This window comes from Lynx canadensis, chromosome B2, assembly GCF_007474595.2.
Source record: "Lynx canadensis isolate LIC74 chromosome B2, mLynCan4.pri.v2, whole genome shotgun sequence".
Classification (NCBI taxonomy): Eukaryota; Metazoa; Chordata; class Mammalia; order Carnivora; family Felidae; genus Lynx; species Lynx canadensis.
Window position 1 is genome coordinate 135,301,057 of NC_044307.1, and position 135,780 is coordinate 135,436,836.

A 135,780-nucleotide genomic window follows, 5' to 3' on the forward strand; every position below is an offset into this window, starting at 1 on the left:
ACGCTTAACCGACTGCGCCACCCAGGCGCCCCAAAACAATTCTTTTTAAAAGATGGATCACGTAGGGGCGCCCGGGTGGCTCAGACGGTTAAGCGCCCAACTCTTGATTTCTGCTCAGGTCATGATCTCACAATTGTGAGATCGAGCCCCTCATCAGGCTCCATGCTCAGCGTGGAGATTCTCTTCCTCTCTCCCTCTCTCTCTGCCTCTCCCCCACTCGTGCTCCTCTCTCTCTCTCTCTCTCTCTCCCTCAAAATAAATACATAAACATTTAAAAGATAGATTAAGAAAAGCCAAAGATGGAAACAAGTTTCCCTCTCAGGATGAATGGCTAAGGAAAATCTGGTGTGTGTGACATATAGAAATATTATTCAGCCACAGGAAAGAAGGAAACCCTGTCATCTGTGACAACATGGACCTTGAGAGCAATATGCTAAGTGAAATAAGTCAGAGAAAGACAAATACCGTATGATCTTACTTATATGTGAAACTTTTAAATACCAAACTCACAGGAACAGAACAGATTGGTATTGCCCAGAGGCAGACGTTGGGGGGTAAGGGAAATGGGTGAAGCTGGTCCCAAGGCACAAATTTCCAGTTGTAACATAGGATCTGGGGTGTAATGCACAGCACAGTGACTACAGTTAACAATGCCGTAATGGATAGTTGAAAGTTGCCAGGACAGTCGATCTTCAAAGTGGTCGTCACAAGAAAAAAAGTAGGACTATATGAGGTAATGGATTTTAGGTAAACCTTCCGTGATCACGTCACAAAATATACATGTATCCCATCATTTTGTTGTACATCTTAAACCAATGCGGCATTGCGTGTCAATAGTATCGCAATAAAACTGGGAAAATTCTAAAAATGAAAGTCAAAGCCAAAGTCCTCACCATGGTCTTCAGTGGATCACCGGGGGAGCCTGTGAAAACCAGAGTCTCTGGGTTGGGGCTCTAGCCTGAGTCCTTCAAGTCCTGATTCATATCTGTGCCGCAACTCTGTGATTCGTTTGTGTAGCCAGCGTGGAGAACCACAGTCCTGCAGAATCTGACTTCGTTTTGCACGGCTCACCTCCTCACCCAACCCACTTCAGGCCGCTGGGCTGCTTGCCGCTTCCTGTCCCTGGCGGGTGCACCCTTCGCAAAGGATCACCCATGGCTCCACCGTCACTCCTGCGGGTCTTTGTTCAACATGCCCTTTGCAGGGTGCACTTACCTAACCACCCTCTGTCTCCTTCCCACTCATCTTTTCTATCCTCCCTTCTGGCTTTATTTTCTTGTATAGCAATTGGCATTATCCAATATGTTTACTAATTTTTTTATTGTGTTTCTGCTATACTCCTCTCCCCTAGAATGTAAATTCCATAGGGGCAGGAATATTTGTCTATTTTGCTTTCTTATATATCCCAAGAACCTAGAAGAGTATATGGTACAGGGTGGGTGCTAAAAAATCTCCTTTATGCAAATAACTTACTAGATAAACCCCATATTCCATAGCAAAAATGAAGATATGCTTCAGCCTGGGCCTTGTTTGACAGTTTGTCACAAAATCTAAAACAATGAGAACGAAATTTAAAAGATTTTCTTCTTTGGGAGGTTTCATTCCATCCTGTTAAAGTCAAACAGAGTCCCTAAGTTCCTGCTCTATGCAGAACCCCACAGAGTAAACTCCCATTTATTCAGAATGATTGGGGGCAGCGTGTTCTGTGGGCTAAACGTGGCTGCATACATTAACATGCGGGGACCATCAAGTTTCCAAAACTCAGAGCACAGTGTGGAGACCAGTTTAAACTTTCTTCGATTATCCAGAGACCACTGCAGAACTTTAGTGTGACTGGATGTCGTCATTAGGAATATTATTTGAGGCTTCTAGGTGAATGAGTGCTAATCTCAGCGATGTTGCTGGTCCCATGAGCAATAGAAGACTGTGTGCCATCAAGGGTTTCCAGTCTATGAAGACGGATCACAAGAGCTAAATCATTAGAAAACATGTGATGAGGCAACAGACCGATGAATGTTCATTAAAATTACATACAAGAAGATAATCTCAGCAGCCTTCCAAGAGGAAGTGGTTGCAGAACTTCAACTGTATTTTGCAGAATTTCAGAATAGAGATGGCAAACAGATTGATTCACTAGACAGAAGCATGGTGCTTCCGATTAGAACAGAGCTCTATAAAGAGGGAGAGTTTTAGTAAGATTTGGCAGCATGGACTAATGAAGCTCATTTCCTAGTGCCCCGGACCACAGATTAAACTCGATCAGCGTTAGCGTCAGAAAACTCGTTCTTAATCGGGAGTCGGTGAGAACCGGACAAGTCGAGATAAAGGGCAAACTTTTAGAATGAGTGACTGATGCAATCAAACTTATTAAGGATTTGCCTATAAAGTAGAAGTTTAAACAATGAGACTATGCCCAGTGGCATTTCTAGAATTTTTGCTTACTTTAAGAAAAAGTATAAAATAAACCAAACAGATTCTTTTAGAGGAAGAAGCAATTATTAGATTTATTTTTGAAAGAACACTAAACTATGTTATTGACAGTGTTCCAACAGGTAAATTAAGAAGCAAAAAAGTTACACAGTAAGAAATCCAGCATATTTCTGATTTGGAACGAGAACACCTCCGACGTTTCTACAAATCAATATACCATAATTAAGCAACAATGAGCTTATTCAAAAGTTAAAGTTATTTCAGAGCTAATCATATGACCTATTTCCTTAACATTCTTAACCTTAATTAAATTCCTTTGTTTTTCTTTAATAAAAATATCATATAATTCAAGCTAATTACAAAAGTTTTCGTTGTTACTCAATATATGAGAATTAAATTATAATTTTTTGAGCAGATGAATAAATTAATTTTTCCAGGCACATATCTTTATTAGTTTCCCTGATTGAAAGGTTGGCAAGTTGGGAGTTTCCAACCGAGTTGTACTTCCCAATGAAAACAACCATGTAAAGTCCAGAAACTTCTCAGGCTAGGCTTCCTGATGGCAGACCTCCGGTTAGGGAGCTTACTAGACAATAGAGCATTAAAAAAAACTTTTGAATTGTCCTTCTTTCTCTTAATGTAGCGTTGGGGACAGAGAGGATGTGGGTGGGGGAAGGAGAAATTTGTGGTGAAAAGTAAATGGAACTGTTTGATTTGGAAAAATCATTGAATATAAAACAAAATGTTTCGAAATATTTTCTTATGTGTAATGTAGTGTAAATTTGTCTTATATAAATTCCACCATCTCATTCAAGATGCTTAGTAACCCACCTCTTGTAATCCTAGAAGAAGTCTGGAAAATGCAATTGATTTTTTTTCTTTTGGAGTCATCTCCAGTAAGTTGTCATTAATTCACTTCTTATGTGCGTTGCTGTTGTTTATTTGCATGGGTTTTCTGGTTTCAAAATAAAACTCGTCTCAGATGCAGCTGTCCTGGCTTGTTGTTTGACTCTTTGCACATTCCAATAGCATTTTGCACTGGAATGTTGAATTCAATGAATGAAAGACCAGATGTTCCAGGTACATTCAGCCCGAGTCAAGAAGGGCATGTACAGCAGGGCCCCAATGCCTTTTCAGATAGTTAATAAATTAGTATTTATGTCTGCTCTTCAAAATTATCATCCTCTAAATGTAAGCGTAACATATTCTGTTAAGGAGAAATTTGTGATACCTTTGAAAATGCTATCAAACCGCTTCACAGATAATATGACTTCATGTATACCATGTGATGATATAGAGTCATCATAGGGGCTCCTGGGTGGCTCAGTTGAGTGCCTGACTCTTGGTTTTGGCTTTGGTCATGATCCCAGGGTCATAGGATCAAGCTCTCTGTCAGGCTCTGCACTGGGCATGGCGCCTCCTTAAGAATCTCTCTCCCTCTGCCCCTTCCCCCACTTGCATTGCTCTCTTTCTCTCTCAAATGAAATTTTTTTAAAAATTAAAAAAAATAAAAATATTCATAAAAGTGTTTGTTCTACTGTAATATGATAATTTAATTGCTACAAAACTTCAAGTAATCCAATACAGTGTTATAAAAACAATTGTTTCAATGGTAAAAAGGCAGATAGAGGCTAGAGAGTATCAAATATTCAGTAACAAAGTTACTTTCCCTGAAAAAAAAATCTTAATTACTAGAAAGTTTTTAAAACTGTAAGAGAATGACTGTACAACCGAGACATCACTGTTCCAATCCAGCATCTGATTATATCTGGTTTTTGCTCAAGAGTTTTGCTTCCTTCCTTCCTTCCTTCCCTCTCTCTCCCCCTCTCTCCTCTTTCTTTCTTTCTTTCTTTCTTTCTTTCTTTCTTTCTTTCTTTCTTTCTTCCTTTGTCACTAGCTATATTAGTTTGCTAGGGCCATAGTAATAAAGTACCACAAACTGGAGTAGCTTAAACAATAGAATGTTATTTTCAAATCATTCTAGAGTCTGTTGGTAGGGTTGGTTCCTTCTAAGGGCCATGAGAGAAGGATCTTGCCTTTCTTCTCAGCTTGTAGATGGTCATCTTCTCCTTATAGCTCCACATGGTCTTTCCTCTCTACCCATCTGCATCCAAATTTTCTTATGAAGACATCAGTCACACCAGATTAGAGCCCACCCTAATGACCTCATTTTAACTTTGCCTCTTAAAAGATCTTATCTCCAAATACAATCACATTCTAGAGTACTAGGAGTTTGCACTTCAACATATAAATCGGGGGCAGGGGTCACAATTCAACCTGTGACTTTAGTATTATCCATGTGTTCCAACATATTTTTACCACCTGCTATCTTGACAAGTAAAGACGCTCAAGTAATGCAGCTGCATTTGCTAAATTATAACCTTGGGGCACCTGGGTGGCTCAGTTGGTTAGGCTTCTGACTTTGGCTCAAGTCATGATCTCACAGTTTGTGGGTTCAAGTCCTGCATCGGGCTCTGTGCTGACAGCTCAGAGCCTGGAGCCTGTTTTGGATTCTGTGTCTCCCTCTCTCTGCCCGTCCCCCATTCATGCTCTGTCTCTCTCTGTCTCAAAAATAAACATTAAAAAAATTTTTTTAATGATAAATAAATAAACATTTAAAAAATTTTTCTAAATTATGGCCTCTTCCTCCCATCTAATTCCAAGGTCATGTATAGTTTGGTATTAGTTTATAACCAGTAACACCCCACATAATATAAATTATGTTCTTGAATACATGGATTGCTTTATAGACAATTGTTAATAAAATGTATGCCATAGTCTAAATGCCTACAAACTGGAAAGGCTCTTGAAGAGTTGCCAGACTTGAGTTTTAGTGCAGGTTCTATTACTGACTAGCTTTGTAACCCGACCTCTCTAAGCCTTAGTTTCCTGACAGAATTGTAACCACCAATACGATCATTCAGGTAAGACAGCACTGAAAGTCATAAAGTACTATTCAAATACTGTATCAGATACTTTTAACCTTTTTCGAGTGAACCATAACATAGATACAGAAGAGTACATAATCATACCATCTAAACTTCAGTTTAGTTTCTTCCTTTCTAGTCATTATACTTTTATTTTTCCTTCTTGCCTTATCATGCTGGTGAAACCTCCAGTACAATGTTGAATAGGATTTTCATCGTGAGTGGGTGTCATGGCGGGCTCTAAAAATAGAAGCAAGATTCTCTAGAGGATTTGTGAAAGATCTGATTTATTTCTTCCACAAATGTTTAGTAAAGCTGCCAGTCAAGCCACATAAGATTTTAGTTAGCCCAACTATCTCTCCTTTGAAGATAATGTCTTTTTTTTTTTCTGTGCTTGCCTTTAAGACTTTGTTTATTGTCACTGGTTTCTGCTATTTCACTATAATGAGTTTAAGTGGGGGGTTTGTTTTGTTTTGTTTTGTTTTGTTTTGTTTATCTGGCTAGGGAATCTATAACCTGTGGATTGTATCTTTCATCAGCTCTGGGAAATTCTCGACCATTATTTCTTTAAATATTATTCTTTTCCTGTTGTTTTTCTCCTCTTCTTCTGGAACTCCAATTAAATATAAATTAAATCGAGGGCACCTGGGTGGCTCAGTCGGTTGAGCATCCGACTTCGGCTCAGTTCATGATCTCGCAGTCAGTGAGTTCGAGCCACACATCGGGCTCTGTGCTGACAGCTCAGAGCCTGGAGCCTGCTTCAGATTCTGTGTCTCCCTCTCTCTCTGGTCCTCCCCCACTGGCGCTCTGTCTTTCTCTGTCTCTCAAAGATGAATAAATGTTAAAAAAAAAATTAAAAAACATATATATATATATATATACATATAAATTAGATCGAGGCTTCTTGCTGGCTCAGAGGAGTATGCGACTCTTGATCTCAGGGTTGTAGGTGTGAGCCCCATGTTGGGTTTAGAGATTACTCAAAAACATAAAATCTTAATATATATTTTAGATCTTCCCTTGGTATCCTCTGTGTTCCTAGTTCTCTTTCTTCTTTTTTCTCCATGTTGTTCTTGAGATCATTTCTTTTGAACTATTACATAGTTTACCAATTCTATTGTTTAGCTGCTTTTGATCTAGTGGTAAAACCATCCATTAAATTAAAATTTTTCCCTTATATAATTCTTCTACTTCTGGTAGTTATATTTGATACTTTCAAATCTGCCATGATTTCTCTTCTGTTATCTTTGTGCCTGGTGGTCTTTGACCACACACTGTATTTGTAGAAGTATTTATAGGAATAATTTGAGGCTCACAGTGAAGGCCATTTTCTTCAGGGAGGATTGTGCTTGCTTCTACCAAGAGTGACATGCTACCAACCCAAGACCAGCTCACACCAAATTCAAGGTTTGACATTCCTAAAGAGCAAAAGGAATTCAAGGCAACCAGAAGATTTCAACAGAGTTGGTTGTCTCACTTGGGGTTTGCTCTGAGTTTGAGGTCCCAGCTTATTGTGGTGACCATCACTGGCCTGTCTCCCCACCCTGAGCAAGCTCTGGACTTTGATATTTGTCCTTTGGGTGCTCAAGTCTGTTAAAATGAGTCTGTACTAATATTCCAGGATCACAAAATGACCTCAAGCAAAACTATCTTTTTTCCTGCTTTCTTTGCATTGCCTTCCACGTTTGAGTTGACCATTTCTCACTGTCTTGTCATCTCATCAATGTTTCAAGTAGATTTTTTAATTGTTGGATCCAGTCCTTCAGTTGTTTGAAGCTAGGGGGTTGGGTGTAGACATCTTGACAGTTCTCCTCTATCACCTCTAATGCTTCAAAAAACAAGGACTTTCTTCTACATCCAATACAACTATCATCCTGAAGAAAGTTAATATTGATATAATGCCATTATCAAATATAGAATCAATTTTAAATTCCCAGGCATCCTAATAATATCCTTTATAGCTTTTTAAATAATTTTATATCCTTTTCTCTTATATAGAATCCAATCGAGCACCATGCATTATATTTGGTTGTCATGTCTATTCCTTTTTATTTTTTTTTTTAATTTTTTTTTCAACGTTTTTATTTATTTTTGGGACAGAGAGAGACAGAGCATGAACGGGGGAGGGGCAGAGAGAGAGGGAGACACAGAATCGGAAACAGGCTCCAGGCTCCGAGCCGTCAGCCCAGAGCCTGACGCGGGGCTCGAACTCACGGACCGCGAGATCGTGACCTGGCTGAAGTCGGACGCCTAACCGACTGCGCCACCCAGGCGCCCCTATTCCTTTTTATTTTAAGAATGAGTGATTAGCAAAAGATCTGACCAGATACAGACACTCAAATAATGATTTGAAGTATGAATAAGAAAGTAAACTTTTCAGTTCATATTCTGCCACACTGTTTTAATTTATTCAATGAGCATGTACAACTTACATAATATTTAAACCAAGATATTTTTTAATGAAGGAATACACTTTTAAATAATTTATGATGGTCATGAAATTCATGATATTGCTGTTTAATAGTTTTTCTTACTATACTACATATTTCCTGTTTAGTTAAAAATATGTGGCTTCATGTAACAACATATTGGGTTATGGAAATTCTGAAAACAAGTATTTTATCTTTCACAATAAGATTATCAATTTACTTTATTTTTTCCTAAAAATTAGGCTACCAATTTAAAACACCCAAAGAAGCCGTTGGTACTAAATCACAATTTATTTGAAAGACAAAATTAAATAATTTCAGGGGGGTTAGGGGATTATGTCCATAGCTACTCTAATATTTTGTACCTTACAATAGCTACTGTTCTAGATATCTCTGAGAACATGCATGTTATTTCTTGGAAATGCATTTTGTTTAGGGGTAAGACATGTAGCCTTAAAATCAGAAGACTTTGTTTTAAATCGAGACTCTGCTACTTACTACACGTGCAACCTTGAAACGGTCACTGACACTCTTTGAACTTCATTTTTGTTATTTATCAGTTGGAGATTATAGTATCTACTCTTCAAGGTTATTCTAGGGAAGAATTCAAATGTGGAAGACATTTTACAAAGTCTAAGACACACACGAACACACAGGAAAACATTAATTTTTCTCATTTTAGGAGCAAATCCCATATAATGATACTATATTCTCCCACCAGACAGAACCTGTTTGAGAATTTTTAAGATAATCTCGACTAGAGGGATTAATTCCATAACCGGCTAAGTACATTCCTTCTACTTACGTTGTTTTTGAATTAAAAAATAGGCTTAGCTCCATTATTACTATCAATCATAACTTTCCCTTGGGGATTTGCTTAAAGAATCTTTTTCATGCTAAATGAGTACGGAAACTTATTTCTTTTTCCTTGACTTGACAGCAAACCATGAACATCTTTATGTATTTCACGCAAAACAAAATTTAAAGTCTTACAGTGGAAGGGAAAAACTATGTTAAGACGATCTGATTTTAGTAGAAATTTTCATCTATGAGTATAGCATTAGTTTGAAATATTTAATTCTGGCCACGAAACTATAGTAATTACACTAGTGTCTATTGTCAGCTGCTATTATAATTCACATCAGAAAATTAATAAGCGTGCTAGTACAGTGCAAATTAGGCAAAACTTATTTCACCCAGGTTTTTGCAAGATGAAAAAGAAGGCTGGGCCAACTAGCTAATGTCTTTGCTAGGTAAAGATGAAGCTTCTGGATAGACAGGCTTTTTTTCTTACTGTTGAAAAACTTCAGTCTCTAGGTATTAACCTTATAGGAACAGTATCTTGTACAGGAAAGGACTAAACTGAGGATAGTTTACTGTAATCCTGACAATTTGTGAGTGAACTGAGGAAGAGGAATCCATTCTAAAATGTTTATGTGTTAATAGTTACTCTGATTAAATTTTAAGCCCTTAATTGTATATTCGACTCAAGAAAACTAAAATGTCCTGTTTCCCCACATATTAGGAAAAGTCAGACAGCATGGCTTTGATCAGCGTGCCATGCTGGTTGAATCATGGGCACAAGATTGAATACAGTCAGATAATCTTGACTTAATTTAATAATTTGCAAATTTAATAATTTGCTCTGACCTTGAGCAAATCGCTTAGTTTCTGCACAGGTAAAATGAGGAAGTTGCATGAAATGGTCTTTAAAATCCCTTCCAGTTATAAAATTCTGAAGTTCTGTACATCAGCTATCTCTCCCCCGACTACCACATTCACCCCACCCTACCCCATGCACACATGATCTGCTGTGGTTAAAAGACAGACCCGATGTGAGACCAGGGGCTCCAGCAGGGAATTAAGGAGACAATCATAGGCACAAATAGGTGGAAGGTTGAAAGAGGGTAGGAAGAGTCAAGACTCAGGATCCTTAGCTTTGCAGCCTAAGTCATTGGTGTGGAATGTTCAGACTTTGCATTTTGCCGTGTGGAAAGGTAAGATCCTGACTTAGTTACCCAAGTGCATTGGATGCACCTTGGCAAAAATGAACCCATGCTTGGGGAGTTTTGCTATGAGATAACCAGGGTACAGACTGAGTGAGGACAAGAGACCACCCACCCCCTCACCCCCAAATTCATCATGAACGTGTCTAATTGGCAAAGGTCCACAGTGGGGTTGGCCAGAGCCACATCTCTGCAAGAGAGGAGCAACCGTAGAAAATCACCAGTGACACCAGTGGAAAATCTCTGGCACCTGAGAGAACAAAACCAGAGGGCATGTCAAGAAGCCAACAGTTAAAGTTTAGTCCCAAGGGACATTTTAGTTTTCTTTCTCTCTCTCTCTCTCTCTCTCTCTCTCTCTCTCTCTCTCTCTCTCCTCTAGTGGACAGTAACAGGGGAACTACAATAATCCTGGGGAATGGAGGAAGCCTGCTAATCAAGTTATGGATTCTTGGGACCATTATAATTTAGAATATTAAGGTCATTGTAATCTTATTTATACACTGAGCTTGCTGAAGGCTGCTGTATATACATTATGTTTTCAACCTTTGAAATTTCTCAAAATGATGGGCAGCAGGGATTAATAAGAGGATGAAATGTTCATTTCTGCAAGTTACCCTTAAACATTCCTCAAGGAAACATGGTCAGGAGAAATAAAAACCCATGTTTATAAATCCTAACTCAGGGGCGCCTGGGTGGCTCAGTTGGTTGAGCGTCAGACTTCGGCTCAGGTCATGATCTCACAGTCTGTGAGTTCGAGCCCCGTGTCAGGCTCTGTGCTGACAGCTCAGAGCCTGGAGCCCCTTCAGATTCTGTGTCTTTCTCTCTCTCTGCCCCTCACCTGCTCATACTCTGTCTCTCTCTGTCTCTCAAAAATAAATATACATTAAAAAAAACATTTAAATCCTAACTCAATGAATGCCAGTCCACATTTTCAAATCTCCTTTTATTTGTTTTATCACATGAATGTTGTTTTGTGTCCTAAGAACTGTATCTTTATTTGAATGTTTCCATATAATATTCCATCTTCAGTCATGTACATTGTCACTAAAAAGAGTATTATGTATTCAAGGAATACTTGTCAGCAAATGCTATACTGAACATATTAACATCCCTTAAAACCTTATTTTTATGATTTCAAAATAAACAACTTTTAGGAAGCTATTATGTAACATAGTCACTGAGCCACGATTTTGGACGACAGAAGGAAACTTATAAGGATTAAGGTTTATTTTCCCATTATGTTTGTATATTATTTAATACAAAATTCTAAGTGCCATTTGTAAAACAGTTTTGACTAAGACGTATAAAAGTAAACTTATTTTCAAATCCAAGAAGGAAATCATTCTGGTACACATAATGTCAAAGTCACGTATGTGAAAACCTCTCAATCAGTGTCTCTATTCTGTTTCATACAATCACTCAAAGATCTGCCCAAAACCAGCTCAGGATCAGGTACCATCATTTTCACAAATACTGGAAAATCATGAGCATACATATATGTGCATATTTTATGTGTGTGTACATACATATGTACATATTATACACACAAACGTATAAACATATGTATTTTATATATAAACATGTATACACATTCTTTAATCTGGAAAGGCATATATCAAAAGGTTAACAGGGGGTAATTCTAGGTTTAGAATTATTTAGTCAATTTTTGTGTTTCTTCAGTTTATTTTTCAGTCCTAGTTTTCCAAAATGGCCATGTATTACTTGTGAAATAGAAATGTTTATTAAAACACTATAGGTGAGCATCTTATGGTTTGGAAACATGTTCATAATAAAGGGTGGCTATTTTGACGGCAGACTTTCAAGTTCCGGAGATAAAGTTGAGGAAGGGCCTTGGTCGCTCCGAAGTACCCTAACATTTGCGCCAAGGCCACTCTCCCCACGCCTGCTCCCAACCAATGACAACCTGATAGGGTGACAAAGACAGGCCTCCTCCGGGGTGACATGGGACTCCCCTGATGGCCAGCTTTTTCTCAGGACTCCCCCAGACACTTGCTGAACTTTCCCCAGACCACATGACAGTGCAGGATGCCACCACCCCACCTCCCGTCCCTCTCTCCTTCACTGGGATCAGACGAAGATCATGGTCTGAGGCCTTGCCCAGCCTCTCCCAGCTCCCTTCACTTTTCCCCTCACAGGTGTTTTCCAATGAAATTCATGTACATTTAATCCTCTCTTGGTGTAGCCTGAAATAACACAGGCTACAAAGCAGTATATCACATTATTATATTTTGGTTGGAGGAAAAAATATACGTTTGTGTATGCATGCTTGTGTGTGCACGTGTACATACATTATATATATACACATATATCTGTGTATTTACAAATAGAAAAAAAGCAGGGAAAGTGGCTCTCTCAGGATAGAAAAAGTAGAGGTGATTTTCTACATTAAGTACGTATGGTGTGATACGAAAAAGTAAACCTTGAGGAACCCTTTTGCACTGCTGGTGGGAATGCAAACTGGTGCAGTCACTCTGGAAAACAGTATGGAGATTACTCAAAAAATTACCACCCAGCAATTGCACTACTAGGTATTTATCCAAAGGATACAGGTGCACTGTTTTGAAGGGACATGTGCACCCCCATGTTTATAGCAGCACTATCAACAAGAGCCAAAATATGGAAAGAGCCCAAAAGTCCATCGAAGGATGGATGGATAAAGAGTACGTGCTACTTGTACCCCAATGTTCATAGCAGCACTCTCAACAATAGCTAAATTATGGAAAGAGCCTAAATGTCCATCAACTGATGAATGGATAAAGAAATTGTGGTATATATACACAATGGAATACTATGTGGCAATGAGAAAAAATGAAATATGGCCTTTTGTAGCAACGTGGATGGAACTGGAGAGTGTAATGCTAAGTGAAATAAGCCATACAGAGAAAGACAGATACCATATGGTTTCACTCTTATGTGGATCCTGAGAAACTTAACAGGAACCCATGGGGGAGGGGAAGGAAAAAAAAAGAGGTTAGAGTGGGAGAGAGCCAAAGCATAAGAGACTCTTAAAAACTGAGAACAAACTGAGGGTTGATGGGGGGTGGGAGGGAGGGGAGGGTGGGTGATGGGTATTGAGGAGGGCACCTTTTGGGATGAGCACTGGGTGTTGTATGGAAACCAATTTGTCAATAAATTTCATATATATAAAAAAAAAGAGTACGTGCTATATATATATATATATATATATATATATATACGCACACACACAATGGAGTATTTCTCGGCAATCAAAAAGAATGAAATCTTGCCACTTGCAACAACACGGATGGAACTAGAGGGTATTATGCTAAGTGAAATTAGTCAGAGAATCACAAATATCATGTGACTTCACTCATATGTGGAATTGAAGATACAAAACAGATGAACATAAGGGAAGGGAAGGGAAGGGAAGGGAAGGAAGGGGATGGGCTAAACGGGCAAGGGGCATTGGGAAGACATTTGTTGGGATGAGCACTGGATCCTACTCCTGAAATCACCATTGCAGTATAATGTTAACTAACTTGGATATAATTTTTTTTTTAATTTACAGAAAAAGGGGGGGCGGAAGTAAACTTGTACATGTTACTAATTTAGTTGAATCTGTGACAGAGTCATTTATATCCAATTTTACAATTTACCAGATTGGTTAAAGAATATATTCATTCATTCATTTCTTCCCAGACACGTTTGCTAGGCCTGTTATGTGTGAGCCCTGTGCTAGAGTCCATGGAAGGTACAAAGGTCCAGATGAATCCATGAAGTCAAGGAAGCAGGCATCTTAAAGGAGATGAGTGGACCATGGGAAGTGCCCTGAGAGAGGCACAAAGCAAATGCTATGAAGGTCCAAAAGATGGAAAAGGATACCTGTCTGGAGGCCCAGGAAAAGTTTATGTAGAGGTAGAATTTCAACTAGACCCTGAAGGAACAAGTAACATTTTTTCTTCTTCTACTTTGGAGTTTCATTAAACAGCCTTGACAGTTTGGAGCATGGTTTAGGAGTGCTTCAAAGTTTGAGACTAGGTTTTTTATACTCTCTCCTTTGTCCTGGTGCATTGTTCATGGCACTTTCCACCCTCATCTTCCCATCCACCGATTTTGTCCCAAGGAGGGGTCTCCTTGCCAGCCCAGTCCCATGCCTGAATCAAGGAGTCATAATAAGGTTACTGTACTCTAGGTGTTTCTGGCCAGCTAGTGTGGTTTCTTCGAATCCTTTTCTTGGCTTAAAGAAGATCTCATTAATTTTAAAGGTGCTTTTACTTTTGATAGTGATCACATCGCTATTTGTACCAATGGGCACAGTGGTCTTTACCAACAGTCTAGTTTCCTGCTGGTTTCTCCTATTCCTTCAGTAACAGAAGTCTGGGCATCTGATCTTCAAATGTCTACTTCATTTGGACCAACTCTCTTTTTGGAGTTTCAACAGTTGGGCATGTCCTGGCACATCAGGGGCAGGTGTTATAAAACATGTCACATTTTGTTAAGTAAAGATGGGGGGGTGGCAGGGAATGGCAGGTACAACAGCAAAGACTTGGTCCCAACGCTCTACCATCAGTTCATGAAACAGTCAACTTTACAAATTAATAACATGAGCTCTGTATGGAAAACAGCAGAGCTTTACCATGATCAGGAGTTCACAAGATTTTTCATCATTTCACCTAAAAGACTAGACTCGTTTGTTTAAGAGTAGCTTAGTACCGTAGTCTTTCCGGATTTGGAAACATCCCATGAAAAGTGTTGAAACTTATTTTGTCATGAACAGAACATCTTTCTGTTCAACTACAGTTCTGAAACATTGATGATTAGTGTAAGTGGGGTGGAGTTGGGGCAGAAATGTGCATTATTAACACCATCTAAGGTCAAGTTCTGCTACATGGGCCTATAATGTTCCTTGGTTCACCACAAGCTTAAAATTCACATACTGCAATCGCTTGTCGCCTTGAAAGTATTTCCTTTCTCTAAGAGTTCCATCCAAATCTCACAAGACTGTTCAGACTCGGAACCATTAAACGTGTAAAAGCAGCCCCCCCCCCATCACTTCCTTATCTCAAAAGTCCTGCCCATTCTTTGTTGTTAACAGATGTGCTGTCAGAAACTAAGAATCTTGACGTTATCACGTGGAAAGGAAAGTAGTTCGAAGAAAAAACAATAGAACACAAAGTTCTTCAGTGAAATGCTGACTTTGAGTATAACATAGACAAAGCAGTTATTCATAGATCTGAGGTAACATTCTTTTAGGTTTTATTTAAAGAACTGCTATAGTAGCTGAAGCTGGAGGTCTACAAGTATTTCCTTAACATGTCATTTTTTCCTGCAATTCAGATACATAGACTTATTATTATAAAGTTCTTCAGAATTCATAAGGTTTTCCATTTTATAATAGCAAGCATTTCAGCATTTATTTTGGAAAAAATGCTTAGAAAATGTCGTGAATTTTTCTAGTAAGTAAACCAATCATTAGGTCTAGGAACATGTAGATTACCCAGTGCCTCCAGCCGTCCCCTTGGTTTTCTTTCTTTCTTTCTTTCTTTCTTTCTTTCTTTCTTTCTTTCTTTCTTTCTTTCTTTAAATTTATATAGGAATCTGGCTCTATGAGAAGAGGAAGGGAAAGATGAGGGGGTAGTATTCTATAGGTCTGTAAAATCTGTACCAAATAGTCTTACTGAAAACCGTGTGCCGGCATCATGTTTCTGCTGGGCTCACCAGGGCAAGGAAACAGAGTGGGAGTGTGGGCACGGCAGATACAGAGATAGGAAGCTTTGAAACACCATACAAAGTTCATTATCTTCATTTGGTAATTTGTAAACTTTCTGAGAATAAGAACTCCTTTTCCATCTGAGTGTCTGAAAACGTGGCTCTCTACATGACAGCAATTGTTCTTTTGTCTATTTAGTTTTCAGACCATGCTTGAGACCTAGATGAAATCACTGACTCTTAACAACAACCCCCTGTCCCCGGAGGCCCCTCCTCCTCCCCCAAGAGCTGAGGCTGAGACACAGTTCTTTTCTGTTCATTGATGAAAATCATTGTGAGTCACAGAGCGATTCTGTTGCAAATACGATAAGCATTAGGCCCCTGAGTCTCACAGAAGAGTGGGTTGAATTGAGGATTGTTAGCAACCTTAGCGCAATAATGGCTGCCGAGCCAAGAGGACTTAGTGTCCAGATACCAGTGCAAGGGAGATCGGGTTCAACAAGGATGGGACAAGAGTGACAGGGGCAAGGGGAGGCGTTCTGTTGCACCCTGAAGCCTTATTTATGTGGAAATTTACGCACTTTGGGCAAGATTAAGGCAGGATACAAAACCAAGGAAGAGGCAAACTCCCCACCTCTCTTCCATGCCACTGTACCCCCAGCCCTGTCCAAAAACCTGCTGCAAGCGTAAGGCCACTGCTGCTCAGATTTTTTGTCTGAGGCCCTGTCAAGGTTCCTTTTTCTTCAATTCTTTTAACCATCGTGGAATGAGGTCAGTACTCTGTGATTGTCATTTCGTTCCAAATTCTTGAAATATTTTATTATTTACAAAAGATTTCCCTACTGACTTAGGACAGGAAAAAATATGCATGTGCAAACCCTGACAAAGTCTCAATGATAAAAATTTCAATTGTCATGGCCTTAGTTAAACAAAGATTATTCCTGAAGGGCTTTTGAAGGAAAATGTTTAAGAAACATAGTTTAATTAGTTTGTTTTTATTGAAGAGTTTTATTTTGTTTGTATATGTATAAGTAACATATTCATTGTTAAAATTTCAGAAAAAATGCCACCAAAAAAGTGTAAGGAAGAAAAGAAAGATTATCTCTAATGTCATTGTCCAATGTTATATTTTAGAATCTGTCTTTCCAGACTTTTTTCTACACATACCCACATTCAGGCATACACCCCCGGTTTTAAATGTGATCAGAGTATTTTTCATAATCTGTCATGCAATCCATCTCCCATTTTCACTATATATAATATTGTGGCATTTTTCATGTCAGTGTACATAGACCTACACTTTTTAATTATTGTATTGTATCCTATTGTATCGAGGCACCGTAATTTAGCTCATTACTTATTAACATATACTCGGGTTATTTTCTACTCTTTTTTTACTATTATACGGAAGATTGAAGTAAATATCCTTGAACATACACCTCCAGATATATGTCCAATTATTTCTTCCTAGGAGTGCAATTGCTAGATCACACAGTTTTCATATTTAAAACTCCAATACATGTTGCTAAACAGCCTTGCGGGATGCTTATACTTAATTCTATGCCCACTTGTAGGATATAAGGATGCCTCCGTCTCCACTGTGCCCACGTTGGGGTCTCTCTTTTTTAAAACCTTGGCATTAATAAACAAAAATAAATAAATAAATCGCATTGTTTTTGAGTGAGATTGACTATTGAGCATGAATTTATTTTCTTATATTTATTGACCATTAGCAATGCTTCTAAAAATAATTGGTTTACGACCTTTGTTCATTTCCTGTTGGCCTGTGGATTTTTAACCTTATGATTTTTCATAACCTTTTGTATATCAGGGAGAGTAACGTTAGTCTATAGAGACTATAAGCTCTCTGAGAGCTAAGATAATCTTCAGTACCACAGAGCCGGCCCTTAGTATGATGCGTGACCCAGGGCAGACCCAACTAACTGTAGATGTTATAAGTAAGTTCTCCTAGTATATGTTTCTCTTAGTATTTTCTTAAAATTTTTTTCCTATCCAGAAGTCTGTAAGCTTCAAGTAGTAAAAAAAATCTATCAATATATTCCCTTATGATAGATGAACATTTGAGTCATATACTTCCCATATCAAGATTATGAAAATAACAACAAACATTTATGTACACACGTTGCAAACACTTTGCATATGCTCATTCACTTAATCCTTGTAACAAGCCTTTTGCCTAGTAGAGTATGTCCCAACCCCGTGCCTACCTAATTACTCCTTTTAAAAACTATTCTAGCTCTTCTTCTCAATTGATCTCACTAATTTTAATAGGTAAGCCTTTCACGTTTTCTTTTTCTTTTTTCTTTTTATAACCTATTGACAGACTGGCTTCCATACAACACCCAGTGCTCATGCCAACAAGTGCCCTCCTCAATGCCAATCACCCATTTTCCCTCTCCCCCACCCCAATCCCCATCCACCTTCAGTTTGTTCTCTGTATTTAAGAGTCTCTTATGGTTTGCCTCCCTCCCTCTCTGTTCGTAACTATTTTTCCCCCTTCCCTTCCCCCAAGGTCTTCTGTTAAGTTTCTCAAGATCCATATTAAAGTGAAAACATATGATATCTGTCCTTCCCTGACTGACTTATTTCACTCAGCATAATACCTTTCAGTTCCATCCACGTTACTTGCAAATGGCATGATTTCATTCCTTCTCATTGTCAAGTAGTATTCTATTGTATATATAAACCACAAATTCTTTATCCATTCATCAGTTGATGGACATTTGGGCTCTTTCCATAATTTAGCTATTGTTGAAAGTGCTGCTATAAACATTAAGGTACATGTGCCCCTATGCATCAGCACTCCTGTATCCCTTGGGTAAATTCCTAGGAGTGCTACTGCTGGGTCATGTTTTCTAAATCAGAAGAAGCAGAGGGGTAAAAGAGATCCCTTTCTCTCTCCCCTTCATCACAGCTACCCTCATTTTCTTCCCCGGTGCGTGTGTGTGATTTCCCCTTTTCTTTACACAAATTGTAGCATGATGTACACAGTATTCTGCATCCTGGTTATTTGATTCACTTAATAAAATATCCAAATGCTCTTTAAAATCACTTTGTCAACTTTTGATTGTAGTTGAGTTAAATTTATAAACTTGGGGACAACTTTCATCTTTAAAATACTGTCTTCCCAGGGTGTCTGGGTGGTTCAGTTGATTAAGGAAGCGGCTCTTAATTTCAGCTCAGGTCATAACCTCATGGTTGGTGAGATCAAGCCCTACATGGGTTCTGTGCTGACAGTTTGGAGGCTGCTTGGGATTCTGTCTCCCTCTCTCTCTGCCCCTTCCCTGCTCATGCTTTCTCTCTCTCTCTCTCTCTCTCTCTCTCTCTCTCAACATTTAAAAAATAAATAAAATATTGTCTTCCACTCAAGAATATATTATTTCTGTGGTGCCTAGGCGGCTCAGTTGGTTAAGTGTCCAACTTCAGTTCAGGTCATGATCTCATGCTTTGTGGGTTCAAACCCCATGTCGGGCTCTCTGCTGTCAGCTCAGAGCCCAGAGCCTGCTTCGGATTCTGTGTCTCCCTCTCTCTGTCCTTCCCCGGCTCACAGTCTGTCTGTCTCTCTCTCCCTCCCCAAAATAAATACACATTAAAAAAAGTTTTTAAAGAATGTATTATTTCTGTTTTTTTCTGACTTACTTTTGTGTCCTTCAGTAGTTTCCAGTTTTCTTCTTACTAGAAGAAGTTTATATATTTCTTAAGTTTATTTCTGAACAGTCGGTCTTTTCAATCTTTCTCTACCTGATAGGCTGGAAAAAAAATGTCTCCTTTGTTTTTTTTTAACTTGCATTTATGTTATTACCAATGAAGTAAAACACTTTCATACATTTATTGTTCACTTATAGTCTCTGCAAGTTGAGCTTCTCATCCTTACGCATCTGAATGGCAGTGAAGGCTTGAGAGGATCCCCAGGACAACTAAAATAATTGTTCAACACATTAAAAATCTAATTCCTCATTCTCACAAAAGCAATATGTCCACCTTACTTCTCTGTTTCTGTTAACAAGATAACAGTCCTCCATGATTCAGGCTCAGAATCACATAGCCTTCTTTGATAACTCTTTCCCCCTTCACGTCCTACTTTATCTCATTTGCCTGAAGTGATTTTTTAAAATCTACTACTAAAATTTCTCTTGCTTCTGACTCTTCCTTTTCATGGCCATAGGTTTGAAAAAGTCCTCTATCCCTTTGCCCAGAGATAATTGGCTTTCTGGTCTCCCCACCTCCCCTCTCTTCCTTCTGCACCTGAACAGAGGATACATGAAATACATATCCAAGCATATCCCATTGTTCATAAAACTTGAATGGTATACCACTGCTTCCTAAATCTGTCTTCCAACACGATCCTACTTTTTTCCTATAGTTCAGCAAAACCAAACTACTTAAGGTTCCCAAAATATTCTCTATGATTTCCTGATATACTTTCTCTTCTGCTATCAAATGCACCTGGAATGTCCTCCTTTTTTTTTTTTTTTTTTGCAACCCCATCACTTCCTCAAGGCTCATCTGAAATATCATCTCCAAGAAGCCTGTCCTGTGATCTCCAACTCTTCTGAAGTCCCAGTGTAACTTTGTTTCTCTTAAACTACTCACCCTATTATTATCGCCACTATAAATTGTTTAAGCAAAGAGAATGTGTCTTACATGATGGTATAATGAAAAAAATCCTGGGATATGTGGTCAGAGGATCTGTTGAAAGCCCCATTGTTCACTTACTAATTGGTTTAGATTGGGTAAGTCATTTAACCTCTTGCCCTAAGATCTTTAGTTTGTGAATTGGTGGTGGGAGCAATAATGTGTATAACAAAAGAAGCTGTGAAGAACAAAGAAGATAATGTATGTGAAAAAAAAAACCCTGTAAATTGTAAAGCACTGTATAATAAATATTGGCTTAGAATTGATAAATTTAGTGTGCCTTGATTTTCTTCCCATTTGTTCACCACGCCAACGTCAATCAAGGTACCGTATTCCACATAAGACAGTTGCAATAATTTCTAATGAGATTTAGCATCACGATCTAGTCTCAAAAATGGAAATTGTTGGGGCACCTGGGTGGCTCAGTCGCTTAAGTGTCCGACTTTGGCTCAGGTTATGAGCTCACGGTTCATGGGTTTGAACCCCACGTTGGGCTCTCTGCTGTCAGCACCGAGCCCACTTGGGATCCTCTGTCCTCCCATCTCCCTCTGCCCTTCTCCTGCTCATTCTTTCTCTCAAATAAATAAATAAATCCTAAAAAAAAAAAAATGGAAATTGTCGTTATTAGTTGGTTGAGAAAAAGACATTTTAAACAGTGGTTACAATGGTTTTGTAGCTGTTTAAACGTGAAGAGGAACCTTAAAAGTAGCGAACACCACTGGCCCCTTTAAAGATAAGTGACATTGTTACAGATTGTAAACAATTGCTAATCATGCTGACAGAAACCTTTCTGAATGAAACATATTTCTATTAAAGAATCTATGATATACGGTGACAGGGAGAGATAAAGATCAGAAGGTTAGCCATTCTAATTCCTGTTTTCAGGTCTAGTCCTGAGGCAAAGGATGTCTGAGTAAATGAAGAAGATTGTTGATTTCCCATGAACTTCACTGAGATTATTCTCCGGAAATAAGTTTTTTAAATCATTCATAATAACAACATCTGGTGCTTCTCCCCACAGTGGCATCACACAACGCATGCATACCATATTTCATACACATAGGAACATGTGCACATAAACCACCTTACCTATCCTAAAAGAAATAAGACAAAAAAGAATGGCTCTCTTCCTTCATGTAACTATCTCCTTTCCACGAATTTAGAATCCCTCACCCAACACTCTTACTCTGAGAAATAGGCCCTGCTTTCGGCATATCCGAAAGGTCGGAGGCCCCCATGACCTTTCTACTGTCTCTTTCCAAGCTTAAGTTTCTCTCTATATTATCACCCATCTTTCTCCATTTTTGTCAATGTTATTATTGAAATACAAAATACATCCAGTAAAGTGCCAAACTCACACTGAATTTCAGTATACAGCTCGATAGATTTTTGCATACGTTTGAATCCAAACAACCACCACCTAGATCAAGATGTGGAACATTTCTAGTACCTCAGTGGGCTTCCTTGTGACTCCTCATAATCAAATGCCTCACCCAGAACCCCCTAGAGGTAAGTGCCATTCTGACTTGTATCACCATCAATTAGTTTGGCCCGTTCTTGAACTTCACATGTATGGAATCATACAATGTGTACATACTTATGTGTCCAGCTGTTTTCTCTTCCCAGAGTATCTATGATATTCATCTATTTTGTTAATCAGTAATGCATTCCCGTTACATACATAACAACTTTATTAAATATAATTCGTATACCATAAAATTCACCCTTTCAAAGTAGAAAATTCAGTGGGTTTTGGTATATTCAGAGTTGTGAAACCATCACAATATACAACGTTAGAACATTTTTAACATCCCCAAAGAAACTTTATACCGATTAAGTCACTCCAAATTCCTCCCCTTCCTCCAGCCATTGGAAACCATTAATCTACTTTCCATCTATAGATTTGCCTATAAATGGAATCATACAATATGCAGTTTTTATTGAGTGAGTTCTTTCAGGTAGCATAATGTATTCAAGGTTCTCCTATGTAGTAGCATGTATCAGTACTCCATTCCTTTTTATTGCCAAATACTATTCCATTGATGGAAATACTACATTTTGTTCATCCATTTATGGGCATTTGGGTTGTTTCTATTTTTTTGCTATTATGTACAATGCTGCTATAAATATTTATGTACATGTTTTTTTCTGTGGACGTATGTTCTCATTTCTCTTGGATATATACTTAAGTTTTGAATTTTGATGAAGTTGAATTTATCTATTTTTCATAAGTGACAAAAGAAATAACAGTGGTGACGGAGGCTGTCAAGTTCGAAATCTACGGGATGAGCTGGCAGGCAGGAGACCCAGGAAAAGCCAATGCTGCAGTTTCTGTTCAAAAGCCATTAGTCTGGAGAACCAGGAAGAACTGATGTTCCAGTTCAAGTCAGAAAGCCATCTGCTGAAGGAATTCTTCTATTTGAGGGACAGTTGGTCTTTTATTCTACTTAAGTGCTCGATGATTAGATGAGACACATGCACATTATGGAGGGCAATCTGCTTTACTCAGAGTCCATCAATCTGAAAGGAAATCTCATACAAAAACACCCTCACCGAAACACGCAGAATGATACTTGGCCCAGCCAAGTTGAAGCATAAAATGAACCAACACACTTGAGTCATAGAGTAGGCATATGTTTAACTTTAGTAGATACTGCCAAAGCGTTTTCCAACATGGATAAACCAATTTACACTCCCATCTGTAGCGCATGAGAGTTCAGGTGGCTGTTTACCTTTCTTTGTCAACACTAGGTACTGTCAGTCTTTTAAATTTTAGCCATTCTGATAGGTAGGTAGTGATATATCATTGTGCTTGCAATTTACATTTTCCTAGTAAGAAATTATGTGAAACACTTTTCCATGAGCATATTGGCAATTTGGAAGTCATTTTTGTAGAATATTGCTTCAGGAGTTTTCCCCCATTTAAAAAATTGCATTGTTCAGTTTTTCATAGTGATTTATAAAAGTAATTTTTTACATATTCTGAATATGAGTCTATTGTCAATATATATATTCAAGTATATTCTCTCTTAAGGGTGTCATTATCAAGACACTCTCTTGATAGTGTCTTTTGATTAGTAGAAGCTTTTTTGTTTTTTAATTTCCCATTTAATTTAGGTCCATGATCCATCTTTTTTTTTTTTAGATCTATGATCCATCTTGAATTCATTTTTATATATGGTGTGAGGTAGGAATCAAGTATCTTTTCTTTCCATACAAGTAGCCAATTGCTTCAGCACCATTTGTTGAAAATATTATCCTTTCCTCACTGAATTGCAGCAGTGCCTTTGTCATAAATCAAGTTCTATTTTTGGATTCTCTATTATGTTCCTTTGGTGTATTCATGCATCCTTGTGCCAATACCACAGTGTCTTAATTACTGAGTCTTATGATGTCTTTACATTTGGTAGTGTAAGTCTTTTAACTTTGTTCTCCTTTAAAATTTATCTTGGTTATTCTAGGTCCTTAAATTTAAATAAATATTAGAATCAACTTTCAATTTGCATACATGCACACATCCAAACACACTTTGGGGAATTTTCTTCCTTTCTTATTTCTTTTTGTCTCCGAAAATGCCTCTTCTCCTAAAAAATTAAAACTCTCCTTTTGTGTCTGTAGTGTTAATCCCATAGGCTTCTCTTACATGCTCAAGAGTCATCACCTCATACTTGCACCTTCAATTTTTTACTCTCCTTTGAGTTTTTCCCCTCAGCAGATAAACACAGCTAAATGTTTCTTATTCCCTACTAAAGCAAAACAAACAAAAACAAATGTTTTTCAACCTTTTCAACCCTCACATCACGATCCTCTGTCTTTGCCATTTAATATTTTTAAATATGTGCATATACATTTTAATTATAAAATTGCTATCTCACGACACGAAATCTGAAAAACCTTTGTTCAACCACTGCAAGACCATTAGGATTATTTCATAGCATCTTTATGTGCACATGCATGTATACTTTTTGGTGTTGTGATCCATATGTGTTTTTTTTAAATTTTCTATCTTCTTCCTTCACTTAATATTATAAATATTTCTCCATACTGTTCCATAATCTTAATAATTACTTTAAATGACTGCATCACACACAACTGATTACCAAAATCCTAATTTTAAAACAATAGTATATTATTTTAAATAATAGTATATTCAGAAAGTTCTGTTGCTTCAATATTTAGTCTTCTAAGTAAATATTGGTGTAAACATCCTCATTCATGTAGCTCTCCCTTTCATGGCTATCAAACCTTTTGAAAGAATAGTCTGCATTTCATACTTTGACCTGTCTGCTCATCCCTTAACTCCTGAAATCTACCTGCTCCTACATTACTATCAAACAACTCTCTTAAAGGTCACAATCACCTTCTATTCAGCAACCCAATGTTTCCAAGCCTGCATCATCTTGAATCTCTTCATAGCACTTAATACTGCTGGCCTTCTTGAAATTCCATCCTTTCTCCTTGATTTCTGTACGATATATAGCCTAATTTTGCCTACTTCTCTTGCTTTCCCTGCTTTTACCTCATCCTCCAGGGTTGGGTTATGTATCCTCCCCACTCTTCTTCTCCTTTGGCAAACTCATGGCTTAATTTATTTTCTCTCCACAAATGACATCCAGTGTATATCCCCAGCTGTGATCTTCTTTCTGAACTCCAGTCCCATGTTTTCACGTGCTGATCATTTCCATCTAGATACCTCTTTAGCATCTCAAATTAGGAGGACTATCACAAAGATCATCATCTTTCCTCCCACAACTTCTCCTCTTCCTAGGTACCCTAGTCTTTTAGCCTTAAACGCTTGAGTCACCTTTGACTCTCACTTCTCTGTCTTTGACTCTTCGACAATTGTTCCCTCATATAAACCAGGAACTGTTTCATGAGTGGGCATTGTGATTCAGTTAAGGCCTACGAGGGAGGGATGGCAAGTCATTCTGGGTAATATTTTCTCTCTCTTAAGAAGATCTTTCTTCCTCCTCTGGACATTATGACTTCAAGATGTGATCATTGGAACTGCCATTGCCATCTTGCCATTAGCCAGACAATGATGCTAACACTCATGACATTGGGGCAGGGATGGAAAGAACTTGGTTCTTGATGATATTATTAAGCTTCTGGATCTTTCAAACCTGAAATCTACTCTAGTTTATAATACCCAAATTTATGAGATCTAAATTTCCTTATTACGTAATCCATTTAAAATTGAGATTTGTTACATGCCAGTGAGAACATCCTTACTATCAATTCTTCATTATCTCTCATTTGGGCTATTGCAATGCTATGTGGTCTTTATGCCTTCAAACCTAATCTATTTCATACACCTGCTGCTAGATTCTCCTTCATAATGAACTATTTGACCTTGTCTTTTTTCTTATCCAAAGACCTTTAGTAACTTCCTATTGCCTAGAGAGTAGTTCAGACTTAGCCGCTCAGCATTTGTGGTTTTATACAGTTCTACCCTGCTTTACATATCTCATGTTACAGATACACAGAATTAAATGCTATCCCTCGAATATGCCTCTTTCTTTCCTGCTCGTTTCATGTTTTCTCTCCCTGAAATACTCTTGTTCTACCTCCTCCTGTCTATATGCAACTTTCTTCTTGAAGCTGTCCCTTCCCTTCTTCCACCCCCTGCAAAGTAATCTCTCCTTCCCCTAAACTTCTGTGGTCTTTTTTACTGTCTACCTTGAATTGGTATTATTTCTATAGCATAATCTCTTCTACCGTCAGTGCTGTTCCATAGAATTTTCTGTGAAGAAAGTTAATGAGCACTTGAAATATGGTCAGTGCAATCGAGGGCCTGAATTTCTCATTTTGTTTCAGTTAGTTAATTTGAATGCAAATAGCTACAGGCAGGTAGTGGCCATTCTATCAGACAGCACAGTCCTAGACTAAAAGGCTCTTGAATACAGCACAGGGATTTTATCTTATTTTATCTCTGTAATCAATACAGAGCCCTGGAAAGGCACAGTGTGTTTTATTCTCTCTTATTTTCTTCAGAGACTTGTGGCTAATAGACACTGAATATTTATTAGATCATTAAATATGGAAATCACATTTACCAAAACAAGTGTTTCTAGCTATTTTTGTTCCAAATTCAAGTAGATTAAATAGAAGAATGGACAAAACTTGCACCTGTTGCTGAGAAACAATGGCTAGCCCACCGTAAAAGAATCTATTTCTATCGCTCTGTCCACCTTACAACTTTATTCCTCTTAGTCAAGTAGAGGAACTCTGCTGTTTAAGGCTCTTTGGTTTTTAAAACTTTTCACTTTGCAATGATTTCAAACTTAGTGAGACATTGTAGGAATAGTACAGAAAGTCCCATATTCACCAAGGCTTTAAAATATTTAAACATTTCTTAGAATTTAAAAATCATCCTGTAGTTGCCAGGGCTGGGGGAGGGGACGATTAGTTTTTAGTTGGGTTTAGAGTTTCTAATGTTGCAAGATGAAAAAGTTTTAGAGCTCTGTTGTACAATAATGTGAATATACTTAATGTTACTGAACTGCACACTTAAAAATGGTTAAGATGGTGAGTTGTGTGTGTGTGTGTGTGTGTGTGTGTGTGTGGTTTAACATGAGAACAGTTAAACCATCTTGGAAAAATAAGTTATAATTTTGTTATAGGCTCCAAAAAGGAAAATATCTTTTCTTTTATCCTGTGAATTATTCTTCCAGAAATCAATCTGTTCCTGCATTTTCAAAACCTCACTTTTTAGAAGTCCTTCCTTATGGCTCATTTAAAATTCCATATTTTATAAGGGAAGCCCTTTTTCATCATATTCCAACCTCAACAGAAATAAAATTGATTCTTTAATAAAACTAATAATAACCTAGATTCACCAATTTTTAATTTTATCCATCACTGTCTGTATATGTGTATGGGAGACATTAGAGATGTGCGTGCATGCATGTGCATGTGTGTGTGTGTATGTGTGTGTGTGTAATTTATTTTTTCTGAACCATTTGGGAAAAAAATCCCATAAGGTCCACTTATCCTTTAATATTTCCATATGTTTTCTTATGAATAAGGATATTCTCGGACATATCATATTCGGGGAAATTTAACATGGATACAGTAGTTTTATCTACTCTGCAGTCTATATTCCAATTGCATCAATTATCCCAATAATGTCCTTTCTAGCAATTTTCTCCTCCAGTAAAAGATCCAGTTCCAAATGTACATTTTGCATTTAGTTGTCATGTCTCTTCAGTTTCATTTAATCTGCAGCTTTGTTTTGCTTTGCTTTGTCTTATGACATTGATAGTATTTTAAGAATACAGGCCAGTCGTTTTACAAAATTTTCTCCTTTTTGCATTTGTCTGATGCTTCCTCACAATCAGGTCCAGGTTAAAGCTCTTCAGTGTATGTTCACACCTATCATACTCATAAGTTTATAAAGCACTCTGTTTCTCTTAAAATATACATTTATTTCATTAAATAAGTTTTCCTAAAAATATAACATACACAGTTCTACCATTTCAAAAACAGTTGTTGGCTCTGTGCTTTTTAGTGGTTTCAAAGACAAGTGAAATTTACTTAATAATAGATCCAATTTCTCTAAACTCATTTATTCAATTATTTGAACATTGAGTATGGAAACAATTCTTCAGACAGGACTACTGAATGTATCAAAGTTTGGTGATTTCTTGTTACCCACCAGTGAATAAAACTACAGCATTTCCATTTTTTGAATCTTTGTTTTTACATCTCTTATGATATCAACAGGAGAGAAAATACTTAAATTCTGATATTGTAAATAACAAGTACTTTGGCTTTTGAAGTGGTAAAGGTTTTGAGTTGGTTCTTTATTCCAAGATTACAGGTAATTTTAAATGATGACTGAGGAAAAAGGAACTGAGAAAAGCCCTTCAACTGTGTAGAAACCTGTACTGCTTAAAAGATACTTTACCAAAAAAATAGTCATGAGAGCTATAGCACTCATCTGGAAACAAAAATAACGGTCCTTCAGAATTTTTCTGGGGAATAAGTAAGAATTGTTTTAAGGAAGAAACTGGCAGGGATATGGACATTTTGGACAGGGACAGAAAAAATGCCGTAGTGTTTTGGACACCATGAAAGCACTAGAATCTTTAAATAAATATTTTACATTGTGAGAAATGTCTGAGTGTTAAACACTTTTTTTTTAAATAGGGGAAATTAAACAAATATTTCTTTAAGAAGATAGAAACAAGTCTCCCCTCTTCCCCCCCCCCCCAAGTTAAAGTGTCTTTGGCTCTGCTTCTAGGACTTCTAGGAACGTGCAATTAAAATAAAATCGAAACAAAACCCTTGCTGCATTTCGATTTTTTTTTTCCCCCAAGCGCTCTAGAAAACTCCGAGTCCGACTCTTTTTTCAAGTCTCAAAGGTGGGAGTGCCGACGCTTCCAGGACTTCTCCCACACTCTCTTGGGACTCCGGACTCCGGGCTCCCGCTCGGGTCACCCCGGTCAGCCGACGGCCTCCGCGCAGCCAGGCTCCAAGGGGGTGTGTCCCGGCCCCCGGGGCGGCCGGACACCGCCTCCGCCGTGGGGCCCACCTGCTGCCCCCTCGGGCCCCGGGCGCGCGGGAGGCGCTGAGCTACCGGTGCGCCGGGGCCACCCCCAGCCCGGAGCGCGGGGCCCCTAGCCCGCGGGCGCCGCCGATAGGGGGCAGGTCCCGCCGCCCGCTTCCGGACGGGCAGTGCCGACGGAGCCGGGGTTCCTTTCGCCTTCCAGCGCAAACTGCTACCGGCCCCGTGGGGTGGGGGAACTTGCACTTTCTACACACACACACACGCACGCACCGACATACAGAGCCCTCCAAAGTATGAGAGATCGGGATTTAAAAACGTAGGATCCCGGGCCCTCCCCGGGCTCTTTGCGCCGGCGCCCCCTCTTGCACTGCCCCGGCGGCGGCCCGCGCCAGTCCGCGTCGCTGATCTGTGTTCTCCCTCCGGCCTTCACAAGGCGGGCGTGGAGTCTGCGAGTGTCGGGGGAGGGGTGCAGGGCGGAGAAAGAGCATCCCCGCGCCGCCGCTGCGGCGGCGGCCGCCGCCGGCCGGCTGGGGGAGGCCTCGTCACAGCCGCCGCCTCAGCAGCGGCCGCAGATCTCGCGGTGTTTGCCGGCGGCTGCGCCGCCATATTGTGTGACAGTATTTTGATTTGCACTGGGCTGGCGGAGCCGCGGCGAGAGCGAGCGAGAGCTGGGGGGGTGGGGGGAGGGCAGGCGAGCGCGAGGGGGGTGGGGGCAGAGGGAGGTAGGGAGGCCGAGCGAGCCGGAGCCGAGGAGCGGGGAGCGGCGACGCCACCCAGCCAGCGTTTTTGATCTGCAGCAGCCGCCGGCGGGGCGACCCAGCCCGACCCCCTCCCCTCCCCTCCCCCTCAGCCACGAGCGGCGGCGGCGGCGGCCGGAGGGAGTTGGCGGCGGCGGCCGATCGGAGGGGCTGAGCGGGGAGGGAGGGAGGGCTGAGGTGTCCCCCCTGCCGGGTGGAATCGGAGGCGGCGGCGGCGCTGGCGGCGGCCGTGGTGGTGGAGGCGGCAGCGGCGACGGTGGAGACGGCTGCCCTAGTGGGAGAGGCGGCGGCGGCGGCCGAGGAGGAGGAGGGGGAAGCGGCGGCGGCGAAGGGTAAACGGACAGCGCTGCCGGGCCTCGGCGGGATCCCCGGTCCCGGCTCTCCCCTCAGCTTCCCGCACCCCCCTTTCGTCTAGAAGGGGCTCCGCTGACTCGCAGGGCCCTTGCGGGGCGTCCGCTTCTTCCCCTCACTCTTCCTCCCTCCGCCTCCTTCCTCCCCCAGTGGCGAGGAAGAGTGGGAGGCCCCCCAAGTCCTCCCGACCGGGTGGGGGTGGGGAGTCTCGGGCCGGGCCTGGGCTCCGGGGAGTTTGTGTGTAGGGGGAGGGGGGCATTCATTGCAGTCGGGAGCCGGGGAGAGCCCCGGGTAGGGGAGGGTGCCAGGGGGTGGGGAGGGCCCCTGCCTGCACCCGTGCCCCCGGCCCGCCCCTCAGGCATGTGTGAGATGGGGGTGGGGGAAGGAAAACTCCTTTTTGGGGAGCCGTAGTCCGGTCAAGATGATTTAGCCAGGGTGTTGGGGTTAGAGACTGAAAGAGTTGTGTGGCGACGGTGGGGGGGAGAACTTCGTTCCCTTTGCAGTGTTGGTTTTCTGCAGCCTTCTTGAAATGGGGAGCAAGCCCCGCTCTGAATATGCGGCCCCCTCGATTTCACTGGAGAGTTCTAGTGTTCTGTCCGATCTATCTCCAACCCCTAAGATTGTGGTTGTAGCGGGGAGGTTGAAAGGGTCTGGATATTGCTGAACAGGTGACAGGTGTATCTTTCTGTTGCTGATGCTGTCGGATTGCTCAGGCAGAGCTGTAAACCAAAGTTTCGGGGACCGTGTGAGTTTGTATTTATGTGTTTGGCCACGTTTCATTCCATATATAGTATATTTGAGATGTTAGGTTTCCATTCTTCAAGTCCGCTTAATTGTTGTGGAGAAATTCTTCAAATGTTTCTGATAAGAGGAGTTTCCAGGAGAGCGGAGGGAGTTTGCAGCTTCACAGGGGTTTCTCAGTAGCTCGTGAAATTCAGGTCCCCCATGCGAGGCTGTTTTTAAGAGCCTTTTATTCATTGGAAAGTTCTTGAACACTAAGGTCGTATTTGAGGCAACGGTAAGGCAGTATGATTTTGCATCCATTTTGTCTGTTTTAGGTAAGTTTGTAAAGGTTCAAATTTTAGGGTCAGGTTGATTCACATTTTATAAAAGCAATTGGGGCTGTGCTTTAGCTCACTTAAAAGAGTATGTTGCTTATTATGCAATTTCAGACTTGGCTGAGAATTTTGGTGGGCATGGAGTAGAATTTTTGCTTTCAGTTTTTACACTATTAACTGGTTGCCACACTTTTCTTTATACAGTAGCAGAGTATTGACACTTTTTTTTTTTGTAACCGTGAAATCGTGATTGGTTTTAATAAACCCTGCAGTTTGAAACTTTACTTTTGAAACCATTGCATTTTCTAATAAAGGAAGACATGCTTTTCATCTTATTGTATGTTTTGGCTGAACACTTAAATTAGAAACAATGGAAGGAATTGTCAGATAAATGAGCTACAAATTAAATTAGGGCCAAGTTAGTTTAAAAGGGATCCTGAAGCATTTAAAAACGTGTATGGAACAAATGTATTGAGTGATGGTACCATCAGTGTGTTAACAGGAAATAGAGCAAAAATTCCAGTGATTCAGAACTTCTGTTGGGGTTTTTTCTCCTTTAAATCTAATCAGTTTCTAATATAGGGTGCTTATGATTTAAATCTTTGAAGGATCAACTGAAAGTTGAATGTGTTAATTAGATGAATAAGTCATCCCCCGAATAGACTCCATTATTTCATTTTTCTCTTGGGTGCATGGAATAACTTTTTCTAAGTTTGGAAGTATTCTCAAAGGACAATGATGAAATGCAGCCCTTCAGCTTGTCTTCAGTGAACTGTCAAATAGTAGAGACTGTGCTTTTGTAACTCATTAAGAAGTGGGTAATGATGGGAGTCTCCTCGGATACAGATTTCCTGAAAAATACGTTTTAACTTAAATCAATCGTGTTTGATTGAAATAACATCTATATTTGTTCCTCTCTTTAATGGAAAGAAGTACCTGCCTTCAACTAAGGATTGTTTAATTACTGCATCTAATGAAATGAAGTTTTTAAACTCTGCGGCGTTAAGTAAGTGCTACCGAGATCCCCAGTTAATGTCCTTGAGTATTCCTTCATTAGTATTAGTAATGTGGGTAAATTGTCTTAGTGTGATTAGTCTGTGTCTTGACAGAAGTAAAAGTATTCTATTTCTGTCATTTTCTCTGTAAGGAAAATTATTTTTTCAGAATATTGTTTAGGATGAAATATACACATATATCTGTAAACATGCCGCATTTTGAAAAATAGGTGTGATATAGACCATTTACATGAGACTATGTTTCATGCCAAAAATTCCTTGAGGAATGTCAGAATTTTCTAAAACATTTTTAAGAGACATAAACTGATCAAGACTTAAAAGTTTATTTTTAACAGTCATCAATGGAAATTTTGTCTTTTATACATGTTTTGGAGAAAAAGTACCTGGTAATCTTGCCAATATGTAAAGTTTGTAAATTAAACTAATTCAGAAAGGCTTCGATTGCAGTGTATCTCTACCTGGCCAGGTTCCCATCACCCAGAGGAGAATAGTGGTAGCCCTTTTCATTGTTTCACTTCTGTCATCTCTATATTTGGTCCATCTGAGACTGGGACTGTCTGTAATAAAAGGATTATGAGGCAGTAACAGGCCAATGTGAAGATTGGGGCAAAATAATAATGAGGAGATAAGGGATTATTAGATGAAGAGTTTTAGGCAGCTGGAAATACGTAGATGTGGGTAGTGGTGGCTACCAAGCATAGGAAAATGATCATGCTGAACTGTACTGAAGAGATTTGCTCTGAATCTTTTGAGAGACTTTGACCGTAGGTATGTCATCTTATTTTATAGAAATGGTAAGGATTTGGAGACATTGAAATTGTATGAAATTTAAGTGTATGTTTTGTTCATATTATTTACCTGTGGCTCATATTTCCAAAACACAGTAGTTTAACATTTCATTTCTTATGATTCTGGTGCTAGGAAATCAAGGACACTTGCTTAATCAGAAAGCTTAACAACCAGAGGAAGTACTCTTAGGGGTAGCCAGTATTGTATATTTAGCATTCTCTTTTGTTGACCACTAAACTTGACTATGATCTTGATAGAGTCATAGATTAAGAATGTCTTTCTTTTTCTTTGTTTTCTAACTATTCCATCCCTCAAAACAATGTTTAGTACTAAGTATAACTACTAGCCTTCTAGCATTAAAGTTAAGCATTTCACTTAGACTTTTCACTCTGAGTTTTATTGACTCATTTTACAGAATATGCTTCATTTCTAATTTCTTAGTCCTCAGAAAAGGAATGAGCTACTGTTAAAAAGCACAGTAAAAAGTGTCAGCTGACACCTTGATATTTCAGAAGAAGATCCAGGTCACAATTGCCACAAACTAAAATCATAGATATTAATATCAATGAAATATAACAAATTGGATTAAAGTTTAGGCACTAAAAAGTGCATTTGTTCAAAATATAATTTATATTGACCCCTTCCTTATCTCTTGATGCCTGATAAATTGCTGAATATCTTTTGATTTGCTCAACATTTTTAATGTAAAATTTTAATAAATTCTTCCTGCATTTCTAATCATCTGTTCCAGTTCAAAATTTGGTATCCAGGGAGTGATGAATGTTTTTTTGACCTTTAATAGCTTTATGTTAGTCTTGTTAGTGTTTCTTTCATAGTAAAGGAAAGAAAAAGAAACTAATATTTACTAAATGGCTACTGAAAGCCAAGCTTTCGTTCACAAATATTTATTGAGCACTTACTGCGTGCTAGGGACCTTTGAGATGCAGGTGATGGCAGCAGTGAATGACATAGACAAAATAGCTGACCTCGTATAGTTTACATTTTAGTAGTAGAAGACAGATGACTAAAATGAATTGTCTAGGAGAAAAAAGTACTGTGGAGAAAAATAAAAGGGGGTTGGAGAATGGACATCGTTTATTTGCTGTTTTCACAACTGTGTAATGAACATTATCCTTGATTTCAAAAGCAAAAACTATCCACTACATAAATTTTTTCTTTAAAAATATACTTCATAACTTGTGCACACATTTATGTTTGTATTTGGAGTTATAGTTCAGGGGTGCCTGGGTGGCTCAGTTGGTTGGACGACCGACTTCGGCTCAGGTCATGGTCTCGCAGTTTGTGGGTTCCAGCCCCGCGTCGCGCTCTGCTGAGAGCTCGGAGCCTGGAGCCACTTCGGATTCTGTGTCTCCCCTCTCTCTGCCCCTCCCCTGCTCAGGCTCCATGTCTCTCTGTCTCTCAATAATAAATAAACGTTAAAAAAAAATTTAGAGTTCAGTTGATAGAAATTTTCAAAAATTTTTTAATGTTTATTTTTGAGAGAGAGAGAGAATGCGAGTGGTTGAGGGGCAGGCGCGCGCGCGCGCGCGCACACACACACACACACACACACACACAATCCAAAGCAGGCTCCAGGCTCTGAGCTGGCAGCACAGAGCTTGATCCGGGGCTCAAACCCACGAATGGTGAGATCATGACGTGAGTGGAAGTCAGAGGCTTAACGGACTGAGCAACCCACGCACCCCAATAGCAATTTTCTATTGTTAGTACTTCAGAAAACTGCTTTGTGGCTCAATAGAAAATCTGGAATCTGCTATCCTGGTTTTGCCAATGATTAGCTTTGTGCTTTGGAGCAGATTACAATTTGGTGGCCTCCCTGAACTTGTTTTCTTCTCTCTAAAATGCCTGTGATATCAATAAGGTGGTTGTGATTATAAATTACACATTTTGTGTCAATTATCTGATACATAGAAGGGGTTCAGTAAATTGTAACGTTTGTTTACTGCTTATGGGAAAGTTCTGTCAAATATACCTGAAGTTGGTGACCCTTCCAGGAAGCTCTCCTCGCACTCTGTGGGGCATTGTTTAATATATATTTCATTTGAACAGCTAAAGCATTCTTGTCTGATAGCATAAGGATAATTAATATATACCTGTAACCTATAGTCACCAGTACTATCCGGGACACTTGTACAGTTGTCTAGTCAATGTGATATTGGGAGTAAACTGACAGTGTTTTTCTGGTGAGGGAACATTGTGACATAGCTTGTCATTTAGGGTGACAAGCTGGATCACAGCATTTTGACAAATACAAATATTGGGTAAGATTCCAGTTTATGCAAATACTTGTGAAACATTTAGTACAGCGTAGCATATTGTAAGTATTCAATAAACGTTTGCTTTTTTCACTCATTACTCCTTATTGTGTGAAGGGTGTAATCAAAGAGTTCAGAAAGTATTAAGGAAAACTTTTACAAGGATAAAAGAATGCAAATTGTTGATGAGTTTTTTTGAGGGAAAAATGGGATAGCCAAATTGCAGTATTTTTCATTTTTATTCTGGGAGATCACTAACCGAGCTTCTCAAGGACAGACTATGGCTTCTTTTCTTTTCTTTTTTTTAAAGTTTATTTATTTGAGAGAGACAGAGACACCAGGAGCCAGGGAAGGGGCAGGGGGGGGGGGGGGGAGAATCCCAAGCAGGCTCCACGCTGCCTGCACAGAGCCTGATGCAGGGCTTGAACTCCCAGAACCAGAAGATCATGACCTGAGCCGAAACCAAGAGTCGGACACTTAACCCACCGAGCCACTTCAGCACCCCTGGACCACGGCTTATTTTCATTTCAGTCTTAATTTCACCATATCTTCAGTGGCTGGCCTCTACTGAAGAGCTCAACAAATGTGTGTTCGATGTTGAATAGTTCTTAGTTTCTCTTTGTATCACAACTCATTTTGGTAGTAAGCCACTTCTGAGTTTGAAAAGTGACAGTACTGGACTTAAATCTTTGAATCTGTAGTTTAAACACAGACTCAGATGTCAGGCAAGGTCTTCTGAATGCCATGTTTTTTAATCTAGCCAAAAATTTGAAAAATATCCTAGAAATTGAGAGGAAGAAATCAGTTAGTTGCAGCTAGATTGGCATTTGTTAACCTATTCCTATGAAGTTGTTGACATTAAAGTGAAAAAGTGAATAGCAATGTTTACAAGTAGAGCAGAAAAAATAATTCATGCATAATTACATGCTCTTACCTGTTAAAAGACAAGTTAAGCTTCTCTCTTAGGGCACTTTTGATGAAACTGTCGATTTATACTGGCTTTATGAGTTAAATGGCTCAGTCACGTTCTTACACTCTTACGATGTGGGGAATATTGGTGTTTTCACAGAAAAGAGAAAACAACCCACCCCACCCTACTTTTAACAGTAACCATTTTTCATATGCTTAAATCTTACCATCAGCCAGCTTTTTCCTGTTCTGTGGCAAGTTGTCCTCTGCCTAATGAATAGTAATTTTACCTTTCTTAAAACTCAAGAGTTTTTCAACTTCTGAGACATTTAGTCATTTACACAAGCTGTTTCTTGGCTTTTTAAAAACTGCTCCTCGTTGCTTTATATTCAAATTTGGTATGTTACAGTACTGTTTTAGAAATGAGATAGAAATACATACAATTGAGTATTTTGCTATTCTTGTGGTTTTTGTTTGTTGGCTTGTTTTGAACTGTGATAACCTGCCAATGAAAAGGGATACTTCTACAGTGTGTCAGTGTGAGTGGCTTCAGAAAGAAAGGCTGATTTATCCACAAACAGGTAGAACATAGACGAGGGCATTGTAAAAATTTGTAGTATTTTAATTGCATTGTTAAAGAAAATGACATTCTTGTTTCACTTAAAAACAAAAACAGTCCTAGTATAAGTCACAGAAGCCGAAAAATAGAGGTTGGGAAGGTCCTGCAGAGAAAGACAGGAGAGAAGCAAGAGTAATGTAGAATTTAACAAGGATTTTGGTGGAAATACATGAATACTGGTAGTGATTAATAAATTATTCAAAAGAATTAATCCATTAAAGCGAGTGACCCCTGCAGCCAGTACCCCCAGCCAGTCCTACGAAAACAATTCAAAGCAGTGTCACATTCCTAGATATATTACAGGGGTTAGTGCTACCACCAAAGTCTTAAACATTTCTGGAGGTAATTCTGACCATTTAACTTGCCTGCTTACTTGGTGCAGAAGACACATTCTGGGAGAATGAGCGAATTATTGCCCCCTCCCCAAAAAACTATGTGACAGAGTCCTTTTTGATTAGTAAATTCTAAATTAGTAAATTTTGATGAGTAAATTTTAACTAGTAAATTAGTAAATTCTCCCTGGTTTATTAACTGTACCTCTATCTGAATTGTTACATAATATTCAGTTATTTTGAGTTTTACCTTACAGGTTTACTCTTAACATTTATATTTAGGAAATTTTCTTTTGGCCTACCTTAATGTTAACCTTTTCAATGTTAGCAAAACTGAGCATGTCACAGGTTGCTTCTTGTCAGCTTGCCAGCTGGGCAGGCCAGAGATAACCGCCTGCTTCATCCCTACAGAGCCAATGGCAATTCAGTGCAATGGTTTTCCATTCCCTATCAATGAGAGAAAATACTTGCCAAGACAAACTAAAACTTGAAATCAGCAACTTGACCTTACAGAACCTGGTTCTCACACTAGGCAAGTGCTTAGTCAGATAAATCAACAAAAGCTAATTCTGGTATCAACTGGGGAGATAGGGGCTGAAGGGAGTTTACTTAGTTTTGATTCTGTCTGCAACTGAAGAAAATATTACTTTTGACTTGAGTTGATCTCTCTTAACTGGTCAACTTGTCAACTTCCACCCCCTTTAGCTAATTATCTTAGCTTTTACCATGGTGAGGTTCAGCGAGGTTTAGTAAGAGACCTGGGCTTTAAGGTCACATGAGCCCTAGTTCAGCTCCCAAGTTGTATTGCTATTAGTATGTGGCCTTAGATTAATTGCTCAGACTTTTTGAGCCTAGGACTTTTTTTTAGAAAAATAAGTATGTACACTAATACTTAACTTGCATGGGAGTTTTAATCACATTATCTGTATTTCTTATTTATATACAGACATGGAACCTAGTAGGCATCGATAAATAGTCAAAATGTAAAATATATCCTATGATATCCTGTGCTTTTCAAGACAGCTTTTCTTCCAACTTTGTTAGCTTCATATTGAGCAATTTCTATTCAGTCAGTTTAGTTTTTTGAAGTATTAATCTTTAAAATAGAACAAGGCAAATTCTTGTACTTACATTAGACATCTAGCTTATAATTAGAAATAATAATTTTACTTTTGGAATTTTGCTTTGTTAGGTTTTTCCTTCAGGGTACTTACTCCCTTTATTGTTTTCAATAAATAGTATGAAAAGGGAGTAATTTCTATACAGTTTAATTTACTGTTCCTCTTTAGACCAAGGATGAAATAAACAAACATCACTGTTATTTTTTCATTACAAAATAAATGTGTAACTTCTTTGTATTTTCCTTACCCATTCCTGTGAAAAAGCCTACATTTTTCATTTGAAAGTAGTCCACACTCATAATTAAGTTCTTTTTAATGAAAAGCATTAGAAAATTGGCATGGGTCATATTTGAAAACACCTTAAATATGAGGTTAAATATAATACTATGAAACTTGTGCTACCTAAAAAAAATCTTGTGTTACTTTATATAGAATGATCTTTGTGCCTTTTCTGTTTTAAATTCCTAGTCAATGTTTTTTTGAGTTATTTCGATAATACTCTTCTGTGTCTGTATTTCACATTCTAAACGGATATAGTGCTGAGTTTCCCAACGTTTATTACTGGATGCTTTGATTTTTTTTTTCCTAAAAGTTTTTTATTTTAATCTATTGAAAGAACTGATGTGATTGTTGTAGAATATTTTGCTCTACTAATTAGTATTCAGTTCTATTTGCATAAGTAATATTTTAACATATTAACAATACCATTTGTTTATTGATCATCCAGTAAACCTCAGAACTTTTCCTGGTATTGCAGCAATACAAATAACCTGTTACTGAACTGTAAGTCCAATTGCTGTGGTTACTGTTAAGCAGTATGTACCAATCAATCAATCAATCCATCAATAATTGCCTGCACTTTAATAAGTATGTTTAGAACATTTGGTAGTAGCTCTAGAGGTAATAAATACTCTTTGTCTAAACGTGCACTTTTTGTGAGGTCTGTGGTATAAACCTAGAAGCACAAAGGATAGCGGAGATCTAACCATTTATCATCGAATAAATAACATTGTTGCAGAGAGGATTATGAGATCTGTGTTGGTCTTTCCAGTGTCCTTTCTATAGCTAAATAGTTTTTCTTTTAGCAAAGTCATGTGTAGTGCGTAGGATTATTTATATACACAAAGGTTCCATTTTTATTTTCCTCAAATACTATTATTTTGAAAATTATGTTTTCAAAATTGTTTAGATGGATCACTTAATACTAGTAATAATTAGGTCAACAAATTTTGCTTTTTTGCCCTTTGCAACAGAGTTCATCTTACATGTAGCAAATCAATAATCAGTTGCATAAGAATTTAAATTGAAGAAACCTCCCTTTGTCTGTTTGTTTATTTATTTATTTATTTAATGTTTATTCATTTTTGAGAGAGAGAGCGTGTGCTGACAGTTCAGAGCCTGGAGCCTGCTCTGGATTCTGTGTCTCCCTCTCTCTCTGCCCCTCCCCATTTCTCTCTCTCTCTCTCCCTCTCACACACTCTCCAGTAAATAAACATTAAAATATTTATAACATTCAAATCTATGGTATAAAATAAGATAAAGATAGATACTGGCTTCCATATTCTTGACTATCTGAACTATCCTGTCTTTTATACCAGCATTTCCTGATCATAGGTTTTTATTGGTACTGAGTCATCCCTAGAAAATAATTGTGGAGAAGATAGCAATATATAGGCAAAAAACAACAACAACAACAACAAACTTGTTTTTTTGACAGGAATTCAGAACACTGTGTATGTTCCACTTTAATTCATTGAGCACTTTGTATGTATAGTTGCTTGGCTAGTTTTTAAAAGGCAATTAGTGACCTGATAAACATGGACATTTACTCTTTGGAACTGAAGCAGATGTGTGTAGGCATTGAAGTCAAGTAGTTGCTAGAATTGAAGAGAACAAGTACTTAGGAGATACCTAAGATAATCATCGTCAAACAAAAGTTGGTGGAAATACAAGTACCGTATATTTGCATTGACAGTAACTTGCAGTTTACCTTGTAGCTAGCGTGTACCCGAATGGTACTTGACTAAGTACTGATGTCCACTTTATGATGATTTTCTAAGGAAATGGAAAAATAAACATGTGGAAATTGGAGTTTCAAAAAAACCCTTTCATTTCCACATGGACAATTACGCTTTTTTTTTTTCAACGTTTTTATTTATTTTTGGGACAGAGTGAGACAGAGCATGAACGGGGGAGGGGCAGAGAGGGAGACACAGAATCAGAAACAGGCTCCAGGCTCTGAGCCATCAGCCCAGAGCCCGACGCGGGGCTCGAACTCCCACCGCGAGATCGTGACCTGGCTGAAGTCGGACGCTCAACCGACTGCGCCACCCAGGCGCCCCTACAATTACGCTTTTTTACATAGGAAAATGTGTTGACATGTTGGTTGGGCTTGCCAGCTTGCCTTTTCTTTTTTCTTTTCTTCTCTTTTTCTTTTTCAGGATTTTTCTAGGCGAAGTGATTGGCTGGCCCGAGTGAGACATCCTCATTCTTTTCACATCTTCCCCTCACGAACAACGGCATAAATTGACAGGATTACTGTTCAGAGCCGTTCCTGTATGTGTGCAAGTGGAACAGGAAGTGCTCTTCCGGGAGTGCTGGTTCATGGGAAGACTGAACGGGTGATCTTCACCTGAACCAAACTACAGGACTAGTACTTCAACTTTTCTAGGTTGTCATGTGATAGGAAGAATAGAAAGAAACTCCACAGCCTTTGCACACATGTGTAAAACCCAAGGAATCTTGCCCGACTGATTCTACATTCTTGATTAGTTAATCTAATTCACTTATCCAGTAGTTTTGGAGTAGTTTTGAGTTTCTGCCATGTGCTAGGTACTTTCCTAGGTGAGGGGGATGGAAAGAGGAATAAGATACAGTTCTTGCCTTCGAGAGACATGTATACAAACTAGTATGCTATTCTGTAACACGTGCAATGAGAGAGTTATAGATTAGGAGTCTCTAGGAGTGAGCATCTGACTCAGTGAGTGAGAAAGGAATAGGAGAGGGAAATCGTCATAGGAAAGGTGAAGCTTAATCTAAGCATATGTCAGACAAGGAGTACAAGCTGGGAGGAGAGAGGCTATTTCAGAGAAAACAACATGTGTAAAGGGTGAAAATAGGAAAGTCCATACACATTCAGTAACTATGAGTAGTTTCACTGTGTGTAGGCACTAGTGAGGGGTTACTGGAAGTGAGGTGGAAAATTAGAAGACAGGACATGAAGATACTGCCTGCTCTGTAAGGTGGATTTGCCTTCATTCTATAAATGATGGAAGGCAAGTGCTTAAATTAACATCCTTAAAAAGGTATTTCTGGCTGCAGTGTAGAGAATATTTAGAAAAGAGCCAGGCTTGGGAACGTGGAGGACGTGGTACCCGGGTGGCTCAGTTGGCTGAGCGTCCAACTTTGGCTCAGGTCATGATCTCTAGGTTCGTGAGTTCGAGCCCTGCATCGGGCTTGCTACTCTCAGTGCATAGCCCGCTTCGGCTCTTCTGTCCCCCTCTTTCTGTACCTTCCCCACTAGTGATCTCTCTCTCAAAAATCAATTTAAAAAAATAGAAAAGAGCTAGGCTTGGAAGGCAGGGGCAGGCCTTATAACCATGTATTTGGATAAGGAACTGAATTAATGAATTAAGTCAGGGATTAAAGAGCAGAGTAGGAAATGAATTTGAGAAGCGAATACGAAGTGTGAAGTAAAACAATGTCATAATGATCACACATGGCCTGGTTTGAGTACCTGGGTATATAGTGTAGTGCCTGCCATTTACCAATATAAGACATACCAGGGCAGTAACAAGTGAGGAATATATCTGAGTTCTTTTTATTGTTTTCAAGGTTCCTATGGAGAGAAAAGAGAAGCAAGACATTGCTTTATTGCGGGGAGGCAGAGAAGACTTCTCTAATTAAATGACATTTGAGTAGGTACCTGATGAAGTGATAAAGGGAAAGAGCTGTCCAAATAGAGGCAATAGCAAGTGCAGAGGCGTATGGCAAGTGCTTGCCATATTCCAAGAGCAGGAAGGCCACACTAGTTGGAGCTGAGAGCGAGGGGAAGGGTAGATGAGATTCAAGTATGTATTCCTCATAGTGTCTTTAGATTGTAGGAAGGACTTTAGATTTTATTCAGGATGTGATAGGAAGCCCTAAAGAGTTTTTACGCATGATCTATGTGCTTTTTTTCTCCCTTCTTAGAACATGTCTATTTGTTTGCAGTTGTATATATATGACTCTATCATTTATCATATGTAAGATTCGTGTAACCATCACAGTCAGGATACAGAACTAGAACTCTTCTGTCACCACAAAAAAACCTCTTTGTGTTACCCTCATATAGTCACACCTTTCCCCCGACCTTAACCCCTGGCAACCACTGACCTGTTCTTTATTGCTATAATTTAGTGCTTCAAGAGGGTTATGTAAATGGAATCATCCATTATGTTATCTTTTGAGACTGGTTTTTTTTTTGTTTGTTTGTTTGTTTTTGTTTTTGTTTTTTTTTTTTTTACTCAGCATTATGCCCTTGATCCATCTAAGTTAACGAGTGTATGAATAGTTGATTCTATTTTAACACCAAAGAACTATACCATTGTATGGATGTACCACAAGTTGTTCAACCATGGACTGATAGACTTATGAGTTTCTAGTTTATAAAAATAAAACTGTAGAGTTTGTGTGTGTGTGAAAATACATTGTTATCTCTCTGGGGTCAGTCCTCGGGAGTGCTTTTGCTGGGTTGTGTGGTAAATATATGTTTACCTTTTTAAGAAGGTGCCACTTCTCCAGAGTGGCTGCCCTATTTTACATTCCTACCGGCAATGTATGAGACATCAATTTCTCCACATCCTTACCAGCATTTGGTACTGTATTTTTTTATTTCAGAAATTCTAATAGGTTTAGAGTAACATCTCATTAAAGCGTCCATTTGCATCTCTTTAATGGTTAATTATGTTGAACATATTTTCATGTGCTTTGCTGTCTGTATATCCTCTGTGGTAAAGTATCTGTTCAAGTCTTTTGCTCATATTTCAATGGGATTTTTTTTGTTCTCTTCTTTTTTACCCTAGTGAGTTCTTCAAATATTCTGGATACAAATGCTTTGTCAAGTATGTGATTTGTAAATATTTTCTCCTGGTCTGTGGCTTATCTTTTTATCTTCTTAATGGGCCTTTGCAGAGCAAGAACTTCAATGAAATCTAATTTATCCATTTTTTTTTCCTTTTGTGGATTTGCCTTTGTTGTCAAGTCTGAGAACTCATTGCTTAACTTTAGATCCCAAATTTTCTTCTAAAAGTTTTCTAGAAGTTTTACATCTTGAATATATAGATCTATGATCCATTTTGACTTAATTTTTATTTAAGATGTGAAGTTTAGATTTAGATTCATTTTTGTCTATGGATATCCAGTCTGTTCCAACACCCTTTGTTGAAAATTATCCTTCCTCCATTGAATTGCTTTTGTACCTTTGTCAAAAATCAGTTGGTTGTACTTGTGAGGGTCTATTTCTGGATTCCCTATTCTGCTCCATTGATCTTTGTGTCTGTTCCTCCACAAGTAACTATCTTGATTACTGCAGCTATATACAGTATGTCTTAAAATCAGGTATCGAAGTTCCTCCAGTTTAAGTCTCCTTTTTTCAGAATTTTTTGTAGCTGTTCCAGTTCCTTTCCATGTAAAATTTATAAAATTTTACAAAAATCCTGCAAAAAATCCTGGATTTTGCTAGGAACTCCATTAAATGCATAGATTAATTTGAGGAAAATTTGCATTTTTATTTTGAGTCTTTCAATCTATGAACACAGCATTTCTCTCCATACATTTAGGTAGTCTTTGATTTCTTTCATCAGCAGTATGTAGTTTTCAGTACTCAAACCTTGTCCATGTTTTGTTAGACTTCTACCTAGGTACATTTTTTTGGAGCAATTATAAATAACATTGTGTTTTTAATTTTGGTTTCTAGTTGTTCATTGTTAGTTTTTAGCAGTATGATTGATTTCTGTTAGTTGACCCCGTATCCTTTGACCTCAGTAAGCTAAATATTCTAGGTGTCTTTTTTTTTTTTTTTTTTTTTGCGGATTCCATTGGGTTTTCTAATGTCTCTGTGAATAGAGACAGTTTTATTTCTTCCTTTCCAATCTGTATGCCTTTTATTTGCTTTTCTTGCCTTGATGCTCTGGCTAGTATTTCCAGTATTATGTTTAATAGGAGTGGTGAGATCAGACAAGGTTGTCTTTCTCCTGATCTTAAGGGTAATGCATTCAGTCTTTCACCATTTGGTATATGTTAGCTGAAAGTTTGTGTAGATGCTGTTTATCAGATTGAGAAAAAGCCCCTTTCTGTTTCTAGTTTCAGAATTTTTATTATGACCAAGTATTGAATTTTATCAAGTGCTTTTTCTACATCAATTAATAGGTCATGGTTTTTCTTCATTAAACTGTTAACTGATGGTAACTTTCCTTTTTAAAGATTTACTGTGGCTGCTGTGTGGAATAAGCTATGGGAGCGGGACCAAGATATAAGCAGGGAAACCATATTGGAAACTTTTGCAGTAATCCGAATGAAAGAGGGTAGTAACTTGGACTAGGAAGGGTGAGAAGAGGTCAGATTTTGGATATGTTTCAAACCTTGTGTGGGCAGGAATTGCTGATGAATTGGATCTGAGGCATAAAAGAGAAGTCAGGGGTGACTCCTAAGATTTTTGGCCCAAGCAATTGGAAGTATGGAGTTGCTGTTTACTGAGTGGGAGAAGACAGTGATGTCTAGCCAGTTTGCGCTAGGCAATCAAGAGTTTGTTTTGTACATGTTAACTTTGAAAGGCCTATTAGACTTGTAACTGGAGATAACAAGTAGGTGATTGGGTATACAAAATAGAATTCTAGCAAGAGATTCAGACTAGAAATTTGAGAATTATCAATGGAGTTGACATATAAGAAATTATAGTGATAGTTATTAAAAACTATACCTATCACCTTTTTACTGAACTGTTATCTAAGTTTATCTATTAGCAAAATGCCGTATTCTCTTACCATGTGAAGAACTTTGTTTAAATTTGGATTGGTTCTGTTTATCACCAGACTGCTGTGTATCTGACATTATGTGACATGCACCAGAAATTATGTGATGGGGGGGATATATATTCCCTATAATACTGTATTTAGCCATGCTTTTTGATAGGCAGATGATTGTAATAGTAGTGTGTCTTACTTATTTTCAGAGGTTTGTCCTAAACCTTTATAAAAGGAAGTATTTCTGTGTGTATTGTGAACAGGGTTTGACACTATTTAAATGCCTGATAGGCTTTCTCTGTGGCAGGATTTCTTTTGTAGGTAAAACAGGTCAGCCAGGGAGACAAATCAAAAACAAAAATTAAAAACAGGAGTGCAAAATAGCTAGCAAGGAAAAGACTTCGATTTCTGACTTAGGCCCAAAATTAAATCGGTAAAGGGAGAGGGTGAGCCTCAATTTACAGAATTGGTGAAAGACAGATCTTCTGAGTTCCATTCAGATATGTTTACTTCATATAAAAGTGTTTCAGAAAATATTTTTTAAATGCCACAATCTTTTTTGTTATAACTGATTAACTCTAATAATATTTTCTTTTTTTATACTTAAAAATGTTTTTTAAATATTTATTTACTTTAGAGGGAGAGAGAGACAGAGTGCGAGCAGGGGAGGGGCAGAGAGAGAGAGAGGGAGACACAAAATCTGAAGCAGGCTCCAGGCTCCAAGGTGTCAGCACAGAGCCCGATGGCGGGGCTCAAACTCACAAACAGCAAGATCATGACCTGAGTCAAAGTTGGTCGCTCAACCTACTGAGCCACCCAGGCGCCCCTCTAATATAATATTTTCTTACTGATAAAGAAATTTATGTGTCTCTAGCACTTTTAGTTCCTCTGTTGTATGATTTACCAAATTGTATTACAATATTCTGTTTACTTTTCAGTTTCTCCCACTAAATGTCAGGTTTTACAGCATTAGTACAATGCCTTGGCACTTAAGCTCTCTGTAAGTATTTGTGAATGAATGCATGAACACCTACTACTAAAGTTTAAAGCTAATAATCTTGCTTTTGAAAGCAAATGAGTTTTTGAGATTCCAGAGTATGGGTTATGGTCATATGTCTCTTCCGAGTACTACATTTTCAGTTGATGCTTTCAATGAACATTATACTCCGACAGAATGCGCATAGCAACATTACTAACCCAAAGTCAGTGAGACACACACTTTGCCTTTTGTTATCTGTTCTTTTTGTCCTAGTGGTAATGGATTTACGCAAAATCATCTCAACTTTGGCCCAGACTTGTATTGAACGGCATACGCTTTACAGATAGGAAGCTGAGCTTAGAGTTTAGCCCACAGTTAGTTACATGCCTCATAGGATTTTCATGTGCACGCTTATTACCTAGTCCTTCTCCCCATTTCCAAGTAGATGGTACAATTATAGGCCACATTTCTCTTCAGTAATAATTATACTTTTAAAAGCATTTTCATATACTCTTGTTCCTTTGAGCTTTACAAGACAAATATACCCTGAGCCTTTACTGTTCCAATGCAGATTTAAGCGCCCTGAGAACAGTTATTTTTGCAACCATGGTATTTTATCTCTAAATCCGTAGTGTGTTTGTACATGTATGTGTATATATATATATGTACGTATGTATGTATCTACATGTACATATGTCCCATTAGTCCATAACAAATTAATAAAGTTTATAGGAAGAATCTTTCTCTGAAATTGTTGATGTGATAAATGCTTAATAAGTGTTAGAGGTTTATAGAAAACTTTTTCAATTATAACATAGCTATAAAATTATTACCAAAATAATAAACTTAAAACTTTATAATAATTATCGTTATGCTTCTTTTCATTTGGCTTTCTTGACCCCACTCTTTTCTGAATTGTATCTAACTTTGACTCTTTTGTTGTAAATTCTTGGTCTTTAAGTCTCCTCTTTTCCTGCTTAGCACCTTTTCTGTAATTCCCTGGGTCATTGTCACTACCTTCTCCTAAAACTCAGTACTGTGTAATTCTAGAAAACCTATTGCCTGTCTTGGTGAGGCAATTACTGGGTGGGAGACAGATAAGTTTTAGACAGAGAACTTGGGTTCCTAGCATAGCATCGTCAGGCTATTTAGTTTTACTTGTTCCAGTTTCCCTGCCCCGCCACCCCCCAGTCTTCCCCCTCATTCACTCTGAATTCCAGTGCTGTTGGTCTAAGAACTTCCCTTTAGGAAAAGTCATTTCTATTTGGTTATAATCAACAGTAGAAATTGTGTTGTATAGAAACCATCTTTGTTTCCTACCCACATTCCCATTATCCTCTTCTTCTTCCAATGAGAAAGATTACTTAGAATAATATTTACCACCATCGCTCCTACCACCTCACCCCACCCCATCTCTGGGATATTGATACATAAGTTTTTATATTTCTTGAAATAAATGAGGCAACTTGGTAGAGCTCTTTGAAGAAAAAACAAAACTTTATGTAAGGTGTTTGTGATTAAAGCATTAATGAGTAGTGTAACACTTCATTCATCTAGTTTCATTGGTTATAAATATGCTACATAAGATAATTGAAATTTATCCCAAAATGTTTTTTTTATAGATTTTGTGTATAGAGATTTTTACAATATATATACACTATGTAGGTTTTACTTGTGTGTGTGTGTGTATGTATACATGTATTTAGTAGCTACAAGTATGTTTCTTTATAATGTTTTTATATGATGTACTCCCTTCTGAAATAGGGAACATTCCCCTTGCTCCACACTTAACCTGTTCTGGAAGATAGAAATGGCTTCTTGTTCCCAGAGCTTCGGAATGAAGAGTCAGAAACGCTAGGTTCTAGTCCAAGCTCTAACAGTAAATTCCTGTGTGAGATATTTTGTTTTTTTACCATTGAATCCATGGGATCTGGAATAGTGTCTGGCATGCAGTAGGTGCTTATTAGCAAATATTCGTGGAATAAATCATTGTTTTATGTCTACATTAGCACTGCTTTCCTGATTTATTACTTGTGATTCAGTACTACATAATAAATAAGTTTCTAAGTTTTTAATATAGTAGGAGTATCTAGGTTCTGACTGAGGCGAACTGTTTAATTTATATTGTCTTTTAGTTGCTTCGTGGAATTTTTCGCCTTCATGATGTATCTTCTTATATACTTAAAGTTGTCAAATGATTTTCTAATACTTCATTTAATGAGAAGTTTCCTTACCGATTACATTCTGTTTGTCTATATTATATGTAAGCAGTGTCTTATTTACAAGGATATAGCCCATGTCCCCAGGGATCTTATAACCTAGATGAAGAGACACACAAATGAAACTAGAAGACTGATTAAATGTTAGATCATGAAGCACTGACCTACAGGTACAGTGGGAGTTCTAAGAATAGAGAGATCCATGTGGGTTGAAGCAGTAGCAAAAGAATTCAAGGAGGAGATGAAACGAATTGGTTTTGGAGAGTAAGTCAGAGTTTGATAAGCATGGAGACGGAGAAATGACATTCTAAGCCAAGGCAGTAGCGTAATCGGGAAGGAAAACTGGGTTAAACATGTTCAGACAAGCCCGACTGGATTCCTACGGGTGTGAGGACGAGTGGGAAATAAAGGTAGGTGGATTTAGTAGAGTTTTACTCTGGGTTCCGTGAAACCGAAGAGGTCTGAGGATAGAATTTAGAGGGATCCCTGCACTTAGATGAGAAAAAAAACTCCACATCTTTATGTTTTCACTAACAGAAACCTGTACCTGCAATTTAGCATTTTCTTCTGACAGTCCCGTATTTACAGTGGTTCAACTTAATGATTTTTCAACTTTCTGAAAAAGAGATACACATTGAATAGAAATCTCACTTCAGAGTTTGAATTTAGATCTTTTCCTTGGCTAGCGATTCCCAGTGCTGGACTCTCTATGCCGGGCAGTGTCAGGGAGCCGCTGCCCCAGGCAGCCACACAATCATGAGGGTGAGTGACCGGTACACTTACAACCATTCTGCACCCGCACGGCCATTCTGTTTGTCACTTTCAGTACAGTAGTCAATAGATTACATGAGATAGCCAACACTTTATTATATAGTAGTCTTTGTGTTAGATGATTTTGCCCTAATGAGGTGTAAGTATTCTGAGCACATTCATGGTAGTCTGGACTAACCTGTGATGGTTGGTGGGTTAGGTGTATTCAGTGCATTTTTGACTAACAAACAGTATTTTCAATTTACAGTGGGTTTGTTGGCATGTAACCCCATCATAACTCAAGGAAGATCTGTACTGTGATTCTAAGCAGTAAAGCAGTGCCTATGACTTTATTACTAATGGTAAAAGCACAGGCGTTTTCATATTACTTTACAGTTGTTGATATCTCTGAATATAATTTACGCAGGTTAATAAAAAATTATGGTTATTAGACTTCTAGATTTTATTTTGTTGAGTGTTAATAAAGAAGCATATATATCTATATATGTATCTATATCTATATATATATCTATATGCATCACCAATACAGGTTTTAAAAAAATACTTGGTAACTTTCAATATAATTAGTTTTCTTTGTAATCACTTATGCATTTAAAACCATCCATATTTTAAAAAATAATTACACTTTAGTGAAATTGGCTTTCTTTGTAATCCTATGTATTGTATTTTATGCATTTCAAACTATTCTGAGAGGATATTTGTAGCTTTCTTCAGACTGCCAAAGGGGTCAATGGCACCAGATCTAGTGAAACCAAACAAGAAAAGGCCTTGAGAACCCTACCAAAGAGTTTTAGTTGAAGTGAATAGTAGAGGAGGAACCTAATGAATTTTTCTTTTGTTTTTAATTACAGAATAAATACAAGTTAACTTAGAAGAATTTTTAATTTTCATTAAGTTTTAAAAAGAGGGAGTTCTTTATTTTACAACTATAGATAAACATAAGTTTACAAGGCAGCCAAAACTTGTATAATCCCACACTCTTTCTCCTTACCCTCTTACCGTGTATCTGTTCCAGTTTGTTAAGTTTTTGTGCAAAGGAATGAAATATTTAAAGTGGTTAGGTAGGAGCATTTCTTAATCTGCTGTACTACACTGGGTCAAGCGGGAAGACTTTGGTGTCAGGGAGGTAAGCTGTGGGTCTGGTCAGTTAGATGCTGGATGATTGGGATAGTATGGGTAGCGGTAGGGGCGGGCTAGAATTGGCATTGCCAGGAGGTATTAAGAAAGAACTTTAAAGGGGTTGGTGGTAATCATGGTGGCCGAATTGCATGCAGTGGTGTAGGGGAAAGTACCAGAAAGTTAAGAAGAGAGTGCCTAAATTAGGATTCCTGGAATAATACTCTACAGGTTCACAGTGCTTTATCTGTAACCCAAGGCCAGCTTTGTGTTTTAGAATTCGAAATTCTTTGACTTTTAGAAAGGAAACATGACATTTATATTGTATATTATGTAATGCCCCCAACAAGGTGTGAGGCATCACCCAGTTATTAAACCCTAATTATTTCTGCAGTGAAGCATGGAAATAGTCACAGTAGGCTAACTAAGCCTATAAATAGCCTTAAGTCAGTAAGTCAGTTCAAAGCAAATTTTTGCCACTACCAGATGAGGTTTTTTTTTCTTAAGATTTATTTTTATGTAATCTCTACACCCAGTGTGGGGCTTGAACTTACAACCCCGACATCAAGAGTCACATGCTCTCCCGACTGAGCCAATCAGGCACCCTGTGCAGAGGAGTTTCGACATAAAGTTTCATGGAAAAAATCTTTTAAGTACTTTTAGATTTCAGAACTATGGAAGTAATTGTAAACTGTATTGATTATAACATCCAGTGAAGAGAGTCTTAGGAGTTGTGTTTTGAGGAATATTGATTATGAAATGGATGAAATTTGAAAGAGAGGTAAAGAAAGGCAAGAGAAGCGTTTAGGTGACTTCAATTTTCAGGCTAAAAAGAGAATTACTGCTTCTGATAAAAATGGGAAGCTAAGGAGGGAAGCGAGTTTGGGCAGGATTTTAAATTTAAGCTTACTTCCCTTTTGTTTTTCAAGTGTTCCATATTGGTAGAATGAGCTTGAAAGTTTACAAGTGGAATGTACAATTTCCTTTTAAAATAAGCTCTTAACACACTGTATACATTGTAAGCTAACTTGACAATAAATTATATTTTAAAAAATTAAAAATAAAATAAGCTCTTAATTTTCAGAACTCACAGTCTCTGATGTTGAGACATTAAAGTACTTCGGGTTTGAGAGTGGTTGAAAGGTGTTGTTCCTGGAGCGTTAAAATTGTGGCCCTGCTCACTGGGACAAAACCTGGAAAACAGACTGAAAAGGAGTAGAGTAAGGTACTTATACCATGACAGGATTCTTTGTGCAGCCGAACCATTAACGTGGCCATGTTTGTAATGATGTGAACAGGTACAGAAATGGCAGCTGCAGCTGCAGCGTGGTAGCTGACGCACCTTGAATGCTTACCGCAGGCCGGGCACTGTTCTAAATGCTTTACAGCGAGCAGTCTTGTGCCTCTCTGCCTTGTAGCCCAGGTCATGACTGCACCTGGGTGGGAAGCGTTAGCATAGCTAGGGGTATGATTTTGATTCCCAGTTCACCTTAAAAATCTGGAGTGAGGGGCGCCTGGGTGGCTCAGTTGGTTAAGTGTCTGACTCTGGGTTTCTGTTCAGGTCATCATCTCATGATGCGTGAGATCGAGCCCCGCACTGGGCTCTGTGCTGACTGCGCAGAGCCTGCGCGGGATTCTCTCCCTCTTCCTCCCCCACTCACGCTCACGGGTGCTCTCTCTCTCTCTCTCTCTCTCTCTAAGTAAATAAATATTATAAAAAAAAAAACTGACCAACTTCAAATTCTGTACGTTTAGACAAATTTTAAACATAAAAATCCAGAGTATGGATAATTCATGAATATGTAGAATTGAGTAGGTTTCAACTTTATTGCTATTCTGTGATTTTTTAAATCTACTTTGATAAATGAACTCCTATTAATATTGTCACATAAATAACATCTCTTAGAAATAGCAGGCAAGTCTTTAATAGAAATAGAAATAAGGACAGACAAGTCCTTAGCAAAAATGAAATAAGGTCCAATAATTACTCTTAAAATTTAATTACTTAGCTATATCTACTGTACATACATATATGCATTTACTTTACGTATAGTTTAAGAAGGCAAATTTTGTCTTAAACCTTTATTCAGATTCTCCCACTGACTTGTATAATACAAACTTGAGGTTTTTAATTAAGTAAGGACGTCAGACTAGAGTATATATAAGCGTCCTTTCAGTATCAGACTCTACGGCTGTGAATGTTTAGATTTTATCCAGTAGAAGAGAAGGACTGAACTACACCTTAAAGGAGATTCTCCTTCGATTATGCTGGAAACAGTACAGAAAAGGTGCCTGAGGAAGACGTGCAAGGACGAGTGTCAAAACTCTGCACCACGTAGTTTTGACAAACCAGAAGCACAGAAATAATGATCCTAGAAAAATGAAGAATGTGTACACTATTGAGCAGAAAAATTTTTCAAGAAAAGAGTGATTAGTAATCGTTCAAATTAGTAATCAGTCGGTCAAGTTAATAGAATATAGAGGAAAGGGGGTCTCTGGGTGGCTCAGTGGGTTGAGTGACCCTTGATTTCGGCTCTGGTCATGATCCCAGTGTCATGGGATCAAGCCCCACGTCAACCTCCATGCTGAATGTGGAGGCTGCTTAAGATTCTTTCTCTCCCTCTGCCCTTCCCCATTCTCTCCCTCTCTCTCTCTCTCCCTCCCTCCCTCCCTCCCTCCCTCCCTGTCTCAAATTAAAAAAAAACAAAAACATAGAGGCAGGAACCCTGTGCCTGGAGTTAGAAAGCCACGGATACATTTCTGGCCCTAAATCTGCCACTGATTGAGGTTTTGATTAGTAAATTACTTAATTTTCTAAACCTTGCAAAATGAGAATAATAACTATCTAGGCTTCCTCACTGGTTTTTCATGAGGATCAAATGATATGATGAATTAGAAAGTACTCAAGAAAACTTAAATATACTATGGAATTAAGTTATTGCGAAATGGTGGATGATGATCCTGAAAAGCGTATTGTATTTGATGATTTGAATAACACTATTATCAAGGGAGGAAACTTGGAGGCAGATTAAAAGAAAGTTGAAGCCATAGTATAACTACTCTGTAGAGGAGTTTGGCAAAAGGCAGGAATGGTAAGACACAGGTGGCCTAGCATAGTGTGTTCATTCCTTACATTGCTAATGCAGATTTTGGTATGTATGTTTGTGTTTCTCACTTGTTTAAGAGGATGTAGGGGGCAGAAACTGTAGCTCATTCTCTTTCCTCAGTGCCTTGAATACAGTAGCATATTAATAGCTTTGTGAAGACATACTTGTTACAGGGCTTAACTGGTAAGGAAATACTTTGTGTATTTCCAGTATATTGTATATTGTATATGCCAGTATATTATATATACCAATTAAGGTAAGGAAATACATCCACGAGTTTATACATGGATGTATGTTTAAGATGGTTAAGACTCAAACATGTTCATAGGTTGAAGGAAGAATGCTAAGCCCCAGATAACCATTTCAGAGCGTAGAGAAAAAAAACGTAAGCTTCCCAGTCCTTTGTACAGAGCCAGCATAACATGATAATAAAATATGAACATAAAAGAATACACACCAATCTCCCAAAAGTTGGTGCAAAAAATGCTTAATAAAACTACCAAATGGAAACTACCATTACATTAACAGAATAAAGCGTAACCAAGTAGAATTCACTCTAGAAATGTAATGATAAATTCATTCACGTTTAGTGGGTGAGAGGGGATTATGAATATCTTGAAGGATACCAAAAAGGGGGAAATCAACATTTATTTCTAATAATCCTTAGTGAAACCAGGATAAATGAATATATTTAAAATTTTACATACCTCAAACCACAAGACTGCATTTTGTTATTAGACATGAAATACTAGAATTTCTATTTTCGTGTTTAGTGAAATACTGAATTCCTTTTTTGAAGTCATGAATCAAGGAAGATCTGGCCAGTGTTACTATTCTATAACATTGTCTTTGGAATACAATGCAAAAATTAGACCAAAATACAAAATAATTGTTGAAAGGGAGGAGACAGATTTATTATTTGTAGATGATCTTGTATATCTGGAAAAGACAAAAAAAAAGAATCAACCTACACATTACTATGAATCATGAGGTTTCATTATAATAGCTAGTAATAAAATACCAAACATGAAAACTGTTTAAAGTATTTTTCCAGGGGCGCCTGGGTGGCTCAGTCGGTTAAGCGTCCGACTTGGGCTCAGGTCATGATCTCACAGTGTGTGAGTTGGAGCCCCACGTTAGGCTCTGTGCTGACAGCTCAGAGCCTGGAGCCTGCTTCAGATTCTGTGTCTCCCTCTTTCTCTGCTTCTCCCCTGCTCATGCTCTGTCTCTCTCTCCTTAAAAAAAATAAACATTAAAAAATACATATTTTTCTTGGTGGACTTTAAACTGAAAGTCCATCTGTATGGGTTAATGAATGGGAATCCTCATTCTTTTTTTTTTTCCTAAAGTTTATTTACTCGAGAGAGAGAGAGAGAGAGAGAGCGTGCACATGAGTTGGGGAGGGGCAGAGAGAGGGAGAGAGTGAGAATCCCAAGCAGGCTCCACACTGTCAGTGAGAAGCCTGATGCTAGGCTCGGGGTCACAAACTGAGGTCATGGCCTAAGCCGAAATCCAGAGTCAGATGCCTAACCAGCTGAGCCACCCAGGTACCCCAGGAATCCTCATTCTTAAATACTTTTTTTAATTATTTTTTTTAATGTTTATTTTTGAGAGAGATAGAGCACAAGTGGGGGAGGGGCAGAGAGAGAGGGAGACACAGAATCTGAAGCAGGCTCCAGGCCCTGCGCTGTCAGCACAGAGCCCGACACAGGTCTCGAACTCACAAACTGAGATCATGACCTGAGGAGAAGTCCCACACTTAACCTACTGAGCCACCCAGGCACCCCTAAATACTTTCTTTGGGTTTTTTTTGTTTATTTTCCTTCTAGGGAATACACAGACAATTTAATTATATCATCTCTAAGTAAATTGAAGTGGGTTTTGAATAGATACTTTCCATGTTAACTTTTAAAAAATATTTTGAAATAAAGTTGTAGCAGTGAATAGAATAACTTTAAGGATTTTTTTTTTAATTCTTTGTTACTTTTGATACTTGCTGTATTACTTGGTAATGCTAGGAAAGGTGTAATCTGATCTTTGAACCATATTTGGTAAATAGTAATTTTGTATGGAACCCGCTGTTCTATCAGTAAGAGGAAAATTATTGCCCAAATGTAAGGCTTTTCTTTGCCTTTAAAGCATTTCCTGACTTAAAAACCAAGTTATATCATGCGTTGATTCTTTTTGCTTTTTAAAGTACACTACTCCAGATCTGTAACTTTTTAACAAGAGATGTGTTGACAAACGTACTTTCTATTTTATTTGGAGGGAGAAGAATTACATTGTTTACCTTGCTTACCACTGATTCCCTTTATGTTCTAAATGTAAATTGTTATATTTGTATTCATTATCAGCTCTGAGAATTGAGCTCTCTGACACATTTCCTTTGTAGTTCTGAAATCAATGTGGATAAATCAGTTGTGTCTCTTAGGATGTGATGCAGTTGAGTTATTTAAACCTAAAGCTTGTTACACACTGTTGTTTTAGTATATATGAAAATGAAAACTTAGGTAGACCTGTATGTTTAGAATAAAAAAATGTGTTTCACTCTGTAGTAATGCAGAAAAATTGATTATCTACTGTGTGCTAGGTTGTTAGCCACTTGTGTACTTTAGCTAATTCTCTTGACAGTCTAGTAAAGTGAGGTGTAGTATCCAACTTGATAGAAAAGAAACTTCTGCAGAGAGTTTTAGTCCAAGGCCATGCTGACACAAGATTTGAACCTAGATCTGTCTCTGCCAGAATTTTTTCACTGACAATATGCCATCGTGAAAGATGGAAAATTTACATTTTTCTTAAAAACTATTTTGATTCTCTTTTGCTTTGCTGTGTTGCTAGTCACTAGAAATGCAGGGAGTTAGTTCTTTGAATCCTTGTCCTCGCTATTATTATTATTATTATTATTATTATTATTATTATTATTTTGTCTTGTTAGCAGTTCCCACAATCTGTCATCATTTGACAGTAGCAGAGAATTCAATTCATTTTGAGTGCTGCGGCATTTGTTTCTTAGAGAAGCTCCCTTGGGTGCCAGCTCACCAAGTGTAAGGACATCCTTGCCAGGCTCTCATGCAACAGTCTAAAATATCCTACCATTTCTGTAACCTCTGTAGTTGTGTGTGTGTGTGTGTGTGTGTGTGTGTGTGCGTGCGTGTGTGTGTGTGTGTGTTAATATGGACCCAACAAATTTATACCAAAAAGATTGAACCTATTTTGGTAATGGAAAAAGAGAATTTCCAGTGTGGTTAAGAACCACATCTTATGAGCTGTTTTTTTGCCTCCCACTTTAAGAATTACCAAGTATTTTTAAAAATTGGAACTTGAAATTCAGTTCATTGCTTGGATGTATTTCTGAAGAAACCTCTGAGAATTGATTGTAGGAAATCAGGGGAGCAGTTAGAAGACAATTGGAAATAAGATAGTGAAAGAAGAGCAAAACGACCTGAAAATGAGGACTTTACAATTTTAATTTGACCAGTGAAAGTGGATTTGCTGTTTTTCTCTTTCGGCTATTGTCTGTGGTCCCACGTTGGACAGTCTGCTGCTGAAAGCGATCACAGGTCTCACGAAGGCCACTGTTTCAGTAGCTGGAACTGGAAGTCGAGAGTCGAGTTGGGTAAAGAAAGACAGTGACTTAACTCGTGTAAATGGCATCTTCTGGGAACTTACAACTTAAGAGATCCTTTTTCCACCTCAGAATATCTTCCGTGAGACGCACTGGGGACTACATCATTGCCATTAGGTCTCATAGTGTTACCTGGTCACGTTTCTCGTTCCGCCTGCCTCTAGTTTACTCTAGTTTCTCTTCTGCTTTCAAGGCTCCAGACCCAGTTCCTGGACCTGCCCTGGAAAAGAAGTATCCGGTAGAGATGAGCTCACTGCAGTTACTTAATTAAAAATTTGTAAGCTGCAAAAATGGCAAAGGGCCAACCAAGAACAGCTACAATTTGAATTTTTCTATTTCCAGGTATGCTAAAGTCCACGGCACCAGTCAAGCTTAGCCTGTGTAACTGCCTTACTGTGACATCTATAATAACCAAAACTTTACTTTCAAAATCTGTGGTCTTCTTGCTTTCAAGTATGGTAACATTCCTAACATCTAGGTAACATGCAGCTACTCTTGACTTTACTTACTTTTGCCTGAATATTTCTGATTTAACTTGTTTGCTAGTAGTAGCAAACTAATGCAAAAACAACTTAGGAAAAACAAATTGGAAATACTATTGAGTTAGACCCTGTAAATGTGCAAAAACTAGTCTGGTCTTCAATGAAAAGTAAACATTATCGACAGCAAAACTGTCTTCCTTTAAGAGGTTCACACAGAGTCTGAGTAGTACGTGGAGTTTAATAAGTGAAACTATTCTCTCAACCATTCCACGCAATGCCTGCCTTCACATAGAGTCAGTGTTTTCTTCAGCAGTTGGAAGTAGAACCAAATAATGTATTATATATTACTTCTACAAAAAGAGTTTAATTTTAAATGTAAGTGTGTAACTAATACTTGCTGTAACGATACTTGATTATTCAAAATAAATCCAATAAGAAAGTCATAAGTAGATTAAATTGTCCTGGAATATAACAACAAAAACAAAAACACGTTTCCTGTTGCTTAAGATTTTAATGGAGTGAAAACTACTTATGAAGGATTCGAGGGCTGAGGTCAGTTAGCTTTTAGGGGCATTTATTGCTTTTACCAATTTGTATAGATTTAGAAACTGGATTAATCCATGAAAGGTGATTTTATTTACTGAATGGGCAGATAACCATACTTATCTTTTGTTTTTAAAGTTCAGTTCAGAAGAATTGATCAGAGAAATTTTATGTCCCAACTGTGATTCTAAAAGATGATTCTAATATCCTAGCTTCTGCTTCAGAAATTCTCTCCTCCACTGTTATTATATAATGAATATGTCAGCCAGTCTAGTCAGCATTGGGTCCCTGATTATGTCCCACATGATTTGTTTGGTATTGAAAGGATTGAATCTCACTGAGTGTTGTGTTAGGACCGGAAAGAGAGCTACTATCAGAGTTATTACAGGATCTTTACTGCCGATGGGTGAATTGGGGGAGAAATTGAAGAGAGAATTGCATTTGAATTTCAAGTCTTGTTTGTTATCACTGGGAGGCTGTTAGTAATGGTGAAATTTTTCCACATTACTGAATGCAAATTTTGTGTAAAACACTGTACTAGGCCCAAAGGGATGTGCAAATGAATAAACTTTGCTTTCAGTGAGCTCACAGACAAGTAATACCAAAGAAAGTACTATAATAGGAGTGCTGACAGTATACAGGAGAGTACCAGATAGAATCAACTTTGTGGGGAAGGTAACATTTCTACTAAGCCTTGAGGGATAGATAAAAGTCTTTGGAGAGAATGGCAAGAATCTAGAAATCTTAGAAATGTAAGTTATGGAAATGAAAGTATATAGGGGCACCTGAGTGGCTCAGTCGGTTAAGCTTCCGACTTCGGCTCAGGTCATGATCTCAGTTGGTGAGTTCGAGCCCCACATCAGGCTTGCTGCCATCAGCACAAAGCCCTCTTCAGATCCTCTGTCCCCCTCTCTCTGCCTTCCCCCACTTGCACTCTCTCAAAAATAAGTAAACATTTTAAATGTTATTTACTTCTTTAAGAAGTAAAAAAAAAAATTTTTTTAAGTGTATAGCATGTTCTAGAAATTGTGAGCAGTCCAGTGTGCCTAGAGAACAGTGGAGTACAGGATGTGATAGAAGACGGAGCTGTGTCATACTTTTGAATGTCAGGTGAAAGATTTTGGACTTAATTCAGTAGCAGGGAATGGGTATCCACTGAAGATTTCTTAGCCTTGGTGCACTTAAGTCCGTGAGTCTTTTGAAAAGCTAACTGTATTAGAGTCATTGGCTTGATGAAGTTAGATTTTAGCAACAGTGGTACCTCATTAAGGACATTTATTGTTATATGTGCCAAACGTGTGAAGAGTTTTTCCTGCAGTTTCTCATTTAATCCTTACTACAGGAATGTGCGAAGTAACTGAAATGATACATGTCAGGCATTTAGCATAGGACCTGGCCCATAATAATGGTGAACCAGTAATGCTGAACTGTAGCGTTTATACTGTACACTTAGAGAAAAGTGTTCTTGTCCACCTTTATGTGTTATAGCTTTCTATGAAAGTATTGTGTTTATTGAGGGACTCTTAGGCTTAAGATAGTAACATTAAACCTCTTTTTCTACAACCCCCTACCTCTTTTAAACAATTAAACCATCTCATTGGTGGATGAGTATTTCTTACTCCGTTTGAGAGTAACTCAGCATTAGTTCACGTTGAGTTAGCCTTTGGTTGAAAATCAAAGGGACCTGGCTTTTTTGTTTTAACAGGACTGAGCATAGAGCTAGTCGTGCACGTAAACATGTAGCCCGTATGTAACGTTTAAATCAAAATGTAACTGTAGATCTCATCTTGTCAAACATCTGGAAGATTGGTAATTGTTGTAGCTGTTAACTCTAACAGTAACAGTCTCAGCATAGATAACATAGGCTTTAAGTTATCTTAAAGTACATATAGTTGGCTAAGTATAGGTATTTTCAAATTATTCTACTCTTACTCTCCTGCTCAGGTATCAGAATACAAATACTGATGGACCATCTTCCATCCATGTAACCTTTTACCTGGCCTCGCTCCGTCTCCAAAATAAGTGTATATTCTTTCAGAGTCTTTCCTGTAGATACATACAAAATATCTTTTTCAAATACATTTTTGTATCCCTTTTTTAAATACACAGATTCTGCCTTTTACTTTTTTCATTCATTAAAATCTTCTCTTTCCATTTAATTATCTAGATATCTTATTCCACCAGAACACACACACACACACACACACACACACACACACAAGCTACCTGGTATTCATTAGTGTTGCTAGTAATTTACTTATTCACTTCCCAATAGCAGTTGTTTTTAGTAATACACACTAAGGAGGTGACTTTGTGCTCCTCTTGAAACACATGTGTTTGTCTCTAGATGAGATGCTCTAATTTATATAAAGAGACCTCTGGTACTTTATTATCTGCAACAGACTTCATTCAGCCTGCCTCACAGCTGACTGCAGTCGCAGTGGGGGTTGACACCGCAGTTGTGCACGGCTGGCCTTGCAGACTAACTTGGTGGGAAGTGTGTGTATAGATGTCTCAGTGTCTCTCTCCATGATGCTCCTCAGTTAAAAGGAATATAACAGTTGTCCTCTGTGCCTCACATGTGGGGAGGATAAGGTGAGATAATAGACATGTGCTGATAAGAAGTCCCAATATAAATCTGAATTCTGCTCGATTATAATCTCAAAAGCAGGGACTATATTTTACTTATCTTTGCATATTTAAAGCACATCGCCTGGCTTATAGTCACAATGTTTATAGAGTGGATCCTAGAAACGAAGGTGAGCCAAAAAGTCGTTCAGGCCCGTAGAATTTTCTCAGATGTATTTTCTACATTATCTGGAATCTGTACATTTTTTCACTGAAACTTTCCCACCTTTTCAAACTTCACTCGTTTTTCTACTCTACTCAGCCGTAATTCTTCTAATTTATCATGTTCTTTCGTGGCCTTTCCCTCAACACAAACAGTTGTCAGGGATATCCTTCCTGCGAGACCTTTATTATTCCTCTGTAATTCCTAAGCTCAAGCACGACATTCTTTGTGACATTTTTCCTGCCTTTCTTCAGTTCCTAAGTTTTAGGCGCTTCTTCCCTTGACCTTCACTGCAGCTCACACACCGGTAAATGGCACAGAGTACTCGTTGCCGTGTGCTGGGGCATAGTGGTACATCTTGTGGCAGGGCCTGGAGCTTCGGAGATAAAGGACCTGAACGGAGAAAGTGAGAGGCATGTTTTCGCTGACTTGTGGGAGGCAGCATGCATGGCGCAGAGAGCAATGAAAATCTTCTGTGATGTGCCCCTCCTTACCCCACTTCTTCAGCCTCGGCTTTTGTCACGCTGTCTCCTTGTGAGTCTCACCCGCCGCAGGTCAGCATTAGCCAGCTCCTTACGGTTTCCTGAGCTTGCCACTGAACTTGCCATGCTGCTTCACCCCGTTAGGTCTTTCCCTAGGCAACTACCTATGCCTGAGCTTCTCTTTCCCTCTCGCCTGTCTACCAAGAGAACACATTTTATCTTCCAAGACCCAGCGTAGGTGTCCCCTTGTTGAATGAATCCTTTCCTTCAATCCTCCCCTTCTCCCAGAATTGGCTGGTCCCTCCTTCATTTCTGCTGTTTACTGCATATTATATCGGTATCCATTATTACATTTATTTGTTGAATGTTTGTTTTCCCCTACTAAAATGTAAATTAAAAAAAATTTTTAATGTTTATTTATTTTTGAGAGAGGGAGATTGACAGAGTACGAGCAGGGGAGGGGCAGAAAAGGGGGGACACAGGGTCTGAAGTAGGCTCCAGGCTCTGAGCTGTCAGCACAGAGCCTGATGCAGGGTTCAAACTCACGGGCCATGAGATCATGATCTGAGCCAAAGTCGAGGCTTAACCGACTGAGCCACCCAGGCACCCCTAAAATGTAAATTTCTTGAACATAAGCAACTGTGCTTTTATTAATTTTAATACTTTCAGCACCCACTATGGTGTAGAGTAAGTAGCAGGCACTCAACAAAGTTTGAGCTATATATATACACACACACACACACACACACACACACGAAAAGCTACATATGAAAAATGTACATATGAAAAAATATAAAAATGATAAATTAGAAAATGGGTTATGTCATAAATAAAAATGTTAAGTAGAAGATCACTTTAATATATTTTTACAGTTCAGATTTCCTACTTAATTAGGAAAGCCTTTGCTGCAGATTTATGGATAGGTATTTGTAGGATGTGATTTCTGTTTCTTTATTTGGTTATGTTATACAACTAAAAATATTAAATTGAATATTCTCTAAGGGTATCTAATTTAGAGATTTGTGAAATAGATTTGTATATAATAAATTTGCTGATAAAAGTTTCTGTATAGTTCTGAGATTGTTCTTGACCATCTAATAAAAAATCCATTCACCATAACTATAACAAGACAAATAGCCAACTATATACAACAGTTTCACAGTGTTAGATTGAAATACTGGCACATACTAAACAACATTACAGCATGGTGTTGTATTTTAGAAACTTGATTCATTTAATATTGCCTTACCAATTTTAACTTTGCTCTTTTGAATTCTCTGTGATTTCCTTTTAAGGTTCTGAATAATCTAGTAATGAAATATTTTATTTAAATGTTGGTCTTTACATACAGATTTGTATATATTTTCTCCATTAGCAGGCTTAGCAGTCTCTATTAACCACAGTTGTATTACCAATCAAGTGTATGTGTATAATTTTCAAATTGCCAACTTAACTTTTCGTTAGATAGTAAAACATTTTAGTGGTTATTACGAAAGCACTAATGGGGAGCCTGGGTGGCTCAGTCGGTTCAGCCCCCTGACTTCGGCTCAGGTCATGATCTCACAGTTCGTGGATTCGAGCCCCACGTCAGGCTCTGTGCTGACAGCTCAGAGCCTGGAGCCTGCTTCAGATTATGTCTCCCTCTCTCTCTGCCCCTCCCCTGCTCATTCTCTCTCTCCTTCTCTCTCTCTACCCCCAAAATTAAATAAACATGAAAAAAATTAAAATTGAAGAAAAGACTAAATAACTGTCCATTTACACTGTGTCTAACTCATGAACATAATCGACCTGTGCCCCGTGCTATAACACACACACATGCATACATCTACCAGGCAGCCAGAAGTCCACTTTGGGGAGAAGTCAGCTGAGGGCCATGACATTAGAAGGAAGATGGGCAAAATTATATGAGATGAACAAAAAGAAAGCATGGGGCCAAGCGAGTGATTAGAACTGCACAGGGATCAGTTGATAAAGCTTCTCATAACTTTCTCTTAATCTGCATATAAAGATGCCATTTTAGATTAATATTTTAACCAGATTATTATAATTTTCACATGCCACTGAGTTCGTTGGTTCGTTCTAAATGTTGATGGTTGATACAAGATGCAAACTGGTACTTCCAAGTGCTTTCGTTTTCTTTTATCCTCTCTTTTTCCCTTTTACCCATAATAGGAGCTTCTTGTCATATCATTTATTTATATCATGTTTTCTTTCCAAGATATTTATGCACAGGATGGATTATCCAAAAATTACAGGGAAAAGGGAGCACTGAAAAATAACTTTGTCTCCATCTTAAAGCCCTAATGTATTGGAAAAAAATAGTGAGATATGAATTGGAAAATACACACAAGGTAGTTAGTTATATAATATGTTTTGATGAATTATAACCATTCTGTCTTAGATTTATTGCACTTTTCTTGATCCTTAGAAAATGGTAGCACTCACCACAAAACCACAGTACATAAATTGCCAAGTGTGGCTGACTTGCACATTCCTTTAGAAGAACTTAAAACTGGTAAGACTTTTATCCATAAGGAATGGCCAACATTCATGGACTTGAGGCAATGTAGTAAATGAAAAAGTCGGGAAGTTTTCTTGTTTAGAGAAGGAAGTATAGATCATTATGTACTTCAGCCATTAGTGTTAACTTTTTCTTTTACAAAGTAAATTATTGCAGCATTATAAAGTTGAGAAATCCATTTTCTGCTACCAGTCCCTTGCTCCTTGCAAGCTTTTAAATAACATAAAAGCTGAACATGATAGCTAACTTCATGTAGCATTTAGATGACTGATTTGGTATGTTTACTGTTACTTTTGCAAATAACTAGCTATGTAAAGTGTTTCAGTATTACAATTCTTTCATGCTAAAATTTATGCTAAAGAGGGATTATGATTCTTATTTTTAGTCTTAAACAGTGATAGTATTTGAATTTTAGATTTTGATTACATGGCTACAATTCTTGCATTTTTTAACTCTTAGGAAAATAACTTGATATTATAGATTGGTGGAGGGTGGACGGGGGCGGGGAGGGGGAAGAGTTTGCTTTGCCTTAGTAAAGTTGTCATATCATGCTCCAAGAAATATAACTCCAATAATTTGCTGTTAAAATTTTTTTGAAAGTTTTTATGTGTAATTAATGACATTTGTAAATTCTTTTGAGGTTAATCAAATGTGAAGTGCATCCACTGTTACCTAACTGGCATTTGATGAGATACTTAGATAATGCATGAGTAAAGTAAAAGGTATTTAGAATAGTGTGTGTATGATTAGGCAGGGAATAGATTTCTTTATTTTTAAGGTTTAATTCTGAAATCTTATTGAAGCTAAAGGTTTCAAAATTTGCTTTAACTTTAATTTTAAAAATTGTAGCATTCGTTCTATGATACTCTTTAAGAATAACTCACTGCACAGTCTGGTAATGTCAGCCAATCCACAGAAAAGACACAAATTATAATCAGTTATAAGAAACTATTAACATCATTTTGACAACCAAATAGATAAGTTAAAACATTCTGCCTTCCCAGTAGTCATCCTGGGGAAGTTACTGTTCACAGTTGTTAAGGTCAGAGGGGCTTTGCAGTTCAGACAGTTCTGTTAAAATTTAACATCTGTGTTTCTAAAAATCACCATGCTACGCAAATCATGAGAAAGAAAAGCCACAGGGTTTATGGAAAAAGTGGAGTTCCAGATACAACACTCAAAAACTTTATCAGAGAACATTTTAAAAAAGATAGGATCCTGGGGCGCCTGGGTGGCGCAGTCGGTTAAGCGTCCGACTTCAGCCAGGTCACGATCTCGCGGTCCGTGAGTTCGAGCCCCGCGTCGGGCTCTGGGCTGATGGCTCGGAGCCTGGAGCCTGGAGCCTGTTTCCGATTCTGTGTCTCCCTCTCTCTCTCTGCCCCTCCCCCGTTCATGCTCTGTCTCTCTCTGTCCCAAAAATAAATAAACGTTGAAAAAAAAAATTAAAAAAAAAAAATAGGATCCTTAAAAAATGATAGTATAGTTTTACCCATGTTAAATGACTAAGAAATATGTACTCCTATAACGTACAAACAAATATGGTACTTTGAAAAAGATCTGCAGTTGGCTTATGGAAGTGAGCATAGATGTAGCAAATTTGTTATCCTGAAGTGGTCAAAGAAGGGTTTTCTGAAATCAGAAGGAAAGTTGTAACACAAGATATGGCTAGCTGGGGCCGCATGCTGATAGGCCAGCTGAGGCGGCTGGCGGATGTTTGAGGTGTGTTACATTTTGTGTATTCACATGCAGCTTGTTTCAGTTGGTAACTAACGCTCAAATTGTTCCCTATTACTTCAATTGCATTGGAACAGATTTGCAGTTTCAAAATAAGTACTAAGCAGCACTGACCTAAAGCTGAGGGTAAGGGAAACGCTTGTAGATAGAGACCACTTTTTATACTAGTCTTCAAAATCCAAACATTTTCTGGCACGCTGGCTCAGTCCGTAGAGCCTGCAACTCTTGATCTTGGGGTCGTGAGTTCAAGCCCCACGTTGGGCATGGAGCCTACTTAATAAATGAAATTATTTTAAAAAATAAATCTAGGCATTTTCTGATATGTAGAGATTTATTGCAGCAAATATTTACTGAGCATCTACTACTTAGCACACACTTTCTAAGTATTTAGGACACAACAGTGAACAAGGTAGTCTTTCCACTTTGAGAATAACAGTACTTTTGTAAAGAATTTTGTTGTCAAGGGTCAATTTTAAGAAGTAAAATTACACAGGTGAAAGAGGAACTCTAGCAAGGAGTCTATTGGACAACAGGCTTTTCTCTAACCTCTGAAATTATATACTTTCGCAAAATAATTTCATGGGGTCCTCTCCCACTCAAGATTACATTGTTTACAGAAAAAAATTATCATATCTTAAGGTTATTAACCAGAACTAAATTTTAGGATGGTATATATGTTAAAATGGGAAGACCTCCTTACCTTCTTGTCCTATAAGCTAAAAGAGAATCCTAATGCAATTGAGAAGTAAATTTTAGTTTTATATATTTCATTCCATTTCTTTCTGATACTCAACATGAACTATAATTAAATTTGTTTCAGTAAAATTCAACCATGCAAGAATAGGGCAAAGATAAATGATAGTTTACATAATAATATTAAAACTTTAGTGTTCTTATATCTCAAGGCCTTTCTCATCTCCTGTAACTACCCCCCACCCCAAACTCCTTCTTCCTAATCCTACTGTCCCTCCTTTCTTCTAGCCAGACAGATGACTATCTCCAGAATCTGCCTCAGATTTGGTTGTTTTGCTTCATACTTTTTTAACCTTCTTTTTTAAAAATGTTAATTCCAGTTTAGTTAACATGCAGTTAACATTAGTCTCAGGTGTACAATATAGTGGCTCAGCAGTTCTGCACATTACTTAGGCCTCCTCACAATAAGCGTATTTCACTCGTCTCTCCGCCCACCTTCCCTCCGGCAACCATCAGTTTGGTCTCTATAATTAAGAGTCTGGTTTTTGGTTTCTTTCTTTTTTCTTTGCCCGTTTTGTTTTGTTTCTTAATTTAAACATATGAGTGAAATCATTTGGTGTTTGTCTTTCTCTAACTGACTTATTTCACTTAGTATTATCCCTCTAGACCATCCATGTTGTTGCAAATGGCAAGATTTCATTCTTTTTTATATTCTTAAACTTCGAAAGTATCCATGATTCTATGGCCTCCCACTCTCTCCCTCAGCCCAGAGAGCCCTTTAAACACATACAGCACAGTTAATACCACTTACGTAGCACTTGTGTACAGCCTAGACCCATATATCCTTACTCCCTCTGTGATACATCTATTTTGATGTTTTAAAGGTGCCCCAGACTCAGCATGTTCAAAACCAAACCCGTAATCTACCCCTTTGTTTTCTTGGGCCTGTTCTATCATTTGTAGATGGGACCACCATCCAGTTGAGCAGATCAGAAACCAGTGTTGGCACTGACTTCTTCACGCCAATATTTAATCCATCAACAAGTTCTATTCGTTTTTCCTTCCTAAATATCCTTTCAGTTTTTCCTTTTACTCGGCCTCCATTGCTGTTTCTGTAGTTACAAGCTATTAACCTTTGCCAGCTAGACTACAACAGTAGTTTTCAAACTGAGTTTCTCATATATTTTGCCCTTTTCTCCATTCTGTAGCTATTCTTCATACATACATGATTTTTTGATCATGCCCCCTTCCCTGCCTCTGAGCTTAAATCTTCAGTGACTTCCCATTACTCAGAAGATAAAACTTCCAAATTTTAATGACCTGCAAGACACATCATGACTTGGAGCCTACCTTCTTCTTGCTCTCTGCTCTCTACAATTTTTCCTTATGCACAGTGCTCCTTTCTGATCCTTTTTTGAATGTGAAAGAGTCGAAACCAATGTGATAGCAACAGGCTAGGCTGAGGTGGCAGCAGGAAGCAGACAGAAGGTAAAATAGTGCCCAAGTTCGAATAGCTACCTAAATTACAAACTTGTGTTGATGTGCCTCTAATCCAGGAATTTCCGTGACCTGGAGAGCAAGGGCATTGACTAGTACTTGTATCTGCACATTCTAGGCACTCCTTAAGTGTGTGGGTCATGGCTAATTAGACTAAATGATTGTCTGGTTTTCAATATTCTGTGTATCCAGTTGCCTCATAAATGCCCATAGTTAGCTGCGTTATAGTTCATACAGAATCTAACATTGGTTTGTTTCAATAATGTGTTTAGTTGTAAAATTTATTTACTCACCGCCAAAGGCTACATTAAAAATAGTTATCTTGCTTTGTTCTTAAGGTTTACTTTTGCTGGATATAGAAAGTGGGTTGATGTTTTTTCTTGCAACACTTAAATTATGTCATTTGACTATTTTCTGGCGTGCACAGTTTCTGATGACAAGTCAGCATTATTAGAATTGTTCCCCTTTGTGTCATTTCTTTTGCTGCTTTCAACATTTTCTTTGTCTTTGATTTTTAGCAGTTTGACACTTATACCTGTGCGTGGTCTTCCTTGGCTTTTCCTGTTTAGGCTTTGAGCCTAACCTGTGTAGGCTTTGATATTCTTAAGAAAGATCTTTTTTGCTGCTGCTGCTGCTGCTGCTGCTGCTGCTGCTGTTGTTGTTGTTGTTGTTGTTGTTGTTGTTGTTGTTGTTGTTGTTTAAAACAAGCTCTGGCCAGTTTTATTAAAGACAACTTCTGCATACTTTTCACCAGTCTGTTCTAACAGGCTTCTAGTGATATCAGAATCACCTGGGTCAGGGCATCCTGTGCAGAATTTTCCACATGCTGTGCCCAATTCAGTAGTATTGCCACTGCAGAGATGGACACGAGTTTTGGCCAATGTGACATAGTACTGTTTCAGATTTCTTCAAGGCTGGGCAGTTGTTGGCCAATTGGCTAGTTTTGCCTTGCCTTGTCTGGTCATTTTTAGAGTCTGCTCCAACCCCAGCAAGGACTTCCCACTTTTCATGAGGAGTCGGAGCCTAGAGGTGATGGACTCCAGCCATCACCTTCTGGATGGTGTTGCAGCCACCATCTTCTGCCTGCTGTGTGGGATGACCCCTGACCAATAGCAGCCACACATGTCTGAGAAGGTGACCAAGGTCTTAACTAACTTGGGGAAATCTTTAGCCACTACTCTTCAAATAGTTTTTTCTATCCCATTCTCTCTCCTTTATCCTTCTGGATCTCCAGTTACAAGTACCTTAGACTTTTTGATATTTACCCTTAGGTTCTCTTCCTACCCTCACCTACCTGACCCCATCCCACCCTCAGTCATTTTTTTTATCCTCCATCCCTTGGGTGTGAATAATTTCTATTGCTTTGTCTTCGAGTTTACCGACTATTCTGTCATTTCCAATATATGGGGAATCCACCCAGTGAATTTATCTCAGACATTTATTTTTCACTTTTTGAAGTTATGTTTGGTTCTCTTTTTTAAAAGAATATAGTTTCTGGCTTTTTGGTTTTTTGGGGTTGCAGGGGAGTGGTTTTTTGCTGAAATCCAAGCATGTGTGTCCTTACGTCTTTAAGCATAGTTAAAATAGCTGCTTTAAAATCCTTATGTGCTAATTCTAGCACCTGGGTCATCTTGGGCTTGGTCTCCCTTGGTTGCCCTTTCTCTTGAGTATGGGTCGGTTTTTCCTGTTTCTTATGAATGGCATGTAGAGACTCTGGATTCTATTGTGTGCCTTCAGTAGTGAGTATTGATGTTTGGTTGGTTTCCTTCCTCGCTTGCTTGCTTTAGGAGGCAGTTAACTTGGCTGAACTCCCAGCTTCAAACTCTGAAATCTCAGTTATTTTAGCTTTGGCTGGGCTGCTTGGAATCTCACATATGTGTAGTTTGGGGATCAGAGATGTGTGCAGAATTTATACATCGGATTTGGTGCTTCTCTCCTTGCTGTGATTTACTTACTAGGTTTTCAGCTGTTGTGGGTATGCCAGAGTCTACCCTTTGGTTCATTAAGCTGGTACGGCTGTAGGTTTTCTGTCTAGGTTTTAGCCACCCGAACCAGCTGAGGCCTGCTCTCTGGCTAAACGCCACTAAAAAAAATGGAAAATCACCCCATGCTGTTAACCTTCTAAGTACTGACTCCTCCTCCTCCCCACCATCTCTATTACTGGTTATGCCTTCTGCTTTCATGTAGTTGTTTTTATACTTTGTCTAGTGTTTATAGTGTTTATGAGAGAAATGAGCTAGTAGGAGCCATTCAGCCATTACAGGAAATGAAATCCCTGAAATACAGTTGTACATATGAACAATTTTGTTGTTTGTGTACTTGATGGTCTTTATTAGAAAAGCAAGTGTGATAAGACTTTTTCAAAGAATTTGGGAACTTTATGTTTTAATAATGGGATAAGTTGAAACTTATTTTCGTGATTCATCCTCTTCTAATAAAGGTGGTCCTGAATTAGACTGAAAATTCATTTATTTGCCTCTCCCTCAAATTGTGCAAAAATTTCCACATCTAGATCATTTGAAAAGTGTTTTAGAAGCAAAGTAATGTGAAGAAACCATACAGTAAAACTTTCATTTCATGCAGCAAATGTTGCACGTTTGACCTAGGTCCTGAGGTGGGTATAGCAGTGAATTTCAAAGTTCTTGATCCTGTGGAGTTACCATTTTGCAGATAGACGGAAAATAAATAAATAAATAAATACATATCAGGTATTGACACGCTATGAAGAAAAGTGGGGTGTGAGGATGTGAGGAGGAGACTTGTGGCTTTATTCTTGAGAGATTGGTCAAGGAAGCTACTGTCTCTGAGGAAGTGACATTCCATCAGAGATGTTAATGAATTAAGAAAGGGGGCCATGCAAGTATCTGAGGGTAAAATGTTCCGGGCAGAAGGAGCAGTGGTGCAAAAACCATAAGGGAGGAAAGAGTGGCTTTTTCGAGAACTAACCAGAACCGAGGGGACTAGAATGGTGGAAGGTGAAGTCTGAGGGGTGGTAGTTAGCCACGGGCCTCGTGTTGTAGGACTGAGCAGGGGATTTTGCTCTGGTTTACTTTTCACAAAGATCCCTCGATAGAATGAGGGGCAGAGGGGGAACAGAAAATGAAGGCAAGGGACGAAACAGTAAGAGACCTTTGCAGTGGCATTCTGTGTGAATTACAGTGGTGGCTTGGACAAGAGCAGTAACAGAGGTGGGAGAAAGTGGTCAGATTCAGAATATTATTTTACAGATCCAGCCAACAAGACTTGATGATGGATTAGATCTGGGATCTGAAAGAAGGATCAACTGGATGAATGATGGCACCATTTACTGAGATGAAAAAGACTGCGAAAGGATTGGCTTGAAAGGGGGGAAATTAAGAGTTTCCTTTTGGACATAGTAAGTTTGAAGTGAGTTTTAGATGTCCAGAAGGAGATGTCAGGCAGGTAATTGGCTAGATTAGTGTGGAACTCAAGGGAGAGCGCTCCCTTGACACTGGAGATACAAATGCCTCTGTTTAAAGCGGTATATTTGGATGAAATTACACTGCGGAGGAGTGTAGGTATAGTTGAAAAGAAACCCTAGCTCGAACTCCATTGTCCACCAACATCTAGATGTGCAGGAAAGGAAGAGGATCTGACAAAGCTGAGAAGGAGCTGCCAGCAGGCAGGAGAAAAACCAGAAGAGTAGAAACCTCAGAAGCCAAGTGAGGAACTTGTTCAAAGGAGGAGATTGGTTGACTGGGTCCTCAGCTGTGGTTAGATGAGGACTGGGGACTGCTTATGAGGTCTGACAGCCTAGCCTGAAGGCCTGCGGCAGCTTTGAGAAGTATAGTTTCAGTGGAGAAAAACTGCGAAAGCCTGATTGTGTAGGCTAAAAGAGATTAGGAGGGAGAAAGGGAAGACACTTAGGTACAAACAACCCTTCCTTTCCAGGAGTTTTAGCCCAGAAGAGGGAAGGGGCAGAGAAATGAGCTGATGGCTGGAGTGAAGTCAAGGGAGGCTAGCTCAAGTTGAGCAGTGTTGTAGCTCATTTATCACCCCTTAAGCTGTTTTAAAATACCATTTACTAATTTTCAGTACTCCTCTTTTCTCCTATAACCCATTGTAATTTTTACCTGTGTGACATAACTAAGCTGAAATCACATAGACGAAACAATTAAGGAATTTAATTAAATGATAATAAAAAGCTAAAAGGCTTCACTATGCATGATGTCTGTATATTCTGTGGAAGACTCAGAAGTTCTACCATAACTAAATTTAATAAAAAATATTTTAATATCTACTGTTATGCTGAACAGTGCTTACACAGTGCTAGCTACATGAAGGGAACAAAAGAGACCTAATTCCTATATTGATGGAGTTTATAGATTTGTATTTTTTAAGCTTATGTTAGTTAGCAAGGTTAAATGAGAAATACTACAGATAAGAAACCTGTTTCAAAGAGATTGGCTTATTGTTAAATTTATCATAAAATGACATGATCACACAAATAGCATTATATTTAAATATTTTCATGTTATTTAGGTTTAATATACTTACATACTATTTATATTGCCAAAAGGGCTTTCAAAATTAAACGTGGTTTCCATTAGGAATAAAAAGAAGGTAGGTAGTTCTCAACTTTGGCCACACCTTAGAATTACTTGGGGAAGTGTTAGAAATCCATATGCCCAGGCCACTCCCCAACCAATTAAATCCAGACCTTTGGGGTTGAGCCTCAAGTAATAGTATATTTTAAAATACTGATTTTATTAAAACAGAGGGAATAAAATGCCACTGATCCCCTGAGAATGAATTCATTACACATTTAAGGATTAAGTATATCTGGAAATTAAGAAAATGTGTTGGGTTATATAGCTCATTATTAGACAAAGCATGCAAAGTCATTTTTAGAACCAAACTTTATCAGGTTCCAAACTTTAAAAGTTTTGAGTAAATAAGATAACTCACCTCAGATTCTCTTCTAATTATTAAGAAAAATGTCAGTAATGTTACTCATTTTCCCCGTTTAGAAGAATGAGGGAAGACATCCTTGACAATAATTTCTTAAATGCCTTTTGGCACAGCCATTATAAGGCATACAAATAGGGATTAAACAATCTAAAAGTTTGACATCAGGAGTTATAAGTTGAAAAGACAGTATAACTACATGGAAAACATTGTAGGACTAAATAATATTTTGATAACTTATATTAAATGTTAGGTACTAAAGCACGTGCCCTGTGTATTGAAATTTTAAATCCACAACAATATTCATTCTCTAATCAGTTCTCATTAAAATTTTTTTCTTTCTTTCACAGAAAATGCTTGGACAGAAGAGATGAGTACTATTTCCACTAAGGCCTAGAATTGCCTACTGTACAAATAGTCCTGATCAGGCAATATACGAATGGCCCAAGGAAGCCACCAAATTGATTTTCAGGTTTTACATGACCTGCGACAAAAATTCCCTGAAGTACCTGAAGTTGTTGTATCCAGGTGCATGTTACAGGTCAGTGTGCAATGATTTCTGCATTCATTCATACAAACCTGGGTTGTTGTTTTTTTTTAATTAGAAGAAAACTCTTTTATCTTCCTGTTGGCACTCGTGTGCTCCGATGAAAAGAAATGAACTTTGGTGTCTGATAGCCGTGTGGCCTTTAACGAGGTGTTTAGGCTCTTTGGAATACAGGTAGTCCCTACCTTGTGAAGTAGACGTGAGGACTAAATGAGAGCCCAGTATAAAGCCCTGATACATGGTCCATACTTACTCTGAGCTCGCTTCACTTTTCCCCTGCACTTTTTAAAAATTCCAGATCTTCATATGAGAGTCAGGAAATCATTAAATAAGGAGTCAGGAAACTTGGGTTCTGATCCTAAATGAGCACCCCAAGCGCATTTGGCAAGTAATATGCCTTCTTTATACTTTAGTTTGCTTGTCTGTGAAATGAAGGAATTTGACTTCAACAGTGCCTCAGGTTCCAATTTTAAAGACAAAAGTTTGTTTTTATATGTTTTAATTTAATCTGTAGGTTTTCCAGTTGTCACTAACCGTCTAATAAATGTTTGCATTTTTCTTGCGTGTACAATCTTAGAAATCCATAATTCTAAATATTTGGTGACAGTTGTGCCTTCTCATTTGATTAAACTGGAAATCTCTCCATCAAAAACTGCTTTTCCAAGCTTGTTAAAAATAGAGATAGAAAAAAGTAATTTGGGCTCAGACATAACTTTCTCTTGATAAATTAATTTAAAAGTTTGAAATTGTATGAAATTTTTAAAGGCTCGATATCTGCTTGATACAAGTGACTACATTTTGTTCATACTCCTGTCACCTTTTATCTGTACATTTAATTGCTCTACCTGCCTGTAGTCTAATCCAGTTTTGGTCTCTCCAGTCCTCCTTATTACTTCTGCCAACGTGTCTTTCTAAGTGCAGATTTTATCATGTTTTTACCTGCTTAAAAACCTCATGATTGTTTTTTCATACCCTTCAGAATAAAGTTCATATATTGCGAAGAGGGCATACCAGGCCTGTGATCTGGAATCCTGCCTTCTTCTGCAGCCTGGTCTCTTGCCCAGTCCTTCCTCCTCACACCCTATGCTGCAGACGTCCTCAGCTGATTGGAATTCTCTGAACATGCCTCGCTCTTTCTATAATATAGTATTTAAGAGCATATGTTTTGAGTTAATAATACTGTATTGTATACTTGAAATCTGCAAAAAGAGTGGATCTTAAGTGTTCTCACCACCACTAAAAAAATGCACAGAGACAGAGACAATGTGAAGTGGTGAATGTGTTGATTAACTTGATTGTGGTAATCATTTCACCATGTATAACTATATTAAATCATAACATTGTACACCTTTTAAAAAATCACATTGTACAACCTTAATATATACAGTTTTCATTTATCAATCATACCTTAGTAAAATTGGGGGGAAATAAAGAAATAAATAATAAAATTTTGAAATAAATAATCAAAAAATAACATATGTTTGGGGTGATAAACAGATTTGAGTTCAAGTTTTGACAGTTACTAACAGTAATTTAATTAACCTCTCTGGCCCTCATTTTCCTAACTATACAATGGGAATAAAAAACTTAACAGTGAATTAAATATGATAAAGAAAGTAAAACCACCAGTAGGATACCTGAATCATAGGAAGTGCTTAATAAATTTTGGCAGCCATTACTAATAACAATAATAATAGTAGAAGACCTATAATAAATATTTGGTGAATGAATCAGTAATCCACTAAGAGTGGAGTCAGAAGTTAAAGAAAATATGGGGAGGAGCAGAGATAGTGGGGAGTGTTTCCCCCTAGAATCCAGGTACCTCTTTCTAACTTTTCAAATAGACTTTTGTAATAAAATAACGCTATGCTGAGAGATAATAAAATAACCCTATGCTGAGAGAGTTCAGTACGTCATTGAAAAATAGAAAAATAAAACAATTTCTTCAATAAAATGTTATAAGACTTGATATGAAAGAACTGCCAATTTTTTAAAAATGTACTCAGTAAGCATGTGTTCAACTTTACCAAAAAATAGAAAATAAATGATTTTGAATTCCTTTTGGGCGCCCCGTAGTAACACTTTTACCATGTTAATCCGGTTTCACAAAGCAAACTGCCCGAAGGCAAGCTTCCTAACACCTAATGATAACTGAAATGAAATCGGTTTTGCTTGCAAATTACCCATGTGACAGATCACGTCACGTTCTTCTAAATTGAGTTGATGATCATTCCGGGCATCCAAATAATGTAATTTGTATGTGCTAGAACAAGAAATGTTAAAAGAAAGGGATGGGGAGAGCTCCTCTGAAAGCACAGCTAGGGTGCACATCTTCCCAAATTTGGGGAGATATTTTTAAACTGTAAAAGTAAATTTAGCTACCTCTAAATGTACTTCTAAACATCTCTTATTTGGTAACAGCCTCTTCTTTTGGGAGCTGCTGTCCCTTTCCCAATTGGGTAGGCTTCTGTCCTTCCTCTGGAGGGAACCTCCCTATAATAAATACACTGGTTCAGAACTCTCCTCGATGGAAAAAAACACGGTAAAGAAAATATAAGAAATTAGTCGTCAAAGGATCATGCCATGCTGCCACTGTGTTTACATGCTCTTAAACATCTTGCTTCTTCTTCTTTTTTTTTTTTTTTAATACTTATTTTTGAGAGAGAGACAGAGCACAAGTGGGGAAGGGACAGAGAGAGGGAGACACAGAATCCGAGGCAGGTTCCAGGCTCTGTGCTGTCAGCACAGAGACCGATGCGGGGCTCGAACCCACGAACCACGAGATCATGACCTGAGCCGAAGTCAGAACTCAACTGACTGAACCACCCAGGCACCCCAAACATCTTGCTTCTTAAGGACAGAAATATCTACTGTTCTTTTCTTGACTTTATTGACTGCTCAGATTCCTCTGTTTGGAACTGCCTGTATCATTTCCTTGCGCTGTGGATTCTCTAAGATGACAATATTATCAGCAGGTATAATTCATATCTTTAAAATTTATATTTGTTAATTAAATATTAGAATGGTGTAAAAATACTGCATCGTTAACACTCTGACTTCCTTTTTTTAACTGAGTTTTTCAGTTCTCTTAAAATGACAATTGAATCTATAAGTTTAAAATTTGCTATTCTAACAGTAATGCATTAAGTAGTGTTTATTTAGTATTTGTAAGACTTAATATTAAGTACCATACATATCCTTAGGTGAAGTCTTCTCAGGTGACCTCTGCCCATAGTCCTTATCCCTACACCTATCATTCTTTATTCTGTTTGTGAACACGTTAATTTCCTCTACCAGACCAGGAGATCCTTAGCAGTAATTGTATTTCTTTCTGTTTGCCTAAGGGAAGTTCAGTAAATTGGTTGAAGGGGTGAATGAATCAGTTAGAGAAGGATGATCACAGAGGATATTTTGACACTATCTGTAATCTCTGGGTCTGTGTAAGAAGCTTGAGGAAAAATGAAAGAGGAACTGGAAATAATGAGTCAGACCTTTTTGTAGCTTTGAAGAGAATGCAGATTTGCATATATACAAAAAAGCAAAGATTTTCAACCTTTTAGAATCTTACCCCACACCTCTTGTTACACTTAAATGGAGTCCCACTAAAAGTAACTAGGGCGTCTTTGAGAAATAGGTGATTCCTCTAGGGTAGGGAGTGTACAAGATGATCTTGGACATCTTGTCATATGACAAAACAAGCTATGAAAGGCTACTGGGTTCATGTCATGTATACACATGGACCAACTTGAAGTCCTTTCCACCAGCCTAAAGATCAAATAAGAATGACCACAATCGATAAACATCAAAACATTAAAGATGCTGGAGTTTGTGATGATACTGAAAATAAATCTTAGTAACTTTTAGGGGTTGCTAGAACACCAATTCATTATTCTAAAAACCAGTAGAGAGAAAGAAATTATTTACTCTGTTTCTTCTGTGCAAAGAGTACCAAATAGTTGAAGACAGCAAGTTCTTTGAGGAAGCATTGCAGCTAATACATGAAGAAGGAATCTTAGGGGCACCTGGGTGGCTCAGTCAGTTAAGCATCTGACTTTGGCTCAGGTCATGATCTCTTGAGTTCAAGCCCCGCGTCAGACTCTGTACTGACAGCTCAGAGCCTGGAGCCTGCTTCACGTTCTGTCTCCACCTCTCTCTGCCTCTCTCCTGCTCGTGCCCCCCCCCCCCTCTCAAAACTAAATATTTTTTAAAAATTTTTAAAGAAGGAATCTTACAGTTGAGATATCCCAAATATCGGCATTTTGCAATCCCTAATGAAATAAAGATTCTAAATAGCGATCATCAGTAACTGCTAGAAATCATTAGCTGTATCAGGCTGATAATATCAGAATCTACCAATCAGCTTGAAAGTCATAAAAGGACAAGGGGACATTATTATGCCCCCTTTGTGATGCAGTAAGTAACAGACGCTGTAAAGAGTCTTGCCAAAAATTTGTATATGAACCTGCTTATACTTAGAGTTACAACTACTAATTCACGATGAAATACAGGGGATATTGACACCACAGAGTGCACCCATCCAGTCTAGATGGCAAATTCTACTGGACAAATGACTGTTTTTCAACAAACAAATGGCTAGAGAATTTTTTAAAGACGGGAGGATTAATTATTATTAGAAATTTAAGAGGCATATCAGCCAAATTAAATATGTGGACCTTTCTTAGATCCTCCTTCAGGCTAACTAAAAAGACATTTATGACGTGGGATTTCAACACTATTTAGATATTAAGTGATATCAAGTATTGATTATTTTAAGGTGTGATAGGGACCTTGTGATTATGGTTAAGTCCCTATTTTTATTTTATTTTATTTTATCTTATCTTATCTTATCTTATCTTATTTTATTTTATTTTGAGAGTGTGTGTGCCTGCATATGTGGGGGAGGGGCAGAGGGAAAGAGAGCGCGAGAATCCCAAGCATTAGGGCTGCATCCCAGGACCCTGCAATCATGACATGAGTCTAAATCAAGAGACACTCAAACAAGTGAGCCACCCAGGCGGCCAAGTCCCTATTTTTAAAAGATACATATTGAAGTATTTACAGATGAAAGCGAAATAATGTCTGAGACTTGATCTAGCATTGTGAGGGGAGTAGCTGGAGCATATACATTGGGTGAAAAAAGATTTTGATACTGTTACAGATGGACGATGATATAGATGAGTTTATTGTATTTACTCTTTAGTTTTTAATGTTTTAATTTTTTTTTTATTTATTTAAAAAAAATTTTTTTTCAACGTTTATTTATTTTTGGGAGAGAGACAGAGCATGAACAGGGGAGGGGCAGAGAGAGAGGGAGACACAGAATCGGAAACAGGCTCCAGGCTCTGAGCCATCAGCCCAGAGCCTGACGCGGGGCTCGAACTCACGGACCGCGAGATCGTGACCTGGCTGAAGTCGGACGCTTAACCGACTGCACCACCCAGGCGCCCCAATGTTTTAATTTTTAATACATTTGATAAAAGGTACATTTCCTTTTATCTTGTTATGGCCTTATAAAATCCCTGTAAGTATACTACTTGTCAGTGTTTTTCTGATAAGAAAGTGATGTCTGTAGAGGGTAAATAACCTAAGTGCATGTGAGTTATGACATAGCTGGGATTAGAACATATTAAATAATCAGATTTTATAAAGGATTGAAGGGATTTTTGAGAGCTCAAGAGAATTAAGGAAAAAGACTTTGTAAATAGGAGTATCTCTTTTAAAAAAGGAAGTGTGGGATTGGATTTAGTAGACACATTTTAATTTGGGGATGTTGGCAGAGAAGAGACGAGAAGATGGGGTCTTTGTGAGCTTTGGTTTAGTAGGGAGAATTTGCTAGGAACAGCAATAAAGGTAACTTGAAGCAAAAAGCACCATTTAGGTTTGGCAAAAGGTAAGGTCTAACTATAGTGAGTAATTGGTTGATAAAGATTGTGAATTTTATTTGAAAAACTAATATATATCAATTCAGAGTTATGAGTAGGGTAAAAGAATTTTTACAGCATAAGAGATTTGAGCTTTCAGGGCGGAAATAAGTCAAGCCTTGCCCACTATATTTTGCATTACCTGTTCAAACTGTGGACTGTCATTTCTTAACAAGACTTCAAGATGCCTTTTGTAGTTCAGTTTTCTCTAATAAGGTATTATCTCCTATCAAACCACCTGTAAACATTTTAACTTGGTTACTTATCTTTTTTGTGTCTAAAACTGACCTCTTTCTGTCAGGTTCCTAATCTTCCAACCTCTCTGAAGACAAATTGCGTTGACTGTTTATTTGTAATCCTTCATAATTTGTGTCTACTGTCAAACAGTCCTTATTTCATGTCTTCCAGTGGTGGTCTTATCAAGAAGTTGCCCCTTTCCTTTTCATATGAAGTATCAACAGACCACCCTCCCAAAATACCCTGTGTCTGCACTTCTCTGTTCATTCACGTTCAGTGGCTCTCCCCACGGCCTATATCTGGTCCTAACTTTAGTGTGACTCATTTTTCAAAACCCTCAATTATAGGCATACCTTGGAAATATTAAGGGTGTAGTTCCAGACCACCACAATAAAGCAAATATCATAACCGAGCCAGTCAAGCGAATTTTGGGGGTTCCCAGTGCTATATAAAAAGTATGTTTATACTGTAGTCTATTAATGCAGTAGCATGATGTCTAAAAAGAGAATGAGCATACCTTAATTAAAAAACACTTTGTTGCCAAAACTGCTAGCCATCATCTGAGCTTTCTGTGAGTCACAGTCTCTGCGCTGGTGGAAGATCTTGCCTTGATGTGGATGGCTGCTGACCGATCGGGGAGGTGGTTGCTAAAGGTTGTGGCAGTTTCTTAAAACAATGAAGTTTGCTACATCAGCTGACTCTTTCACAAACGATTTCTTTGTCGCACGCAAGGCTGTTTGATAGCATTTTACCCACAGTAGAACTTCTTTCAAAATTGGAGTCCGTCACATCCTGCCACTGGTTTCTCAACTAAGTTTATATAATATTCTACATCATTTATTGTCATTTGAGCAACCTTCACAGCATCTTCACCAGCAGTAAATGCCATCTCAAAAAGACCACTTTTTTTCCTCATCTGTTAGTTTTAGCATGAGATGACCCATTTCAGTCACTTCTTCAGGCTCTGCTTCTTATTGTAGTTCTTCTGCTGTCCCCACAACATCTGCAGTGACTTCGTCCACTGAAGTCTTGAACCACCTCAAAGTTGTCTGTGAGGGCTGGAATCCACTTCTTTCTCACTTCTCTTAATGTTGGTATTTTGACCTCTCCCCATGAATTACAAATGTGTTTAATGGCATCTAGAATGGTGAATCATGTCCAGAAAGTTTTCAGTTTACTTTGCCCGGATCTATCAGAGGAATCACTGTCTGTGGCAGCTATAGCCTTACAAAACATATTTCTTAAATAATGAGACTTGAAGGTCAAAATGATTCCGTAAGCCATGGGCTGTAGAGTGGGTATTATGTTAGCAGGCGTGAAAACAACATAAATCTCATTGTACATCTCCATCAGAGCTCTTGGGTGACCAAGTGCATTGTCAGCACTAATATTTCGAAAGGAATCTTTTCCTGAGCTTTAGGTCTCAACAATGGGCTCCAAATATTCAGTAAACCATTTTGTAACCAGATGTGCTGTCATCAAGGCTTTGTTCCCTTTTTAGAGCAAAAACAGAACAGATTTAGCATAATTGTTAAGGGCCCTAGGATTTGGGGAATAGTATATGAGCACTGGCTTCAACTTCAAGTCACTAGGAGGCGTTAGCCTCCTAACAAGAGAGTCAGCCTGGTTTTTGAAGCTTTGAAGCTGGGCATTGGCTTCTCCTCTATAGCTATGAAAGGCCTAGATGGCATCTCCTTCTAATAGAAGGCTGCTTCATCTACACTGAAAATTTGTTTAATGTAGCCACCTTTGTTAATTGTCTTAGCTAGATCTTCTGTATAACTTGCTGCAGCTTCTATATCAACCCTTGCTGTTTCACCTTGCACTTGATGTTATGGAGATGACTTTTTTCTTAAACCTCATAAACCAACCCCTTCTAGCTTTAGATTTTTCTTCATCTTCCTCACCTCTCTCAGCCTTCACAGAATTGAAGAGAGGTTAGGGCCTTGCTCTGGATTCAGCTTTGGCTCAAAGGAATGGTGAAGCTGGTTCCATCTTCTATCCAGACCACTATAACCTTCTCATATCAGCAATAGGGCTATTTCATTTTCTTATCATTAGTATGTTCGCTGGGCTAGCACTTTTAATTTCCTTCAAGAACTTTTCCTTTGCACTTACAACCTAGCTCTCTGGCACAAGAGGCCTGTCTCGGCTTTCAACATGCCTTCCTCACTAAGCTTAATCAATTCTAGCTTTTGATTTAAAGTGAGAGATGTGGGTGGCTCTTCCTTTCACTTGAACACTTAGAAGCCATCGTAGGATTATTAATTAGCATAATTTCAGTATTGTGTCACAGGGAATAGGGAAGCCCAAGGATAGGGAGAGAGAGTAGTCGGAACATACAAATTTATCGGTTAAGTTCATCATCTTCTATGGATGTGGGTCGTGGCACATCCATAGAATTCGTGGCACCCCAAATCTATTATAATAGTAACGTCAAAGATCACTGGATCATGGATTGCCATAACAAACATAATAGTATGGAAAGGTGTGAAATATCGCAACAGTTACCAAAATGTGACACAGAGACATTAAGTGAGCAAATGCTGTTGGAAAAACAGTGCCAATACGTTTGCTCAATGCAGGCTTGCCACAGACTTTGAATTTGTAAAAGAACAACAGTATCCGCAAAGCACAGAAGCACAGTAAAACGAGGTATGCCTAATTTAATCTCAATCTCTTTTTTTTTTCTTAAAATCTTAAAATCTCCAATAAAACCTTTAGCTCCAACTAAGTCTGTTGAAATTACCTTGTTTAAAATATGCTTTTGTTGATCACACTTACATCTGTCTTTACTCCTGCCATTCCCTTCACCTGGAATTCTTTGTTCCTATCCAAGTCGTGTATAAACGCATATCCTACTGTATATGAAATCCATCAGACTACATGTCCCTTAATAACAGTTCTTTGTACAGTAGCCTACAGTACTGACTCTGTCGAACTTCAAAACCACTTGGCACATACTCCTGTTTTAATAATGTTACCTTTTCATAAATCCATGGTTTGTCTCCCTAATCGAGTTCCAGAACTCTTCTAGGGAAAGTTTGGTTTTATAGGTCATTGAGTTTTTCCACAGGCTCAGACTACTGTGCATATTTTGGGTGTTCAGTAAATATTTTTATGGATGATTTATGAGTAATGATTGGTCAGTCTCTTGAGGATTCTTTGGAAATAATCTGGTTGCTTTTTTGTTTTTGTTTTCATTTCTGTGGAGTAGATTTGTATGGTACTGTCTAAAGGCAGAGATACGAACTCCATTACTCTAGGGCCTCCCTGGAACTTCCATTTCCTATATATATGTGTGGGGTTTTTTTACACAGGTTAAGAGGAAGCATGTAAGGAATTGAGATGACTTTGTTGTGAATTTTAGGACTTTTTATATTTTTTTTTAATTTTTTTTTTCAACGTTTTTTATTTTTGGGACAGAGAGAGACAGAGCATGAATGGGGGAGGGGCAGAGAGAGAGGGAGACACAGAATCAGAAACAGGCTCCAGGCTCTGAGCCATCAGCCCAGAGCCCGACGCGGGGCTCGAACTCACGGACCGCGAGATCATGACCTGGCTGAAGTCGGACGCTTAACCGACTGCGTCACCCAGGCGCCCCAGGACTTTTTATATTTAAACACTCCATACGTGATTTTTTTAAAAGGTCATTAGTTTAAAACAATTGATACAGCATTTGAATGCAAGACATCTAATTAATATATAATACTCGAGTGGTTATGTTTTGTTCAACATTCAAATCGTGTTTTTAATTAGGTTATACTTTTACTGTATTTGCATGAATCCATTTTATTTACAAAACAGCTCCTAAAACAGAACCGTGACCTGGTTTGCTGTCAGCTATTGCTAGAGAGCTTTTCCATTATGTTAGCAGTGAGGATTTTTATAATTCCGTCATTTGCACCAAAAATAGTTCTTCTCAAATTAAAGATTCCAACAGATCTGTTAGAATTGTATTAACTAGTCACTAGTTAATCGCGTAATATTTTAGTAGTGATGAGCATGTGAGCATGAGCTTCTGGTTGTTAACATCAAGCTGTTTTTATTTTTGTTTTATAGAATAATAACAACCTGGATGCCTGCTGTGCAGTTCTCTCTCAGGAGAGTACAAGGTATCTTTATGGTGAAGGAGACTTGAACTTCTCGGATGACTCTGGAGTTTCTGGCCTACGCAATCACATGACTTCTCTCAACTTGGACTTGCAGTCGCAGAATGTTTACCACCATGGGAGAGAAGGACATCGAGTGAATGGAAGCAGGACTCTGACGCACAGCATTAGTGATGGACAACTTCCAGGTGGTCCGGCCAATAACGAGCTATTTCAGCAGGAGCCACAGACAGCACCAGCTCAAGCTCCTCAAGGCTTTAACGTTTTTGGAATGTCTAGTGCATCGGGTGCTTCAAATTCAGCACCGCATCTTGGATTTCACTTAGGCAGCAAAGGAACATCTAGCCTTTCTCAGCAGACTCCCAGATTTAATCCCATTATGGTGACGTTAGCCCCAAACATCCAGACTGGTCGTAACACTCCTACATCTTTGCACATACATGGTGTACCTCCCCCTGTACTGAACAGTCCACAGGGAAATTCTATCTATATTAGGCCTTATATTACGACTCCTGGTGGTACAGCTCGACAGACACAACAGCATTCTGGCTGGGTATCTCAGTTTAATCCTATGAACCCTCAACAAGTCTATCAGCCTTCACAGCCTGGCCCCTGGACTCCTTATCCTGCATCTAATCCTATGTCACATACCTCAGCCCAGCAGCCAAACCAGCAAGGCCACCAGACCTCTCACGTCTACATGCCCATCAGTTCACCTACTACTCCACAGCCACCGACCATTCATTCATCTGGGAGCTCCCAGTCTTCTGCCCATAGCCAATACAACATTCAGAACATTTCGACAGGACCTCGAAAAAACCAGATCGAAATCAAACTTGAACCCCCACAAAGAAACAGCTCTTCAAAATTGCGTTCCTCTGGACCTCGAACCTCCAGCAGTTCCTCTTCGGTCAACAGCCAGACCTTAAATAGAAATCAGCCCACTGTTTACATAGCTGCCAGTCCCCCAAATACTGATGAGATGATGTCCCGTAGTCAACCTAAGGTCTACATTTCGGCCAATGCCGCCCCAGGAGATGAACAGATCATGAGGAATCAGCCCACCCTCTTCATATCCACAAACTCCGGAGCATCTGCGGCCTCCAGGAACATGTCTGGGCAAGTGAGCATGGGTCCTGCCTTTATTCACCACCACCCTCCCAAAAGCCGAGCAATAGGCAATAACTCCGCAACTTCTCCTCGAGTGGTGGTCACTCAACCCAATACAAAATATACTTTCAAAATTACAGTTTCTCCTAATAAACCCCCTGCAGTTTCACCAGGGGTGGTGTCCCCTACCTTTGAACTTACAAACCTTCTAAACCATCCTGATCATTATGTAGAAACAGAGAATATTCAGCACCTCACGGACCCTACTTTAGCACATGTGGATAGAATAAGTGAAGCACGGAAGTTGAGTATGGGATCTGATGATGCTGCCTACACTCAAGGTAATAATACGGAAGGTGGGGTCACTTTCCATGGTGGGCTTATTGGTGTATATTGGATTTCACTGTAGACATGGCTGTCAGCATGATTACTGCATCTTTTAAGTGTTGCCCCAACTCATACTGTTTTTAAAACCTTTGAGAGTATTCATGAGCTTTGAATTTCAGTTTTATTATTGTGTAAGTTAAAGTTTGACTGATAGGGTTATCACAACTTCAGAAGTATCCACTCTTGTTTGTTTACTTTTTTTTTTTTAATGCTTATTTTCTTACTTGAGAGAGAGAGAGTGCATACGGGGGAAGGGCAGAGAGAGAGAGAGAATTCCGAGCAAGCTCCACGCTGTCAGTGTAGAGCCCGACGCGGGACTCGAACTGACAAACCACCAGATCATGGCCTGAACCTAAATCAAGAGTTGGATCCTTAACTGATTGAGCCACCCAGGCGCTCCTGGTCTGTTTACTTTCTTAATGTTTGCTTTTCAGGTAATTCTCTTCTCCGTGGTGATGCTTACCTGCCCTTTAAAATTTCTACAAACACACATCTTAGTAAGAGATGAGTGAATTCATACAGTAAATCTTCTTTCTTCGACCAGGCAAATTCTCTACTTACTCTTAAGGCATTTTCATTTTTCTAATATGACGTTGTTCGTCTTATTTTATGTCAAAAGCTAACTTCTTCAAGTCCTAGAATAATTTAACTCAGAGATTTGATTTCTATTCTAGATATTTGTCTCTTTCAGTCACCCTTAATCATCCATGAACGCAGCCTTTCTTTTTATTTGGAATTGTGAATAAAAACATTAGTTTTCAGTCTGTCTCTCTTGATTATCCTTTTCTGAAATAGACTAGTTGATATTGACATAATACTAAATGATATCTATATTAGTTCAAGTAGAGATAATTTCTGTCATACATATTTTATTTGGTCCCTTAAGTTACATAATCTTCAGTAAGAAACTGTTAAATTCATTCAGATAAGAAAGTGGAGGGTAAGTGTCTTCTTGACTATTGATGTAGATTTGTAGATTGGCTGCGAGTCCTTCAGAGTAACAACATGTCGTACTCATCTTTGTGTCCCCAGTGAATTGTTCCAAGTACTGTAGGCAGGAAAGTACTATATATATCATCACTCCCACGCAGCCACCTACTACCCCTAGTACCACTTGTCCTTTTAAAAATTCCTAAAAATAGGGGCACCTGGGTGGCTCAGTTGGTTAAGCTTGCAACTCTTGATTTCAGCTCAGGTCATGATCTCATGTTTTGTGAATTCAAACCACTAATCAGGCTCTGCACTGTCAGTGCAGAGCCTGTTTGGGATACTCTCTCTCTCTCTCTCTCTCTCTCTCTCAATAAATAAACTTAAAAACAATTCTAAAAATAATGATTTCACTGCTGAGTTTCTCAGAAGAGCCTGATTGTTTTGGCTTATTTTATGTTTCAAGCAATTAGATTCTTGTGATTTTCAACTCAAGCTGGACTGTGGTGTTTTCAGATTCCATAAACACCTGTGCAGCTTTCAAATTAAGATGCCCAGGTTTAACCCAAACTTGCTCAGTTAGAATCTCTGAATGGTGAAGCCTAGTGTACATGTGTGTTTTCAAAGGTCTGTGGGTGATTCCAGTTGCACTAAAAATTGTGCTAAAACTTCTGTTTGTTTTCCATATATCTGTGACTAAATTGGACCCAGTTTGTTTGTTTGTTTGTTTGTTTGTTTTTATTGTTTACTTTTTGAGAGACAGAGAGGGACAGAGGAGGGGCAGAAAGAGAGAGGGAGACACAGAATCCAAAGCAGGCTCCAGGCTCTGAGCTGCCAGCACAGAGCCCGATGCAGGACTTGAACTCAGGAACCATGAGATCATGACCTGAACCAAAGTCAGATGCTTAACTGACTGAGCCACCCAGGTGCCCCAAACTGGAACCATTTTTGTTTGGTTTCAGTGGTATATGAATTTTAATATACCACTGTTTATTCCACTGATACTTAATTCTTACTCTTCTCCCAAAGTCCTCCCTTCTCCTTCTCTCCTTCCATCAAAATAGCAGATTTCCTGTATTCATATAGTTTGCTATTTCTTAAATGGAGAATAAATTGTTGTATGAAGACGATTTGGTAAGGGGAATTTTCAATTGAAATAGACATGATGATCACATTTAACTGGATTGTGAATATAAAGTGTTGCTTAAACTTGCTATCTCCCAGTTTTTCTCATTCTCTTTGGAATCTACTCTAGTCAGGATTTTTTCCACTATAGTCAGCTCTTGTTAAGGTCATGAGTGACAGCATTGTTACAAAACCTATCTGTCTCCTTTCAGCCCTCATCTTCCTTGATGTGCGTACAGCCACATTTACCAGTGAAGCACCCTCTTCACAGTGAAACATTTTATTCATTTGACTTCTAGGATACTATAAAATTTCCACCTTCCTTTTTATTCTTTGCTCGTCCTCCTTCCCTCATCTCTCATCTCTTCATCCTTCCACTTCTCAAAGAAGTGGGATCAATGCCTCAAAGCTTAATCCTTGGGCCCCTTCTCTTTTCTGTCTGTACCATTCCTTAGGTGATTCATTCAGCCTTATGACTCTATAAATACTATGTGCTGATGATTCCCTAATTCATAACCTAGACTTAATCCCGAATTTCAAGCCAGTTTATTTAACTACTTATTTAACATCTCCATTTGAATGTTTACTGACCGTCTCAAGTTTTCCGTGTCTGAAATACCTTCTGATATTCCCTCCAGCTTACTCTCCCTGTAATCACTTTGCCCATCTCAGTTCATGGCAATTTAATTTTTTTTTTTTTAATTAGGCCAGAAACTTCAGAAACACCCTTGACACCTTCTTTTTTTCGTATTTCACATCTAATCTGAAAATCTATCAACTCTAACCTTCAAGGTGTATCAAGAATTCTCTCTTCTTACCACCCCATTATTATCACTCTGGTCTGAGCCACCATCATCTCAAGTGGATTATTGCAGTAGCCGACCTGCTTTCACTCTTGCTTCCTTATGGTCTTCTTTCAGCTCAGCAGCCAGACAGATGCTGTTAAAAAACGTAAGTCAGGGGCGCCTGGGTGGCGCAGTCGGTTAAGCGTCCGACTTCAGCCAGGTCACGATCTCGCGGTCCGGGAGTTCGAGCCCCGCGTCAGGCTCTGGGCTGATGGCTCAGAGCCTGGAGCCTGTTTCCGATTCTGTGTCTCCCTCTCTCTCTGCCCCTCCCCCGTTCATGCTCTGTCTCTCTCTGTCCCAAAAATAAATAAACGTTGAAAAAAAAAAAAAAATTTAAAAAAAAAACGTAAGTCAGATTATATCACTCTTCTGCATATGATGGCTATTTCATTCAGAGTAAAAGCTATGAAGCTTTATGTGATCCACTGCCCATCGCTCATCTCTTTTCCTTCTGCTTACCACTTCCAGCCCTATTGGTCTTCTTGCCAATGGCCTTCCTTAAACAATGGAAGGGATGCCTTAGGATCTTTGTACTTGCTGTTCTCTGTCTGAAATTCTCTTCTCCCAGAATCCAGCTAATTCCCTTTGGATCTTTACTCAGATGTCACCTTTTCAGTGAAATTATCCCTGGTCTCCCTGTCTAAATCTCCATGCCAGCATTTCCCATCTTTCCATCCTTGCTTATTTTTGCTCAGAGAGGGGAAAATGAATAATCTAATAGTAAGATACATACTAACTAATAAATACCTGCTGAAAGCTTACTATGTGCTGGGCACTTTTCTGAATGCCCATTTATTTCCCACAACCAACTATAAAGCAGACACTAGTATTATTCCTGTTTTCAGATTAACATACTTAGAAACAGACAGGGTAAATACCTTGCCAAAGGACAAATGACAAGATTCTAACCTAGGAAATTGACAGTGGAGCCCACACTCTTAAACCACAGCACTGTAACCTCTTTCCACATTTTAAAAATAAACCCTCTGGATAGATACTTCAAGTTTGTCTTGTAGCTTCACATAACCCCTGGTTCACCACTGTGGGGGCGACATGTGCCCCAGTTTAAGAAGCGTGAAGCTAAAAGATCACTCAATAAAAATAAGTAAAACAAAAACAGGCAGCTATAGGGAAAGAAATCACAATATACAGATATAATTAGAAAAACGACTTGAAAAAATAAAGCAGTCCCCTGGAGAAAGAAGTATAGGGAGCACTAGACTTCAAAAGGCACCTGAACATTAAAGAAAAAAAAAAAAAAGTGCTGATGAGTGAAGGCCCTGGTTTGAGAGCCCAGAGCCTACCCAAATAACAAATAGCAGGGTTCCACGGAATCCGCCGCTCAAATTACTTCTCTACACTAACAGCCTTCAGACAGCTGAAACAACAGCACTCGCTTGCTTTGCACATATGTACATACATGTGGAATTTCGTAACACTCATGTGGCTGCGTATCCTTGTATTACCTGGTGCGTGCACACCGGATTGGTGGGAGTACCGTTCTCCAGCCCTTTCATCTTGTTTCTTTCTGTTTAGTGTGGAACTGCTGTTGACCTAGATTTATGCATCATCCAGTGACAAAATTCTTGATCTCGTGTTTCTTTGGCTTGGTTCTATTCAAATCAAAAGATTATTCGGGACACCTGGGTGGCTCAGTCGGTTAAGCGGCTGACTTCGGCTCAGGTCATGATCTCGGTGAGTTCGAGCCCCGCGTCGGGCTCTGTGCTGACAGCTCAGAGCCTGGAGCCTGTTTCGGATTCTTTGTCTCCCTCTCTTTGACCCTCCCCCGTTCATGCTCTGTCTCTCTCTGTCTCAAAAATAAATAAACGTTAAAAAAAAATTTTTTTTTAAATTATTCTTTCCTGAAAATGTATCTTTTGTGAGGTTAACTTATACGTGTTTGACGCTCTACAGTTTATACAGCACTCACTATGGTACTTAATGCGGTGACCCGAATAATAGTGATCTTTAAGAAAAGACCTGAATTCTGATTTATGTGGCATGGGTAATAAAGAGAAAAGAAGTGTCTCTGCCTCCTGCAGTGAAATTGATCTCTCTAAAGCTCCTGGAACAGACTATTTCAGAATAGAAAGAGAAGTTGAGCCAAGTACCAGAGTCATAGGAAAATATTTTTCTCAAGTTGAGGACGGAACATACATAAATAAATTTGGTACACTAAATGCATTCTTTTTCATTTGTATTTCATCTAACATTTAAAATCTAAAAATACTACATAAAACATGTCAAAAATGAGAATTTATGTCTATAAAAGACACATTGATTGATAAGCCCTCTGCTATCGAATGAGAAGAAAAAGGGATAAATTAATGAAACTTTCCCAGGTCCTGCTCATTTCATCACCCAAGTCTACCAACACCACTGCTAAAGGAATTAAATTACACTTGAGTCCTTATCAAAGTACTACAGGAACCAGAGACACAAATGAATGCCCAATAGAAAAGACAAATTCAGGTTAGAGAGAAATGCCCTTTTGAAGTCTCTGGATATAAAGAAGACTCCTATTCTATCTGCTAAGAACAAATGTTAAAGTAAAAATTGCTTGCCAGTAGTAAGGATACTGTGTGGCCACAAGCTACGTTTTCCTCCTTGAGTCATACTGCCTGACTGTACCTAACTTCTGAAAAGTGCCAGTAAATATTTTATCATTCACTGTATTCTGGGACTTTCTGGTGCCCTCTCGCATTCATAGATGTACGCTTTTAGTAATACTGGCAACTTCTTTAGGTGTGAAGAACAAACATTTCATTGATTCAAACTAATTTACATTGTGGGGGATGGGAGGAAAGGCCTGCTTTCTATGTTTTGTTATAGCAGGCGGAGGCTCTTACCAGATTACCACTGGTGCCAAAAATGATGTCTTCTTCTCTTTTATTTCTGAAGAGCCTCGCATCAGGCTCTGTGCTCACAGCTCAGAGCCTGGAGCCTGCTTCAGATTCCCTCTCTCTGCCCCTCCCCCACTCACTCTCTGTCTCTGTCTCTCTCTCTCTCTCTTAAAAATAAGTAAACATTGGGGCGCCTGGGTGGCGCAGTCGGTTAAGCGTCCGACTTCAGCCAGGTCACGATCTCGCGGTCCGTGAGTTCGAGCCCCGCGTCAGGCTCTGGGCTGATGGCTTGGAGCCTGGAGCCTGTTTCCGATTCTGTGTCTCCCTCTCTCTCTGCCCCTCCCCTGTTCATGCTCTGTCTCTCTCTGTCCCAAAAATAAATAAAAAACGTTGAAAAAAAAAAAATAAGTAAACATTTTTTTTAATTTACATATATAAGGTTATAAACATTTTTAATGATTCCCTACTACTTTTTTCCCAATTATATTTATGGTCCTATCATACTGTTAAGCAGTAGCCTTGACTTTGAACCTGAAATACAAAAACAAATAAGGAAAATTACGAGATGAAATTTAGCTCCTTGGACTTTGTATTTCTCATTCCTTGTCCTTTTTTTTTAACCAGTGCTTCCCTCCAAATCACACTTTCTATTTAACAATATTCAATAAATATGCTAATCATGACAAAAATTGAGAGGGCTAAATATTCTTTTCAAGAGGAGATAAAATTTAAATTAGTTTTTAATCTGCCCTACTTCTTATAGGTTCTTCCCAGTCTCAAGACTTACTACCTTTCTTAATTTGAAATCTCAGGATTGGAAGAGACTTCAAAAGTCATTTAGAATTGTTCAACTGTGTACAATTGTGCAGAGGTCATCCAGCCCACTTGCCCAGTTAACACTTAGTCCTCACGATCCCTAGTCATTGTAAACCCATTCTGTACGTACTTCAATCCCTGAGGAGAGAGAAGCTGCCTCCCGAGGTAGCAAATCCCACTTTGCACAGTTCTGCCTTTTGGCAAGTTATTTCTTGCATTAAACTGGTCTCTTTAAAAAGTATTATGCAGTAACATATGCACATGATAAAAGAAATTTCAACTCCCCCCCCCCCCCAAAAAAGGAAGATAGGATTACAATCTGTCTCCTTTCAACACCTGCCTGTGTCTCCCCCCTGGCCCTCCCACCACTTAACTATCAGAGGTAAACTCCACTAACAGTCTTGATCCCCCTTCTCTCTGTAATCATACACGTACACACACACACACTTTTTGTAACGGGAACCCACTATACACATATGGCATACATAAATACACACATGTGGGATTTTATAATACATACATAACCTACCGTATGTAGGACATAAACACTGGAGAGGTACGCTCCACAGTTTTTGCTTAAGATCATTGCATTTCAGCCTGTACAAATCTCTTTCATTCTTTTAATATAGTTTTTAAACATTTTTATTCATTTTAGTAGCTTTACTGAGATAGAGTTTACACCCATGAAATTCACTTACTTACGGTGTACAAACCAATGATTTTGGGCAGAGTCACATGTACAACCATAGCCACAACCAATACTAAACATTTTTGTCACCTCAGAAACTCCACACCCTTTAGCTATCAGCTGCCTGCCCCATCACCCCTACCCTCAGCCTTAAGCAACCACTAATCTACTTTCTGGCTCTAAATTTATATATTCTGGACTCTTACAATAAATGGAATTACCTAATATGGAGACTTTTATGACTGGCTCTTTTCACCTAGCATACTGTTGTAGAATTCATCCATGTTGCAGCATATGTTACTGCTTGCATTCTTTTTTTCAGCTGAACAACGTGCTTTTGTATAGATGGAGACCACATTTATGCTTGTTCATTCATCAGTTGATGGACATTTAGGTTGTTTCCATCTTTTAACTATTATGAATGATGCCGCTGTAAACATTCATGTACACCTTTTTGGTGGACATTTGGTTTTATTTCTCTTGAATATATACTGGGAGTAGAATTCCTGATTCCTATACTAATTCTGTGGTGGCTAACCATTGGGGAACTGCCAGACTGTTTTCCAAAGTGGCTGTACCATTTTGCATTCCCACCAACTGTATGTGAGTATTTTGATTTTTCCACATCATCAATAGTTGCCATCATTTGACTTTGAATCTTGCTATCCTAGTAGCTATGAAGTTGTATTTCTTTGTGGTTTTGATTTGCATTTCTCTGACAGCTAATGATGTTGAGGATTACGACATGTGTTTATTGGCCATTTGTGTATTTTCTTTGGAGAAATGCCTATTTATAGCCTTTGCCTTTTTTAAATTGGGTTGTCTTTTTATTATTGAGTTGTATGAATTCTTTGTGTATTCTGAATATAAGTCTCTGATGATTTGCAGTTATGTTTTCCCATTCTGTGAGTTTTTATTTCAAGTAAGCTCTATGCCCAGTGTGGGGCTTGAACTCATGATTCCCACAGTCAAGAGTTGCATGCTCTACCAACTGAGCCAGCCAGGCCCCCTATCTTTTCATTTTCTTGACTGTTGTTTGAAGCACAAAAGTTTTTAATTTAGCTGCAATCTAATTTATCTGTTTTTCCGTTCATTGCTCCTGTTTTTAGTGTCATATCTAAGAATCAGTTGCCAAAGCAAAGGTCATGAGAATTTACTCCTATGTTTTCTTTTAAGAGTTTTGTAGTTTTAGTGCTTGTATTTTGGTCTTTGATGTATTTTGACTTAATTTCTATACAATAGTATGAGGTAAGGGTCCAATTTCATTCTTTCACCTGGGGCTTATCCAGATGCCCCAGCACCATTTGTTGGAAAGGCTTTTCTTTCCTTGCTGAATGGTCTTGGCACCCTCCTAGAAAATCAGTTGACCATAAACACATGCTTTATTTCTGGACTCTCAGTTCTTTTTTGTTGATCTATATGTCTGTCTTTAGGCCAGTACTACACTGTCTTGATCATTGTTACTTTGTAGTAAGTTTTGAAATTGAGACCTGTAAATTCTACTTGGTTCTTTTTCAAGATTATTTTGGCTATTTGCAGTCTCTTGCTGTTCTATATAAATTTTAGAATAAACTTGTCAATTTCTACAAAGAAGTCAGCTGGGATTCTAATAGAAATTGCACTGGAGTATTTTTCTACATATACTTGATGTTTTGTTTTGCTTTGTTTTGTTTAAATGCAATCAGAACAAAAGGGTTTGTAGTGAAAAGTTCATCTCGCCAGAGGCAACTGATAGCTATTCACAAATATTTCATTTTGCATTCTTCTAGAAACTGAAATGTAGCAAATCAAGGTATATAGGTATATAGATATATTTTTATACAAATGAAATATAGTATCTCGTGTTTTGTGTTTGTCCTTTTTTTTTCTTTATCACTTTGAGAGCATTCCATGACAGCAGGTGCAGATAGATCTCTTTGTTAAAAAATGGCTGCACAGTAGTTTGTACCATAATCCATAACCAGTCCTTTCTTGATAGATAGACATTAAGGTCTTATTTTTACAAACCACTGCAGTAAAAATCCTGTACATACATATTTATGCCCATGTCCAAGTATGTTGGCAGAAGAGATTGCCAGGAGTGGAACTGATGTGTCAAAGGATATGTGTATTTTTAATTTTGATAGATGTATCATTTAGGCTTGGTTATACGTCAGTAACAAACCGTGTCTTTAACAACCAAAGTTTATTTCTAGCTCACTTGCCACAGTAGATTAGCTGGTGGGCTCTGTTCTATATCATCCTCACTTAAGGACCCAGGTTGAGGGAAGCGCCATTCCACGTTTCCATGATTGTTCAGATAAAACAAAGGAAAATCAGCAAATCAGCACTGATTCCTTAAGCTTCTGCCCTGACACATGTTACTCTTTAGCTAAAGGAAGTTACACAGCCACCCGTAACCACATCTAATTCCTGGAGAATGGGGAGGCATAATTCTACTGTATATACCTGGAAGGCAGAGAGCCAGAAATATTTGGTGAAGGACACCGATGACTATCACAGAAAATATTGCCAGTTTTGAGACTCTAGCTAGCTACCAGTTTATAATCTCATATTTGTAAATGGGGAACACTTTTGACAACCTTTGTAAGAATGTTCTTTTTCTCCTTCCCTCCCTCGTGATGAATATCACGATATAGGTGATTGAAAAAAAAATACATCTTTGTCAGTTTGGTAGGTAAAAATTTATTGCTCGGGTTTTTTAAAATTTGCATCTTTGAAAATGAGTGAGGTTGAGCACCGTTTCATGTGTTAATTTTTTAAGCTGTTTGTATTTTGTGAACTTGTCTGTTGTTATAAGATACCTACTGTTTTTTTCTAACACGTTGTTTTAACTTGGTCAATAAATTTTTTTATTTTATAAAGTTTCTTACTTTTATATGTTCAAACTTATCAACCTTTTTTTTTTTCTTTCTGGCTTCTGGGTTTTAGGTCTTATTTAGAAAGCCTTTCACCATTCCAAGATTTTGAAAAAAAAACCAGAAATCTTGCACATATCTTCTCTTTATAGTGATATTCTTTGGAACCCTATTGAACTGGACTCATTTCTCTTTCCTGTGGCAACCCTTCAAAACTTTTCTAAGCTGTAAACATCCCCCAGTTCCTTTATTGGTTCATCCAGTTGTATTTCTTTGAGGCTCTTTTGGTATCTCTAGGCCCTGGTTTTCTTTTTCTCTATAACAGAAGTTTTAGACAGTGTCTCTATCTTAATGCTGTAAAATTATATGTAGAATCTTACTTATACACACAAATAAAGGCCAACAAAGTGTTTATCTAGCAGAAGCCTAATCATAGGAGTTAGGCATCATTCCTTATATTTTTGTTACATCTGTGGCCCACATTAGAGGCCCAGTTTCAGCACTGTTGAAAGATCTGATTTCAAACTGTCTTTAAAAATGGCAAAAGTAGGGTCGCCTGGGTGGCTCAGTTGGTTGAGCGTCCGACTTCGGCTCAGGTCATGATCTCATGGTCTGTGAGTTCGAGCCCCGCGTCAGGCTCTGTGCTGACAGCTCGGAGCCTGGAGCCTGCTTCCGATTCTGTGTCTCCCTCTCTCTCTGCCCCTTCCCCACTCATGCTCTGTCTCTCTCTGTCTCTCAAAAATGAATAAACGTTAAAAAAAATTTTTTAAAAATGGCAAAAGTAGATGAAAACATCAGGAAACTTAATTTTAATGAGTAATTGCCATCTCTCAATCTTTTGTGACTCATCACTAAATAAGTGACAGTAATTATACATTGGCATATAAAACAAATACCTCTGCTGTCAACAGTTACAGTCTAGAACAGTTTTGATTTATTTTAGAAGCTGACATTGTACTTTGTTAGGTACAGTGACTTAGGCACATAACTGACTTTGGCATGTGAAATTGTCATGACAGACAAAAATATAAAAGATATTAGAAGTAAGTACCTATTAGATTTCCAGTTGCAAATTTCCCTCTCTCTCTCTCTCTCTCTCTCTCTCTAATAAGCCAAAGATCTTTATATCCATAAATACCTGGTACATTTTCCAGTGGCAAAGGTATTCTTTTAATATGCACTTTGCATCCTCTTTTTTTTTAGCAAGTTTTTTTATTGGCACCAATTAAAAATAGTAGGCACCTGAGAAATCGCGTAATTTCCCCACAAGTTTAAGTCAAACTTTTTGTCTAAAGAAATAGAATGTAAGAATGATGACTGAAGAATGAAACTACTTTTGGGGGGAGATGGGGTAAACCCTTAAAAACTGTAGGATAAAGGAATTTTCTGTAAGAATTATAAAGACTTGACATTTGTTAATAATACAAAAGCTGCACATTTGTCTAGTGCTTTACCATTTGTAAAATAGTTATGCAGATGCGAGACCTACGTGGGGCTTAAGAGAGGCAGTTGAAAAAAAAACTGTGAATACCTTAATTAGAATTAGAGTTTTTCCTTCTTGAATGTCAACCCTGTCATCACCATTCCCGGACAACAGTGGTGATTCCGTATCTCTTCACCTTAGGTCTCAAGTGCATTTGTTCTCTTCCTCATTTTCTCTTACTTCCCACCCCCCCACAATGGAAATGCAGTTTTCAGAATGTATGCTGTGTTCCATGCTGTTATTTTAAAAGCTTAAGTCAGACATTTTCTTTTTTCTCTTACCCCCCATTTGGGAGGAGAACAAATCAAAATTAATTTTTGGTTCATTTTATGGTTAACCATTTTTACTGTTCTTTCTTCCATTACTAATTCATATACCCACATTTCATAAGAAGAAAAAAATCTGACCGTGCTTTGAATGTCAGTGCCACAAGGGATGGGATCTCTTCTAACTTGCTCCTTTCTCTCTGTAATGCTTGTACAGTGCCTGAAACATGGTAGGTAGACAGTATCTCTTTTTTTTTTTAACTTTTGGAGAAATTACATGTTATTTACACTATAAAAATACCTAAAATTATGGGGCGCCTGGGTGGCTCAGTCGGTTAAGCGGCCGACTTCGGCTCAGGTCACGATCTCTCGGTCCATGAGTTCGAGCCCCGCGTCGGGCTCTGTGCTGACAGCTCAGAGCCTGGAGCCTGTTTCAGATTCTGTGTCTCCCTCTCTCTGACCCTCCCCTGTTCATGCTCTGTCTCTCCCTGTCTCAAAAATAAATAAAACGTTAAAAAAAATTTTTTTAAAAATACCTAAAATTAGTAAAACTAACACCATCTGAAACTTGAAGTGTGTTTTTCTAATTACCAATAAAGCTGAGTAAGAAATTGTGTCCATCGTTCCTGGAAGTTGACAAAACCTGGGTAAAGACTAAGCTTTGTGAAACTGCCGCTTTAAAAAAATGCCCGTAGGACTGGTTTAAGGGCCCCAGTATTTGAATTCACTAATACTTATTTTAACAACCACAAGAGGGAGTTGTATGCTTAAATTACCTTTATATGTTAAAATGTAGTTTTGCCTGAAAGAGGATTTCAAAGGTACTGAATGTTTTTTCCACTACCTGTTATTCCTTCTCTTTTTTGTGTGTATATCTAAAAGTAGATAGGTAGGTTTCGAAACCAAAGTCAGTGTGTGATTGAGGTGTTAAATACATCACTTAGGTTATTGCCTAGGCAGAACTAGCATATAAAACAACGCCACCTTTCTGCATTGTGAGCAACTTAAAAGTCTTGCCAGATTTCAAAATGTATTCAGCTGTGTTAAGTGAAAAATGCTAAAACTAAACATTCAGGGAGAACTCTAAAATAAATTTCATGTTTCTGTTTTATCAGTATTTCTGTCTCTTGGGCCTAAAATTGGTATTTTACTCCACCGTTCATTAAAAGTCAATTGTTGTCACTATTTTACATGTAGTAGATATTTATCAAGTGCCTACAATTGTCGACATTTAGTACTAGATACCAGGTGGTACAAAATCAGTGTTTACCCTCAAGGACCTTGAGGTTTAGTTGAGAGATGTACTTGATAATGAAAAATCTAAAATGCTGAATTTTTCCTAGTGTGAAATGAAATGGACTCATCTAACAAAAAAGTTGCTTCTCTAATGGGATACCGATTTATAAATACAAAGTAATAGTATTTTTATAAATACAAAAATGCTCTTGAATAGTTCCTTTAACTTTGTTCCTTCCTTCACACTTCCTTCATACTTCACACTTCAGGGTATTAATTTATTTAACGCCCTTTGAACAGGTAGTATAGAAATATACTTAAGCTCCTTTACTACTAAAATTACCTTGGATTTCAGAATACTAAAAATTTAATTAATCTGTTTTTGGCTAAACAAAATACTGTTACGATGCAAATACTGCTAAAGAAACTACAGCACAGTCTTTACTCATACATGATTGGATATATTTTAATTTTATACATTTATATATGTTACATTATATTCTGTATATTCTGTATATTCTGTAGATGTATATATACATATTCTGTATATAGACACAATTATGTCTAGGTGTGGTGTTTTTTTTTAATCATCCTTGTTTCGTATTCAGGGAACTCCTGTTGAAAGGCTTATTTCTCCCTTCAGTTCTGGAAATCCCCTCCTGAGTCCCAGTTTTTCCATTGTCTCTTTCTAGAGCTTCTCTTACTCAGCTATTCAACATCCTATACCAACCTTCTACTTCTCATAGCCCTGTCCTCAGATATTCTACCTCCTTATCTTTCCCATTATGTAATTCAGGAGGTTTCCTTAATTTTTGTTCCAACCCAGGTATGAAGTTTTCATTTCAGCAGTGATGTTCTTAATGTCTAAGAGCTGTTTCTCGAATTCCTTTTTCATAGCAGACCATTGTTGCATGGGTGCATGAACGTCTTAGATCTCTTAGTGATGCTAATTAGAATTTAAGTTTTCGTCTAGCTCCTAAATCCTCTCTGCTTAATCTGGGTGTAGTCTTTCTCTTTGTTTATATAGATCTTTGACATGTCAGACGTTTCCGAAATGTATGGCGATCCATGGCTGTTGGTTCATATTTAAAATTTTTTTTCTTAATGTTTATCTATTCTTAGAGAGAGAGACAGAGCGCCAGTCGGGGAGGGGCAGAGAGAGAGGGAGACACAGAATCTGAAGCAGGCTCCAGGCTCTGGCTGCCAGCACTAAAGCCGGACACAGGGTTTGACCTCACGGACCGCGAGATCATGACCTGAGCCGAAGTCAGACGCTTAACTGACTGAGCCACCCAGGCGCCCCAATTTATATCTGAGAATGAAAGACTGAGAAAACTAAGTGGAAACCTACGTGAGAACGAGGGACTTGTCACTTGGGAGACTTTGCTATGCGATGAGTGAGGAGCCAGCTACTAGGAGAGAACACTGCCATCACGGCCTAACGTTGTTCGTATATGGGGACCAGCTTGAGAAATCCATGTTGGGTGGCCTTGAGAATAGACATGCAACTGTCTGTCCCACAGGATAGGGTAGGGCCGACTGTTGCCTAAACAGATATCCAATTAAAGCCTTATCTCCTTAACTTCGGCCTCCTGTTGTCACCTGCAGGCTTCAGTCTGGAGCCTCGGTAGGTCTCTGCAGTGCAGATGAGCTGCTGCTTTGTCCGAGATTGTAGCTTTCCCCACCCTCCTTCATTAGCCTGCTATTCCATCTGCTTGCAGCCTTCCAGAAATTTGCTGAAATCTCTTGTCCATTAATTGCCTTTTTCCCCTTGTTTGTTGTTGTTGGATTGATGGTTTATTCCTCTGTCATTGTCTTGGGTTTCAGGACGTGGAAAATTATATAAATACAATGTTTAATCATCTTTAAATGGAAGTCCTGGCTAACAATCGATTCTTCAGAGCCTGGCTTTTTAAGTCCATATTTGTCTGTATCTAAATGAATGACAAGAATGGAGAGAGAATTTTCCCTTTAGCTTACCCATGGAAGTCTGTGTAACAAATCACCCCTCCTCCCGTATAAATACATATTACTAGATAGCACATGAGCCCAAATTATCCTTATGTGTGGTTGATGTGATTGTGTTTGTAACACTTTCTTAACATGTCAAAACAAAGAAACAAAACCCAGAAACCAGTCTCAGGGATTTCTCAAATCCCTTTTCAAAGCCATTTCTTGTAACAGAGGTGAAATTTTCTAGCCTCACCCCACGACTGCAGCCCAATTTTGTAAGCCTGCCTCACTCTCTTTCTAAGCTAATTCCCTTCTTTTGGACGCCAGAAGTAGAATTGTCATGTTTCTTGCTCTGTAGTTAACACTCACCCTTTTTTCATTTCGTGGGGCCTGATCAGAGCAAAAGTGTCTATAAACAAACACTGTATGACTTTTCTTCATTATGAGTCTAATAAGGGTTCTTAATGATATGTACTGTGTAATGGTTTATATGGTGAAGGTTAAAACTGCAGACAGACCACAACGAGAGAAAAAGTTTATTACCTTTAGCGGAATTTTCATAGTGATTCATCTTGACACCCCTATTTTGTCATTCATCTTCCTGAGATTTCTATCTAAAACTCCCAAGCCACAAATGAAAAGTGAACTGGGCACATAGAATCCAGGCACTTAGAAGAAATAATTGCTAAGAAGTAAAGGGTCATATCTCTTTCCTACTATCTTCAGAGCACTTTTTATCTTGTTTATAATTAATAGACATACTTAAGAGATCCTGAAGAGTCTCTTAAAAAAAACTACATTTTTCATTCCTAAGTAATATAATATGATATAATATAATATAATATAATATATATAATATAATATAATATAATTATAACTCTGTTCTAAGATTTTGTCTTCACTGGAAAGAAATCTCTCAAACAGAATTTGAGGTCATGGATTCACAGTATTTTACTTTTGGGGTTCAGTGTAATCATAAATGTATCTTGCCATTTTTCCCCAAAGGCAAGCCATCTTCAGCCATTGCAGAAACTCCATTCTTTGTGAATCCCCAGGGATGTAAATAACATTTTTCTATTGCAGAAACATTCTGAAGAATTTACTCCTTAACTTCAAAATATGCCCACAACCTTCAGCAGCTGTGGCTGCTTCAGTGACTGTGGCTCCTCTATTTTTCCTCAATTTTTTTTAACCAGATTTCTGCCTTGTTAAAGGATCTCTGCTACCAATATTGGCCTTCTCAGCTCTGTGGTATACTTTCCTATTTTGGTAGAAAGGATTACTAATACAGAGAATTACTGGGAAGAGTGCTTAGCCCCCGTCCTAGAATGTGTGTCCTGAGATGGATTGGTTGGAAAATAAAATTGAAACAGAAATAAAGTTGGATGGTTGGTACCTTCCCCCTCCACACTTTTATCACTAAGTAAAGAACCCTCTTTGTGTCTCATATTTTGCCCTAAAGTCATCTTTTTCTGAAATGAATATTACTACACTCGCTTTATTTCAATTTTACATATTTGCCTGCTATGTCACCTTCAAAACTTCCAAGTGGCCTTCAAGATGGTGTCTGGTTTTCAGCAGTTTGACTATGATGTGTTTGGTTTTTGTTTAACTACTGCTTGGAGCTCTCTGGGTTCCTTTGATCTATGATTGATTGTCTTTCTTTAATTTTGGAAGATATTTGCCCATTGTCTCTTTAAATATTTCTTCTGCCTTGTCTTTCTCTTCTCTTTAACTGATTACATGTATATTAGACTATTTGATATTTGTTCTTTTTTCCACTTTTTTCCTCTTGTTTGGGCAGTTTCTGTCTTCCAAGTTAACTGATTCTTCTGTATCCAGTATGCTGGTAAGTCTGTTGAAGGAATTCTTTATCTCTGATACCGTATTAATTGCCAGCATTTGACTCTTTTTTTGTGTAATTTCCATTTGTCAGATTATCTATTGGTCCTGCCTGTTTGGTATCCGTCTCTTTAACTAGATTTTTTTTAGCATATTAATCATAGTTATTTTAAAATTCCCTGTCAGGTGGTTCTAGCATCTGGATCATCTGTTAGTATGCTTCTATTGATTGCTTTACCTCTGGTGAGAAGTTGGATTTTTCGCTTGCTTTTCTGTGTGTCTCATAATTTTTTGTTGAATGCCAGTATTGTATGAAAAAAAAGAAAAACAAACAGAAGAGACTGAGATAAGTAGTATTTGCACCCGGAAATGAGAACAGCTCTTTTTTTTTTTTTTTTCAGGTTATTAGCGTGAGGACTTTTCGTCAATTCAGTCAGGCCCGGAGCTGGGTTTGGGTTTGTTGTTAATCTTTAGTGTACCACTGCCTTCAAATATCTCCAGCAATTGACTGCTCTTATTTTGCACCTCTTAGAGTGGTACCCGAAGTGCAAACTATTTATTTACTTTGGCCTTTTACTTCCGACCTTTCTGTGCTATGATGGGTCCCCAAGTACTCAGACTTCCTAATATGATCAGCAAGTCTCCACATGATCTGATAAAGGGCCAAATAGTAAACTATGTCTGATTTGCAAGCCATGCAGTTTGTCACAGCTATTCGGCTCTTGCTGTCGTAACATAATAACAGCCATAGACAATAAGTAAACAAGTGAGCATAGCTGTATTCCAGTAAAACTTTTTTCACAGAACCGGCAGTGAGCCATACTTGTCCAATGGACCATAGTTTTTGGCCACTCGTTGAGAGCCTTGTTCTTCCACACCATCACCACCCTCCCCACCACCACCATCACCCCCCCAGTCTCTCCTACTCTGTATGTAAGCTCTGCAAGGGCAGGGATTTTTGCCTGTTCTTTGATTTGACAGTAGGCTCTCAACATAATAAGAATGGGTGAGTGAATTATATTGTGTGTTTCTTATGAAACAGTATATAGCTGAATGTTAAAATTTAGTGTGCTGATCTCTTGTATCTAAACAAATATCATTTAATTAAATTGCAGTTGTGATTACTGATATATCTGGATTATTCTTGTCATATTTTTTTTCTACTTCTTTCTCTTTTTTCCTCCTTTCCTGCCATCTAAGTTTAATCAAATTTCATTCTCCTTTTGTTCAGTCCTTTTATTTAGAAGCTACATTCTATTTAGCTTTCTCTAATAGTGATCCCTACACATTTAATGTGTGTGTGTGTGTGTGTGTGTTGTGTGTGTGTGTGTTTTAGTAGGCTCCACGCCCAACCTGGCGCTCGAGCTCACAACCCCGAGTTCGAGAGTCACGTGCTTTACCGACTGAGCCAGCCAGGTGCCCCTAACATGTAGGTTTGGTTTGGCAACATTTTAGAGTATTCTTCCTGAATACTTTCAAGACCTTAGAAGGCTTCTCTGGGCTTCGTATTTCCAATTTCTTGCTATTTCTTAATGTTTAGTTGTACTTTGTTTTAAAGCAGTTTATGCCACCCTGCCCACTGCCATGGTCTTTCCCCTTTTTTTAGAGTTAGAACTTTAGATTTATTCATCTGTTCTTTCCTTTTGTATATCTCCTTCTGATCAAAAAAAACATTATTAGTGTTCTTTCAGCAGCAGCCGGTGGTTGTGAATTCCCCAAACTTAACTGAAAATGTTTATGCATCCATGCTCCGGTAATTTAACTAGATGATCAAGTTATGCTATTATCTTGAGCATCTGTTATTTCTCTTCTTTAGTTTTAGAAGTTGTTTCAGCAAGCATCTCTTCAAAGTTTGCCCCTTCCTATCCGTTGTCCCTTCAGGAACTCTTTTTTGAACTTATGTGGGATTTTTTCACCCCTCTTTCATGTCTTCGGTCACTTTAATCTCTGTATTCTGGTAGTGATCTTAGGCTTATCTTCAGATCACTAGCTGTGTCTTTGACTGTATACAGTCTACTGTTTAATATCTGTTTGACTTTTCATTTCAGTGGCTACTTTTTAACTTCTAGAGGTTTTGATGGTACTTTGCAAGTCTGTCTCTTTTATTCATAGTATCTTTTGCTGTATTTTTACGTACTCTGTTATCACTGTAGTCCCATCTCAGTCTTTTATATAGCTTCTTTCAGACTATTAACATAATCTCTAAGTTTGGGGGGCTCCTTCTAGGCCATGGATCCTCATGGGCTATCATTTTCCTTGTTTGGTCAGACTTGTCTTTTGAAAGCTTCTCTTTAGGAAAGGATGTTTCCTCCACGGATCGCATGGTAATAGCTTCCTGGCGGTGGAAGTGGCTTGTCACGGCAGCTTGCACTTGCCTCTGCCCGCCCCGTCCCAGCAAATCACCAGCCTGGGGCTCATTGGCGTCAGTATTCTCACCCTGAGGTTCTCTCTCTCCCTTAAGGTATAAATTTGGACCACTCAGATGTGTTTTAACTTGGTTTCAATTTCTCAGAAATCTCTACTCATCCCTGCTTCATAAAGATACTGAAGAATATCGCAGATATGTATCTTGTTTTAGAATTTCAGCATAAATATCAACCATCATTTGGTCATCAGAGGATATTAAAGGATTTAGTCATGAGGGAGAAACCATCATTAAATTCAAGAATGCTACTTTTAAGTAAATAATCACTAATTTGAGCAAATTTCTAATTAATGCCCCGTGAGACATGTTGTTGGCAGGTGGTTAGAGTTTAGAAAGGATGTTATTCCCCATTTTCCTTTGCTCTGTCCTTCATTCTTACTGCAGTCCTGCCTCCGTCTTTTCTCTCTTTTCTGTCTCCACTCCATAACAGCCCACATCCTCATCTTCTCTTAAGAAAATAAACCCTACCGTAGAATTCTTATATTTTGGAACAATAGAGAGGTAAGACCTGCAGTTCAAAATAAATAGTCAAATTGATAAAAGCCTGACAGAACAAGCTTGATAGGTAGGGATGTACTATAGACACAAGCAGCGGTTTTCAACCAGGAACATGTGTACCTCCAAGAACACCTCCCTGCATTTACAGAATATATATTAAAATGGGAGAAAGGTTAACAGGGTTTTCATGTTTATCAGAATCAGCCATGCTTTTAAAACTTGGAACATAATGCCCTAGTATTTGTTTCTTCCAATTAATAAGAAAGGAAAATTATAGAGGGAAGCATTTGTGGATTATAACAGTGTCAGATTTGTTGGGAAAAATTCTCTACTGTTTAAAGTTAATTTTGAAGGTCCTGATCCTAACAGCCATCCCCAGACTCCACACCCTAATCCTGTTCTAGAATACAGTACTTGATTGGCACTGAATATGTCTAATATGCCATAGCCTTTTCCTTATTTTTTTGATTCTTAGAAAATGATGTTTAAAAAATTAAGTAAAATAAAGAAATCCGAGGTTTAGTTTAAGATGACTGTTTAGCATTAATCCAACCTGTTTAATCTACTTGACTTCTTCATTTAATAACTATTTTTCATTTTTAAAGATTGTTAATTGTACTTTCAAATCTGCCCGTTTTCTCAGTGGTAGAATCATCCCACATTGCCTTTTTATAGAAGTAGATAAAGCGTCTTCACTTCTAGCCCATATCCTAAAAAACAAGGCCCACATTGCCCAAGGATTGATCACAAGAACACACACTAATTTTTTGGCTTAATAAGTTTCCCAAGCAGCCTTTCATATCATGCTACAAGATGATTGCATACTTTCTTTCTTTAAAAACCTAGAAATATTTTCACAAAAATAGAAGTGATTTCTTTAAATGGTATCGTTTTTACTTCGGATTTGAACAATTTAATGTTAGCATTTAACACTTTAATGTTAATATTCATGTGGATTGAAATCAGTCTGTCTTATTTGTGGTGGCATTCATCAAAATGGATTTGGCTTAAACCCACATTCTCTTCTAAAATGTCCATAAGTGTTCACATTAGAATACCTTATGCATAGTCCAAACATGGTCAGGCTTCTTGGAGTAGGTCTTATCTTTCAGAGGGTCAACGCAATTAAATAAGAGTGGTAGGTTAATTAACTAGACCGGAGCCCTTTATAGAAGTAATAGGCTATAAATGCTGGCCTTAGCCAACAAAGTGGTTAGCCAAACCGTTTTTTTTTTTTTAATTTTTAAATGAGGTAGCAACATTGTCTGCTTAAATAATTAAATAATTTTCAGTTACAATTTTTTTATTTTAAGTGTTCAAACTCAAAATATTTTGTTTTAGTGTATCTTTGGGATTCTTGGCATACTCTTGATTGTCACAGAAACACTATTTTGTTTTCCCAAAGCTGCTTAAAGGGTTAATTGACGGAAGTGAGTGGGTCCTCATGTTTGCTAATATGTGTTGCAGCTCTGTTGTGGTACAACCAGAAGGCAGAATGGAACGACGTCAAAGAGAACTTGAGATTCAAAAGAAAAAGCTGGATAAACTAAAATCTGAGGTCAATGAAATGGAAAATATCTAACTCGAAGGCGCCTGAAAAGATCAAATTCCATATCCAAATACCTTCAGTAAGTCTTTCTGTAATTCTTGTGACCTCTGTGCTTGGGAACATGAGGAATAGCAATCTGTCAGAAGTATAAAGAGTTGATCTAGTTTTTCTAGAAATGCTCCTGTTAACTCATACTTGTTTCTTTGCCCTTACCTTCCCTTGCCAAACTCCACGCTTTCTTACCTAATGATAAGAGAATCCAATGTAGATCCTTCTCACACGGAATTATTTTTCAGCTCGAAGAAATGCAGCAATTGAGAAGTTGTAATAGACAACTCCAGATTGACATTGACTGCTTAACCAAAGAAATTGATCTTTTTCAAGCCCGAGGTAAAGTTCAGTGCATACTCAACTGAAATTCATTGTATTAATTTATCAACTCTTTTCCTGTGGCTGAAAACAGACTTCTCAGTTGTAAGCTTATTGTCTCAGATTTGACTCTGGAGCCAGATAGTACTAAAGAACTATTGTGTTTTTCTTCCCCACCCCCACTCCAAAAGAAATTATGTATTTGGTTTAGGAGTAATTTGATAAAATTTGTATTATTCAAACCCGCTTTAGTCATGTGTTAAGGGAAGACAGTAATTAGTATGTCTGGCTGTGCCATCAAAAGTATTACTGTTATGTATTAGTAGAATCTATAATATTTATTGTAATATTTATTAAGATTAAAATAGAGGTATGCCTATGTCTCTTTCCTATTGCTGTTTTTCCTTTTACCTCTCAAGAATCATGCTTTTTTAAAAAAACGTAATTAAAAGGCATCCCCACCCTAATGGCACTGTCTTAATTAATAAAAAGAGAGTAAAAGTATGGCCTGTACCTCTTTAGAACAACTTATTATGAAGCTTGAGCTATTAGTGATAAGCCATATTGCTTATTGTAGTAAAAAAAAATCTTGACAGTTTAATTCAGTTCCATAGCTAAAGGAATTTATAACTTAAACCTAATTCTGAAGTTAGGGAAATAATAGAATGTATGAAATGGAAAAGATAGAAAAAGGAAGGAAGCCAACAAAAAAGAAGTCCTTAATTACTCTTGAGTGTGTGCCAAAAATCCATCAAACTGGAAAGATGGTGGTTGTGTTTCCTTTTAAAATGTAGTAAGTCATGTTTGACATTCATAGAAAATGCCATATTTAACTTTAAAGAGAGAACAAAGGAATTTAGTGCCGGTCTAGCAACTATAGTTTTTGAACCTGTTCCTTTTATTTAACATCTGAACCATTATATTACATTAGTGTAAGGTTTTAATACTTATTTGGAACCAAGCTATTTATTTAGTTGCTTAAGACCATGTTTGATTGTTTGAAATTATATTTTAAATTGTTACATTTTAAGTTATTTTAACTTGTCACATGGAATAGTGGTCTAGTTCTACATCTGTCACTGTCTGACAGTTTAATTTGGCTTCTTCCCTCATTTACCACTTAGACCTCTGTTGTGAGTAGTGTATTATACCTTCCTCAGCTGTTTTGACATCCTTACATGTAATTTGAGATTAGAAGTGCAAAATAAATGAAAGACATTTCTTCTATTTATACTGTGATCTTTTTTAGAAAGAATATGTTTGCTTTTGAAAAAATAAAATTAAATATTTTTGAGCTATAAACATTGATATATTTACTTTTTATATATTTCAGGACCACATTTTAATCCCAGCGCTATTCATAACTTTTATGACAATATTGGATTTGTAGGTCCTGTTCCACCAAAACCCAAAGGTTAGTGTCTCCATTAAGTGTGAAAACCATTACATCTTGAAAAACAGATTTTAGAAAATTTTGTTTTAGCACCTTCCACTCCAGAAGGTGCTTCAAACTTGGCATTCATGGATGAATTCATCAGGAAGATAGTTGCTTATTTTCACTTATTGCTGGGGATGGAAGGATGCAAAAGTGTTATGTACTTAGCTATTTAAAGTATATGCAGGGGCGCCTGGTGGCGCAGTCGGATAAGCGTCTGACTTCAGCCAGGTCACATCTCGCGGTCCGTGAGTTCGAAGCCCCGCGTCAGGCTCTGGGCTGATGGCTCAGAGCTGGAGCCTGTTTCTGATTCTGTGTACTCCCTCTCTCTCTGCCCCTCCCCCGTTCATGCTCTGTCTCTCTCTGCCCAAAAAAAATCAATAACGTTGGGAAAAAAAAAAAAAAATTAAAAAAAAAAAAAGTAATATGCAGGTCCTTAGGATTCATTCTAATACCCCTCTAAACAGCAAGTCTTGGCAAAAGAAATCATCAGGTGCAAAAAATTTGGTACGTCTTTAAAATTTAGATAATGAAGAGAAGACCATTTAGGGAAGTTTACTTTTCATGCGTATTCTGTTGATGCATAATTCTGCATAAATCAAATACTCTAAATTCCAAATGAATCATTTTTAAAACACTAAAGGGCACCTAGGCGGCTGAGTCGGTTAAGCATCTGACTCTTGATCTCAGCTCAGTCTTGGTCTCCGGGTTGTGAGTTCAGCCCTGCATTGGGCTCCACGCTGGGTGTGAAAAAAATTTTTTTTACCTACTACAATTTTACATCATTGATAATCAGACCATATGCACACCAACTAAGATGTCAAAGTAGGTGTGTGATTTTTTACTCTAGGAATTAAAAGAGAGAAATGATAACAAGAATGATAGGTATGTTACTAGCTCTTTGGTTTGTTAGAAGACGTTTCACATTAGCACTCAGTGGAGTTCTCTCCACTCCATCATTTTGTTAAATATAATTGTATTGGGCCTAGCTGTACCATCATTTTTTTTTTTTTTTAATTTAAACGTTCCTAAACATAGTTAGCTGGAATGCATGAACATTATTCCAGAGGAGCAAAAGTGAGATTAGGGCATTTGTCACAGTAAGCAGTGGTTAAAATACTACATGCTATTTGGATGTTAATTAAGTAGAGTAAAGAAAACAGTGGCATAGCCTAGCTTCTTAAATAAACAAAGTGGGTATTTCAGACTCTGAATAAGTTGCTTTAATATATCTTTTCACTCTCTTTCAAAAAGTAGAAATTGTTCTTATAAAAAGATTCCTGTTGTACTTCTACTTAAAGCCCAGTACTTATGTATTGAGGGTAGGAAGGGAGTATAGATGAAGGTAGTTTGGAAAGGAGGTGAAATGGAATCAGTCATGACAGTTGTTTGAAGCAGGATAAGTACATGAGAGGGCTTAGTTTACCGTTCTCTCCACTACTGTATATGCTGAAGTTTTTTGTGATAAGAAGTAAGGAAACATGGAACGGTGAAAGCACAGGATGGAAAGCCTTTCCTTAAATTTACAAACATATCAAGGGAAGGGGGTCCAACATGGTGTCCTAGGAAGACTCTGACCTTACTCTTCCACAAACACACCAATCTACACCTACATATGTATGGAGCAGTTCCACCTGGAAGAAGAACTGGGGGGCTCATGAACAGCTCTGCACGACAAAGGGTAGAAGGACCACATAGAGATTGGAAAGAGAGATAGAGACACAGGAACCCGGGGAGCCCACCCCCTACGCTACAAACTGCAGTAGGGGGAGATAGCACTGAGGAGCCTATGCACAGATTTGCCCACCTGGCCCCAGAGGAAAAACAGAAATAAACAAAGATGTGGTTTAAAGGGCAACGGGATATAAGTGAGGAAACCCATTTACCAACCTAGAGCATCCACAAATGGTGAGGGAACTGCTGCAACTCTCTGGGTCAGAAGTGCCAGCAAAGTACCATGTTTACCTTCTCCCACCACTATGATAGCACGATGGGAGCAAAGTCATAGCCAACCTGCCCTCTCAGCAAGACGCGGGCCTCTTCCCACACCCAGTTCTAGCCATCCTTCCAAAATGGCCCCATGTGCCTATGCCTACCTGAGCTCCAGCCATCCCACCAAAGGGCCCCATGCAGTGCGCACTGGTAGACGCCCAGCCTGCACCCACTGCAGTTCCAGCCGTCCTACAGGGCACCCTCTGCATGGAGTACCCTAGGTCTCCGCTCACACCTGCTACAGGCTCAGCCAGCCAGCCAAAGCTGCCGGGCACACACATCTTATGGGACATTCCTACACAGGGCCACTCCTTCAAGACTGAAAAAGGTCTTTTTTTCTTTTGCCTAATTCATAGAAATAAACACAGAAAATCAAACAAAATGAGACAGAGGAATGTGCTCCAAACAAACAAAGACAGAACTACAGAAAAATGAACTAAATGGAAACAGAAATAAACAATCTACTTGATAAAGAATTCAAAGTAATAGCCATAAGATGCTCACTGAACTTGAGAGAAGAATGGATGAGTTCAGCGAAAACTTCGACAGATATAAAATGTAAAAAGAATCAGAGTTAAAGAATGCAATTACTGAAATGAAAAATACACTGGAGGGAATGAGCAGATTAGAGGATGCAGAAGAATGGGATAGACCATCTGGAGTCAGGGTATGGAGAGCACCAAACTAAAGCAAAAGAAAAAAAAGAATGTTTTTAAAAAAGAGGATAGGTTACAGAGACTCTGGGACATCAGAATATATAACATTCAGGGGCACCTGGGTGGTTCATTCAGTTAAGCATCCAGTTTCAGCTCAGGTCACGATTTCACGGTTTGTGAGTCAAGCCCTGCATCAGGCACTATGCACTATGCTGATAGCCTGGAGCCTGCTTCAGACTCTGTGTCTCCCTCTGTCTCTGCCCCTCCCCTACTCATTCTTGTTCTCTCTTTGTCTCTCTCTCTCATCTCTCTCTCTCTCTCTCTCAAAAATAACATTAAAAAAATAATTTAAAAAATAGTAACATTCATATTATGGACATCCCAAAAGGAGAAGAGAGAGAGAAAGGAGCAGAAAACTTATTTGAAGAATAATAGTTGAAAACTTTCCTAACCTGGGGATGGAAACAGACATTCCGATTCAGGAAGCGCAGGGAGTCCCAAATAAAATAAACCCAAAGAGGTCCACACCAAGGCACATATTAAAATGTCAAAGATTAAGATAGATAACCTTAAAGCAGTAAGAGAACAGGAATTAATTGTATATAGGGGAAAAACTCCATAAGACTCGGCTGATTTTTCAGCAGAAACTTTGCAGCCACAAGGGAGGGGCATGATATATTCAAAGGGCTGAAAGGAAAAAACCTACAACCAAGAATACTACTTAGCAAGATTATCATTTAGAATTAGAGAGGTAGAGTTTCCCAGACAAAACTTAAGAGTTCACCACCACTAATCCAACCTCATAAGAAATGTTAAAGGGACTTCTTTAAGCAAAAAGAAAAGACCATAACTAGAAATAAGAAAATAATGAAATGAAAAATTTCCCAGGTTAAAGCAAACTTATGGCAAAGATAGTTGATCAATTGTTTATAGAGCTTAGTATGCAGGCTAAAAGACAAAAGTAAAATCAATTATATCTAAAGAAAATTAGGTTAAGGGATTCACAAAATAAAAAGATAAAATATAATATCTACATAAAAATAGAGGAGAGAGTAAAATGTAGTGCTTTTAGAGTATGTTCAATTTAAGCAATCATTGACTTAATATAGACTGCTAATACTTAGGATGTTACATATGAACTTAATGTTAACCACAAACCACAAACCAATAATAAATACACAAAAAGTAAAGAGACAGGAATCCAAGCACAACACTAAAGAAAGTAATCAACACATGGAAGAAAGCAAGAGAAGAAACAGAGAAGAACTACAAAACCAACCAGAGAACAACAAAATGGCAATAAGTACATACCTATCAGTAATTACTTTAAATGTAAATGGTCAAAATCCTCCAATCAAAAGAAATAGGGTGACTAGATGGATAAAATAACAAGACCCATGTATATGCTCCCTACAAGAGACTCACTTCAGACCTAAAGACACTGAAAGGGATGGAAAAAGATACTCTGTGCAAATAGAAGCAAACAAACAAACTGGGGTAACAATACTTATATCACACAAAGTAGACTTTTTTTTAAACATTCTTTTTTTAATTTTTTTTTTAACGTTTATTTATTTTTGAGACAGAGAGAGACAGAGCATGAACGGGGGAGGGGCAGAGAGAGAGGGAGACACAGAATCTGGAAACAGGCTCCAGGCTCTGAGCCATCAGCCCAGAGCCCAACGCGGGGCTCGAACCCACGGACCGTGAGATAATGACCTGAGCCGAAGTCAGACGCTTAACCGACCAAGCCTCCCAGGCGCCCCTTAAACATTTTTTTTTAATGTTTATTTATTTTTGAGAGAGAGACAGAGACAGAGACAGAGTGGTGAGTTGGGGAGTGGCAGAGAGAGAGGGAGACACAGAATCCGAAACAGGCTCCAGGCTCTGAGCTGTCAGCACAGAGCCCAACACGGGGCTCTAATTCACGACCACAAGATAATGACCTGAGTCAAAGTCAGATGCTTAACTGACTGCGCCACCCAGGTGCCCCAAAGTAGACTTTAAAATGAAGACTCTAATGAGACAAAAAGGGCGTTATGTAATGATAAAAAGATCAGCAAAAGGATATTACAATTATAATACTATGCACCCACCAATAGAGCACCTAAATATATGAAACAAATATTAAGAGACATAAAGAGAAATTGATAGTAATACAATAAGAGTAGGGAACTTTACAACCCCACTTACATCAATGGATAGATCTTCCAGACAGAAAATAAGGAAACATTGGCTTATGAACAACCCATTAGATGACATGGACTTAACAGAAAATTTCATCCAAAAGTAGCAGAGTACATATTTTCAAGTACACATGGGACATTCTCCAGGATAGATCACATATTATGCCTTAAAACAAGTCTCAGTAAACTTAAAACTGAATGTGAAGCATCTTTCCAACCACAGTGTTATAAAACTAGAAGTCATTTACAGGGAAAAAACAAATATGTGGAGGCTGAACAACATATTTAACAACCAATGCATCAATGAAGAAATCACAGAGGAAGTAAAAAAATACTTGCAGACAAATAAAAAATGGCAACACAGTTTCAAAATCTCTGGGATGCAGCAAAAGCAGTTCTATGAGGGAAGTTTATAGCAACATAGCATATAACCTCAAGAAACAAGAAAAATCTCAGATAATCTAACCTTACACCTAAAGGAACTAGAAGAACACAACAAAACCAAAATTAGTAGAAAGAAGGAAATAATAAAGATCAGAGTAGAAATACAATAGAGTCTAAGAAAACAATAGAAAAGATCAATGAAACCAAATCTAGTTTTTTGAAAACATAAGCAAAATTGATAAATCTTTAACCAGACACATCAGGAAAAAGAGAGAGGACTCAAAATCAGAAATGAAAAAGGAAAAGTAACAGCCAACACCCAAAGATATACAAAAGATTATAAGAGATTACTATGAGAAATTATATGCCAACATTTCGACAGCCTAGAAGAAATGGATAAATTCCTAGAAACAAACATTATTCCAGGACTGAATCAGGAAGAAACAGAAAATCTGAACATTTCAATAACTTAGTAACGAAATTGAATCCGGAATCAAAAAACTCTCAACAAACAAAAGTCCAGGACCAGATGGCTTCACAGGTGAATTCTGCCAAACATTTAAAGAAGAGGTAGTACCTATCCTTCTCAAACTATTCCAAAAAATAAAAGAGGAAGAAAACTTCCAAGTTATTCTACAAGCCCAGCATTATATCCTGATACAAAACCAGACCTTTAAAAACACTACAAAAAAAAGGAAGGAAGGAAGGAAGGAAGGAAGGAAGGAAGGAAGGAAGGAAGGAAGGAGAGAAAGAGTGAGAGAGAGAGAGAGAGAGAAAGAAAAAGAAAGGAAGAAAGAAAGAAAGAAAAAAGAAAGAAGAAAAAATTAATTACAGGCCAGTATCCCAGATGAACATAGATACAAAAAATCTTCAACAAATATTAGCAAACTCAGTTTCAACACTACACTAAAAGGATCATTCACCACAATCAAGTGAGATTATTACAGGGATGCAAGGATGGTTTAAAATCTACAAATCAATCAACATGATATACCACATTAACAAATGAAGCATAAAACCATATAATCACCATAATAAATGCCGAAAAGGCATTTGACAGAATTCAGTATCTGTTCATGATAAAAACTTTGAACAAGGGGTCCCTGGGTGCTCAGTCAGTTAAGCGTTTGACTCTTGATTTCAACTCAGGTCATGATCTCATGGTTCATGAGATTGAGCCCTGTGTCAGGATCTGCTCTGAGAGCACAGAACCTTCTTGAGATTCTCTCTTTCCTCTCTCTCTTAAAATAAATAAACATCAAAAAAAAAAACACTTTAAACAAAAGTGGGTTTGGAAGGAATATACCTCAACATGATAAAGGCCACATATGACAAACCCGCAGCTAAACATTATAATCATTGGTGAAAAGCTAAAAGATTTTCCTCTAAGATCAGGAACAAGACAAAGATGTCCACTTTTGCCATTTTTATTCAGCATAGTACTGGAAATCCTAGCTGCAGATTCAGAAAAGAAAAAGAAAAGGCATCCAAATTGATAAGGAAGGAGTAAAACTGTCTCTATTTGCAGATGACATAATGCTATATATAGAAACCCTGAAGATGCCACCAACAAAACTGTTAGAACGAATAAATGAATTCAGTAAAGCTGTAGGATACAAAATTAATATGCAGAAATCTATTGCAGTTCTGTATACCAGCAACAACGTAGCAGAAGAGAAATTAGAAAACATCCCATTTATAGTTGCATCAAAGAAAAGTAAAAATATTTTGGAATAAATTTAACCAAGAAGGAAAAAATACCTATACTCTGAAAACTATAAGACACTAATGAAAGAAACTGAAGACAACACAAACAAATGGAAAGATGTATCATGTTCGTGAATTGGAAGACTTAATATTGTTAAATGTCTATACTACCAAAGCAGTCTACATTGAGATTCGGTGCAGTCCCTATCAAAATACCAATAGTATTTTCATAAACTAGAACAAATAATCCTGAAATTTGTGTGGAACCTGAAAGATCCCGAAGAGCCAACGAATCTTAAGGCCAACCTGGAAGTATCAGAATCCCAGATTTTAAGATACGGTACCAGCACAAAAATAGACACATAGATCATGAAACGAATAGAAAGCCCAGAAATACCCACCCATATATCATCAACTAATCTACAACAAAGGAGGCAAGAGTATAAATGGAGAAAAAATAATCTCTTCAATAGATGGTATTGAGAGTATTAGACACCTACATGTGTCTAAAGAAAGAAACTGATGGGGCGCCTGGGTGGCGCAGTTGGTTAAGCGTCCGACTTCAGCCAGGTCATGATCTCGCGGTCCGTGAGTTCGAGCCCCGCATCAGGCTCTGGGCTGATGGCTCAGAGCCTGGAGCCTGTTTCTGATTCTGTGTCTCCCTCTCTCTCTGCCCCTCCCCCGTTCATGCTCTGTCTCTCTCTGTCCCAAAAATAAATTAAAAACGTTGAAAAAAAAATTAAAAAAAAAAAAAACTGCAAAAAAAAAAAAAAAAAAAGGAAACTGGACCACTTAAAAATAAACCCTAAATGGATTATAGACCTAAATGTAAGACCTGAAACCATAAAATCCCTTAAAGAAAACACAGGCAATAATCTTTTGGACATTGGCCTTAGCAACATTTTTTTAGATGTGACTCCTCAGGCAAGGGAAACAAAAGCAATATTGGGACTACATCAAACTAAAAAGCTTTTGCACAGCAAGGAAATCACCAACAAAATAAATAGGTAACCTACTGAATGGGAGAAGATATTCTCAAGCAGTATATCCGATAAGGCTTAATATCCAAAATAGAAAGAACCATACAACTGGACACCAAAAAAACCCCACACATCATCCAATTTAAAACGGGCAGAGGACCTGAGTAGACTTTTTCCAAATGCTACAAATCACTAATCATCAGGGAAATGCAAATCAAAACTATAATGAAGTAACACCATTCAGAGTGGCTAATCAAAAGACAAGAAGTAAAAATTAAAAACTCAATTTGAAAAAGACCAGAAATAACAAGTATTGATGGGGATGTGGGAAAAAAGGGGAACCCTTGTGTACTGTTAGTGGGAATTTAAATTGGTACAGCTACCATGGAAAACAGTATGGAAGTTCCTCAAAAACTAGAAATACCATATAGTCCAGTAATTCCACTGCTGGGTATTTACCCCAAGAAAATGAAAACATGAACTTGAAAAGATACATGCATCCCTAAGTTTATTGCAGCATTATTTACAATAAGCAAAATACGGAAGTAGCCTAAGTGTCCATTGATAGATGAATAGATAAAGAAGATGTGGGGTGTGTGTGTGCGCGCGCACACGTGCACAACGGAGTATTATTCAGCCATAAAGAAGAATGAAATCTTATCATGACAACATGATGGACCTAGAGAGTATTATGCTAAGTGAATAAATCAGAGAAAGACAAATACCATATGATTTCATTTATATGTGGAGTCCAAAACAGCAACACAACACAACAACACAAAACAGATGCAGACTAATAAATACAGAGAACAAACGGCCTCTGGGGTGGAGGGAGATGGGCAAAATAGGTAAAGGAGATTAAGTGGCACAAACTTCCAGTTATAAAATAAGTAAGTCACGGGGACAAAAAGTACAGCATAGGGAATATAGTCAACAATATTGTAGTAACGTTGTGCGGTGACAGATGGTAACTACGTCATGATGAGCATTGTGTAATGTATAGAATTGTTGAATCACTATGTTGTATACCTGAAACTACTAGAACACTGTATGCCAACTATCCTTCAATTTAAAACATTCATAACATGTCAAATGATGAAATATGGCATATTATTATTTCCAAAAAAAGAAAAAAAATTCTTACTAGCTTGTTCGCAAAAGATAAAAATTTGTATGCTATTTGGGGAAATATAGAATCAAACATTCTTCCCTTAGGGCTAAATAGAGAATTATTTATTAGTTTCATTTATAGAGGTTTATTTAGTTAGTTAGAAATGATTTTACAGTTCTGCTTTACACTGCAGTGTTGTTTTTTTTTTAACGGCTAAAATTAGTGTGGAAATCACAAGCCATCCTTTGCAATCCAACTTCCTCCTTTTAAATTCTGGTTCCAAATACCTCTAATAAAAAGATTGGTAAGTTTAAGTACCAAATGAGATTGTGCAGATATAAGAAAACCATTGGAGACTTTTCATTAAAAAAAAAAAAAAAAAAAAATTGTAGGTCCCTAGGGGCGCCTGGGTAGCGCAGTCGGTTAGGCATTCAACTTTTGGTTTCAGCCCAAGTCATGATCTCACAGTTTTGTGAGTTCGAGCCCCCATCAGGCTCTGAGCAGGCAGTGCAGAGCCTGCTTGGGATTCTCTCTCTCTGCCCCTTTCCCACTCGCACCCCTTACTGTCTCTGTCTCTCTCAAGATAAATAATAAAGCTTAAAAAAAATGTTTTTTTAATTTGTAGGTCCCCTATTGATTACCTTAGATATCTAAATAATGAAGATAGTGCTGGTGTTTAATAATAGATTGAAATGTTAATACAAATAGTACCCCTTCCTAAAAACTTTTGTAGTTAAACAAAAAGGATAGACAAAGTTTTTTAAATGTGCCAGGTAGGAATGTTTTCTAACACCTAGGTGAGACCAAAATTCTAATAAGTAGGATGGAGCCCGAGATTAAAACAATTATTCAATAAAAGTGTTTCCCAAGTATGAAATGTGAAATCATTTTAAATGGTAAAATGTCAAATAAATCTTAACTATTTCTTTTAATGTGGGTAGGAAACATTAACTAGTATTTCAGACCCTTGATTTTTCAAATATTTTCATTTACAAAACCCTTAATTAGATATTTTTAACTTACTCAATTTAAAGAAAATTACTGTATAAATAACACTTTCGGTTGCTCGTGCATATGGCAAAAATTGTCATGATGCCTAAAAATTGCTACCAATGCCTGAAAGTCGACAGTTTTGCAATAAAGTAAGTATTCTTTCAGACTAATCAGTAAAAAGATGCTGCCCGAGGGGGACAGAATACCAAACATCACTTAATTATTTAAACTTGTTATGAAAACTTGACTTCCTATATTTTATCTACTAGATACCGCAGTGTGTATTTTAGGTTATCTGTAAAGCTATCATTTAGTTACCAACTCAGTAGAGTAGGTGGAATTTGCAAATTAATAGACCGCATTTTAACATAGCTTGAATCTTTACATTGTAACCTCAGCAGGAGATTCCAGCAAGCAACACGCGCTTCTTTTACCTTAAACCTCCCTGAATAATTTGCAGGAACTCTATCCTAACATTTCTAATGGGATTCCCACAAGAGTAATTTCATAAATGTAATTTCATCTTAGATACAGCCTTGGAGGAATATAATTATTCTTGATATTTAAGATACCTTAATCCTTTCAAGCAGTCTAGAACATCGGCCTCTTAGAGCTGCAGTGGCTTTAGTTTATGAGAAAGATCAGACCTGGAGGGTGTGTGGTTTATCTGAGATCACAGAACAAAGCCATGAATGAGTAGCAGACCCAGGAACAGAACTTCACCTCGTGTTCTTTCTACTGTTCCATAATAAGTAGGATTTTAAAATGAACTGAGAGATAAAGGATGGTAAAATGTTTATAACTCAATTTGCTTCTCCAAGTCTATTGTTGGTACATAGTGAGGATTTGAGAAATTAGCTCATCTTTTTATTTTTATTTGTGTTGGTCAAGGCTTACATTCTTAGCAGATAGAGGACGTTTAACAAAAACGTCCATTCCTGGAAGAAACAGAAATAAAAATACTGCTTCAGTGGGGAATGAAACTCTAGCATTAATGAGATATAAACTTTGTCAGTATTGCAGTAGGACGGATACCTTTCCCAGTCTTAAGGTGACATGGGAATTTGCTGTTGGGTCCCCTGTGAGTTGATTTCGGTTTTCTCCTGCTATATATAAATTGGAGAAAAGATGCTCTTTTCCCCCTGACGGACATAGCGGGGTGACCCCGTCATGTCCCTGTTGGCTCCCCGGCACAGAGCACCGGCTCCCTAGAGGTTTGGAGAGAACGGAGCTTTGTGTCAGTTTCGGGTCGAGGCTTCATTTGCTTGACAGGCTTGCTTTCCTGCTGTGGCAGTTACAGGTGTCTAAAGTTGCCAGTATTTGGGCGCCTGGGTGGCGCAGTCGGTTAAGCGTCCGACTTCAGCCAGGTCACGATCTCGCGGTCCGTGAGTTCGAGCCCCGCGTCGGGCTCTGGGCTGATGGCTCAGAGCCTGGAGCCTGTTTCCGATTCTGTGTCTCCCTCTCTCTCTGCCCCTCCCCCGTTCATGCTCTGTCTCTCTCTGTCCCAAAAATAAATAAACGTTGAAAAAAAAAAAATTAAAAAAAAATATATATGTTAAAGTTGCCAGTAATTGATGACTTCGTGCTTTTTGCTTCTAAAATCATTCTTTTGCTTCCTTATAGATCAAAGGTCCACCATCAAAACACCAAAGACTCAAGACACAGAAGATGATGAGGGGGCTCAGTGGAATTGTACTGCCTGTACTTTTTTGAACCATCCAGCCTTAATCCGCTGTGAACAGTGTGAGATGCCAAGGCATTTCTGAGCAAAAGGCCCTATATCTCTAAAACCACATCTGAAGTTCAAGAAACTAGTCTGTCATCAGGGGAAAAGTTTCAACTGCTACAATAGGATTTTGTCAAATTGAAGGTGTGACAGGATGGGTTGTGCTAATGGTAAATGTCAGCCCACAGAGCTAATAATACCTCAGTCTAATGTCATGGGCAATTGAAATTCATCACATGAAAGGTAATCTGCCTGAAAAGACTTGGTTGCCCGCTGCCTAACCATGTACAGTGTTACCAGTAGCCGTTATGGATAATTCTCAATCTATATGCCTAGGTGTTTCCCAGTACCTTTTCCCCCTCATGTCACTACTGAATTTTGACAGGAGGAAGGAATAGAACGATGGCTTTTTTTTTTAAAGCTTTCGGTGAAACACTACAAACATGAAGAAAAGGAACAAGGTTTAACTATTTAAAAACTGTTTGCTGCCGCATGGTGCCAATGGATGGGGGAAGAACTTCATGAATCTGTGGTACTCTTGGCCTTGTCTTTGTCTTCCCTGAAAACGTCTCCACTCTGTGAAGCCAGCATCTGGGCTCTAAAGATGAAAAGGAAAGCAGCATGCATTGTCTGTACAAACATGCAGTGAAATATCCCAAAGCTTTTCCTACTGTACAGATCTCTCGAGTCTGCTTTAAGTGATTCTTTTCTTCTTTATTATTTTCTTATATTTCTATATGTATAGTGTAATAGTCTTTTGTTAACTAATTTTCTTTTTTCCTTTTAGTGATTAAGCACGATCATGTCCCTTTTTAAGCCTTACCTGAGAGAAGCAATGCCTTAAAATAAAAAAAAGCATTAATGAAATGAAGCTGTGCACAAAATAACCTTCCTCTACTCACTCTGTACTTTGCCCTCATGAGTGCCGATGTTCTGTGAAGACATTCAGATGCTGCCCAGTGAATTGCAGGAAATATTCCAAGACTTACGTCGATAAGTCACGCTATCTGTACTGACTTCGGCAGTGGGTGGCACAACGGTGTTTGATCTCCCACAGGGAAGCTTAAAACAAAAGGTGTTTTTAACCCACTGACAGAGCAACAAGGTTGAGCTTGCTCCATCTGCCTGGTGTCCCACAGAACTCTCACGGGAGATTACGATCGGGAAAGTACAGTTTGCAAAACCAGCAACAGCGGCCGTACCTACAAGCCCTGGTGTGGGGAGAAGTTTAAATGCTTTACTGTTGGGGCAGTCCGTTTCTAAACCTGACTTGGTGGCAGTATCATGCGTATTTATAAAACGAGGCTAGTCATATTTAGGACAACTGAAGGAAAGCTGGAAAAAAGAAAAACAAGCAAACTTGAACACTGAAGCAACCTCAAGCATCTCTTTATTTTGATGATCTATTTTTATAAGGAAAATAAATATTCAGATGATCGGGAATGTATATAACTAAATGAAATCAAGAAAAGAAATAACAGTATGCATTTAAGAGCAGAATTATGAAATTATCTATCAGTGCTTAGAACGGGGCTAAGGGAAGTGCTGAAATGTAGCAAAAAGGTAGGAGATAATGTTGACTGTCACCCATTGTAAATGTCTGCAAATGGATATTTTTTAAATAGGCAGGATTATTACAGGTGATCTGTATGAATGTCAGAGCCTCGACTTCCGGGCTTTGCATCTTGTATATGGGAAGAAACAGGACAATCCTAGTTAATTAGCCCATAGACCCAAAGCCCTTACATTTGATACGTTTTGTTTTAAAACTAGGCCTTGTTTTTCAGCTTCATCTGCAGTTCTATGTGAAGATTGATAAATCAGTTTTTACTTGTTTTATTAATAAAACGTAATTTGGATATCTTGAGTTGATGGTTTTGTGATTTAGCTGGGTAAACTATCTTTGTAACAGATAAGTTATTTATAAAAATTAAAAACTTATATTCTAATGTGGATTTTGTGACTTGTTTTTAAAGTTTGTGGGACAGAAGACAGTTTCTACCCCAGCCAAACATTTGATAGTTAATTGAAATCAGAGAGAACTCATTCCCTAGAGTCTTCTCGTGACAGATGGCATTCAACTGCATTTCTTGGATGATTTTTCGCCATTTCCTCAGGCTTCTTAACTAATGAAAGAAAGCGACCCTGTTTCAACTGAGCCAAAAACAATGTAATACTGCTTCTTTTCGTCGTTACTGCTTTTCCTTTCATTTTTTTGGGTTTTTACCGTTTACCTCATTGGAAGCGTGATATCTTGGGCCATTAGGCTGGAGGAGTCACTTAGTATCTACTTTATCCCATAATGTGTAGGTGCTGGGGATCCCAGTGGTGCTTCTCTTGAAGAGAATCTCTATATTAAGACTTTCCGAAAAATATAACTTGGTTTTTCTGAGTATGAAAAAAAGAAAGTAGCGTTTGCTGATCTCTTTATGTCGTAACCGCAGAAAGCCCTGCCTTGCCTCGATTTGTGTTTTAAACCTAGTGAGACAGAAATACCCTTTGCCAAGGAATATGAGGCCTGGACTTGCTGGTGGTCTGGAAACCACCTTCAAGAATTACTGCACTAAAATAGAATTACGGACACTAAGAACCTCAGATGGAAAGATGGACTTCTGTTTCTCATCACTGTTATCCTTGGGTGTTGACGTTCTTTTATTTAAAGGTGAGGTGGGCAGTTAGTTCGGGGAGCCTGGATTTCTCAGAAAAGCTTATATTAATACAATAGTGGCCAGTATATGCTCTTATAACTAATACATTATGCAAAGATGCATGTCATATTGCAGGGTTTTGTGAAAGTATGAAAATTAATTTTTCTTTTAAAATTTACATTTACTTAAAAAAAATTTTTTTTTTTTACATTTATTTATTTTTGAGAGACAGAGAGACAGCGCGAGCAGGGGAGGGGCAGAGAGAGAGAAGGAGACATAGAATCAGAAGCTGGCTCCAGGCTCCGAGCTGTCAGCACAGAGCCAGACGCGGGGCTCAAACCCACAAACCGTGAGATCATGACCTGAGCTGAAGTCAGACGCTCAACCCACTGAGCCACCCAGGCACCCCCCATTTACTTTTTAAGTGACCAATCTAGATGAATCTGCAGTCTAATATTGACTTTATATTGTAGAATTGAAATTGTGCACAGAATCATATCCATAGGTAGTCAAAACTATGTTGGTTATTAACTTTAAACGTATTTTAAAGCATTTTTAAACCGCAGACTTCCCTGACATTTCATCATACCTCTATCCCAGTTAAATGTTGACGGGACAGTCCAGTGAGCAGTGATGGGTTTAAGAAGTGAATGGTGTAAGCTATAATATTCAGCCCCTGAGTGATTGAAGTTGGCTATATTGCCTTAGAAAATGATGTTAAATCTGTAGTGGCACTGAAGGCCGTTCCAGATTTAATACCTTCATGCTGGGTGTTAGCATAACTTCCCTTATGATATTACAAAATACTTCTATTTCTCTGTGACAAACATATTTTTGACTCCAGTTTTTAGAAGCTACAATTATTATATCCATGTTACTTGAAGATGAAATGGTTTGAGGCTGCATTTTAGTTTTTATTCCTTCCACCTGAAGTAAAGCAACTGAGAGAAAAGACTTCTAAAGAAAACACAATTTTGTAGCTTTATATTTGTTAAAGGAGGATTTTCCAACCCTCAGTATGCAATAGACTGGGTTTTTTTGTTTTGTTTAAGAGAATGTAGTTAATCATACAGAAATGATTGCTGTAATACCTTGTCTTTACAACTATAAATTTCTTCCTATATTCTAGGTTAAAAAATAGAATGCCCTGTTACAATGGTTGATTGACTTACCTAGTTCTTTAGAAAGGTTGTGAAAGCACTTGGAGGCTATTGATTTTTTTAATTTCAGTATAGTTAACATACAGTGTTCTATTAGTTTCACGGATAAAATATAGTGAGTTAACAACTCTATACTCTGTGCATTTGCATTTTTAGCACTATGGCACCTTGTTCCCTAGACCACTCATCTTAAGAATCAGGCCAGTTGAGGTCCAATTCTGGCATCTCCCTAGATTTACCCTGTAACCCTAGGATAGTTCCTTGCTTTTATTTCCCTGCCTTGTTAAATGAAGATAATTATATTAATTATGTTAAGCCTGCCTCACAGGGGTGCTGAGAGCCTTAAGGTGAAACTATCTGAGCCAACCCGTTCTCACTAGGAACTTCCCTATCCTTAAGCAGTGGGTCATGTTTTTGAATGGGTTTTGATGCATTTTCTCATCAGTGTCAATGAATGAAACGGTAAGTTTTGCTATTATTTGTCTGAAGTGGCCTAGGGACATCACGGTGGACCAGAATTTGGGATTTCGGTCACTGCGGTTAAATTACTTCTTGCCTTTTAATGTCAAAAAGTTACTTGTTTTGCCAAGATTATCAAAGGCTAACCTGAAGATCGAGTGTGTTTATATTTCTGTTGTGTGTCCAGCTATCTAAAGAACGTGTATTTTATGGTGGAGTATGACATGATTTCTCCAGGAAAATAAACACTTTCTTCAAAGGACTTACTCCAGTGTTTGCACATTTGCATATTTGTCTCAAGGCTGAAATTGACCGAAGGTACATGTCATTCTAGCCTCTCTCTTTACCAATCCCCTACTTTACCTCCTTTTTTTCCCCTTTAGGGCAGGAATACATCCTTCCTCTGACCCAAACTATATTCCAAAAATGTTTATTGACCCTCATAGCACAGTGGGCAAACACTAAAATATTTCCGCCATGGAAATGCTTTCCAGAGATTTTTAAAAGAAAAAAAAAACAAAAAAACCAGACTTCCATTCCCACCTGTGAGCCCACCCGTCATTTCTTACAGCTAAGTGCCTTTTTTCACACTGCTCTTCCTGGTTCTCCTGCCTCCTGTTTCTTACTCTTCCTTGCACTGTGCAGCCAGGGTTAGAGGTAACACCATGCCCATGCTCCCCTGTTTAGAAATCTTTATTGTTTCCTGACAATAAGCTGACTGGGTTTACTTGTAAAATTCTGTAGCTTGTCTTCAGGATGGTTTGTTGCTTTCCAACGGAATACTCTTAGAACAATCAGCCTGTTCACTTCCTTTAGGCTTAGGGCACATCCCACCAAGGTACTTTTGTCCATTCCACTTCCTCTCTCTCTCTGAGTTTAAACCTTCAAGGATCAGGTCAGGGGTCAAGGTCATGAGGCCTTCCCAAGCTACCTTCTTGTGGCACTTGCTATATTTTTTGCCCACTTGGCATTTATTGCTGCTTTGACCTGTCCATTCATAAACTGACAGGGTAGGTATTAAGACGTAGCCCTTTGTGTCTCCACAGTAAATACCCGTATGCATAGAAAGAGGTCCGTAACTGTTGATGGTGATGATGATGATTGAGGGCCATTTTAACATTTAAACGATGGGTACAGCCTCTATATTTCACATAGGACCAATATAAGTTACAGATTCCCAGGCCAGCCAGTATTTAATAGGAATGCTTTGCATTTAAAATACTAGGATATGGCACAATGCTATTGGGATATGTAAATGCAACAAAATAATAGGATGTTTCAGTTATCTTCTGTGTGGAAAAGTAGAGACCTTTGTGGATATTCTGGAAAATACAGACATTGGCATTTGAAATTGAGGCCCCTGATTCTGTTCTATCTGATTTTACTTCAAAGCTTAAATTTTGCCTTTTCTTGGAGTCAGATATTTGAGTGGCTTCTTGTTCTTAGACATGATAAGGATCCAAAAAAATTAACTCACAACTGAAGCAAAGGGACATGAGAGAGTTGTGGTGTTTTTTTTGTTGTTTTGTTTTTTTTTTTTTGTTTTCTGAGAACACTGGTCAAGAGAAGAGGGAAAGAAGAAAATTGAATGAAGAAGGTGTAATAACCCTCTCCTCCTTTTTCCCAAGAAAGGTGAAAAGGCAGGCTTCTGACCAGGCGCATGATAGCAGAGAGTGTATTTGTGAATTGTGTATGGAGGACCAACACACTGCCTGTGTGATGAGTGCCATCAAATGTACGTTCTATTACCAACAGTAATTAACTGCCTTTTGGGTTTTTAATAGAATTATTTCACAAACCCATATGCTGAAGAACCAGATTCTTTCCATAGAACAGTCTACACATCTTAGAACTACCAACCCGGGCAACCTGGCTCTACGAAGCCACTGAATGAGAAGTCGTACACACAATCTCATTGCAGTGAATGATCATAGGTGGTTTTTGTTAAGACTGTGAAGTGTGCCAAAGTTACAATTATATTAATAGCAAAAAGCAAAAACATACAGCAAAGTGTTTGGAACTTGCACACTTGTATTCCTCTCTTTACCAACCACAATCTCTCTTCCATCATTCATAACCATTAATAACCTACGGTTAAATGCAGTGGGTTCACATTACATAGAACAAATGGCCCCCACATTCTAAGTCAAGTGAAATAAAGAATAAGCAGGACTCACTGAAAACCTTAGGCCAACTGTCACTTTTTCCTCTGAGCATCTGTGCTGTGGCATCTACATTTGCTGCAGTGCAGAGATCGTGAGGACCCCCTCCCCAGAGTCGTACAAGGCTTTCATTTTCATGGCATTTTGACAGACCCGTCCATCCACAAGTAAAAGGATTTTATTGCTGTAACGAGTGTCACTGATTCTATTTCCTCTGTTTTCTACAGGCGTGATACTGAGAAAAAAAGTCATTCTCGGAAAGTGCAGGTTGGTAACATTTCGGCTTTGTCCTCTCTAGACAGAATGACGAACTGCCTTCAGTCTTTCCTTACATCATCTGTTTTAGTGAGGCTCTAGCTTCCTCTACCGTGTTTTATGGAGTATAGCGGGACGTGGGACCTCTTGCGTCCTGATTTGCTTGGAGAATGGGCTTAATGCTTGTCTTCTGGTGAGGGAGCAGAATGGCCATACTGATGCTTAGCCCCAGGACCAAACTGTGATTCAGTCTTGCGGGGTCAGAGCATCTCTTCTTAGCACATCCTTGAGTGGCCAAGAGCGCATTTTCCTAGCCAAGTAGAAGTAACTACCTCATGTTTCATTTACCTGTTTCCTCTCACGGATGTAATCAAACTGATCTGACAAGATCTCCTTCTCCAGCAGATAAATTGTCTGCTATGCAGTATTTCATTTTTTTAATGTTTATTTATTTAGAGAGAGAGCACTAGTGGGGGAGGAGAAGACAGAGGGACATGGAGAATCCAAAGCCATCCAAAGCAGGCTCTGTACTGAGAGCAGAGAGCCCAAGACAGGGCTCGAACTCCCAAACCGTGGGATCGTGACCTGAGCCGAAGTCGGACGCTCAACTGACTGAGCCACCCAGGCGCCGACGGTTTTTTAGATAGGACTAACGTGCTCACTATGTGAGGCACGATTCTAGATGCTTTAGAAATATGAACTCATGTAATCCTCAGAAGAGCCCAAAGAGCTAGCTGTTCTGATATCCCCATTTTACAGACCAGGAACTGAGGCAGAGAGATTAAATGACCTGCCCAGGGTCACACAGCTGGTAAGACTCAGGCCCAGAGTTCCCACTCAGGCCTCTGACTCCCGTCCCGCTTTTAACCACCATGACATGCTGCCTTCAGGCTTCTCCGTCTCCTGCGAATGGATATTTATTCCTACTTCCTCCAAAGTGGCTACGGTAAGTTATCAGCTCTCAGTCTCTAGAATCATCTTTACATTTTAGGAGACGCTTCACTTCCAACTTGTGCTGCTTCCTCCTTGGCCAGTCTTCCGACTCTTCCTCTGATGTGTGAGGCCGAGGTCTCTTTCTGTGGTCACCACCGTGCACCCTGCTCCCGGCGGGGGCCTGGCACGTAGCAGACGCACAGCAAATTTTAAGTTCAGCCCGTAAATCTGGTGAGCTCGCGTAACTGTGTTTTTCTGTTACTTCCCTCAAATGCTTCCCCACTCAAATGTGTGCACGCACAGCCCTCACCGTTCTCCCGTTGTGCAGCTTGTGACTTTGCCTGCTCGCTATAGCCGTTCGTGACATGTGCAGGTCGATGAAACATTTCCGTCTCCTGACGCTCACATTCCCAGCTGAGGTCAGACAAGGTTCCAACGCTCTGCCTCCCTGCTTGGACTTTCCTACTGCAAACAAGGGTCCGTGTTTACGGTCTAGTCAGTGACACGTGCTGCACGTTTGTGGTGCTTTTTCTTGGCGATTTTGCTGTTTAAAATGAGCCCCAAGCAGGGGCACCTGGGTGGGCTCAGTCGGTTAAGCATCAGACGTCAGCTCAGGTCATGATCATGATCTCCTGGTTTGTGGGTTCGAGCCGTGGGCTGAGCCCTGGGCCGACAGCTCGGAGCTTGGAGCCTGGAGCCTGCTTGGGATTCTGTGTCTCCCTCGCTCTCTGCCCATCCCCCACTTGTGCTCTCTCTCTCTCAAATAAATACACAAACATTGAAAAAAAATTTTTAATGACCTCCAAGCATATTGCTGCTGTCTAGGGCTCCTTAGTGCAAGCAGACTGTGACGTGTCTTACAGAGAAAATGCATTTTGTTCGGGCCTAAGCCATAGTGCTGTGCGGCCTGTGAGTTCAGGGTTAGTGAATCAATAATGTATTAAACAGAAACACATATAAAACATTTATTGATTGGTGATGAAGATGTGAACAGGGCCTTGTGGGAACCTCAGCCTGCATTTGCCCCAGGAGCAATGAGTTAGTACTTGCTAATTCAGTGTTTGTGAAGACTATAAGACACAACCACCACAAATAATGAGAATCAACCGGAATTATAGCGGAAGGCAAGTGCTGTCCACAGAGGTACAGCGTTCAGTGAAGGGAGAGATGACTTCTAATGGTTGACTCCGGGACAATTTATGATGGAAGCATTTGAGATGGGACCCAAATGGTGGGTGAGGATCTGGTGGAGGCGGGGGAAGATGCTCCAAAATGCAGAGAATAGAGTGAACCATGGTGGAGCCCAAAAACCGCAGGGGCCCCGCGGAGATCTGCAGGTAACCTCACTTGGCTGAAAGGGGAGCACGGGAGGGAGAGGTCATTTGAACCATTCTGCGAAGCAAGATGAAGAGTGTACTTGATTCAGTGAGCAAAAGGAGCCATGAAAATAATTTGGGTGGTTGGCCCCCGAGAAATGAAAACACTGCCATCAGTGTTGATAGCAGCTGTATTCATAGGAGTCAAAAAGTGGAGACAACCCAAACTTCCATGAATAGGTAAAGGGATAAACAGATGGTGGTCTATCATTGCATCAGGGGTGTTAGCATCAAAAAGGGACAAATATGGTGCAACAATATCAATGAATCTCAGTGCATTGAGAGGCGTGAAAAAAAACCAGACACAGGAGTACATCTGTAGGGTTTCGTTCATATAAAGTTATAGACAGGACAAAACTGTGGTGACAGCAGAAACGGGGATAGAATTCACTGAAAAGGGTCACAAGGAAACTTGCGTGGGGTGATGGGAATGTTCCACATCTCGACTGTGGCAAGCCTGCATGGGTGTATCCACTTGTCAAAATTCGTTTAAAAATGGGTGCATTTGGGGGTACCTGGGTGGCTTAGTCAGTTAGGCATCCGACTTCGGCTCAGGTCATGATCTCACAGTTCATGGGTTCGAGCCCCGCGTCGGGCTCTGTGCCCACAGCTCGGAGCCTGGAGCCTGCTTTGGATTCTGTGTCTCCCTCTCTGTCTGCCCCTCCCCTGCTTGTGCTCTGTCTCTCTAACTCTCTCTCTCTCTCTCTCTCTCTCTCTCTCAAATAAATAAACACTAAAAAAATTTTTTAAATGGGTGCATTTTGTTACATAAAAATCATGCAATGTATATGAGAGTATATAAATTAAAATAAGAAATTGTTTTAAAAGAAGCTTTAGGAGGGAAAGCATCTGGTATATATTTCAATACCTTTCCCGCATCCTGACAGACACGTATGAGAAAGGCAAGTAAGTGGAAAAGCAGAAACACAAAACAAGTTACCACTAGATGCTCCCTTAGTAATGATCGGGTATAAAGTACAACCCCGTCATATCTAAAGCTAAAAACTCCCCGACGTAATCCAGTTGGGGAATGTCCATGATCCATTCTGTTGCTAACTCGGATTTGATTCACAATTTCGTCTTAGTAGGATAGATACCAATTCGTCTCTATCACCACTAGCTACCTGGTGACCAATATACCTGGCGGGGTTTCTTCTCAAACTGTAACAGTACTGAATTAATGCCGAGCAAGACAACTGCATGGGGCCATCTGTGGTTGGGAGCGCCGTGTTCTTCGAGGGAGCTCGCGTGAAATCGGTGAGCGCTTCTGCACTGTGAAGAGGCCAAGTGGACCCTGCCGTGTGTAGACCGACGTCAGCACCAGCCTAGTACTTTGGTTCTTCTGATTCTTCCACAGGATCGTTCATTCTCAGGGAGGTAAGAGCTGCTCTGTTCTGGTGGTGCTTCAACGCCCATGCAGCCACCGTCTGATGTCCCATAAAGCGTCCCCAGCATGCACGATGCTCCCACTGCAGGCACCACCTCTGGCCTTCAGCACAGACAGAATTCTCCAGGCAGCTACCCACCTTTAGTTTTCCCAGTTACAGGTGTGTTTTCATGAAAATACATGTTGAATTCTATAATTCTCTTCTCTGTAAAACTAACATCTCTGGTAACATTCGCGTGCAGCATCTTAGGCTGACAAATCCCAAACAACTATCAGAGGTTCCTGCTTTCTCAAGTTAAACCTTGACTTAGAAATTTGATTTCTTTTTGATTCACCCAGACAACGCACTCCTATGTGCCAAACATTCTGAGTTCTGGTCACATAACAGTGAAGAAGCCCCAGTGTTAATCCCCGTGCTCATCTGTCCCCTGGGATCTCCCATGACTGAGCTGTCAGTCACAGCGCCGGGCTCATTATGTGCCTTCCCTATACGCTGCCCAATTGCTTGAGAGTAGTCTTACAGGATTTTGTTTTCAGGTTCTCTCCTAAGTAGCAAATGCTCAAATTCAGAAGAATAAATTTCTGGATGGGAGCGAACATCGCCTTCACTGAAAACTATAAACTTTAGTGCTCTTTGCTTCTGCTTTGTGAGATAGTAAAGAACCTCCGTAGTCAAAGGGGTGTTACTAAATGCTCAGAACAGTAGCTTTTAATCACCTGAGAACTGGTTTGTGGGTGAGGCGGGGTGGCAAGCGAAGCAGGCAAGTAGCAGCATCCGTGTCCCAGCTCCCTGAAGGCTCGTCCACGTTGCTCTAAATACTGCACGCTCTGTATCTTGCATTTGTGGTACGCCGGGCAGCATCTGATTTTCTCTTTTGAAAGCTGGATGGATTCCTAAATCTGACTTTTTTGTTTCTTTCTCGCCGTCTTTCCGTCAGTGTTGTCTTTAATAAGGAAGGGAGAGTGGAGGGCATCGCAAAGGCATGATTCCCTTCTACCTAATGCTGCGTTGGGGAAACCACACGTGTGGTTGGTTTCTTTCCTTGGGCTCCACGTTCTTGCTTTCTAAGCACATCATGAGGCGTCTTTCACCAGCTGAGTCCAATGTGGCACCGTTCCTAACTGCTGAATAAACAGAATGGAAGGCAAGCAAGAAGAAAAGCACCAGTACACGCAGAGGCATAATTACAAGGGAACGTTTTTAAGTTGAAAACATTGCTCACCCGGAAAAAACTTGACAGAGAGGAGTTTAAGCTGTTTTCAGTTTTCCCTTCAGAAGAACTGTTTCTTACAAGGTTGGTATTTCCACAGTTCAAAAGAAGCTGCTTAGAGCAGAGGATTAAAGTTTTGATTAATTCCAAAAGACGGCACAAACACCGTGTGGCGGGCTCCCGAGCACCTGACGCTGCAACGAATGCCAAGCAGAGGACGCCACGGTTCGTCGGGGGGGGGGGGGGGTCTCTGGGTTCGAGGGGCGCCGTCAGCACCCCCCACCGGCCCCTCTCAACTCCATCTCAGGAGGGGCGGTTGGAAAACCCACGTGAAGCCATCACCTCCCCTGCGTGAGCATACAGGCGTTCACACGCCACCTGTTAGCCGTGGAGGGAGGGGCATTAAACTGGAGTGAGACCCGTCCCCACCGCCCGTCCCCACCGACCTCGCCAGGCGCTAACGGGAACCAGAGCAGCCGCGGCGAAGTAACGGCTCGGTGCCCCCCACGGCGCGCGGCCCCAGGGTAGCCCGCTGGGGTGCCCTGTATGCCTGCGGCCCCCCACATGCCGAGCTCCCAGCTCCCTCCCCACCCAGCCACCACGGTTCTTTCGGCGATCCAGGGCACGTGAGAAAAACGAGAACAATGCGCTGAATTCGCAGAAAGCAAAATGGATTTCGGCTTGAAGTCTGTTTTTTGTTTCCACGTTTGTAAACTTCCCTATAGACCCTCAGCCCCACAGAAGGGGCCGAAGGGTAGAGCTTCCCGAGCAGAGCGGCCCCAGCTGCGGAGAGGCCGGGCGGAGCTGCTGGGTGGGGGTGGGGGGCCGCGGCCCGGGGAGGGGAGAGGAGCTGCGGGGGACCAAGTGCGGGGGGGGGGGGGGTCAGGGAGAGGAGCTGCGAGCTGCGGGGTCGAGGGGAGCCTAAAGGGAGGGGAACGGGGCTTGGGGGGAAAGAGGGGGAATGGGCCGGGCTGGGCGGGCGGGCAGGGGGCGGGGCCTAGGGAAGGGCAGGCGGAGCTGCGGGGAGGCGGGGGGGAGGGGGGCGGAGCTGTGCGGGGGAGGGGGGCGGAGGGGGCGGGGGGGAGGGGAGGGAGGGAGGGGAGGGGAGGGGGGGAGGGGGAGGGGAAGGGAAGGGGGGGGGGGGGGAGGGGGAGGAGGGGGAGCGGGATGGAGGGAAGGTTGCAGGTGGGGGAAGAGGCGCCAAGCCGCGAGTCGGGTGGAAGTTAGAGCCGGCGGAGGGGCCTGAAGGGACGGTGCCCGGTCAGGGGTCGGAGACGAGGGAAGCGGGAAGGCTGGGCGCGGAGGGGCCGGTGCGCCTGCCGCTGTCACCGCCCGGCCTTGTGCGTCGCAGACCTCAGTGTCCTCACTCCGCGCGCTTCCCACCCGCCCTTCCCGAGGACCAGGTTGGCTCCTGTCACTGCGGAGGTCCCGGGGCCACAACCACGGCTGCCCCTTTCTCCTCCGCCGTCCGTTCTAAGTTTCCCTCACCAAGGCTGTCACCTCGGCAGGTCTGCACGGTGGCCGCGGCGGTGCGATCCGCACCTCCCCCCTCTCCTTGGCGGCCCTGCCCGGGCTGCAAACGTCTGTGCGGCAGGAAGAGTGCCAGGAGGTGGCCGCAGGGATCGTCGGGGCGCCATACACATTACCTCCCTGGTCCCATCTGTAAAACGCAGCCCCTCCTCCTCCCGCGCATCGGGACGGCGACGCCTCACTGCTGGTCGCTGGAGACCAGGGTCGCAGCGCCCTGCCACGGCAGTACCTTGTAGTTCCGTGGGACCTGCTAGGACCTGCAAGCCTGGAGACCCCAAAGTTGGGGACGAGAAGGGCACAATCTCGGATGGGTCACTGGTACTCCTGGTGAGTGGAGCCACTTCTGTTCCCCCACCTTCGTTTCCCAGCCCTGTGTACCCTAGCTGGGGTCGCTACCCTGGACAGGTTTCTGACTTAATGCCTGAACTGCTTAATGCCTGAAAAGATGGCTCCGTCTTTTCCCAATGCTACTCCGGAGCCAGTGCGCAGCTGAGCAGTCGGGGGGGGGGGGGGGGTCCTTTCTCCGGAGCCACCTGCTTCTGCACTGGTGCAGTGTGTGACGGGACCAATGGCTCTGAGGATCAGGGACCGCTCCCACAGCTCTTACTCTGTGACGAGCTTCCCCTTGTCTTAGGTTTGCTGTGTGGGACTCTGTGCCCATGGGTGAGGCATCCAGGAAGCTCCCGATGACGAAGCTGGCTGAAGCTCTGGGGGCGGGAAGGCAAACACACACCAAGAATGTGTATCTACCTTGACAGCCCTGCCAACACAATGGGCCAAATGGGGCTGGTGGTTGTCCTTGAGGAAGAGGACCAGGCTCAACTTCGGCCTCAAGTGCTGACAGGTTAGAAAGTCAGAGGCAGTTAAGTAACTCAATTGGCCTTGGTAAGTGACAGTTTTCATGCTGGGCATATATATAACCTCCATCATGGCAACCATAGCCACTCCATTCATGTGCCAGTTCCAGGGGGTCAAGAACAAAATCTGACCGATGTCAACTGGCTAAGTACTTGTCTACTCCGTTGTTCAATGCCTCTTCCAGTGGACATAACGGGTGGTACAAAAATCTCATTTCATGCCGACTTCCATGTACCCTTCACGTGCCTCTACCCCAGACCTCCTTCTTTCCCATCGTCCAGTCGTTTCTTTCCAGGCACCTGGTCAGACAGCCAGGCCATTGACTACTGCCCAGAGATCAGTATTAGTCTCTTGGGCCACTTGTCCTTCCACTTAAAGTACATCACGACTCTATTTAGGCAACTTCCCTTAGCTTTCTGCTCTTCCATTCTTGACTTTTTCTGTTACAGAAAAAGTTGGCTCTAGGGTCCCCATGATCTAGTAACCACCTCTGTGATTCTTGCCAGCCAAGTCCCATGGCCACCCCTTCCCTCTTGCTGGTCATTATAGTGATTGCAACCTCCCAGCTTCTGGTGGTTAGTGCTTCCATGGCCTCTATGACTTCATGGGGGTGGGTGGCCATCCCTTTGCCATCAACCCTGGGCTGCAGGGGAAAGCTACCATTGAACTTCCTAGTGATGCTGCCTCCCTGTATCAGTGCATTTCCTAATGGCCTGGAGTCTTCTCTGGAACATTTTCTCTGTCCTCCCAGTCTTCCTGCCTCAAATAAGATATGCTTTCTAGTATGACCACCCCCCCCCACCCCCCCGCCGTCTCTTTATTCCTTCCTTTCCCGTCTGGGGCAACTCGGACATTTTCACTTCGCTCAGTGTTGGCCCCCACTTCCAGGCTTCTAGCAGCCACCTCAGCAGGATTTTGCCCTCCCCCTGGAGGCCTTGTTACAGTGTTAATCCTGTGTCCAATAAAGCGCCCCCCAATCAATAAATTCTCGCTTCTCCAACTTTAAATTCTAGCCCCCTTAATCAAGCCCTTCAACATCCAATGCCAGAGATACTCCCTACATCCTGTGCATACTAGCTAATTCTTTTCTTCTGGAACAGAATCATTCTCCTCCCTGGCCAAGTGCAGTCTGTATACAACCAAATTATGCTGGGATCGAACCCTAGTTACCAGTCTGCAGGCTGGAGAAGAGTCAGCTCTGTAGGACAGAGGCCTCTGCAGCGTCTTTCAGCACAGGGGACGTGCTCTCTTACTAGGGACGGGCTGGCCACCCTCTGCAAGCCCTGAGGGTTCGGGGCGGGGGGTGTTCTGCAGAACCCACATTCTCGGAGGCACCCGTGGGGATGCCACGTCCCCCTCCCATGCTCGCGGGCCAGGTTTTCCAGTGAGGGCAATGAGTCTGGCGACATGACGGATCTGCCTTGACCAAGTTCTGAAACGTCTCTCAAGTTCTGTGACGTTCGGGTCCTCCATTCACTGTGCAGCTGTGTCCGTTCTTCCCCCGCAGGAGACAGAGGCGTCTTTGCAAGGAGGCCCTCTGGCTCTCACACCCACCCTCTCTGTGCTTGTTAAGAGCCCTCCGTCCTTACTGTGTTTCTGCAAGGCCTCAATACGTGCAGCGGTCACCAGCTAACACGGCGCCCCCTGGAGACACGGTCCCCGGTCTCCCCTCGAAGGATGGGTCCCACAACCTCGGGTCACCACCGCGGGATCTTCATAACGGGGCTGCCACGACGTACCAGGGACTCTCTGCCTCACACACCCTCAGGACGGTGCCCTCTTCGCCCTCTGGGGAGTGAGCCGTCCGGTCCTTAAGCCCGTCACGTGTCCCCTGTGCTGGTTCAAGTCCTCTGAGAAGGAGCTACAAAGACTGGTGAGTTGTGTGAAACACATCCTGGGGGCAGAGCCCTGAAGGATAAAGAAGGAAGACGCGGAGACGACAGGAGAACCTTGGAGGGCAATGCAGGAGGAGAGAGAGCAGGAAAGAGGGCTGAGTTCTGATGGAGGAGACCTGTCTCTCAGGAAAGGGGCTGAATGAGTGCTCCCGCCATGCTGTCCTTGGCTGGGAGCAGCTTGTTGGAAAAGTGGCCTTCGGGCAAACACAGCGGTGGACCCAGAGGGGAGCAGTTGGGCCTGTCATCTGTGCTTCCCGCAGGGAGAGATCCGAGGGGTGCGAGGGGTGCGTGGCTCCGGCTGTCGCAGCAAAATCCCCCTCCCACCTCCA

The 135,780-nt window shown here is 39.3% G+C and overlaps 2 protein-coding genes, 1 long non-coding RNA gene and 1 pseudogene across 6 annotated transcripts; 2 read left to right on the forward strand and 2 right to left on the reverse strand.

The window, feature by feature from the left end:
- Positions 1-29,364: 29,364 nt before the first annotated feature.
- Positions 29,365-106,044, forward strand: TAB2 (TGF-beta activated kinase 1 (MAP3K7) binding protein 2). 4 transcript variants are annotated; one of them, XM_030316561.1, is made up of 5 exons: positions 29,365-29,741; positions 56,892-57,040; positions 72,721-72,911; positions 83,138-84,638; positions 105,957-106,044. In XM_030316561.1, the coding sequence occupies exons 3-5, from the start codon at positions 72,810-72,812 to the stop codon at positions 106,037-106,039; spliced, it is 1,686 nt and encodes a 561-aa protein (XP_030172421.1). In that variant the 5' UTR covers positions 29,365-29,741; positions 56,892-57,040; positions 72,721-72,809; the 3' UTR covers positions 106,040-106,044. The 4 variants fall into 4 exon arrangements, with proteins under 4 accessions (XP_030172421.1, XP_030172422.1, XP_030172420.1 ...); XM_030316562.1 differs by lacking the exon at positions 29,365-29,741 and adding an exon at positions 70,669-70,817 and having other exon boundaries at positions 55,050-57,040; XM_030316560.1 differs by lacking the exon at positions 29,365-29,741 and having other exon boundaries at positions 55,050-57,040.
- On the reverse strand, positions 50,543-64,363 carry LOC115514509. Its single transcript, XR_003969001.1, has 3 exons — positions 64,195-64,363; positions 59,656-59,659; positions 50,543-50,553 (listed from the first exon to the last, which is right to left on the reverse strand). It is a non-coding gene; the product is annotated as an uncharacterized LOC115514509 (long non-coding RNA).
- LOC115514507 lies at positions 68,092-68,619 on the reverse strand (annotated as a pseudogene).
- LOC115514508 (TGF-beta-activated kinase 1 and MAP3K7-binding protein 2-like) lies at positions 106,030-121,526 on the forward strand. The gene is made up of 4 exons (XM_030316565.1): positions 106,030-106,117; positions 106,335-106,428; positions 107,741-107,821; positions 119,475-121,526. Exons 1-4 carry the CDS (start codon positions 106,052-106,054, stop codon positions 119,615-119,617), a joined length of 384 nt encoding a protein of 127 aa, XP_030172425.1. The 5' UTR covers positions 106,030-106,051; the 3' UTR covers positions 119,618-121,526.
- The last annotated feature ends 14,254 nt before the right edge of the window (positions 121,527-135,780 follow it).

Bases quoted from the DNA above. Each gene is read 5' to 3' on its own strand.
- TAB2 (XM_030316561.1), top strand. From the start codon at position 72,810: ATGGCCCAAGGAAGCCACCAAATTGATTTTCAGGTTTTACATGACCTG. The intron at 72,912-83,137 runs GTCAGTGTGCAA...TTTGTTTTATAG, and splicing joins TATCCAGGTGCATGTTACAG to AATAATAACAACCTGGATGC. The intron at 84,639-105,956 runs GTAATAATACGG...TATGTGTTGCAG, and splicing joins TGATGCTGCCTACACTCAAG to CTCTGTTGTGGTACAACCAG.
- LOC115514508 (XM_030316565.1), top strand. From the start codon at position 106,052: ATGAAATGGAAAATATCTAACTCGAAGGCGCCTGAAAAGATCAAATTC. The intron at 106,118-106,334 runs GTAAGTCTTTCT...ATTATTTTTCAG, and splicing joins TCCATATCCAAATACCTTCA to CTCGAAGAAATGCAGCAATT. The intron at 106,429-107,740 runs GTAAAGTTCAGT...TATATATTTCAG, and splicing joins TGATCTTTTTCAAGCCCGAG to GACCACATTTTAATCCCAGC.